The 141,690-nt window shown below is 38.9% G+C and overlaps 8 protein-coding genes and 1 long non-coding RNA gene across 18 annotated transcripts; 5 read left to right on the plus strand and 4 right to left on the minus strand.

The window, feature by feature from the left end:
• Positions 1–20,201: 20,201 nt before the first annotated feature.
• Positions 20,202–25,981, minus strand: LOC146486277 (uridylate-specific endoribonuclease-like). Of its 3 annotated transcripts, none has more exons than XM_085099806.1 (6): positions 25,840–25,976; positions 25,106–25,269; positions 24,428–24,588; positions 23,713–23,815; positions 22,970–23,106; positions 20,203–21,575 (listed from the first exon to the last, which is right to left on the minus strand). In XM_085099806.1, the coding sequence occupies exons 2-6, from the start codon at positions 25,242–25,244 to the stop codon at positions 21,345–21,347; spliced, it is 771 nt and encodes a 256-aa protein (XP_084955932.1). In that variant the 5' UTR covers positions 25,245–25,269; positions 25,840–25,976; the 3' UTR covers positions 20,203–21,344. The 3 variants fall into 3 exon arrangements, with proteins under 3 accessions (XP_084955919.1, XP_084955932.1, XP_084955926.1); XM_085099800.1 differs by having other exon boundaries at positions 20,204–21,575; positions 25,844–25,981; XM_085099793.1 differs by lacking the exon at positions 25,840–25,976 and having other exon boundaries at positions 20,202–21,575; positions 25,106–25,568.
• Positions 25,982–26,973: 992 nt separating this feature from the next.
• On the minus strand, positions 26,974–46,316 carry LOC146486278 (NACHT domain- and WD repeat-containing protein 1-like). 2 transcript variants are annotated; one of them, XM_085099778.1, is made up of 11 exons: positions 46,187–46,316; positions 43,740–43,858; positions 42,923–43,125; positions 41,424–41,564; positions 40,951–41,173; positions 36,249–37,817; positions 35,585–35,882; positions 34,553–35,163; positions 33,014–33,259; positions 31,808–32,007; positions 26,974–31,000 (listed from the first exon to the last, which is right to left on the minus strand). In XM_085099778.1, the coding sequence occupies exons 2-11, from the start codon at positions 43,837–43,839 to the stop codon at positions 29,639–29,641; spliced, it is 4,953 nt and encodes a 1,650-aa protein (XP_084955904.1). In that variant the 5' UTR covers positions 43,840–43,858; positions 46,187–46,316; the 3' UTR covers positions 26,974–29,638. The 2 variants fall into 2 exon arrangements, with proteins under 2 accessions (XP_084955904.1, XP_084955912.1); XM_085099786.1 differs by lacking the exon at positions 46,187–46,316 and adding an exon at positions 44,456–44,475.
• Positions 46,317–46,824: 508 nt separating this feature from the next.
• On the plus strand, positions 46,825–61,966 carry LOC146486279 (choline/ethanolaminephosphotransferase 1-like). The gene is made up of 7 exons (XM_085099844.1): positions 46,825–47,203; positions 49,593–49,882; positions 51,568–51,652; positions 52,554–52,685; positions 53,292–53,450; positions 55,085–55,210; positions 58,048–61,966. The coding sequence occupies exons 1-7, from the start codon at positions 46,979–46,981 to the stop codon at positions 58,168–58,170; spliced, it is 1,140 nt and encodes a 379-aa protein (XP_084955970.1). The 5' UTR covers positions 46,825–46,978; the 3' UTR covers positions 58,171–61,966.
• A 5,611-nt stretch (positions 61,967–67,577) lies between these two features.
• LOC146486280 (uncharacterized) lies at positions 67,578–95,674 on the plus strand. Of its 4 annotated transcripts, none has more exons than XM_085099815.1 (3): positions 67,578–67,802; positions 69,030–69,377; positions 70,067–70,775. In XM_085099815.1, the coding sequence occupies exons 1-3, from the start codon at positions 67,628–67,630 to the stop codon at positions 70,606–70,608; spliced, it is 1,065 nt and encodes a 354-aa protein (XP_084955941.1). In that variant the 5' UTR covers positions 67,578–67,627; the 3' UTR covers positions 70,609–70,775. The 4 variants fall into 4 exon arrangements, with proteins under 4 accessions (XP_084955941.1, XP_084955944.1, XP_084955954.1 ...); XM_085099818.1 differs by having other exon boundaries at positions 69,033–69,377; XM_085099828.1 differs by lacking the exons at positions 69,030–69,377; positions 70,067–70,775 and adding exons at positions 93,037–93,366; positions 95,036–95,674 and having other exon boundaries at positions 67,581–67,802.
• LOC146486281 (uncharacterized) lies at positions 77,798–84,366 on the plus strand. Its single transcript, XM_085096088.1, has 2 exons — positions 77,798–78,314; positions 83,763–84,366. Exons 1-2 carry the CDS (start codon positions 78,017–78,019, stop codon positions 84,074–84,076), a joined length of 612 nt encoding a protein of 203 aa, XP_084952214.1. The 5' UTR covers positions 77,798–78,016; the 3' UTR covers positions 84,077–84,366.
• A 3,243-nt stretch (positions 95,675–98,917) lies between the features above and the next one.
• On the minus strand, positions 98,918–107,112 carry LOC146486282 (uncharacterized). 2 transcript variants are annotated; one of them, XM_085099833.1, is made up of 7 exons: positions 106,707–107,112; positions 105,304–105,406; positions 104,255–104,382; positions 103,074–103,170; positions 101,421–101,530; positions 100,588–100,717; positions 98,918–99,190 (listed from the first exon to the last, which is right to left on the minus strand). In XM_085099833.1, exons 1-7 carry the CDS (start codon positions 106,883–106,885, stop codon positions 99,101–99,103), a joined length of 837 nt encoding a protein of 278 aa, XP_084955959.1. In that variant the 5' UTR covers positions 106,886–107,112; the 3' UTR covers positions 98,918–99,100. The 2 variants fall into 2 exon arrangements, with proteins under 2 accessions (XP_084955959.1, XP_084955964.1); XM_085099838.1 differs by lacking the exons at positions 98,918–99,190; positions 100,588–100,717; positions 101,421–101,530; positions 103,074–103,170 and adding an exon at positions 103,227–103,658.
• Positions 107,113–109,317: 2,205 nt separating this feature from the next.
• LOC146486283 (uncharacterized) lies at positions 109,318–114,172 on the minus strand. Of its 2 annotated transcripts, none has more exons than XM_085096098.1 (4): positions 113,767–114,172; positions 112,364–112,466; positions 111,315–111,442; positions 109,318–110,230 (listed from the first exon to the last, which is right to left on the minus strand). In XM_085096098.1, the coding sequence occupies exons 1-4, from the start codon at positions 113,943–113,945 to the stop codon at positions 110,074–110,076; spliced, it is 567 nt and encodes a 188-aa protein (XP_084952224.1). In that variant the 5' UTR covers positions 113,946–114,172; the 3' UTR covers positions 109,318–110,073. The 2 variants fall into 2 exon arrangements, with proteins under 2 accessions (XP_084952224.1, XP_084952230.1); XM_085096104.1 differs by lacking the exon at positions 109,318–110,230 and adding an exon at positions 110,969–111,016.
• Positions 114,173–116,209: 2,037 nt separating this feature from the next.
• Positions 116,210–132,370, plus strand: LOC146486284 (TNF receptor-associated factor 4-like). Its single transcript, XM_085099849.1, has 7 exons — positions 116,210–116,454; positions 121,671–121,734; positions 124,135–124,235; positions 124,784–124,948; positions 125,839–125,913; positions 127,047–127,124; positions 131,495–132,370. Exons 4-7 carry the CDS (start codon positions 124,874–124,876, stop codon positions 132,182–132,184), a joined length of 918 nt encoding a protein of 305 aa, XP_084955975.1. The 5' UTR covers positions 116,210–116,454; positions 121,671–121,734; positions 124,135–124,235; positions 124,784–124,873; the 3' UTR covers positions 132,185–132,370.
• A 4,773-nt stretch (positions 132,371–137,143) lies between these two features.
• LOC146486285 (uncharacterized) lies at positions 137,144–139,542 on the plus strand. Of its 2 annotated transcripts, none has more exons than XR_014859402.1 (3): positions 137,144–137,628; positions 138,383–138,424; positions 139,392–139,542. It is a non-coding gene; the product is annotated as an uncharacterized LOC146486285 (long non-coding RNA). The 2 variants fall into 2 exon arrangements; XR_014859400.1 differs by having other exon boundaries at positions 137,156–137,628; positions 139,389–139,542.
• Positions 139,543–141,690: the final 2,148 nt, after the last annotated feature.

A 141,690-nucleotide genomic window follows, 5' to 3' on the forward strand; every position in this document is an offset into this window, starting at 1 on the left:
AAATTTTAGTTAATCTCAGCCTCAACGTTCTTATTAGAAAGGTTCTTATAAAAATAAAGAGTGTATATTTAGTAGAATCTAGTGAATTCAAACGGTCAAAGAAGCAGGGGTTGATATGGAGTATATCAGTAATTTATCAACAGTCAGGAGCTTCATAAGCTCCTGCAACAGTAGAACTGTTTCCAGAAAATTCTACCAGAAATATCCTGATATCACTTGTTGAAGCTGAAACTGAGGTAACAAGTACATATTATGCCCGATAAATTGAGATTCAGTTCTTAAATAATTCATTCAGTAACTGCATTATAAGTTCATCACTCACACGAAAATACAAATACATTCTTTTTGTCAACAATAAGGTGTAAAAGTAATTCGCGTTTAGAACAATAATGAATATTTATTTGGTCACCGATTTCTTGTGGGAAAAGACATTGTTTTTCGCAATCAGCCCTCTGAGCACAATGTTTTTCGTTTAAATCCTGCTGCCAATCTGAGACGTTAAAAGGAATGAAATAACATAAAAACTGCCTTTGAATTATATTTACATGCGGCTTGCTTCAGTTCAATCTGATTAATTCAAGTGAAAAACCCGGACACAAACCCACGGACTGGCCAGTAGCTTACGCATGCGCCTGCCATATCACCAGGGCAGTGGTAGCCATTGCCCTATTGCCAGCTGTTTCGGCCTTGCTGAGCCTCATTTTCATGGCATAGCCCGTCGGGCACCGAACGACAAGAAGGCCGTGTATCAGGTACACTTTACTGCCGAGACGGGTGAAAAACACCCCTTTAAGCGACAGCTCCACAGCACACATGTGGTAGCTGTTGGCTGGGAACGCAAGGCAGTTCTCCCACGGAATGCGCTGGGTTGCTTCATTTCGGTGGTATTTCTGAACAATTTTAGTTAAATAGAATGCGGCGCCTGCTTACATTCAGTTTTGTCCAAAATTATTGGTGTTTCTTAATCATTAAGGAATATTAAAATTGATCTTCTTCCCCACTTCACTCCTTTTTGAACACCGTTAAAAGACGTAAAGCCAGCGATACTTCTGCTCTGATCGCCTTGTCATGTTTGAGTTAAGCAGTCTGCCATCGTTTGTCGCCTTCCTCATTATGGCGTCCCGAAACGACAGTTTTTAAAATAATTTTTGTAGATTAACAACACTCTACCTGGAGAGTGTGTGGAAGAAACGTGAATTTCAGTGTTCCAGTAGCAAGTGCGTGTGTGGTGGGGAAATGCTTAGTTATAAAAACCGCTTGCTGTCACAAACTTCGCAGGTGGCTTCTTGGGCCTGTTTGAGGAAGCGACAGCTCTATACTTTACTACCCCTCCCTAACGATAAATTTCGTCAAGCAACCAGATTTTGTGTGCCACGTGACCAGAGACATCCAGGGTCATTTCTCGAGGAGGAAGAGAGACGTTCCTGGGAACGAGGTTGATATCAAGCCTATTTTGCGCATTACTCGTTAACAACGCAAACTTAAGCTTGAAATTCCTTCAGGGACTGTTTAAATCAAAATTAGAAAGGTTAGAAATCTAACGCGATAATGAATAATAAACCAAGAATTGCATGGCTTAATTGTTTAGATGTTTGGCATTTTGTTTATCTACTTACGAAATTATATACCACCAGCTTGAATTTCATCAGCTTCTAGTATTTCAAAACTTAATTAAAAAAACTGACGATAGAACAAAGTAACTTGTTGTTTGAGTCTAACGCGCGCACGTTTTTGGGCTCTTAACATTTTCAGATCTCCCAATTTGATTTGCCGGAAGTTCACATTTTGGGGTGTAAAGTCCGATCGAGGACTTCCGTTTCCTTTTTTCACGTGTGCAGAGGGAATCCCCTTCCCAACGTATATACAGCCCTAAAGTGACCTCTTTACAGAGGTCAATTTGCCTCAGCAACGCAGTTGATAAAACAAATAGTTTTATTGTCCCTACCAACAAAGGCCCCATTTCCCTTAAAGGGAAAAGGACCAAATGATGATGACCAACAAAGTACCATAGTTTCTTTGCTTCTTAGAACCAAACAGTTTTTCAAGCCTCTTCCTTTCCACTTTGAGGAAGACTGGAAAAAATTACGGAAGTTTCGCGATGAAACCTCATTCCAATAGAACAGCATTTTAACTCAGTTTCATCAAACGGGATGTACATTCCAGTCTAGATCACCTTATTGCTTTTGGTCAAGGTTAAACACAGGACAATGTTGACTCCATTGGGTGCTGAGTTACCTAGAAAGACATATAAAAGCGGCTGTAGCGTCTCTTTTGACAGAGAGTCACCTATGATAGCCTATTGAAGTTTGGTTTGCGTTTACTTGAATTCTTGGCACAAGTGGGACCGATATTTTAGGGTCGATTGGTCGTTAGCTGGTCGTTTTAGTTGTTCGATTTGGCATTTTGGTTATTCTGTACTATTGGTCATTTTTCGTTGGAATAAATCACCCGTTAACCGTCAACTTTGTTCTCCGTGGCTCGTGACGTTTGAGTTTAACGACCCGTAAAGTAGTCCCTAAATGCGTCGACGCGACATGACTTGAAATCCTGAATTTTGGATCATTGAACTTTCTTGTCAGTCGCCGCAAGCGCCACACACATACCAAAGAGCAATATTTGCCCTAATGTGGTATCAAGTTAGTCTGTATAGACTGACGTTTTCCATGTTTTTTATCCGTATTTATGCTGCTCATTTTAAAAACATTTGGTCAAAATAAAAATGTTCTTAACGCCTGTGTCATGTTCATAGTTAAGTTTTAGTTAATGTCAGCCTCAAAGTTCTTATCAGAAAGGTTCTTAAAAAATTTAGTAGAATCTACTGAATTTCAAACGGTCAAAGAAGCAGAGGTTGAAAATTAATTCTATGTGCACTTGAATTGGAGTATATAATATCAAATGAGAGAAGAGAGAGGACCTTGGGAAAGAGGTTGAAATCAAGCTCATTTTGCTCATTAATTACTCGTTGACCCAATTCATTTCCGGTTATCAGCATGCAACAAACTTCATCCTGAAATTCCTTCCAGAACTGTTTAAATTAAAATTAGAAAAGTTAGAAATCCAACGCGATAATGAATAATAAACCAAGAATTGCACGGCTTAATTACTTAGATGTTTAGCATTTTGTTCATATCCACTTGCGAAGTTATATACCACCAGCCTCATCAGCTTCTTATTTCAAAAATAAATTGAAAAACTGACGCACGTTTTTGGGCTTTTTTAATATTTTCAGTCCTCCCAATTATTTTTGCCGGAAGTTCAAATTTTTGGGTGTAACGTCCTACCGAGGACTTCCTTTCCCTCTTTCAGGCGTGAAGAGGGAATCCCCTTTCCAAAGTATAAATAGCACTAAATTGACCTATTTTCAGAGGTCAATTTACCTTATCAACACAGTTGATAAAACAAATATTTGTTTTGTTATGAGCTGTTTTACGAAGTGCCTATAAGCACCTAATAGCAATGAGCCCTCGTGGAATTAAGGATTTATTTCCACTTCCATTTTCAAAGTAGAATTAACGATTAATTTTCACCAGGAGGGAGGGGGTGTCTCTATTGTTTTCCAGTGTTCGTATGTGACCGACTCATCACTCTTTTGCAGAATAACGAACATTTTGAAAATCATTGATGTTTGACGTGACGTCACACTGGCAGTGATCACTCGACCAATGTTTACCCTACAGACGCCCCCTCCCTCCTGATTTTCACACATATTTTAAAGTTTCCTTAAACAGCCCTTTTCGCACAGCGACGAGGGCAATTTTTCTACTTGGCTTCATGCAATAAGTATACAAATAATTAAACTAAAAGACAAATCCGAAACTTTTATCTCGTTATCTCGGTATCTGTGGGGTATTGCAGCCCCCTCAACCCTCGATTTGCTAACTTTCACTTGACCCTAGGGTGTGCCTTGGCTCAGGATAGTTCAATTGCCAGGCGCTGTTCGGGAAGGGCTCAGCTCCGAGTGTGTGACGGAAATCAAGCCAACCTCCCTCGAGAAAGAAGGCCGGTTTCGGCTGTTCACGTGACTTCACACGGCATCTTATTTTTGTTCGCAAGAGCCGAACAGAGAATTTTAAATGGAAACGAAAGCAAGAGAAATGCGAGTGATTTGGTGTCTAATTTTGGGCCCGAAGCTGAGCGTTCCTATTTTTTTTTTTTTTTTTATTTTCGAAATTTGCGCCTGAACAAGTTCAGGTGATGTCCTTAAGCTACCTGTTAGAGTGTTTCAATAAATCTATGAGGAAGTGACCAAGACACGTACCAAAGAGCAATATTTGCCGTAATGTCGTATCAAGTTGGTCTGTATAGACTGAAGTTTTCCATGTATTATTTTATCCGTATTTACGATGTTCATTTTAAAAACCTTTGGTCAAAATAAAAATGTTCTTAACCGACTCTCAGCCTGGGTTATGTTAATAGCACGTTCCTAAGTTTTAGTTAACGTCAGCCTCAAAGTTCTTATTAGAAAGGTTCGTATAAAATTAAGTTGAGTCTTTTGAATTTCAAACGGTCAAAGAAGAAGAGGTTGATAATTAATTCTATGTACACTTGAATTGGAGTATATCAAATGAGAGAAGAGAGAGGACCGTGGGAAAGAGGTTGAAGTCAAGCCTATTTTACTCATTACTCGTTAATCCAATTCATTTCCGGTTATCAGCGTGCAACAAACTTCATCCTGAAATTCCTTCCGGGACTGTTTAAATTAAAATTAGAAAGGTTCTAAATCTAACACGATAATGAATAATAAAACAAGAATTGCATGGCTTTATTGCTTAGATGTTTAGCATTTTGTTTATCTACTTACGAAATTATATACCACCAGCTTGAACTTCATCAGCTTCTAACTGTTCCTAGTATTTCAAAAATAAATTGAAAAACTGACGATAGCCTGGAGTAATTAACATGTTGTTTGAATCTAACGCGGGCACGTTTCTGGTCTCTTTTAACATTCCCAGAACTACCAATTTGATTTGCTGGAAGTTCAAATTTTAGGGTGTAACGTCCTATCGAGCACTTCCGTTTCTTTTTTGGAAAAAAGGGAATCCCTTTTCCAAAGTAAATACAGCACTAAATTGACCTCTTTGCAGAGATCAATTTACATTAGCAACACAGTTGATAAAACAAATATTTTGATTGTCCCTATCGACACAGTACCATAGTTTCTTTGTTTCTTAGAAGCTAACATCCTAAAACAAGGAAAAACAGTTTTTCAAGCCCCTTTCCTAAAGTTCCGCTGTGAGGAAGACAAGAAAAAATTACGGAAGTTTCGCGATAAAACCTCATTCCAATAGAACAGCATTTTAACTCAATTTCCCACTCTGAGTCTCCTTATTGCTTTTGGTCAAGGTTAAACGATGGCAGAACAATGTTGACTCCATTTGGTTGCAGTTTCCCAGAAGCGACACGATGTCCTTGCCGAAGCTGAGGTAAACAATATTTCAGCATGTGTATATCAGGCGTAGTTTTTACATACCATAAAACTTTGACGTTCAGCTATTTTTGGAATTTCTAAAACTGATTTATCCTTTGAAATGTATAAAAGTGGTGCTCAAGTTTTAAACTCAAGTCAGTACAAACTTTCAAGAAGGTACACCACTGAATCAAGAAAAAAATTATTCTGTTAAAGTTAATACTGTTCATCGAAAATGCGCAGCAGTTTGAAGGTATGTACTTTGTTATTTTACATAGCTCTAGACATAACTTAATGAAAAGTTTTCAAATACTATAATGTATACAAAACAGCAAATTCAGAAATACCTCACTCAAGTAAACAATTTTGCATACCAAACCTTCATTTCTGTTTTTAATTTACGGAGTAAATTACTTGGTTGGGATTGGCACTAACTTGGTCTTCGTCCAAACACATGGCCGAGACAAAATTCATGGAATAGCATTGAACACAACGTACTGAGTGCACTTTACACGATTAAGATCAGTCGTTACTTTTCGTATTGTTAAGTTCCTCCGGCCATTATAACATCACATTTGTGAAATATGTTTACTGGCCGTTAAACAGACCAATTAAAGCTTCAAAATATTAGTTTGCAGCGATTGCGATCTGAGTATATGAAAAACATATTAAAGTCTGCCAAAAAAAACATTTTTTTTAACTTATAAGTAAATGTAGCTTGCCTCTGGGAGTCTGGCATTATTCAAAATATTTATTATTACAGTCAACTCCCTTTATTGTGGACACTCTTGGGACCTGGAGTTAGAGTCTTTAATAGCGAGAGTCCGTAATAGCGGGAATTTATTTCAGTCAAATGTCTTTACTCTATCCGTACGTATTATCGGGGTGTCCGTTATAGCAAGGTGTCCGCAAGGCGAGAGTTGACTGTATTGGTTATTTTGTTTGCAGTTTTAAAGTTACGGACATTTAAAAATTGTTTTTCTTCTATTCTTTTTCGCCAGTTCTTCAGCAAAGGTTCGTCGCTTTACATGTTCCTTCTTTTAATCGACATGGTATCGCCACTTCCAGCGATCAACAATGGTATTCATGCCTCTCTCTCTGTTGATAAGGACAATCGATTCAATGGAGACGGCTGGTCAAAAACTGACCCCAGACCACATGGATTCAAAATCCCAACTCGGAACAACAGTAAAGAGGAGATCAAACAAGCACACGTTACAAGGGTTCGCCGCTCTTCAGGTTGTGTGAAACGAAACATGACACAGCCATGTGGAAAGGACCTTATTGCGACTGTCGAATGCAAAAAAAGAAGTGTGTCTTGCATTAATGGCGGGGTTGCGCCTCGATGTATAATAATCAAGACCTACTTTGCAGCTTGTAACAAAGCGTTCGATACAGATTGTAAATGTGCAAGTTCATGAAATATCCTTGACTGAGACTCAGAACTGATAATTTCCTTTTGTTGCTCGCTTGTTAATTTGCTTGTTAATTTATTCAAAGTAACTAACTTTTGATATGTAGCCAGTAAATGAGATAGTTGTTGTAGCTGTGAAAAGCGTTTCCGAACATGTTATTAAAATTCAACTCAAGATCAGAAATATGCTTAGTAGTATACCTGGAATGAACCTTTACCCAAAGAAACCATCACGTTTTAGGCCAATTTTTGTTCACTGATGTTGGTAGTCTTTGATCTCTTTATTTAGATGATCGTCATGAGGCTTTGTAGACGAAAAGATGGCAATTTGAATTAGACTGTCAAATTGAGTAAAGTTATAGAAAAACAGACCGTTTATTTGGCTGAGTTTAGGGACCCTTGTTATGCCAGCCAAGAGTCTCGATCTAAGGAAACTCTTGGTTCGTGGGCCCTGTAGTCCTTTTCACTTGGATTTGTGAATAAACGGCTATTATTACTAGAAATACGTGACTCCCTAAACCTCGCGAAGCTGGAGCTGGGTGGAAAGCCCTCTTTACTCGTCATCAAATGTGAAGATTAAAAGGATTCTGAACATAGCAACTGTTTTGATGAGCATGGTCTTTTCGTAGTTCTGGACAAGCTAGTATCTATTTCTGACGCGACGAAATGTACAACGGGCGTGCAGCGCTGTCGTGTTCGATAAATTTAATTCCCACGGAAAATTATTTTACCGCGGCCACAAAAACGCGTAATTTATTCAATGCAATCTTTCACTAAAAAGATTTCTGGAAGAAAGGGAAAAGATTCTGCAGAGATAGTTCTGTATCCAGTGAATATTGATGAACACTGCAGTTGAAATTTGATCGGGCAGGCAAACTTTCCCAATGTATGCAAGTTTTGTTCCAGCAAACTGTTGACGCCAGCCTGTCTGCCAACCTGTTGCCGCCTAGCAACCTTTCTTTTGTCTGATGTCATTCGTACTTTGTTTTTCACCGTTGCTAGGCAACATTGCGGACATCTTCAACGAAATATATATACATATATATACCTTCGACCCTCGCTTCGCGAGGAATTAAAATTATAAGGATCTTGCTGCTAAGATTCTAAGAAACTAGCTAAGAAGCATACGTTTTTTTTTTTGTAAGTTGTGATGCCCGTTAATTTAATGATGGAGTAAATTTGAGCATTTAAGCTGCAAACAAGTTAAAGTGCGATTTACCACTTGCTGTACGCAAATTTAAGAGATAAAAAAACGTGAATAGACCTGAAAACAGTAGACAGTAATGGCTTTAGAGCCCAGGCCCGGGCACCAAAAATTGTAAAAGACAGGAATGTCAGTTTGTCAGTTGGCGTGAAATGAGGGAAGGTGGAGAGAAGGGGAGGCATCATGGGGCACGCTACACCAGAAATGTTTGCAAGACCCGATTCAAACGTCTAACTTTTAATGTTTCGAACCGTAGCGTTTGCTTAAATGCATTAGGTTTGACACATGTAAAGTTTGTTTATACCTGGCCTAGATATTAAAATAACTACAAACCTGGTATTTTTATCTCCTTACCTGAGGGGGTAGGGGAAGGAATGGGGGTGTTTCAGCCCCCTCAACCCGACTCCCCCGCCCTTCTCAATCCGCTCGTACCAAGGGTGGAGCGAAAGTTAGCTGATTTCTGCGCAACTTTTGTATGGTGGTCAATGAGGCCAACGAGGACAATTTATGCATCGTTAGCAGTGCTTTATATCGTTCTACTGAATCAGTCGAGTGGAAAAAAGAAATTATCACCCGTCCGTCCTATCTTCTCACTGTCTCTTCGGGAGTTGCTTATCTTGTTTCCTTGCTTAATTTTCGTTAATTAATCAGAAAACAAATCGGAATGGATGCACTTTAAGTAAGAAAGGTTCGGTGTTTTTTTGTTTTGTTTTGTTTTTGTTTTTGTTTTGTTTTGTTTTTTTATCCGTACCAGCTATCCCTTTTCAATCGGTTGCGGGATTTTGCACCTGCAAAACAAAGGTCCTATTTTGGGACCGTTGCGGTGTCAAAACCGGTGTCAGAACCGTCACCGTGAAATCACCAACAGCCTGTTCGTTTCGCAATTAGGCTTGGATACCAGTTAAGTTTGGTGTGTTTTGATCGTGGCTTTTGTTGAGGATCTGGTTCTCTCGCCGATATGTTACACAATCGCTTTGCAAAACTTTAAATAGAGCCACGAGAATCTTCTAGTAAACTTCACATATCATGAAACTTTAACAGATACAAAATGCCGCAGCTCGGTTGGTGACGGGAACACCAAGATTCTGTCATGTTACACCACTGCTTTCTTGCTCCTAATTATTTGGTTGAATTAATCAGCATCACTGAAAAAGCAATCCAGGTACTCTCTTAGGTCAAACGACTCTTTATAGAGCGTTTTCATTTACGTGACTACCGGCCATATTGGTTTACTGAAACAAAAGAAAGTATTTGCCTAATTAAAGAGTTCAATTACCAGAGGTTTAGTTTGGGACACCAACATGACCGCCATTTCTTTGTTTTGGGACACCAACATGGCCGCCATTTCTTTGTTTTGGGACACCAACATGGCCGCTGTCACGTCATGTGAAAACACTCCATTACCTGAGTTACCTAGCACTAAGACCCATCCAACCCCTGGCGATCGTGCATTCCAGTCAGCGGCACCTTATCTTTGGAATGCATTACTTTCAACAATTTGCAACATAAAGACAATGGACACTTTCAAGACTGCTCTTAAAACTCTAACCTCTTACTATCCGAGCGTGAGGGCCGTACTGGGGAATATTGGCCCGAGGTCGTGGCAGTACGGACCGAGCGCAGCGAGGAGCGTACAAAAAACGACCTAGGGCCAATATTCCCCAGTACGGCTCGAACAAGCTAGGTTACTTAATAGTAAGTAGTTTATTTTATGGCACTCCGGTCACTTCCGGTCACTTGCCGTCGTAACGTGTTTTTGATGACGCGAGCAACCCAGAAAGAACAAGTTATGGTAGCACGAGTTTGAAAACAAATTTACTGAACGTTTACATGTAATTATGCTCATTATAGAAAGGACTTCAAGAACGATTTGTAGCGGAATTTGACGAAAATCTTAACAACTTCCGTTTGTTTTTGAAACTCACAAAAGGGTTTCGTCGATCCCAGAAAATTTACTAGCGCATCACAAAGTACGGCCCAAGAAAAAGGTTGGGTCAGAGAAGCATTTGTTGATAATTTATTCTATGTACACTTGAATTGGAGTATATCAAATGAGAGAAGAGAGAAGACCCTGGGAAAGAGGTTGAAATCAAGCCTATTTTGCTCATTACTCGAGCTCGTGAACACAATTCAATTTCCGTTTATCAGTATACATAAAACTTCATCCTGAAATTCCTTCCGGGACTGTTTAAATTAAAATTAGAAAGGTTCTAAATCTAACGCGATAATGAATAATAAAACAAGAATTGCATGGCTTAATTGCTTAGATGTTTGGCATTTTGTTTATCTACTTACGAAATTATATACCACCAGCTTGAACTTCATCAGCTTCTAGCATTTGAAAAATAAATATTGAAAAACTGACGATAGCCTGGAGTAACTTGTTGTTTGAATCTAACGCGGGCACGTTTTTAGGCTCTTTTAACATTTTCAGACCTCTCATTCGGATTTGCTGAAAGTTCAAATTTTTGGGTGTAACGTCGTATCGACGACTTCCGTTTCCTCTTTCAGGTGCAGAGGAATCCCCTTTCCAATGTATATACAGCACTAAATTGACCTTTCTACAGAGGTCAATTTACCTTAGCAACACAGATGATAAAACAAATATCTCTTTTGGTACCGCCACAGTACCATAGTTTCTTTGTTTCTTAGAAGCTAATGTCCTAAAACAAGGAAAAACAGTTTTTCAAGCATCTTCCCTTTCCGCTTTGAGGAAGACTGGAAAAAGTTACGGGAGCTTTGCGATGAAGCCTCATTCCAAAAGGACAGCATTTTAACTCAGTTTCCTAGACGGACTGTACATTCCACTTGAGGTCACGTCATCTTATTGCTTTTGATCGAGGTTTTACGTGGAACAATGATGACTCCATTGGGTTGCAGTTACCCAGAAACGACAGGATGTCTTTGCCGTAGCTGAGGTGAACAATAAGCATATACACATCAGGCGATAATATGTGTATACACTGAAGTCATATGTATCAGTTTTTACATACCATAAAAACTTTGACATTAAGCTATTTTTGGAATTTCTAAAACTGATTTATCCTTTGAAATGTATAAAAGTGGTGCTCAAGTTTTAAACTTAAGTCAGTACAAACGTTCAAGAAGGTACACCACTGAATCAAGAAAAAAATTGTTCTGTTTAAGTTAATACTGTACATCGAAAATGCGCAGCAGTTTGAAGGTATGTACTTTGTTATTTTACATAGCTCTAGACAAAGCTTAATGAAAAGTTTTCAAACACTATAATGTATACAAAACAGCAAATTCAGAAATACCTCACTCAAGTAAACAATTTGGCATACCAAACCTTCATTTCTGTTTGTAATTTACGGAGAAAATTACTTGGTTGGGATTGGAACTTACTTAGTCTTCGTCCAAACATGGTCGAGACAAAATTCATGGAATAGCGTTGAACGCAACGTGCTAAGTGCACTTTACACGATTAAGATCAGTTGTTACTTTTCGTGTTTTTTAGCTCCTCCTGTCGTTATAACATCACGTTCTAAACCACTTACGAATTTCATTTCTGGTAACCACTAATGCATAGCTTTAAGGATTTCAGGTTAAATTCTGACCACCGCAATGTTGTGAAATAAGTTTACTGCCCGTTAAACAAACCAATTGAAAAAGCTTCAAAATATTAGTTTGCAGCAATTACGAACTGAGTGTATGAAAAACATATTAAAGTCTGCCAAAGAAACAAATTATTTTTTAACTTATAAGTAAATGTAGCTTACCTCAGGGGGTCTGGCACGGCATTATTCAAAATATTTATAATTACAGTCAACTCACTATATTGTTGACACTCTTGGGACCTGGAGTTTGAGTCTTTAATAGCGAGAGTCCGTAATAGCGGGAATTTATCTCAGTCAAACGTCTGTACTCTATTTTTGCCAGGTTTTTAGCTGCTGTTCCTATTATCGGGGTGTCCGTTATAGCAAGGTGTCCGCAAGGCGAGAGATGACTGTATTCACGGTTTTTCGTTTGCAGTTTTAAAGTTACGGACAATTAAAAATGTTTTTTTCTATTCTTTTTCGCCAGTTCTTCAGCAAAGGTTTTTTGCTTTACATGTTCCTTCTTTTAATCGACATGGTAACGCCACTTCCAGCGAGGGACAATGGTGTTCATGCCTCTCTCTCTGTTGATAACGACAATCAATTCAATGGAGACGGCTGGTCAAAAACTGCCCCCAGACCACATGGAGTTATACTCCCAACTCGGAACAACAGTAAAGAGGAGATCAAACAAGCACACGTTACAAGGGTTCGCCGCTCTTCAGGTTGTGTGGACCGACACATAACACAGCCATGTGGAAAGGACCTGATTGCAACTGTCGAATGCAAAAAAAGAAGTGTGTCTTGCATTAATGGCGGAGTTGCGCCCCGATGTCTTATAATCAAGACCTACTTTGCAGCTTGTAACAGAGCGTTCGATACAGATTGTAAATGTGCAAGTTCATGAAATATCCTTGACTGAGACTCTGAACTAATAACTTCCGTCTGTTGCTTGCAATGGTTGACTTATTTAAAGTACATACAGCTTTTGCCATAGTAATTGTGATAGTTGTTGTAGCTGTAAAAGCATTTAATTACATGTTATTAAAATTCAACTCAAATTAGAACTATGCTTAGTTGTATACCTGGAATGAACCTTTACCCAAAGAAAAACATTATGTTTTAGGCCAATTTTTGTTCATGTCAGTTGCCTTTTATCTCTATACTGAGATGATCGTAGTGAGGCTTCGGAAACGAAAAAATCTGGCAATTTGAATTAGACTGTCAAATTAAGTTTCATAGTAGAAACAAAACGAAACCGTGTGGCCAACCTTGTTATGCCATCCAGCAGCACTCTTTATAGCCAAGAGTCTCTATGGAAACTCTTGCTTTCTGCGCCTAGTTAAAAAATTTCTTGTTGCTAAGAGTCTTTGAAATTAGCTTCTGATCATTTACTTTTTTCCAGTTATGACGCCTCCTAATATAAGGCTTGGGTAAATTTCATCTCTTAGATATCACAGAATAATTTAAAGCACGGTTAAAAAGAAGAGAGAACCTCGCAATTATTTACGCTATTTAAGCGGTTGCGAAAAGAAACCGATTTCTCACTTCAAATACAGTAAAATACAAATCTGAAACTTTTCGGTATCTGTGGGGAGTTGCAACCCACTCATACTCAACCCTCGATTTGCTAACTTTCACTTGACCCTAGGGTGTGCCTTGGCTCAGGATAGTTCGATTGCCAGGCGCTGTGCGGGAAGGGCTCAGCTGCGAGTGAGTGACGGAAATCAAGCCAACCTCCCTCGAAAAAGGAGGCTGGTTTCGGCTTCACACGACAACTTCTACCCAATCGGTGTACCGGCACGCTCTATTATTTTGTTCGCAAAAACCGGACAGAGATTTTTAAACGGGAACGAAAGCAAGAGAAATGCAGGATTTGGCGTCTAATTTTGAAAGTTCTCAAGATGTCCTTTAGTTACCTGTTATAGTATTGTATAAAAATAGCGATTGTACAAAAAAGCTATGAATAGTAACAATGATGAGTCGTGGTCCGCTTACAAAAAGACAAGTAATTTGTTGAAGAAAAAATGCAACTAAGCGCGCTGGGAGTACCTCAATAAATTGGCAAACGATATGTACGACAATAACGAACACAAGCTTTTTTGGAATTATGTGCAGTTCGGGCGTAAAGGATCTAATGATCTTATTGTCATAAAGCTGGACAATGGCAACGTGTTAGCAAATGAAAGGGACATTTCTGAGATCATGAACGAATATTTTGCTTCCGTTTTTACAACCGAAAACTTTGATAATTTTCCATCATTTGATCAAGTCATAAAAGACAAGGATCTTAGTCTTCTACACTGTTCACCCAAGGATGTTAGCAAGATTCTAAGCGAGTTGAAACCTCGTAATTCTCCTGGCCCGGACAGTATACATCCCATGATCTTAGAGAAATGCGCTCGAACCTTGGCTCCATCACTTAGTGATGTTTTTAATGGGTCCCTTGAATCAGGCAAGTTACCACAAAATTGGAAATTGGCTGACATCACTCCTTTGCATAAGAAAGGCGCTAAAAAAGATCGAAAGAACTATCGCCCTGTCTCACTAACATCGGTGGTGTGCAAAGTGTGTAAAATGATAGTAAGACAGCAGCTTGTTCAGTTTTGGATTACGAAATGGGGGTTTTTATTCCAGAGCAATTTGGGTTCCTGAAAGGGAAATCTTGTCTTTTTCAATTATTATCTTCGTTTCACGATTGGGCCCACGAGAGAAACAAAAGCTTGACAACTGATGTTATCTTTTTAGACCTTTCGAAAGCGTTTGACTCGGTGCCACATGAACGCCTTTTGACAAAGATACACGCATATGGTATCCAAGGTCCACTTCTGTCGTGGCTTAGAAGCTTTCTCACAACTCGATACCAGCGCGTCGTTCTGCGGGGACATCACTCACCTTAGACTTCCGTTCTGTCTGGTGTACCCCAAGGAACAGTGTTGGGACCTATTTTATTTCTCATTTATATCAACGATATTTCGAGAAATATTATGTCAAACTCAAAACTCTTTGCAGACGATATGAAGGTGTATAGGGTACTCAGGGATACTAAGGAAGACGTAGAGGAGCTACAGAAAGATCTTGCTCGCCTGGAATCTTGGCGCAATGAGTGGCAGCTGAAATTTAACACTGATAAATGCGAAGCGATGTTCATTTCTAAAAAGAACGATTACTTAAGTCCTCAATATCATCTATGTGGTAATCAGTTGATAGCTGTATCTGAAGTTAAGGATCTTGGAATTTACATTACTTCGAACCTGTCATGGAGTATGCAAGCCAACAAATGCGCAAATAAGGCAAACAGTGTGCTTGGATTCATAAGACGAACGGTGGGTCCTAAAAATCCTGAGTTGTTTTCGAAACTTTATAAGAGCCTAGTACGTCCGATACTCGAGTACTGCTCTCCAGCTTGGTGTCCGCACCTTAAGAAAGACTTGAACACTTGGACAAAGTACAGCGTAGAGCATCCAAATGTGCCCTTGGAAATATTGGGCGAGACATGTCTTACGAAGAACGTCTGAAGTTCCTTTACTGGCCAACAATTGAACAAAGAATATTATTTACCTTGCTTATCGAGGGTTATAAGACAATAAACAGACTAAATGGACTAGCTCCCTCAGCATTTTTTACGTTTGCACATGATTTTCGGCCCTTAAGAGCAAATCACCGTTTTAAACTTAAGTTTGCATCTGCAACTTTGAATAGTTTTAAACATTCCTTTTTTTATGCGCATAATCGATAAGTGGAATAATCTGCCATAGGAAATTGCTGAGGCGGAAGATTTGACAACCTTTAAGAACAGACTGAGATGTCATCTTGCAAATTTTTCTAGTGAACACTAAGTTCTTCTATTGTGTGATGTGCTATATATTTTATGTTAAGTATTTTAAACAGTTGTAAATAATTAATGTTTTAATTTATTTTCTTATCAGGAGATAAACTAGAAAGGGAAAACCTCTTTTATCTCCTAATCACTTGGATGTTGTGAATAAACGGCTATTATTATTATTAATAATAAATCTTTGCAGGTAGTCGTGACCAAGACACAACAATAAGCAATATTTGCCATAGTATGGTGTCAACTTGGACACACAGAATGAAGCTTTCCATGTGTTATTTAAAATAAAAAAAGTTCTTAACTGACTTTCAACCTGGGTAATGTTTTTAGTATGGCCTTACATTTTAGTTAATTTCAGCCTCAACGTTCTTATTAAAAAGATTCTTATAAAAAAGAATTTATATTAAGTAGAATCTACTGAATTTCAAACGGTCAAAGAAGCATTTGTTGATACCTCATTCTATGTACGCTTGAATTGGAGTATATTAAACGAGAGAAGAGAGAAGACCCTGGGAAAGAGGTTGAAATCAAGCCTATTTTGCTCATTACTCGAGCTCGTGAGCACAATTCAATTTCCGTTTATCAGTATGCAATAAACTTCATCCTGAAATTCCTTCCGGGACTGTTTAAATTAAAATTAGAAAGGTTCTAAATCTAACGCGATAATGAATAATAAAACAAGAATTGCATGGCTTAATTGCTTAGATGTTTGGCATTTTGTTTATCTACTTACGAAATTATATACCACCAGCTTGAACTTCATCAGCTTCTGGTATTTGAAAAATAAATATTGAAAAACTGACGATAGCCTAGAGTAACTTGTTGTTTGAATCTAACACGGGCACGTTTTTGGGTTCTTTTAACATTTCCAGACCTCTCATTACGATTTGCTGGAAGTTCAAATTTTTGGGTGTAACGTCCTATCGAGGACTTCCGTTTCCTCTTTCAGTTGCAGAGGGAATCCCTTTTCCAATGTATATACAGCACTACATTGACCTTTCTACAGAGGTCAATTTACCTTAGCAACACAGATGATAAAACGAATATTTGTTTTGGTACCGACACAGTACCATAGTTTCTTTGTTTCTTAGAAGCTAACCTCCAAAAACAAGGAAAAACAGTTTTTCAAGCCCCTTCCCTTTCCGCTTTGAGGAAGACTGGAAAAAGTTACGGGAGCTTTGCGATGAAGCCTCATTCCAATAGAACTGCATTCTAACTCAGTTTCCTAGACGGACTGTACATTCCACTTGAGGTCACGTCACCTTACTGCTTTTGATCGAGGTTTTACGTAGAACAATGATGACTCCATTGGGTTGCAGTTACCCAGAAACGACAGGATGTCTTTGCCGTAGCTGAGGTAAACAATAAGCATATACACATCAGGCGATAATACGTATGTATACACTGAAGTCATATGTATCAGTTTTTACATACCATAAAAACTTTGACATTGTGCTATTTTTGGAATTTCTAAAACTGATTTATCCTTTAAAGTGTATAAAAGTGGTGCTCAAGTTTTAACGTTAAGTCAGTACAAACTATCAAGAAGGTACACCACTGAATCAAGAGAAAATTTATTTGAAAGTCTGTTAAAGTTAATACTGTACATCGAAAATGCGCAGCAGTTTGAAGGTATGTACTTTGTTATTTTACATAGCTCTAGACATAGCTTAATGAAGGGTTTTCAGATACTATAATGTATACAAACAATCAAATTCAGAAATACCTCACTAAGTAAACAATTTTGCATACCAAACCTTCATTTCTGTTTTTAATTTACGGAGTAAATTACTTGGTTGGGATTGGCACTAACTTGGTCTTCGTCCAAACACGTGGTCGGGACAAAATTCATGGAATAGCGTTGAGCACAATGTACTGAGTGCACTTTACATGATTAAGATCAGTTGTTACTTTTCGTGTTGTTAAGCTCCTCCGGCCATTATAACATCACGTTTTAAACCGCTTACGAATTTCATTTCTGGTAACCACTAATGCATAGCTGTAAGGATTTCAGGTTAAATTCTGACTAACGCAATTTTGTGAAATATGTCTACTGGCCGTAAAACAGACCAATTAAAGCTTCAAAATATTAGTTTGCAGCGATTACGAACTGAGTGTACGAAAAACATATTAAAGTCTTCCAAAAAAACAATTTTTTTTTTTTTTTAACTTATTTAAGTAAATGTAGCTTGCCCCTGGGAGTCTGGCATTATTAAAAAGATTTTTAATTACAGTCAACTCCCTTTATTGTGGACGCTCTTGGGACCGGGAGTTAGTATCTTTAATAGTGAGAGTCGGTAAAAGCGGGAATTTATTTCAGTCAAACGTCTGTACCCTATTTTTGCCAGCTTTTTAGCTGCTGTGCGTACGTATTATTGGAGTGTCCGTTATAGCGAGGTGTCAGCAAGGCGAGAGTTGACTATATTGGTTATTTCGTTTGCATATTTAAAGTTATGGACATTTCAAAAAATTTTCTTTCTTCTATTCTTTTTCGCCAGTTCTTCAGCAAAGGTTTGTTGCTTTACATGTTCCTTCTTTTAATCGACATGGCATCGCCACTTCCAGCAATCAACAATGGTATTCATGCCTCTCTCTCTGTTGATAAGGACAATCAATTCAATGGAGATGGCTGGTCAAAAACTGACCCCAGACCACATGGATTCATACTCCTAACTCGGAACAACAGTAAAGAGGAGCTCAAACAAGCACACATTACAAGGGTTCGCCGCTCTTCAGGTTGTGTGGACCGACACATAACACAGCCATGTGGAAAGGACCTGATTGCGACCGTGGAATGCAAAAAAAGAAGTGTGTCTTGCATTAATGGCGCGGTTGCGCCCCGATGTATTATAATCAAGACCTACTTTGCAGCTTGTAACAGAGCGTTCGATACAGATTGTAAATGTGCAAGTTCATGAAATATCCTTGACTGAGACTCAGAACTGATAATTTCCTTCTGTTGCGTGCTTGTTAATTTGCTTGTTAATTTTTTCAAAGTAACTAACTTTTGATATGTAGGCGGTAATTAAGATAGTTGTTGTAGCTGTGAAAAGCGCTTCCGAACATGTTATTAAAATTCAACTCAAGATCAGAAATATGCTTTGTAGTATACCTGGAATGAACCTTTACCCAAAGAAACCATTGCGTTTTAGGCCGATGTTTGTTCACTGATGTTGGTAGTCTTTGATCTCTTTATTTAGATGATTATGAGGCTTTGTAGACGAAAATATGGCAATTTGAATTAGACTGTCAAATTTAGTAAAGTTATAGGAAAACAGACCGTTGATTATTTGGCTGAATTTATGGACCATTTTTATGCCAGCCAAGAGTCTCGATCTTAGGAAACTCTTGCCTAGTGGGCCCTGTAGTCAGCAAGGATCTTTCTGCTAAGATTCTTTGAAACTAGCTAAGAAACCTAAGTTTTTTTTCTAAGTTATGATCCCCGTTAATTTAAGGATGGAGTAAATTTGAGCATTTAAGCTACAAACAGGAGCTACAAGCAACTTAAAGTGCGATTTACCACTTGCTATACGTACATTTGAGAAATGATAAAAACCTGAATAAACCTGAAAACAGTAGACAGTAATGGTCTTAGAGCTCAGGCCTGGATACTTGAAATTTTTAAAAGAGAGGGTTGTCAGTTTGTCAGTTTGCGCGAAATGAGGGAAGACGGATAGGAGGGGAGGGGTATCAGGGGGCATGCTACGCCAGAAGTGTTTACCAGACCCGCTCAAGCATGTAAAGGTACGACTCAAGGCCATATCTGGGTATACAATAGAAACAATTATAAGTCAGCGAAATATACTGAAAGGCCACCAAACTTGGTAGCGACACAGAACTTGATAACCTTAACTCAATTCTAACCTCGGGTCTTGAAAATAGATGTCACGTGACCGGTTATGATTGTTTCTCTACCCAAACAGAAAATAGAAAATGGGGTGCAATTGTGACACGTCATCAAACACGTGACCACTATTATTGTGCCTTAAGGAATTAATGGTTGCTGTAATACGTCCATTAAAGACTTATTACTACTCTGGAGATTTGAAAAACATTGAATTTAAAGTTAGGTAGTTTTAAATTCGCGGAATGAGCCAGGCCTTAACATGCGATTCAAACGTCAACTTTTGATGAGTCGAACCGTAGCTTTTTCTCAATTGCGTCAGGTTCGACACATGTAAAGTTTTTTGAGCCTGGCCTAAATATTAGAATAACAACAAAACTTGTATTTTTATCGCCTTATCTGAAGGAGACGGGAAATGGGAGGGGGTGTTACAGCTTCTTCAACCACCCCCCCCCCCTCCCCCCCCTTCCTCCCTTCAATCCGCTCCTACCAAGGGTGGAGCTAGAGTAAGCTGATTTCTGTGAAACTTTTGTAAGGTTGTCAATATGGCCACCGAGGACAGTTTATGCATCGTCGGCAGTGTTTTATATCGTTCTACTGAATCAGTCAAGAGGGAAAAGAAATTATCACTTGCCGCCCAATCTCGGCTCGGGAGTTGTTTATCTTGTTTCCTTGCTTAATTTTCGTTAATTAATGAGAAAACAAATCGGTATGGATGCACTTCAAGTAACAAAGTTTCGGTGATTTTTTTTTTTTTTCTCTTTATCCGTACCAACTATCCCTTTTCAATCGGGTGCGGGATATTGCACCTGCAAAACAAAGGTCGTATTTTGGAACCGCTCCGGTGTCAAAACCGGTGTCAGAACCGGTGTCAGAACCGTCACTGTTAAATCACCAACAGCCTGTTCGTTTCGCAATCAGCTGCAAAATTAGGTATGGACACCAGTTAAGTTTGCCGTGTTTTGATCGTGGCTTTTGTTGAGGATCTGGTTCTCTCGCCGATATGTTACACAATCGCTTTGCAAAACTTTAAATAGAGCTACGAGAATCTTCTAGCAAACTTCACATATCATGAAACTTTAACAGATACAAAATGCCGCAGCTCGGTTGGTGACGGGAACACCAAGATTCTGTCATGTTACACCACTGCTTTCTTGCTTCTAATTATTTGGTTGAATTAATTAGCATCACTAAAAAAGCAATCCAGGTACTCTCTTAGGTCAAACGAGTCTTTTTAGAGCGTTTTCATTCACGTGACTACCGGCCATATTGGTTTACCGAAACAAAAGAAAGTATTTGCACAAAAATAGAGTTCAATTCCCAGAGGTTTAGTTTGGGACACCAACATGGCCGCCATTTCTTTGTTTTGGGACACCAACATGGCCGCCATTTCTTTGTTTTGGGACACCAACATGGCCGCTGTCTCGTCATCTGAAAACACTCCATTACTTGAGTTACCTAGCACGAAGACCCATCCAACCCTTCGTGGTCGCGCATTCCAGTCAGCGGCACCTTATCTTTGGAATGCATTACTTCAACAATTCGCAACATAAAGACATTGGACACTTTTAAGACTGCTCTTAAAACTCATTTCCTTAATTAAGCCTTTAAATAGATTTTTATTGAGTCTTATCTTTTAACTAGTTTATTGACAAGGTAATCGCTGCTTTTGATTGTATGGGCTTGTAATGGTTTCTTGTGTTCTCAGTTGCTCTTGACATAATTCTATTTTAACAATATTGTGAAGCGCATCTGAATATATCCATATAGAGGTTTGCGCTATATAAATGTAAATTATTATTAATTATTATAATTATTAGCTCTGATAGACTCCTTAGGATCTCATTTACACTCGCTCTAAAACTACAGAGCTGGAAGTCTTACTTTATACTGTGCTGTTAGCATGTTTGTAACTCCACCAGCACACAAGCGTAGAGTGACAGGGCACTCTGCATGGGGCTACTGGAATCAGATTAAAGCTTAAGGGTAACCAACAAGTTTTATAGCCTAAACCATATTACTTAATCCTAGCCTATCTAAAAAAACGTCAGGTGTTGAGTTCAACAATGTTCAAAGCAAAGTTTCAAAGTCTTGGATATGCCGTAAGAACGTATCCTTTCCCGCTGAGGTTGACAGCAGTTACGGCTAACGGTTCCCCGTTGATTCGGCATGTGCATTGAGATGACTGGTCGGACTGGAAGAAACACGAAGTGTACAAGGCCATTTCGAAAGCTGGGCTGGTGCCGATGAAAAACGAACTTCCTGGAGGTTTCCTTGCGCCTCTCCATCGCAAATTAGCCCACACCAATGCCAGCTAAGAGGAAAGAAGCCATTATATAAGAATCACTGGGACGTCTACTCAATAGACCCTGAAAGCTGACCACTTCGTTGCTCATGTGAGGGTCCAGTTTTTATTTATAATGTAAGGGCGATCGGAAAAATGCATTTCCGCTAAATAAAGTTTAATTTCTAACAAAGGTAAAACCATATCACTCCCGATAAACTAGAGCATTGTTATTTCCGGTCGTTTTTCCCCAAGATATTTTGAAGACAAAGTCCTCTGGGTAACAACACAAGCTCCTAGCGCCCACGCCTTGGATTCCTAGAAACGCTTGGTTACCAACGTTTATCAAATGCTGGTCCATAAAACAGATGGCGGGAAAACGACCAGAAACGGCTAACAACTACTTCATCGTAGGAAAGTTAACTTTGTGTCAGCGAATTAACCTGTGTTTAGTAGTCGAAATACATTAATTTCAGGCCCGTATGCAGTTTTTTTTTTCTTTTTTGATGGAGAGTGCGATCCAACGAGGAGACTGACCAAACGAAAGCGGGGGGGGGGGGGGGGAACAAGCCTCTAAGGGGGGGGGGGGGCAGTGGCATGCTCCCCCGGGAAATTTTGAAAATTAGGTTGTTTGAGACTGTATTTCTTATGTTTTGAAGGCAGTATGATATAAAAATAGCCCAAAACAAACTTAGAAACGTGGATATTACTAAAACTTTTAAACTTCAAAATGGATCTTTTTTGGTGCAGAGGCCACTTTACCTATGTATTTTACAGTTTTAGAGAATACTGTCACTATTTAAAAAGAACAAAAATAGAAATAAGGTTGAAATTCCGCATTATTCACAGGGTTTGCTATAGCAAACCATGATGATCAGCACTGCTGATCATCATGATCTTTGAGTAGTGTGCCAAGCTCAAGTCTCCGGTCTTTTGGGACTTCTTAGCAAACAGATCAACTGCTTCTTCCTGATCAATGTCTGTTAGATACTGGATGTTTGACGTCATTTGGAAACATGTTTTGTGTGCCAGTGCGTTCATGGGTACATGTAATCGACGGTATATATTTTGTTCGCTGATTTATTTCATTTTTACTACACTAACAGTGAATCAGAACGGAACTACACTATCTATATTTTTTATCAATTCACTTTTTTTTTAAATCGTTGGTCAACGAAAAAGTGGACCTCCGCAGCATGTGGAGGAGTGCGGGCGCACTCGTCGCACCCCCCTTCCCTATGGGCCTGTATTTTCTGCCATCATCTCTGTATTCAGAAGACACATTATAAACATTGACATACTCAAATTTCGAAGAAAGCTGAAATGGGTAACATCAAGAGTAGCCTTTTACAAATAGGATCACAGTCAAGACGCAGGACTGGTGTGTATAGAAACTAAGGGGCTACATTTATATAAAAAAATACCTCGCCGTTGACAATTATCCTTTTAGGGGGAGGGTAGTAAGTTATCCTTCCTGCTTCTATCTCTGAAAGAAACTGGATCCAGTTATGAAATCCCGTGGTTTTATTGGACTTGGTTTTCCAGTCATAGACAATCTCTCCTATAGAAGATAGATGGACAAATCAGGCTGGCCGGAAACACATGTTAATCAGAATAGTGGGAAGTAAAGTTCAAAACTAAAGTCCTGGCCAAACTTTACGTCTTCAAAAAATGCAGTAAAATGTCCAGGAAAGTATTTTATTTATTTTATTTATGTTATTTAGAAACTTTCACCAGACTTACTTGCAGAAATGTGATAAATATATTCCAATAAAGGAAGAACATATTAAACGAAATTAGTGAGCTGGATGGGGGGCTAAGAGGGTGGACCTGAACTCTCGAACGGAGGCAAAACGCTTTGTTGGAAAACAAAATGATATAAATTAAATTAAAGAATAACAATGTTATACGTTTTAATGCAAAAAGAAAATCATACAATAATTATAAAATAATGAAGTAACCATTGTTAAATAAAATATCAATATAGTAATATAATTATTATTAAAAACTGGATCGTTGTATTATGCAATTCTATGGATTTGATTGGCTTTGCGGCCATTTGAGCGTGTGAAAGTGAAACTAGGGTTTTCGTTCTAAGTTTAGCTTAGCTAGAAAATTTTGTTTGAGTTGGAAATAAACTGACAGGCGAACTAAATTAAATACCTACCGACAAAAGTGTGTTCAAATCCAGAAAAATGCGGGCCCCGACCTCTTTTGGCATATTTACCAAACCACATTTTCTTCAGGATGGGCTTAAATTCATCAAGGCACTGATATTAAAAAAAGATATGCGAGTTGTTTTTTTTCTTAACGTAACAAACGTTCTAAGATAATGACTTCGGAAGAACTTGAAAGTCAATATGACCAGCGGCTCATGATCAGGAAAAGCCGCATGGGGACTTTCACAAATCGTACTATCGGACAAGACCAGTTTTTCAAACGCTGACTCTTCTTTTTTTAAGGGTTTTTAATTTTCCTGGATCGATTACGCGAAGCAAAGGAGGCATCCTCAAAGCTTCATTCTAGGAAGTCTAGCAGGATGTTCATGCAGCTCCTTACCATTTAGAATAATGGTAATACTTCAGCACACACATGTATAAAACCAACAGTTCAACTTCTTTCTTAATCCTCAAAGAAAATTCAAAGACAGAAGAACTAATTTCCTACATTGTTGTATATTACTACATGCTACAGCGCTGGCAGGAAAGTGTGGACCTGATCAATGTTTGCAACTCCTTCATTTACTATGGAATTAAAAGTCACCTTTACGGTTAACAGTTTATTGTTTTAACCGTTTAAAATGCTTAAAAAAAATTTTTTACCCCTTTTAGGGGAAACTTTCTCTCCTCCACACCTCAGCACCCGCCCTTCCACGCATTTACCTTCAGTGAAATTTTGCCTTTATCTCGGAGATACTTGAAGGCAATTTCCATCGGCCCTCCACTGACAGCTACGGCGTTAATGAAAGCATCTTCTTCCTGTAGCTCTGCAGAAGAGGTCTGTTCCGGTAGATCCTCGTCGGCTACGTAATTGTCTAATAGGGCTTTGAAATTAAAGAGATGGAATACGGTATCGTTTTAATGGTAAATAATTGTGACATTTTCAAACATAAATAATAATTTAAAAAATAAAAACGAATCAAGTGGCTTAATTCATTTTTATTTTTTTTAATTATTATGTATTTATTTATTTATTTATTTATTTATTTATTTATCTATTTATTTATTTAGTTATTTATTTAGTTATTTAGTTATTTCAACTAGAGCGTTAATTCTTAAAGCGCAATAAGCTGGGGCGTCAACTATACTTCATTCCTGCGAAATTAATTTTCTGAATTCTTATTTTTTTCTCCTTGATAGATGTCTAATTATAAAAGTTTACAATTTAACAAGGGCCATCTCTTAATATCAGCTTTAAACTGGTAAGCTGACACGTGTTTTGCAATGCTTCAACATCTTCGTTGTTGTTCTAAGAGTGCTTTTTGTAAAGCTTCTTTCGTTTTAAACAAAATTTCGTTGAACGCTGCAAGTGTCGAAAGTTTTAAACAAGCGACACATTACCTTTAAATCTCATGAAAATGCTCCTTTGTAGCTTCTTTTTCCCCAGGTTAGTCAAGGTAATCAGAGGGTCTGGTTTTGATCCTGTATAGATGACAATCTCCTGGCCAATTTTTAGGTTGTCCACAGCTGAATTCCACATGTCTTGACAAACATTTCCTAAATCACTTTCGTTTGAGAAAAGGGTAAATTCTATAATGAACTTATTATGTAACAAAAACAGAAAATAATATATCTCATAAACAGAGTAGAAAAAAAGCCTTTCTAACAATGACCTCATAAAGGTATCTATATGACGATCATCATTATCATCAATCTTCGTCTAGAATAGGCTGTTCAACTGCTTTAGCCCATGATGTTTTGTCTTCAGCAAGGACGGAAAAAGTGCATTACATTGTTTTACTATGCTGTTATGGACATAGTTCGCAGTCTAAACTCGTTTAAAGCGGAAAGGCCAACGGTCGTGAGGGGTATTTTCCTGAATACACCCAACCCCTCCGCACATCTTGATTGCAAATGATGGAGGTCATGGTCGCGTTTTCGTTTCAAAATTAAAATAATATAGCGAATGTTTAGTAAACATTCATCAGTTTTAACTTGAAAACGATTGCTCTTGGAGGGGAAAAGACATAACTATTACAATGGAAAGTCATCAAAGTTGTTCCTTCGAAGAATTGTGTTATGGTAAAGATTGTTCAAAGTTTGTACACGTCTTTAATTTAACGATAAAATTTTACCTACACTGTAAAACTCGTAGATCCTTTGGCCTCGCAAAGAAATCCTCCAAGAGAGCAGAATAGGACCATCAAAAAGTTGAAAACACCAAGCATTTTGGATAAAGATCAGAACGTCGTTTTCCTTTGCAACTTCTCCTTCGGCGCTTCGGGGAAAAATGATAGACTTTCAACTAAACACAAGCTTTAAAGAGTGAATATTTTTAAGTTCATTCAGCTTTCAATGATGCACAGCTGAGTGAATACAAGCAAAATGGTTATTATTTACATATTTTTCTGTGTTGGGTAATTATTGCCAAACCCAAAGAGCACTGAATTGAAGATCGTCATGAATGACGTACTGAGAGCAGATCACTAAGGTGTTGGACTGTTAGCCTAGGCAACAGTGAATTCACTGTTCTCCTTTCGCATTCAAGAGTGAAGAAAATCTACATTCTCCGTTGTGACATACCTAGAAACAAATATTTCCTCACGGATGAAGAAATAGTTCTAAATTTGGAAAAAGAAAATTAAAAAACTTTAACTCGTTTTCTTTCAATACCTAATTGGATGTTATCAGCTGTTGGGCAATGTCTGCGGGACCAAAAAGGAGGTATAAGAACACTGACAAAATGTCTTAACTTTATTTGGCGATAAAAAGCAAATCGTATCAAAGCGGCTCCAACATGTCTTTACGTAATCGCCAACACGTCAAGATGCCATTCACCGATGAGCAAAATACTTCAGCCTCACCGTTGCCAATTGTTCTTGGTAGGTTCGATCATGAACCAAATTTAGTAAGTGCTAGCTTTTAATCCATGGTGACGCAAAATTTCGTAACATTATTATTATTGTTATTTTTTTGCTGATTCCTCCCTGCCTCCTCCCCCACTCTTCTTCTCCTCCCTCCTCCCTCCCTGCTCCAAATCATCATTGAAAATGTACATTGAAAAGGGAGCTGGAGGTAAGCAAAAGGAAGGTGAAATTTGTCAATTTGTCGCAGTGCTACCCATTTTTTTTTTTTTTTTCAATCAGCCTGACTTTGGCTCCGCGCTATACCACCAGAAAAAAAAAGGCCAACAAATTGTAATTCGCCCATTTGATTGAACATGTTAAAGGAGAAATATCCTCCAATCTCGGAAATAATATATACTTCGGTGTAATAGAAGTATTGTGAATTTTAATTAAATGAAATGTGATATACAGCTGAGCGGTCTCTCGGCGGCTAATGCTTTTAGGTGCGAGATGTTTTCACAGCTGAAAACAAAACTTTTTGTTAATGGAAATTTACTCTGTTGTTTATAGAGCAAATGGCAATTGAGTAATCCTTTTTCAATAGGCCATTTTCATGATGGCGTCATTTTACTACAATTACCAGAATTCATTTCCTTTTCCTTTTCAAATTCAATTTTTTTTAATCCCAGTGGACAGCAAAGAACAATAGCTCTAATCAGCATGAGAAAACAAAAACCAGAAGGATTCTGGCAGTTGTAATAAAATGACGCCAAAGTGAAAATGTCCTGTTGAAAATGAAAACCTGATCACTCCAGTGTTGAGAAAGTACATAGTCTTCATTTTACCATAACCAATGCATTTTTTCTCTTAACGGCAATATGGTACTTCATCTCTTCTATCTTCCATCGAGGCTTTTACTGTTGAATGCGAAGTTATGTATACAGCTTGGGTTTTAGAAATGAATAAGGATCCCTTTGTCGTCTTTGTTTATTAGAGAAGACACCTCACACACCTAAAAGCACACAACACACTAGCCAAAAAAGTCAACATTCTCTGTTGCGACATACTTAGAAACAAATATTACCTCACGGATGAAGAAATTGTTCTACATTTGGAAAAGGAAAATTGAAAAAAAAAAACTTTGACTCATTTCCTTTCGTATGTTATCCGCTGTTGGGCAACGTCTGCCGGACCAAAATGTCTTAATTTATTTGGCGATAAAAAGCAAACTATGTTAAAGCGGCGCCAACAGTTTTTAATGTAATCGGCCACACGTCAAGATTTCATTCAGCTATGAGCAAAATACTTAAGTCTCACTGTTGCCAATTACTCTTGGTAGGTTCGATCATGAACCAAATTTAAGTAAGTGCTAATAAGAAAAATAGCGTTAATCAGAAAAATATCCCCTGTGTATAACTTTCAAGGGAACACAGCATTTTCTCGGACAATTGTATATGGAATACGTAGAGGCAATCGTAATTTTTTTCTTTCCTTAGAAAAGTAGAAAAGGCATTCTATAAGGTCTAGGAGCACTATGAGCCACCGTCGGAAGAAAAAAACTATGAGATAATCCACGTGGTTTTATTATCTGGTCATAACGTAGAAATAAATTCTACTGTCCGTTTAATTCTCGCTTTTTCTTCAAGCCGAAAAAACTGGTAACTAACACTTTCAGAAAGGTTGACGAAAACACAAAAGCAAAAAAAAAAAAAAAAAAAAAAGTCTAAAACCTAGTCCATTCAATGATATTATATTTTTGTGACAGAAAACAATTCGTTTGTGTAAAAGATTTGGAGTATTTATGGAAAGAGTGTTATAGTATGCGCTTCGTCTGTCGGTTGTTCTGCTTTACACACAAAGGTTGTGTCGATTATCCCAATTCCGGAATAGGAATACATACAATGATTCCAAGAAATCCCTCATAAGGGTTTTTTGGAGTTACTGGAGTACAAAGTCGCTGTTAAATTATCATGTATCAGTGAAAGTTTGTAGAAATGTCTTCCCAAATTTACTTATAAACAGACATCCAACAGCTATTTCACTTATTCTTCAGTACTCCGGAATACGCGGCGCGGTCAATCGACAGCGGCCTTTTGTAGCTATTACAAATTCAGATGATAGCCCTGACCATTTTTTGTTTCTTGTTATGTTGTCCTTGGACTGCGGTCAGTGAGCACGTCTCGCCTCCCACGGAGAAAATTAACCTTCATACGCTAGCGGGATATAGAGGAATAACGTCGCTCGTCGATCCGTCTGGAGCTTAACCACGGGTTTCAGTGTGTAGCATTAAGCAACTGCGACTTCTCCCTGGATGGGATGTTAGCCTATCACAAGGTTATTCACAGCTGTTTGTCGCCAGGACCCATTTTATATACACAGTGAGTAACGAAACAATGTGGAGTAAGGTTTCTTCTCTGACAAAACAACACAACAATGCAGATCGAGAGAACAACCCTACAGCCAGTCAGACAATTTGTTGAACCAAAACCTCTCTAAACTCTCCCTCCCTGATCTCTCTCAGGCAATGCTGTTCAGAATTTAAATAAAAATATATGAAGATACGCGCTCCCATCACTATCCAATGTTGTTGAGAATTTTAATGAAAATGTCACGGATATGCGCTTCCAGCACTATCAGACATTGTGAAGCGGTAGGAGGGGAAGCTTTAGCGAATTTTGACTCTGATTGTATCCTAAAACGACCCTCCGATCTTACGACCGAAAGTTTAATCGGAAGCACGCCGTGCTATAAGCTAACCACGACAGCACTGTTCCTCCACACAATACTTCCTTCATACTACTTACAGGGGGTGACAACTCTAACAAACGCTGTTTCGGGACAAAGCCAAAATTGTTCCGGGAACCTGGAGATTTTTCCGGGAATCGGGACACTTAGAAATTTTCCCAGGAAACACGCTATAATTCCGGGACATTACAGAAAAAAATCGGGACATCAAAGGAGATGTATCTCAGAAATTCGGGAGGATGATCCAAATGTCCGGGACGACTAAGGTTAAGACCTAGTATTGCTCAAACAGCGTTTGTTAGAGTTGTCACCCCCCGTCTACTTCATACATGGGAGGTATTTCTCACAGCACAGTGCATTTTTGACAACAAATACACGAGTGGCAGCAGGGACAGCAGCTTTCAGACATTGTACTTTTTAGAGACGAATTGTCCTCATTTACAACGGGAGAATCTTCAGTGATCGGTAGATAACTTTCTTCCCGTTTCATTTCTTCTTCGGAATAATAAAGTTTTAAGACAGACACGGTGCCTGATTTGGTCACAAGCATTACAGAGAAGCCATCATCAGTGGGATACGCATCAAAGTACTTAACTTGCGACTGGAAATCGAACGAGTTGATCAGCTCTCCGTTTGCCATTTTCCACGCCTTTATGGTTCCATCACGCGAGCTTGTCACCAGTACGTGACTGTCCGTATCATGTGGCCCTGACAACTGCTTGTCACGTGAGAGGATCTTGAGGTTCATCACAGCGTGAGAGTGACCGATGAACTTGCGAGCACAGCTCCCATTAGTGAGATCCCACAACAGAAGCTGGTCCTTGCCTTCATGTGACCCAGCGATTACAAAGCGATTGTCTTCTGTGATTCCCAAGCATTTGATCGAGTCATGGTGGCCTTCTAAGGTGTGCAGACACTCAGCTGTTTCAGTATCCCATACCCTGATAGTAAAATCACCAGAGCCAGACACTACAATCTTATTGTCGCTTGTCGATGCCAGGCAGCCAACAGCTCCAGTGTGGCCAGTAAAGGTTCGTTCACAGCTCTTTTTTATGAGGTTCCACACTCGGACAGTTTTGTCTTTTGAACCTGAGATCGCGTTGAGCTCCCCATTCATAAGAGAAACACACAACACTGCGTCTGAATGGCCAACAAGCTGTTCAGCATGGCCACTATCAACATGACAAAACCCCACAGTTTTATCGCTGGATGCCGATAAAATGAAACTGTCATCTTGAGAAACTTGCAATGACATTACCCCTCCTTGGTGAACGTGAAAGATGTGCTGCACTTCAAGACTGTCGGCTTTCCACAGTGTTATATCACCATTGTGAGATCCAGTAGCTACCTGCGTTGATTTATGCGAAGCAGAGATGCAAGCAATTGAGGCAGGATGACTTTTGACGCATTTGCCACTTGAAATATCCCACAACTTCAAGGAATCATTCTTGGATCCAGATAACCCCCAGCGTCCCTCTGTTGTTATAGCAACACATTCAGGCTGCGTTGAATGATGGATGATATGATCGCTTGGCGTTAACAGGTTCCCAACATGCTCATTGCCCGTGGCATTCCAAAGCTTAACGTTTTTGTCGTTTGAACCGGAAATAATGGTTTTGCAATCCGTTGTTATGGAAACGCAAGAAATCCAGGAAGAGTGACCAATCAAAGTCTGTTGACATTCGCCTGTCACTGGATTCCAGACCTGTAATTAATCAATATTAAATGAATAACAAGTTAGTTTCACATAAAAATACGATGTTTTGTTTTATTTTTGCATACATGCAATTTTAGTCTATTTTGGGTCAGCTGTGCGTTTTTCAAACTCCCGAAGCAATTTTGGACTCGAAAAGCTTGTTACCTGAACAAAATTCTCTACCAGAAATTCTATTTTTGACTCTATTGAAAGCAAAGACATTTTAAATTTTTCGAGATTAAGAAACACATTGGGTTAGTTTGCACGAAAAACAACCACATGTCTGTAGAAAAGGGATAAAAAAAACTTGGTTTACTTTTTGATTGTAGCCTGTCATAAGTTGCTAAATATATGTCATTGAAACCACGGTTGGAATAAAAGCTATTGAAACCATGTCTAGAATATAAATTGGTTCAAATCACTGCTGGAATAAAAACACTGAAACACTTGGTAAAATTAGTAGGAATAACTATACCACTAGTACTGCTAAAAATGCAAACATCCGGAACTATTCAGGATGTATCATGGCCATATACCTCATCATGTTCACACGCATTTTTTTTTTTCTTGAAAAACTAGAAAATGCTTGTTAATATTATGGCCTCTGGTTATATCACACCACATATGCACCTGCGACATCCTTGACTCTGTTCTTTGATACATCATCCGTAAAGTATCCTTGCCGGATAATTTATATACGGCTCGCAGGCAATTAGAAGCAGTTGCTTAATGGCCAACTTACCAAACCAACTGCAACCAATGTGAATGTGTGCTGTTTGTTTGTAAATAGATAACAAGGAAATTAAGTGAGCTCACTTTTAGCATGTCATCTTTGGAAGCAGACACAATAAAACTGTCATCGGAGGCCACGGCCAAACGCCAAATTAGGTCTGTGTGACCTTTAAGGGTCACGCAACACTGAAGCGTGACAAGGTCCCAAATCTTCAATGACTGGTCTTTCGATCCGGACACTATTCGGCGGCCATCGTTCATAGTAGCCAGGCACTTGACTATACCTGCAAAAAAGTATGGTGAATTACTGGAACTGACCCCTCACAGCTGTTAATGCTACAAATTTTAGTGCATTTACAGATGCCTAAATCTTTAAGTAGTAAAACAGGAGACATACACAACTTAGTAATTTTTATTTGAAGAGTGCGAAATTGGAGAGACAGCATTTGGAAGATGACAGCAGGTGAAACAAAAAGAACAGATCTTAGAACTGAGGCAGAAGTGACCAGAGCTTCCAATGCTGTACATGAGGCAGGAAAAAGGAGATAGAAGGCGTCTGGAAGTATTTTCTCTTAACTTTATCGTCATGAATATGACAAAAATTAAGTTGGAATGTTAGCAATCGGGTAAAGGACGGTGCCTGCTTTTGTTACTGCGCATACGTTCGGCGCATCTCGAGATACTCGGTTTTCCCATGGCTGGTACCTACTAACACAGGGATACTGTTGCGCGGTTTAAGTATGCGGAGAAAGTAGAACTTAGCAAGTGCTCTTGGTATCCAAAAGGAAAATTTGAGGTAACCATGCATTTTTCAGAGATAAGAAAGCTTCAATTTGGAGATAAACGCCATACATATACCGTCCTTTGTATTTTCATGCTTGTTAGAATAATTGTTGCTTAATTATCTCTAAAAAAGCGCTGTTACCCTCAATTTTAAAATGGATTCCAAAAGCCCTTGCTTAAATCTGCTTTTCCCGCATAGTCATAAACTGCACAAAAATACCGCTGTGTTATTGGGCACCGTCCATAAATGTTGACCAATAACGGTTGGTGTTCTGTCCTTTCTACGAAGCCATTTTACCGTTATTTAAAAATTAAGTTAGGTAATGTCATTTGGTTCTATAACTTGGTGCAAACAGGGATTGCATATACTCCATCTGACTTCCAAATTATCCCAACTCTCAAAGTTATTTTAAACTATAAATGAAGTTTCTTAAAATGTTTCTATAAAGCAAGACCTCAGTATAAATTTCCAAGTTTTATGCTGTCTTATAGTAGCACAGGCCTTACCTCCATGACCTTTGAGAGTAGCGCAGTTCTTTGTTTTCAGATCCCAGACTTTAACCGTCTTGTCTTCAGAGCCAGATATGGCGCTCCCATAGTCACAAGACATTACCAGACAGAGGACTGGACTCGAGTGGCCCCTATAAACAGCTCGACATCCTTCAACAGTGAGGGACCAATGCCGAACCGTGCTATCCTGGGATCCAGTGATAACGTCACCATTTGTTGATACAATGATGGCGTTGATTGCTCCTACCGAACGTCGTAAACAATTTATACTTCTCAGTTACGAATACAAAATATGCTGTACTGTTCAATAAATGCATTGCAAGACTATTTATGAATTTAATAATTGTTCTCAATGTTTCAACACGTTTAAGGATGAACTACGAGCTACCCACAATAAGAGTGGGGAAAAGTGAAACAGACAGGTTATATGTGACCTCCCGGACTTCTTGAATCAACTAAAGTGGTCCATTTTTTGTACCTGCCGCTATTCCTTCCTTGGGCGATACAACTTATTTCAGCCAATTTTCCGCTATAGAACAGCTTCCTGCTGTTTTGTTTTGTTTTATCTTTTTTGTTAGGCTCAGGGGGAAAAGGAAGACACGAACAGGAATCGGGCACCCATGCCAGCTGCCCTCCCATTGGATCCCCAGAGTCCATGAATAAAAGTCCAGCAGCACTAACATTGGGAACTTCGTCCCCTGAGAAGATGCAGGGGCCAAATTCACGAAGTTACGATATACCTTATTTTTTCTCTAAACAATAAGCTATTGTTATTCCAACAATAAACTATTGTCAAGAAAAAATTCTTAGCAGGGCTTCTTAGAAGGGCTTCTTGAATCTGGCTTCTTGAATCTGGCTTCTTGAATCTGGCCCTGCATGACACAAGGCCAACGGCTTGACGTCACCGCTCAATGATGCGATCATCTGAGCTGCGACAAAGTTCTGAGCACAGCCAGCGTAATCTTATCACTTAAATTCACTCTGATTTTTTTTATAAGAACGTCTAAATTTGGAGCTGAGGCTGAACGTTCTTATACTTTTTTTTTGCAACTTGAGGCTGAAAACGTTCGAAGATGTTCTTAAATTACATGGTATACACTACATGTAGTTTAGCAAATCAATGCGGACGTGAACAGGAGACCTATTCAAAGTGCATTGAATGCTGAGATATGGTATTAAGAACTGCTGATTATGACAAACCGAGGTGTGTGTCACCATTGTTAATGTTATACAAAACATGCCCTTAAGTATTTTGGTTAATTTACCTTGATTTTATATACAGATTAGCAAAATGAAAACGTTCTTAATCGACTCTCAGCCTGAGGAATGTTCTTAATACGTTCCTAAAATTTTGGTTATTCTCAGCCTCGACGTTCTTATAAAAAAGGTTCTTATAAAAAAAAAACAGAGTGTAAAGACCCTAGTTGGTGGTCCAGCTGGGATTTAAGCCCATCAGTTTCCGCCCAGCAGTCCGGTGCTCTTACCATTACTTAGCTAACCGTGTGGAGGTATGAATATAATAAAAAAAGCTGTTACCTTCATGGCCAAGCAACGAGTTCTGCTTTGCACCGTTCAATGTAAGCCACACCCGAACAACACCATCGCCTCCACCAGTCACAATATAAATGCCGTCGGGGGAGACAGTTAAACACGTGACCACGCCTTCATTGTCAAACCGTTGTCCAGCTTCTCCAGAGTCGATGTCCCACACGCCTACGGCGGACTTGGCAGAAGCAATCACGTGTTTTTCATCCGGGGTTAACACAAGGCAGCTCGGCCCCCTGTCAGCCATTTTCAGCGTGTGAAGGCAATCAAGATTAGTGCTGTTCCAGATGTTAATTAATGAGTCCTCCCCTGACGTGACAATGAACTTATCGTCACTTGTGACTGCAATCTCGTTCACTCTCTGCTCATGACCACGAAGGTTGGTTTTCAGGGGACCGCCAGCCGAGATGAGGCACGCCGATAGGGGGATAAAAATAGGAGATGCCTGTGCATAGCACCAGCGGTTGCACTGCCTGATAAGGCCGTCAATTCGTGGAAACTGGTCTCCAAAGGCAAGCAGTCTGCCAAGAAGCTGAGGTGCCAGGCAATTCCCATCTTGTTTAATGTTGCTTGATGCAAGGATGAGAGTGTCGTTGATCAACCTTAAAGCAATGTTAGAACAATGAAAAAGAGTGATGTTAAGCAACCTTAACGGAGTGTTAGAATGGGGATGAAGACGTGACTGATAAGCCTGAAACAGTTTTATAGCAACCTGACTAGAAGCCTTCGCTAAATCTTTCAACAAGTAGGAGGGAGTCTTTGATTAAGCTGAAGCAATGTGAGAACAGCCGAATCAAGCAAAGAATGTTAAAACTACATTGTATGATGGCACTAACAACCACCATTTTATATTATAGAAGTATTAAAATAATATTTGAATTGTTTGTCATTCTTTCTTATAAAATGAAAAAGCATTTATAGATGAAGTTAAATAAAACAGAAAACTGCCTAAATCAGACAAACCCTACGTTTATCACATTAAATATTTCAAAATTAACTTCCATTTTATAAACTACTTCATACCTTAAATCCAGCTCCGGTCTAACTTCCAAAGCCAGAGAGTAGTCCTCTAAGACGTCACTGAGTGACTGGCCCTGTACTTTGCCTTGAATCCACTCAAAATTAAACAGGACCTCGCTGTTCAGTGTGTCAGTGTGACCCGAGTGGATAAGGTGAAAAGGCATTTCACTGAGCTTCCTTAAGTTGAAAACGCTTTTACCAAACTTGAGAGGCTGACTGGAAACCTGTCTATCAGCGTCTGGCAGTGTCTTCTTTCTGCGTGTCAAAGTAATGCGCTTCTTACGTCCGTCACCCCATTTCCCTAATAACAAAAACAACATACGAAAAGACGAGGTTTTTAAAAGGATGAGGAAAAAGGCTGTTTTGATTTAGTACGTAAGTTTCACAACTTCAGGTAGGCAAGGATGTGTACTCTCGATTACAAAACATTGCGACATATTCGATAACGGAGACCTGGAGTATTTTTTTCTGAAATTAAAAGCAAATAGCGATCCCGAAATTCCAGTTGGAAAATCCGACTGGCGTGCTTTTCATTCTGCTCAGAAACTACAAACCACCGGTACGTTGACGCCATGTACTATGCTCTCTTTAGTATCTTCAGATTTCTAAAATTAAGGTGCGCAAACTTGCCATTTTGCAGTTGCCGTTGGCAAAAAACCACACTGACCTTGAAAATACTCCGACAGCAGCAAATGACGGGACTGCTTCTCCTGGGGATCTGACAAGTACTGAGTCTGCGCAGTCTCCCAGAATTGTCGATGGTACCAAGCTATCACGGTTTTCCCGTCTGCCTGTCGCTCGGTCAGAAACTCATCGATGTCATGGCGTATACGAGCCCACAGTAAATTTGGCAATCGAACAACGCCTTCAACAGGAGGATCCCAATACTGGTACACGTCATCAATGACGTCATCGTCAAGTGACAGGGCATCTTCGAGTTCATTTTCCGTGAGGCCATTTCGGCCAGCGGTGATGTAGCCGAGAGCACGCGATGTAAGCGTTTTGCCGTGCTTCCGCTCTAGGCGTTGAAACAGGAGACGAATGGCTTGAGGAACGTCGCGTCCAAGGTCAAGACCATGAACATTCGTGTAAGAAGCCCATCGAGATGCTTCAGTAAATATAAGCTTCAGAAACAAAGGTTGAGGACACTGAGTAAAACTGGACAACACCAATTGGAATTGTTCATCTGTCAAGGTTCGTCCAATTCCTTTAAGCCATGCTTCTAGAATCTGTGTACCCATATCCATGGTGAGAATAGGTACTTCAATGTACGAGCTCTCCATCGGAAGACCTCGGCGAAGATTCGGCAGAATATCGTAGTAATTTGGCAAGACCGAGATGACAATCTTGACAAACTGTGGACATTTCTTCGGTAGCCAGTTCATGAGGTGAGCGTTGTTCGCGGCAGATAATTGGTCCACAGAATCTAAGATAACCACCAATGGCTTGGCAGCGTTCAAAGGCAAATTGGCAATTATGCTGTGGAAAAAACGAACTAGCTGAGAGAAATCTTCCAGAATGTCTTCTTTTAGTGGGTCCATGCTGTAGACTTCGCAAATCTGAAGACAAATATTGGAAATCGTGGATCGAATCGATGAACTGTTAGGGGAAGTTCCAAGAAAACGGAAAATACACACCGTTCCATCTCCGAGCCATTCCTTTGCTGATTTAGCGACGACGGCCATAATTGAAGTTTTCCCAGAACCCGACGAACCGTAGATGACCAAAGGCTCAGGCTTTTCAAAATCTTTCAAGAATGTTTGTGTCTTCTCTAAAACGTCCTCGCGACCTCGAAAGGCCTCGCACTTGTCTTGGCAAAACCAAGCATGATGCAGAACTTCCTTATACAGGGTGCTTTCTTTCGCCTTTTCTTTAGCAGAATGCTGTAAGCTCTTGTCGATCAGTCTCTGGACATCTGATTCAAACTTATGGCAGAAAGTGTTGAGGTATTCTTGATGCATTCTGTCAGACGCGTTAATTCCCCCACTGCTCCATGGAACTTCAAAGTGGGTGACGTTGTCTTCTCCAAGCCTCTGAAGTACACGATCTCGCTTTAACTTGCCCAAGAAACTTTGCGCTTCAGTGTCTTGTTTCCCTTCCAAAATATCGGTATAATTTCGAGAATTATTCTCGCCAATGTTTACCTCTATATCGGAGATATGGCGAATGTAGCAAAGGGACTGGGAGTGAGGGTTTGAAGAACCAAGAATACCATGTTCAATCTCCTCCTCGGTTACTGAAAACGAAACAGTAAAGACAGTTAGAGGACTTGTCTATCATTCCTGGTTGGACTACATGTAAAATAACAAACGTTTTTTTTTTTACTCTAGTTTCTTATGATGAGGCCATGATCAGGAGTTGTTGTGATCCGTTATTAGTCTAGATTTCAAATATGTCATCTAAGATATGCCATGACAATCAGAAGGTCTTAATCATATACGTCATGGTATAAAATCGTAAATAACCAACTTTAAACGTCAATAAAATTTTTGCAACCGCCATCGTCCATTACATTTGTCGTCGACTAGCTAATGCAGAGTATCACCAATTCTCTTACTGAGATTCGACAGATGTTTGGTGTAGCGTACAATTCTAATCCCTAAGAGGAAACCAGTGGAATATGTTACTAACTTGCCCGTTAAAGCTCTTCATTATATAATTATGTTGAAACGACAAAACATTTAAGTTTATGAAACATGTTTCGACAGAGACTTCTGTCATCTTTATTTAAAGTACAAAGCGTTATAAGTTGAATTTATAATAAGTAGACAAAAATGTTAATTATGATAAACGGTGACAACAGAATGAACATGAAACGTCACAATGTGAGAATTATAAGGATAATTTTAGATTTACATGGAGTAATTGTTGATTGAAAGAAAGTTGATCTCTTTGAATATGTAAAGCCTCTTTTATCTTAAGTTGAAAAACGGTAGAGGCGTGATCTAAAATAATTGGAAGCAATCCAATGAACATAAGGCACGAAAATGCCTTATATCACTGGGACCCAAAATAATCTTGGTTCTCGGGGTTCCCTCCTACCACTTCGCCTACATTTTACTTCAAGCTACCTTAATTATATAGGCCATTTCTCCGTAGTCACCAAGAAAATGGATTCGTCTCTTGATTAAGCGCTACTGCAATGATTTAGATATCAAGCTAGTTTTTTCTTCTTTTAAGATCGATTGTATGTTTGGTGTGAAAGACCCTATCCCTGACGGGCTCCGTTCGCATGTGGTTTATAAGTTTGCATGTGCGGGCTGTAATGTCTGTTATGTCGGTGAAACAGCCCGGCATTTTTCCACACGCGCACGTGAGCACTTAGCCAGTGATAGGGCCTCTCACAGCTTCAAACATCTACAGAATTCTGAACATTGTCGTGCCTTATGTTCATTAGATTGATTCCATATTTTAGATCACGCCTCTACCATTTTTCAACTTAAGATAAAAGAGGCTTTACATATTCAAAGAGAACTACTTTCTTCCAATCAACAATTACTCCATGTAAATCTAAAATTCATCAAAACGTGTCAAAAATAGTTTTGAAAGAACAGAAGAAACACAGACGTTTCGGGTATATAACCCTTCTTCAGTGTGGAGAAAACCATTGAAATACGCTACTGGAAACACGCGCGCATATGAATCTGAGTAGCCCGCGCATGCATTAAAAGTTGCAATTCAAATATAGCTAAAATTGACATTAAGTCCATCCGGCTGAACAGTCCCAAGTTGGAAAATCAACCTCATTCCACGCTGCTTTCGCTGGAGGTTTGTCCCATTGTATAACTGCATACCCCGCACCCGGCCGGATATCTGAAACACTGTGACCCGTGGAGTTGAAATGTTGGGCCACAGGGAAGCCAGGAGTGTTGTTGCGGATGCTCGCTAAAACGAGTCCTTAGGGTCCGCCCGGTTTCACCAATGTAAAGAATGGTAGGGCATTGGTTACAGGAGTTATGCAGTACACTAGATTACTGAACTGGCAGGTGAAATGGCCACGGACAGAAAAAGAGTAGCGAGGGCCTCGTATCTCGTTGTCTTGGCTGATGTACTGCATATACATAAAGTATAGCAACGGGGGCGTTCAGACGCACGTGATCCATACTGCTCAGTGGAAGAGTGGTCGTGAAAGCGTACAAGCATGTTTCTTAGGTTGAGGTCGCGTTTGTATGCCATGAAAGGCGCTTGTGGGAAGATATCTCGTGTTTGCTGATCGGTTGATAGAATTTGGAAGTTCTGATTTGGGTGTTAAACGGGTGGTATGTGAGAACCAGAGGTACTCTATCAACGGTTCCGTCGTACTGCTCAGACGAGCGTAGGGCATCTGGACGGTTGATAGTTGCTACCCTCCGTAGATCGGTTCCAAGAGAAGAACACCGATAACTACGTAGTGAGAAGAAGGTAAGCATCTCTCTATATCAGTCCTATACGAATACAATTTCAAGTGTCACGCATCTCTAAGGAACTTTCTTTTCACCGTTCATTCAAATCTAAAATTATCCTTATAATTCTCACATTGTCACGTTTCATGTTCATTCTGTTGTCACCGTTTATCATAATTAACATTTTTGTCTACTTATTATAAAGTCAACTTACAACGCTTTGCACTTTAACTGAAGAAGACAAAAGTCTCTGTCGAAACATATTTTATGACTTGAATGTTTTGTCGTTTTCTTAAAACTTTTGACTTGCCTGCTAGTATCAAGACCCTTTGGAAACATAATTATGTTGGCAGCTATCCAGTGAAAGTGTAGGGGTTGAAACAAACTTCGTGTAGTTGCTCGTCTATCGTCAGTTTCAAGTTTTAATATAAATTACAGTGACTTTCCTCCTTTGAAATTTATAAGTTTACACATTCACATCTTTAAAGGATCCTAGTCAACCACTGTGCTTTGCGCGCGTCGACAACAACATCCGCCATGATCTTAATATATGAGAAATTCAAGCTAGTTTTTTCTTCTTTTAAGATCGGTTATATGTTTGGTGTGAAAGACCCTATCCCTGACGGGCTCCGTTCGCGTGTGGTTTGAAATCAAGCTACATCCTCCTTAAAACGACTCATTCGGGTCCCAATTCACCGTCAACGCCTTCTTAAATTATCAATAGTTTAATCTGATGGATTATTTGTGTATCCTTTGGGATTTTTTATGCAAAATTTGTGACATAAACTCGGGATTGTAATCGTTTCTCGCTCTGGTTCGAGTTGCAAATCGAGCAAGAGTCAAGCTTGTCATCTTGCGAGTCAAGGATGATTAAGATGTTCCATAGTTGGAATGGCTTGTCGAAGCTATTTCCTGGCATTGACTCCATTATATTATGGTAAGGATCTTTAAAGTCAAAGAGTAGATCAAACCTATTCCTACTCATACCTGAGCTAAAATACTTGTGTGCTTGCTCTAAAGTTATCTTATTTCTCTCCAAAGCGATCTTTGCCATCCTCTTGAAAAGTATCTGAAAAGACTGAAAAATCTCCCACCACTGGTCTCTCTCTCGCTTGTTTTTCTCTCTGTTTTCGTCACTCAAGTCATTGTAGTAAGGAAACCGGTCCGTAACTGGCTGAAGCACATACTCCGTGGGAATGGCATTTGTATCCTGAGAAAACAAAATGTTCTAACTTTCAACTTTTCTGTCCACGGAACATTGCACTGTGTATTTATACAGGGAAAGCAATAACTAGGCCTTTGTAGCTAGCCTTAATCAGATTCTCTCATTCTGAGAGTTTTCGAAGATTAGATTTTTGGCTTTCATTGCATTCGCCATGAAGTTTCCTACCCCCCCCCCCCCCCCCTTTTTTTTTTAACCTGCAGGTTCAACCTCTATCAATTATTTTGCACATACTGACCTTCCAGTACCATTCCAGAAGGGAGTCAATGTGTTCGGGCTGTTCATATTTCTCCCGAGCCACCTCTACCAACACCTCAAACTCAGACGCTCTGATTTTGTATGGAAACGGACGATAGCCATACTTGTTTCCTAAAAGGCACTGATTGAAAGAACGTGTTAGAAACGGTTTTTTTGACAAAAGTAATCAAGCACACTACTTTAATATACGACAGCTTATTTACAAGGCAGGACAAAACTCGTGACAAAGGCGAATTTCTGGTGATTAAAGTTCGTTTGCACCTCAACTTCAACTCGATCGGCCAGAAAAAAAATCAAGTTGTCATTGACGTGAAAACACCATCTTACTCGTCAAAGACGGGACAAGGACGGGAAATACGATTATGTCTCCCTTGTGCCGGGTTCACAGATCGTTCAGCAACTTCTAGATCTGCAGGTTTGCCAGGCTAAAATCATTATAGATCTCCATCACATTAGCAGGTTGTTGCTTAGGTCCTTAAAGAGTTTAAGGGTTCTTCATATCCTCAATGTTCCTAATAAGGTTTGCTGCGACTTTGACAAGATCCTAAAGGACCTTGTAAGAAACTAAATCCTTCACTCAGTCGTAAAGAGCATTGTTGATTCTAAAATTTCAGTCAGATAAGGGTACTGAGAGTTGAATTGTTCTCATGATCATGCCAACTGGGAGCCAATTGGGAGCTGATCATATTATGAGTTCGTTTAAGCCTGGATTTTTTTTATTCATGCTTTCCTTTCGCAACTGCTTAAGTTGCGTAGTAACTGCGAGGATCTTTCTTCTCTTTTATCTTTCATCCGCAGTTCACAATATATGTTTCATATATTAAAAATTTTTATTCATTCATCCTTCACGGGTATATTACGAACTCATAATATGAACAGCTCTCAGTTGGCTTGATAGCTCAGTTCGTAGAGCATTGCACCGGCATCGCAGAGGTCATGGGTTCGAATCTCGTTCAAGCCTGATTTTTTTTCAGGCTTTCTTTTCGCAACTGCTTAAGTTGCGTAGTAACTGCGACGATTTTTCTTCTATTTAATCTTTCTTCTGCAGTTCAAAATATATGTCTCATATGTTTACATTTGTTTCTTAAATTTTTGTCAACCCATGCGCCACTGCTACATGACAAGGTCCAAAACCAAAATGAATTTACTTTTTTCCCTACGGTTCTGCTTATCGTTTTCGCCAAGAAAATAATTCGTTCAACCTTAACGTCTCTGTTAAGCGAAAACACTGGACAATGCTGGCAAACAGGGCTCTTGCAAACTGGCAGTTTGGCCTAGTAACTCTAACGCATGCGCACTTGCTCGACCATGCAGCCAATGCTTGCTCTAGCCATTTACAACCAATAGGAAACAACTCGAACGTATTGAAACCAAATCCAATTAACGCACAGGAACTTAGCGAGAGAAATTGCATAGTGTTCATTTAATATCATTTAAAGACTTGATTAAAAATAGAACCACGCTTTTCGAATTTCTTACTATGAAGTTTGGTCCTGGCGTCAGTCGCTGACAGTTTTTAATTTCCTGTACGCAGAGCTCGTTTGTTTTGTGGTCGGCGGTAGCTTCATCACGCACACCCCACCTCATGTCAACCACTTGAAATTCCAACCCTCTTTGCTGGCAGTAGGTGCGCAAGCTCGGATAAACGTCTCTCATTAGTCGATTTCTCTCTTCGATGGTATCTGCGGACAGATCGTAAAATGAGAAAAATAATTCATACCACGTCAAAGAAAATAACAACAACATCTAGACACACTATCTGTTATAGGCGTTCGCTGAAAGAAGTATAGTATAACTCCAATATACAGTCCAAATGAAAACATTTTAATTGCTCCCTTTCTTTTCTAGAACATTTACTTTTCAAAATTCACCCTCCTCAAAAGATGGAAAGGTTCAATTCTTGGTCAAATTTCACTTCCTTTTTCCGAGAATGGGAAGTACTTTCTAGCTCATGTACTAGTTTTCCATTAATTAATATTACGTTTACGCACTGAATTAGAATAAGGCACCAAGTTTTGCATCAACAATGGTCAACCAGCCGCAGCAGAGTTGACTTTCTCTCTAAACTTGCACGAGTAAGCTAATTGCATGATTAGTAGACAACTGCCTGACTGCCATTTAAACACAAAGATAAGTAGGTCAAGCATGTATCAATCAAAAATTGGAACAGTGATCGCAACCGCTGTCTTTGAGCGAATAGACGAAGGTGATTGGGTCATTCACATTTTAGTGCGTATTCGCACAACAGCAGCGTGAATGTCTGACTCAGTCATTAATGTTAACGTTATGAGCATACCTGTGAAGGTTGAGCTTGTGAATATGCGGACTATATTGGATTCTTTTCCTGGTAGATTCGTCACATCTCCCGTGAGTACTCGTCTGATGTAATCTGTCATTTTCGATGAACTCACAAAACTGAGAAATATAAGAACAAGAAAATCAAGACACTGTCCATGGAAAGTAATGATGATAGACAGATGAAGTCACAGACAGTCCTTAGTCAGTTTACCTTGAAAGAAGACAATTACGAAAACGATAGACTCATTAGCAATACACCAGAAACCGCCTGGAGGGTGAAAATTGGGAAAAACTGTCACTCTTTCATTTTCCGCATACAATCAGCCCATCACTTTCCAGCTTCTTTTCGCTCTTGCCCGTTTTCATTTGTCAGTCTCAATCTTTACTGTATGTTTTACCAATTTTTAGCTAATTACACTGGACCGCACGTAGCGAAAGCTTATCGAGGCGGGCAGGGAAAGAGAAAAAGAAATGTACAATATATTGAAGAAACATAAACATACTAGAAGAAATGAAGTATATAGTGCATTATAAGAGATCGAAAGTAATTACATTTTATAAAATAAATACATATATACATGTATGTTTATGATATACACTAGCAGCTTTACGAAAAGAAGTAGCTATAAATTAAAATATCCTCAGAGTAGGCGTGCCAACAATGGTGGTTGATCTGTAATAACATTGTTGCTTAGTAAATCATATCACACGCACTTGATTATTTTTTTGGTTTGAGTCTTGCCCTCTCAGTTGTGTCAATTGTTACTAATGGATGGACGTGGTCTGCAAACGGAAAGGTTTGTACACAAGGTGAGCATTACAGAGCCCATACTTGTCCCCAGAACCCCCGCAATTTTTTTAACCGCTATGATGATAATAATAATAATAATCATCATCATCATCATCATCATCATCATCATCATCATCATCATCATCATCATCATCATCATGATGATGATGATGATGATAAATTAGACACTGGAAACTAAAGGATGTTCCCGACCCAGGGGTTCTCCTTTATTGCGGGAAATCAAAGGCTGTGGGATGATCAATGACACCGATGCTGTAGGCTGAATTATAACCGATTTCCTTGAAGGTTTCGTCACGCCACAGGCTTTAAGTTTTCGGTAATGTCATATGAAAAAGATAATTGCTAAAGAGTGTTTCCACGGTGGCCATTGGAGGAACGAAACGATGGAATGATTTTTTTTTTGGGAAATAAATTTTATTTCATGCAAACATTTTTTATTGTTCTGCACCTCCAACATGGCCGCTTGCAGAGAAAACAATCTGCATGTGAATGATGCATGCTTGAATGCATTAACCATGTACGTGTCAAATCCATTCTCTCCGTAAGCATAACAACACACCAATTGAAACAATAACATAAAAATTTTGTCTGAAAGTTTTCTCTTCGTCTTAGAGTATTTTTGAAACACTAATATTGCTGGAGAAAGGTCCGACCGTTCACTGACTTTCTTATGATTTTACTGAATGTGATCAATACACAACACTGGCTTTTCAGCTGGGTTTTCGGTCAGTACGGATGAAATAATCACTGATCATGAAACCAAATACAAATGTTAATATCTGCCTCTTCCCTAACATGATCACCAGTTCACATCGCTAAGTTAAGTGCACAATATCGAAATTTACAACGAGCCGGTCGAACTTTCCTTTGCAAAGACTGGTTACACAAAAATAAATCGAACCATATTTAATGATACTATATGTAATAATAATAAAAAAGATTATTCAGATCGCATTTGAACTGACATACTTAACGGATTTCGTTTATAAACGGCCTGAACATAGGTTCGTTCGATTCTGGGACCGTGAGGCATCAGAAGACCTTCAGGCACTTGCTCCCACATAGTGACCGTTGTTATCACTGAGATGCTGATAACAGCGTGAATGCTTTAACTTTTGAGACTATGCATAAAACAGCTTATTTGACAGTACTTAGACATTGAAGTGAAAGCTACTCACACAAATTTTTCAAACTTTACCTTAGAACTGTAGAAATCGAAGTCGAGGTCGAGGATGTTTCCCGGCATCCATCTATTCGAACTCAACGCCGTTTGAGTGAAAGTGAAGTCATGAATAATGATCAAACTAAAGTCTGGTAACAATTGACACAACAAGAACGTGCACTGTTTTAATTAAAATTTGTAGGAGCATTGATCGGAGTATGTGAACGAAACAATCGATAGTGTTCTGACAGCCTGGTCTGTCAGTATGGAGTTTATAAGGTCTCACGTTCTGAGGATAACAAAATAATGCCGTTTTTATCGCAACTGCCGCAAAGTTAGTCAGTTTTTATCTTGAACGCAGCCAGAGCATCATGCAAAATCGGAGTAAACTAATGCAAAAACTCCATAAAACGCTTCATTAGATAATTCCTTAAATCCCAAGAGTGACTAATTTTAATTATATCTTACTTACCTATGGCTAAATTCCAAGAATTCTGATCCTCCGAGTCGCTTATCTCAATAGCTCCCTGTTAATTGAAGCCAACAAATTCAAAATATTGGCCCAATCTTCGCGGATTTTACAGACGGACATTACATATATCGTGACAGCAGAAAGGGCAGAAAGGAGTCTGGGTCAATGCAGGTTTACGCTTCACTTTGCATAACAAAGAAATCTCTTTGTAAGCAGGAATTCGAGAACTCGTTCGAGATAAAAGCACCAGAAACTCAGATCATCAAAGATAAAAAAAAAAAAATAAAAATAAAAAAAAAAAATCCGTCTTGAATGTGTTGTTTAATTCTCTCTTTTTACAAACGGCTTGTGTAATCTTTAACTGGAAATATTTTTTGCGCATTGAACCGGAAACGGGAAAATAGAAAGGTTTGCCCAAAGAATGGACTAGAAAAGGTGACTGGAAACATGATATTTTGACAGTTTACGGGTCTGCCTTTTAATAAACTTTAAACAAATTTTAACATGTTTTATAGATTGACTCCAAACAATCTAAGATCAGCTGTCTCGTAGTCTTCCTACAGTTGTGTAAAGCTTTGAACCGGAAACGTGCATTTTTAAACTTCCGGTAATCTTGGCGACCGCGCCAGCGAATCCGTAACCAGGCCTTAGTAGTTCGAAGAATGAAAACCAAGGGAAGTAATACATCGCTTGTATGCGGTGTCACTGAATGTTGTTGTATTTACGTGGCGAGCGTCGTCGTTTTGACAGTAAATTCGTCGCAAAGGAAGCTGCAGAACAAGAGCATCGGCGATGATTTCTGTTTTGAATGACAGGCAGTTGAAAAGGCTCGCGGAGCACAAATATAGCGCTGAATGCGTTTCGATTTTGGATCCTACCCTTCAAGTTTATTGGCGATGGCTGGTTCAACAGTTACCAATGTGGATAGCACCAAATGCTCTCACGGTCTCTGGACTAGCCATTAATGTTGTTTCGTCGCTCATTTTAATTTCGTACTGTCCTCAAGCTAAAGGAGAGGTGAGTTTTGTATCTAAAATGGGGTAGAAACAGTACTTTCATTATTCGGAAGTTTTTGGTCCAATCAATTTGCCGTGTTATATAATTGGTGAATAATGCATGTAGCTTATACCTTCGCTTTGTTTCATTTTTTTAACATATTATTCCCTGCAATCAAAATATTGTTCGTTTGTAGTTGAGACTCTAATTTGTCTCGCTTTTATTAAGCACTTTAATCGCTCCCCGGTCATCTAGTATATTAAGTTTCTTGTCCACGAATATCTAATGAATATTGTCCACGAATATAAAGCTTTTCTAATTAATTTAAGAAAATGACCTTCCATTCATAAAGATACACTTCAAGCACGGCAACAGAACATTTTTTTTATTTGTGATAAAATCATATTTTTTTTATTAGTCGGACAGACTATGATGCAGTAACTTTTGACTGACAGTGTACAGCTGTACGCTGTACATGTACCTGTAGTTGGTTTACTTCCCAAGCTAGAAATTACGTGAAATTAATGCAAAACGGCTTCAATTTCATTTACCAATGTATTTGTAAATACTTGTTTCCAGCTGTGGGAATTAATTCCATAAACTGTTTACTTAAGCTTTGTATATTTATAATTTAAAGGCTATATTGTACTATATAAAATAATTTTAATTTTTGTCACCTCAAGAATGAAAAGATTATGCACCAATTAATTTGAAACTTCAACATTCCCTTCCCCACCCCCAGGGCAACCCCTGGGCATTTGAACTTTTAAAGGTTGTTTTTTTTTTTAATTCCCCCCTTCCCCCCTGGGTCATTCAAATGCCTTACCCTTAACCCTTTCAGCCCTAATACCAACAGGTATATTCTTATCACTGTCCTCCATATATTTCTTATGCTACTGGTTGGGAGACTTTGTCTAAAAATCAATGCATTTCATCTTTGGTGGTTATTTCCTTTATTCTCCTGACTTAAATGTTTAAAAAAGCAGCAATATTGTTAGGAAAAATTAGATGTTGGGCTTAAAAGGGGCAATTGCCGGTTTTCACTGTTGATTTTTGTCACGCCATTAAAAAAAAAAAATGGAAACCATTCATGAATGAAGTAAAGAAATTGACATGTTATAAATGATAAGCAAATAAGGAATCTGTCCTAGTGTCAGGTCTGTGCATTATTCTGTACTCAAGTAATTTGACAAAATGTTTCACACAAATTTATAGAGCTTAATATGGAGATGCCATGTTGGTGTCCTTCACATGGTGGCCGGAAATAGGAAAAAAAACATCTGGAGTTCACTTTTGCCAGAAAAGAGGTTAATGTTTTCCCTTGTGAATTTTTGAAGTTTAGAAAAATATTTCTCCTCAAACTTAAATTGTTTAGAATCCTGAAAATCACCAGAAGAGTCAAAAAAAGCACGGCCATCCTTCTGATGTCATGCACAATGAAAACTCGGAAATTAAAACTGTTCTATTTTCAAAAGGAAGTATGATATCGAGCTAAGAAATTGTGAAAAGACATATTTTTAGGTAATCTTTCCTTGAATGAAGGTAAACATTTTGTAGGCCTCCCGGTTTTTTAATTCTAGAATTTGGTGATGTCACGTGAAAACCAAGAATAAGCACTCAAATGCCCCTCTCCTCGAGGACAAAATTTTCACTTTACTCAAACAATTTTCATGCTTGCACACAGAGAGTTGTTAATGATATCTCTAAAACTGTTTCGAAGTGAAAGTGAAAATCCCATCCCATAAAAACTTCTGAATTCCCACAGACAAGGGTAAAAAGCCATGTGTGTTCTGGCAGATCAAAACATACAGTCTGTATCCCATCCCACCCCCCTCCCCCTCTCCCCTGTAAATCCAGTTGAAATTCCCCATCCTTCCCAAGCAAAGATTTAAATTTCTCACTGACCCCAGGCATCAGGTGTACACGTATCTAGTCAAATGCCCAGGGTATCTATGGGAACAGTTTGTGGAGTACCTTTACAATGCCTGTCAGCCAATTAACACCACATTGCTGTAATTTGCGTGCAAATAAATTATACTGACAGTAATTAATTTTGTTGGTAAAAATGTTCGTTAGAATCTTGGTCCCAGTTGTTTAAAGAGTGGATAACTTTATCCAGTGGATAAGTCGCTGTCCTTATAAACTGTATTGGTTGCAGTGTACTGTACATTTTATCTGCTGGATAGCATTTAAAAAATCCACTGTTTGAAAAACCAGGCTCTGGTTTCACTTCACATGTAAGATGTGCATTGCTTACATGTGCAATAAAATATACAAAACTATAATATTGGAAGCTGTAAGAGTGGCATTTATTTTAATGATAATAAAGTTAATTTGTGTACTAATTCTAAAATTTTACATTAAAAATTTTACATACAAATTATTTAATAATTTCTTGTTTATCTCACAGGCACCATGGTGGGCATTTGTTTTGAGTGCTGTTGGTTTGTTTATATACCAGTCCCTTGATGCTATTGATGGTAAACAAGCCCGACGTACAAAAAGTGCATCACCACTGGGAGAATTAGTTGATCATGGTTGTGACTCTGTTTCTATGGTGATAATGATTTTAGCTATCTGTGTCGCAATGCAGTTTGGTTTGGAACCAGTTTGGATGTTCTTCATATCTTTTATGGCGACGTTCATGTTTTACTGTGCCCACTGGCAAGCGTATGTTTCAGGAACTATAAAATTTGGAACGTGAGTACTTACATGACTTTGTATACATTTATCATGTAACATTAATTTTATCATAATTTTTTTTTTTTGGAGGGGGTGTGGGGGGTACAACTGCAAAGATCTTTCTTTTCAAAAACAACATATTATTTTATGATAGCCTTTGCATGAAGGCAATAAAATTAAATGATTAATATTTTAATTTAACATGCTGACATACTACTACATACTACATGTGCAGTGTAATGGATGTTAAGTTGTAAAGCAGGGCTTAATACTAATGTTTTAGCTCACTTAAAGCCCAGTGGCTAGTACAGCCTCACTAATTCGCTTTACAAAAAGGGGAGAGAGGGAGGTCAGACATTTTTTTTATTAGATGTGTAATAATTACTGTTTACTACATGTACATGTATTTACTGTTTACAAATTTCATTATTTGCAACTGAATTTCAAGTTGATTTGAACACAAAATAAGCCTTAAATCTAAGCATGCAGCACAAAAAGCAGCCAAACGTACAAATGTACAATGCAGGTCTTGTTCTCTTGATTTGCTTTTGTGGTTATTAAATTATAATAGTTTTCTGTCCAGGCCCCAGTTGTTCAAAGGCCGGATAACTTTATCCAGTGGATATTTTGTCACTTTCTGACAGTTTCAATCTGTGCAAAGATTTCAGTATTTCATGTGTACAAGCGAATATGCACACTCTAACCACAGTCTAGTTTTGGAGTGAACAAAAACCTTGGACAACGTTTAACGTGAAGTATATTTTAGACCCCGAATAGTGCCTTATCCAGCGGTGAAAGTTATCCGGCCTTTGAACAACTGGGGCCAGCACTTTAGTGCTTTATGATAATATTTTTAGTAAGTCAAAATGGCCAGTGAGAGCACAAAACCCACTAGCCAAAACTGAATTTTAACCAGTCTGTGGCTACATGTAGTTGGCTACCATTAATCTTGAGCCCTGTGTACTTGTAATTAGGCAGGTTTTCATTAGTGATGGAGTCAGTGTCATACATGTAGTCAGAAGCAGAAAGCATTAAGATCAAGTGGAAATCAAACAATGGAGTTGCAAACAGAAGTGGAAAAATCAACTTTCAGTAACACATTTGCTTATTCTCAGGCACGACATGTTTTTTGCTGCCCAAATCAGTATAATTTCAGATTACCTGAAAACACGCATTGTGATTGGTTTATTCGTCAGCTTCTGCTTCTCCTACTAATTCTTGGGACTCTAACTCTGCCAATAGTGAAAATCAGCCCTAATACTGAAAAATTAAGGATTTATTAGCTTAATATACTGAACCGTTAATGTTGGCTTGAGGGAATGCATTGTAGGCACCAGTCGAATTCTGCAGTTTACTTAAACATTGCTGATAAAAAAAAGTGTTTAAGATGTGGTTTGTGTGCATGGTTCTAGCCAGTAGTCAAGGCCTTACAATTTATTCTTTCATGTTTGTTTGTTTTGTTGTAATTGTTGTTGTTGTTGTGTTTTTTTTTTTTTTCATTTTATTTTAACTGAAGCCTTCCAGGAACCTTCCAGTGTAATTGGAAATTTGAAGCCAAGGAGAATAGATTATAATTATAATAAATTGTAACAGCATTTAGAGAATACCCCCCTTAATGCAGAGAACTTCAAGACTTCCCTTGAAGAAATTGCTAGTGTTGCCTTTGTAGATCTGCAACAAAATACTCCACTTTATCTTTGCAGAATTGATGTGACTGAGCTTCAGTTCGCCGGAATGCTTATATTCTTTATTTCAGGAATCTTTGGTGTTGAAGTGTGGTCTCATCAGGTGAGCTAAGTTTCCATTTAGTGGCTGTAGAAAATAATAAATATTGCATAACATGATTGAAAATATCGAAAATGAAGCTAGTCCATTACTTTCAGGGGCCAGGTGGAGGTAGGATTTCATAGGATTTCCGATTGGACAGTCAGCTATGTGGTCTCTTCATTGGTGTGTTGTTTCCTTCTAAAGACAAGAAACTTTGCTCCACATTGCATCTCTTCACCCAGGGGCCAATTTAATAAAATGTTTACACTTGTAACTTACAATCTGGGCCCTTGTTATTGCACGCTCATGCACAACATGAGTCCGCTTAACTTTGTTAGAAGTTTATTTACCAATGAGTTTTGAACTCATTTCTGAACTAATCATTGGGTTAGTTTTCCTGTAGGCTTGTCAAACTAACTGCCCAGCTGGTAAACTACAAGTGTAAAAGGTTTATTGAATTGACCCTTGTATTAATGGGTACCAGCAACATAGTAACTGCTCGGAGTAACCCTACAATGGACTAGCATCCCATCCTGGTGGGGGGTAGGGGGGGGGGGGAAGAGTATTAATACTCCTACATGTAGCTGCTTCATGCCACTCAGAAACTGGATTAAGCTCCAGCGATGTGGGCCATTTAGCTTGTAGTACAACTTTACCATTTTAACCACTACAGTGTAGAGTGTAGTGCTCAATATAATGGTAACTTTATTTTAAGATGTCATGATTATTTAGGTCTTGTTCAACTACATGACTGTACATGCGCCTGGTCCCTTGCAAAAAAAAAAAAAAAAAAAACAACAACAACAACAACAACAACTTTGAAGCCTAAACAATGCAAGCAGTCCTGATTACCTGTTGATGCACAATTCCCCATCCATTAGTTAATGAATTCATTTATTTTTATTTATTTTTTTTTTTTCAGGTACCCTACTTTGATGTTTCACTTAGGGCAGTTGTTTTTGGAATTTGTGTGCTTGGTTCTGTTTATGCTCTTTCAACAATTTTTATCCAAATATATGAGGGCGGAAAAGGCAAAAATGGTTCAACCGTAGCCGTAAGTTGTTTATTTGGTTGTTATTATGTTTATCTAGTATGTGCAGTCACTTTTTCCTTCAGTTATTTAATATTTAATTTATTATATACTTTTTTCTTTTTTATTTACTGTCAAAGTGATATTTACATGTGTTAATACATTGTGACTTAAAGAGTTTATGAAAACAGATGGTCCTACTGTACATGTACCTTGGAAGAAAATATAAAATGAGCATGTGTTATTACAGCATGTTTTACTGCAAGAACTAGCTATTAAGTAAAAGGTTTCTACACTCCAAAGCTAGAAATGGAAACTTACAGTATATGCAGATCTGATAAGTTTAAAATCATCAACATGAAGTACAACTGTAAATGAGAAATTGATTATACCGTATGTACCGTCTGTACATGTACATGTACAATTATTTTCAATTTTCTATTGACTGCCAAAAGTAAGCGTGTAGCTGGATATTAATTATGTACTTTAACTAAAATCATACGAAATGCAACTAACATGTATACATGTACATGTACAATTAAACAGAACAGCCATCCATCAAAATGTTCTCTGAAAACCAATTATATTCCTTGCTTCTGTTTGTGCTTATGCCTCCTTTGCTCTTTTTAGGGAACAAGTGTCTTGTCACCATTGTTCCCAATTGCTTGTATGATTTATATGGCCTATCTTACTGCAAGGACTTCATCTACCAGTTTATTTCAAAAGCATCCATGTTTGTTTGTCATGGCATTTGGTATGGCATGTTCCAAGATCACCATCAAACTTGTGGTATGTTTTTAGGACTTCCAGAGTACTTAGACTACTGTAATAATAAAACCCTTCTTCCAGTGCATGCAGCTGCTCCCCCCCCCCACCCCCACCCCCCACCTTAAATGACTGTTTGTTGTTACTGTAGGTGTCCCCTTTCCAACAAGTGCCCACTGCAGCTGTATCTCAAGACTGCCCCTATACTAAAAGGTGCATCATTGAACTGTACCATGCGGGGCCCCTTTTCTGATTTAGCACTCCTGCATGTACAGGTGTATAAGATAGTGACCTTGAAGCTGTGGACAAAAAATATTAATGATGACACTCTGAAATTGTATTGTTGTTGTTCTTATTGTCAACCGGTTAGCTCAGTTGGCAGAGTACCGGACTACCGTGCGGGAGGTCATGGGTTCAAACCCCAGCCAGACCAACACTCAGGGATTTTAAATAACTGAGGAGAAAGTGCTGCCTCTGTAATGACATCTGCAAAAAAAAATAATGGTTAGACTTTCTAGTCTTCTCGGAGAAGGACGATAAACCGTAGGTCCCGTCTCTCAACACTTATTCCTAATAATAATCTGTGGGATGTTAAAGAACCCTTGGCAATGTTCAAAAAGAGTAGGGCATGGAGTTCCCGGTGTCATGGTCTTGTATCATTAGAGCCGTTGTTCATTGACCCTGAAAAGCCCCAAGGGGAAGTGGTCAATTACATATACATACACACATACATACATACTGTTTTTAGCTAGTTTTTGTGGTTGTCCATCAGGTGTTTTTACATGTACTGTACATGTACACATCTATATCAATAAAAGAAGTATTCTCAAATAAAAAACAGCTCCGGAAAAAATGCTGTCTTCCCAACAATGTACGGGAGTTGCTTATCATACATGTATCTGCTGTACATTGTACATATGAATGCTCTCATAATACAGTAATTATGATTCTGTCAAAACAGTATAAATGCATGTACAGCTGTGCCCTGTTTGCAATGAAGCACCCTCCCTGAGCTCCCAAACTAATCAAATCTTTACAGTATTGGTACATGTATATAATTTATGTATAATTATTAAAAGGTCTTAAATTGTGTAGACTTTTTACATGACTGTGACATTAACACTGTGCAAGAACTTATGAAGTGCCACAACACAAGGTCAAATTTTAGTAGGAGCAAATCATAAAGAACCATTTTCTGATTGCATGTACTGACATATGCATGTAACACCATGAATCTAACATACATGTACATCTGATTTTTGTTGACAGTGTTAGTACACTGTACCTTGTTTTCCACAAACATATGCCACGCGTTGATTCCAATCCTAGCAGTATGCAGGATGTTTGTCCCATGAACCTAGTTTAATGGCCTTAGCTCCCACGAGTCTCCTGTAGCTCAGTAGTAGAGCATCCAAACTAGTAATTGGAAGGTCGTAAGAAGGTTCAACTCCTGTTAGGAGCACTCAGATTTTTTTTCTGAGTATGCCTGTGTCATTTACTGGTCAATACGTCATTCTCATTTCTTGACCAGGCTTAACATATTCCATCACATTATTACCATTATTAATGCATATGATTGCTCTTCTAATGAAAAAGACAGTGGTCTCCATTCTAGTCTCACGTACATGTAAATAAATGCTTTGAAATCCTGAAACCAGGTTGGGTGCATGACACGGAGTCCTGTTGAGTTTAAAGATTCCACAATGATTGGAGGAATTCTTCAGATTCTTAACATCCATTATGGCTCACCTATTGATGAGTACCTTTTACTGTGGTGTATGATGGTAAGTTGGAAATTTCTTCCTTTACCCCTTACTGTACAAATTGTTTACTTTTTGTAACAAGTATGCATGGCTCAAAGCAGGATGACATGAACGTTGTACACTGTGTGTTTACAGCCTCACCTTTACAAATTGGATTTTTGTTACCGTTCTTTTTGGCAGGAAAAGGGACCATTCATAAGTAAGTCCTTCGCTCCTCCTTCCACCTGGTTAATACATAGAGTCATAAAATTAATTAAATTACTGTAATTAAATTAATTGCCGTATTTATTCGATTAACTGCCCACCTTCGAATAAGCGCCCACCTCCAATAAACGCCCACCCTGAAAGCCCAAAAAGTTTATAAGCGCCCACCCCACCCCACCCCCCCTACCAACAAAAAACAGTTATGTACTATCGCAGCGCAAAGTATGTGCAGCGTCAGTTGTGCTCAAAAGTTGGTTTTAGATACGGTAGTCAATGAACTTTTACATTATTTATGACTTTTTATGATAGCATTTGCATTTTATTTTGTCTTTTGAAGCGAAATAAACTTGTTATGCCTTGTTTTGCTATTCTCTAAAAATGTCCTCGCTTGCTGAAAATGTTGGGAAAATAATAAGCGCCCACCTCAAATAAGCGCCCACCCTCATGGGCCCAAAATTAAATAAGCGCCCTGGGCTGAGTTGCTCGAAGCATGGTTAGCGCTAACCATTGGTTAAGACGTACTAAAACCTATAGGTTGTCATGGTATTTAACGCGGGTTAGCGCTAACCATGCTTTGAGCAACTGGGCCCAGGGCAGTTAATCGAGTAAATACGGTAACATAAAATTAATTCAAATAAGCATTTAAAATGCTTTTAAGGAAGCAAAGAAAGGAAAAACGAAACTTAACTTGCGGTTTAAGCATTAATTTAAACTGGACAATCAGCTCTCTTGCAAAGTCAAGTCACCATTTCGGTCATTGCGTGACAACCCAACACGTAACTACACATTGCATGACAACGCATCAAGGAGCTGCATAGCAGGAGACTGTCCTGGCTAATTTTTGCTGTTACGCTGTTGAGGCAAAGTAAACAACCAAAAGTACATGTGGATGTTATCTGTTTTGGAGTATTGTACATGTATGTCACGTCTGTGTTCTGTGACATACACTGTAACAGCTCTCTGCAGTACATGTATCTGTCAAAAAATGTACTAACCATCGCTGAGTACATGTACTCCCTGATTGGGCAACAAGGGACAGCAAAAACCACATGGAAGAAGGCTTAAAAAAAAAAAAAAAAGAAAAAGAAAGAAAAATTCAGGCTCTAGTTTTCACCATGTAACCTCCCTGGCGTTTGTGAGAGGGTGCATGCTTTCCAGCTGCCAAACTGTTAGTTTGCTGTTTCTTTTGATAATAATCATTATGTCAAACTGATCACTTCGAGAATATGGCTTACGTGGAGCAAAATTCAATGTAATGTTCAATAAAATAGAATTTATCTTAATTTTGCATATTGTTCCACACTTTTTTTATTATGGAAAATTAAATAATTATATTAACCATATACTTGTACAAAGCCTCCCACGCAGTCGTTTTTAGGGGACTCCTCCCCACAGACACGAGTCCTCTAGAAACGACTGCGTGGGAGGCTACCATATACAGTGTATCTACCCAAATTTATGAAAAAGTGGTTGATAAGAACTGGAGTGCTTTTTATGAAATGACACCGAATCATGGGTTTCATGGCCTTGATTAGGTTTAGAATGATGCAAAAGAGAGAAGAAAAGGAGAAAGAAGAGAGAGGAAAGGGGGAAAAGGCTTCGCAGCCTTTTGCATTTATATTGGCAACTTTTGAGGTAGTTTTTGAACAACAAAAAACCATTCGCACCATACAGTCAAGGAAGCATGACTCGAGCAAAGCCATTTTGAAAAATCGGGGAATATTTTATTAGCTTTATATAGAGTACCTACCTGGATTTTTGACAACGGGCCCGCTCAAAGTTGCATAGCCTTTTTATTTCGGTCTCGTCTTTCTTCTTTCTTCTCTCTTTTCACATCATTCTGAACCTTCTCAGGGTCATAAACCCAATGATTCGGTGTGGTTTCAGCATGGGCAATAGGAAACATGGGTTTCCACTGAATAAAGACTACATTTATTTCAAATAAAGTTGAATTACTCACAATGAAGTATATAGTCTTAGGTTTTTTCTGGTCGTTTCTCCCCATTTATTTCTTGTAGAATTTAGCCCTAACATTCTATATCGCCAGCATGCATTCGTTAAGTCTAACCGACCGTAACGAATGCTGACGAATTTGTTATGCAGGCTAAATTTGTTTTGAGTCAAACGGTGCGTTGTTACTTGTTAATCAGGGCTATTCTACAAGAAATAAATGGGGAGAAAAGACTAAAGACTTCTTTATTGTGAGTAATTCAACTATATTTGAGATAAATGTAATATTTATTTAGTCGAAACCCATGTTTCCTATTGCCCATGGTTTCAGGACAAAGTGCACAAGCTTTCATCGGCCTCACCTTTTTAAAAATTTGGATACATGTAGTTATTTTATTCCACGGCAATGTCATTGAAAGTCGCCAAACATTACCAACCTTTCTGCTCGATGAACAAATTAAATTAAATTAAAATACAAAAATACAATTCTTGAGCGCCATAATCCACTAGCTGTCCAGGGCGCTTTACCATTAGATAATAATTTTAAAAAATTACACAGAGTAAAAATTAATTGTAAAAGTTACCATTCAACTTGACATCCTTAAACACTCAGACAAGTCTCAAGCTTAGTTTTAAGTACTGCTACGATGATGATTGATGATGATTGCCTAACAACAATTTTACATTTTCCTTCACTCCTTTAGGGCCATGTGTTATTTGAACAATTACGCTACAACTTTGCCCTGGGTAACGAAATATGTAACTACCTCAACATCTGTTATTTCCGCATAACACCGCCAGGGGAGTCCGAAGACAAAGACAAATAGCACATGCCAACCTTAAACCTGCATAATATGAGCTTTTAGGATGACAATGAATTCTGTGTGTTCAAACTGTACTCGATATCCAATTCAATTGTGGCTTCCTAGTTGACGACTCCAGTTCCTGATAGCATGTCAAGGTTAGCTGTGCATGCACGCGCAGGCTGATTAGTGTGAGCAGATGTTTTAATTATTCTTCTCTAATACTTTCACCACCGAACCTTTTGTCAAATTCCTGTATATTGCCAGGTGAAGAATACACGCAAGTCGCGTGTAACGAAAGAAGGCGTTTTCCCTCTGGTCTAAGTACAAGCGAAGTGCATGTAATTCCATCTCATGTGAAAGTTCGTGTACATTTTTACGCGCGCGTTATGTGCGCGAGTGTTGTGCGTAAAATCCAACATGCCGCATGCATTTTACGCGTGTGTAAATGCTGCTATACACCTGTATCTGTTCCCAGTATTGGAAGGCGTGAGGTGCCACTTCTGTTGATTAGGAAGAAACGTACTGTACTAACACTATTATTACTTTCTCATTTCCTTAATAATTCATGTAGAGAAAACAAGGAAATTACTAACGTGAAGTTTTTTTTGGAAGTGGGATTTTAATTATCATAAAACTTTTGCTTTGATTTTCTCCAAGAATTATCATGGTTTGAGAAGCCACGTGTATATCCCCGGGTATATCGCACACTTGAAAGAGTGTTTCATCTTATTTCCAATCTCCTCGAAGTTAAGTTTAAAAAACTTAGCACCGCCTCACGGTGTTTGGAAATTAGATAAAACACTTCTCGTTTTTGTTATATTACCTGGAACTGATGCAGCTGTTTTGCAAACCTGGCCCCAGTTGTTCAAAGAGCGGATAACTTTATCCACTCGATAAGTAGCTATAGACCTTTCTAACTCGGTGGCCATGTTGAGTCTCAGGAGAATAAAAAGGCTTTGTTTTCGCACGGTTAGCCTCGCCCAGACGCGAATTCAGTGCGAGGCTAACCGTGCAAAAACAAAGCTTTCTATTCTCCTGAGACTCGACATGGCCGCCGAGTGAGGAAGGTAGCTCCAGCGGAGCAAATGTACTCCAACCAATGCTTTTGGAAAGTTTTCCACACAACTCCATTCTTAAATTTGACGTATGCATGCTTCTACTCTATTCATGAATTATAGGACTATCGAGAAAATCTTGCACATATTTTATCTGCTTGATAGCGAACTATCCAGTGGATAAAATTATCCGTTCCTGGGGCCTGATAACCAAGTCAGTAACGCTTAAATTGAGTGCCAATTGAATACAAATTTGGTGTATATTTCTATGGGATGTTAAACCAATGACATAAATATTATTAATAATAATATTTTATTAAATTTTGGGGTTTGGTTTTTGGTTTCTTAAAAATAATGTGCATACACATGTAATGATATTGTTTCAATTGGCGGTCTGCTTTGAGGTTTCTTTTTCCTGACACTCAACACTAATCACTTATAGCTCCCCAAAGTATGATCAATATAATTTTAATGTAATAAGCATTGTTTTAATCACTTGATCTCCAAACTGAACCATTAAAAATTTGTTGCGTTCGTTAACATGCAGCGTTGATTTTTCCTGTTAATGTTTCTCATTCAAAGCAGCTGATATAGCATGAAATTTTTGCGGAAGTTGTACTTTGTGGATTGAGTTACTCGTTTTTTAGAGCTTGAGGACAGTGCTTCCCTATACAGAGGTATTTTCCATGGTTTACGACTATGCGAGAAAAGCAGATCTCAGCAAGCGCTTTTCAAAACGAAACTTGGGGGTATTATTACCACGAATTTTTCAGAGATACTTAAGCAACAGCGATTCTAAAAAGTTCTTAAACACAAAACTTTTTTTTTTTTTCCGAATTTGAACTTACCGGTAGTTATCTCTGAAAAATGCATGGTTATCCCCATTTTTTCTATTCAAAATCCAGTAGCCCTTGCTAAACAATGCTTTTCCCGCATAAAGATAAACCATGCAAAATACCTTTGTATAACTAGGTACGGTACTCTAAGAAACCAGTTGGGAGTACAAAATGTAAATTTCTTATAATTTTAAAGGGGCTATATCGCGTATTTTTAGTATCGCTTTAAAAGGGACGTCTAAATATACAACAGGGGGATGAAAAGAAAGCCTAAACTGTAAATACGTTTTTTGGCTACAGATTGCCAGGAAGAAAGTGGATTTCCCCGAGGGGCGTACTTCCGTATATAAGCTGTATAGAGGAGTATGTACTGCCCTATATAAGTGATATACACTCGATTGCAAAAATGTTGACACCTAAAAAGCATAAACCGTGAACGATGATTTGTGGGTAGGGTTTAAACAAATAACCCCATTTCCATAATCAGCAATATACTATTCTCATTCTTTGCAATAAAAAAGTACAGTGCTGACTTAATTCTTCCGAATAATTTTCCACCAAATATTGCTTAAGTTCATTGACTGATTTGAACTTAGGCAAATCGCGAATTGTATATCACTCAAATTGGCCCTTGTTGGCCAACTTGGACACATTAAGGAAAGCTTGGACAGTTTCCATCACTTACCACGTGCCACTTATTTTGGTCATCAACCGTCGAACGAGAATAGAATATTATGCAAATAAATTTGGTACACTTATACCCGTAAAGCCATTGGGTCTCATCGTTCACGGTTTATGCTTTTTAGGTTTCAACGTTTTTGCAATCGAGTGTATATAGGTATGTGCAGCACCAAAGGGTTTGTACCCCGCGGGGTACTGCCCTATAGAGGTATGTGCAGCGCCAAAGGGTATGGGTTTTGAGCCATTTTGGCCTTAAATAGGGAAAAGATTTTAATTGCTTTGGTATTAAAGTCTGAAAATGGGTGTGGATTTTACAAAAACGGATATAGATCTGAAAATGTGTACGAAGTTTAGAGGCCAGGTCTGAAAAAGGAAACCGGAAAAATGCGTATTTCGTTCTGAAATAGGTTCAGGGTTTAAAGAACCGAGCCGCACACCCACAACAAAAATTCCGAAGAGTACCCCCATGGGATTACGTTTTGAAAAATAAAAGATTCAATATTTTTTATTGCGAAGTTTATACATAGAGCGATATAGTCCCTCGAAAAATTCCAAAGAAAAACGAGAAATTTCGTGCCAGTCGACGGTAAATCGCATTTTTTCAAGCAATCTTGTACGCGTAAATGTCACAGTCAAATCTGATTATGGTTGGGATTCCTATTGGAAATGTTTAAAGGCTTTTTTTTCGTGAAGTGTTGGTATGTTCACTTTATTATTTATTAGGGATATAAATATGGGTTAGGTTTCTGAGTGGATTCAATCACAGCTGTCAAATGCTTGTAACAACTCTTATATTTAAACATTTGGTGCCGGTCTGAAAGACCTGTTTTTATTTTTCACACAATGTGGTGAGCGGATTGAGGCAGTCGCGTTCTCACAGCTGGGGTCCAGTAGAAAATTTGCCAAGGTGGATTTCACCGTTAGGCCATTTCCGAGTTGCTTTGAACCTCTATGAAAGCGAGGCTAAGTGCAAAGCTTTTCTTGTGAACATTAATTTTGAATAATTTTCACAATAAAAACACTCACTATGCACGAAGCCTCGCTTTCATAAAGAGGTTGAATGAAACTCGGAAATGGCCTATTGGGCGGCTATCAACTATTTTAGACAACTAACTTCTTGAAGTAAATTAAAAAAAATAAACAGTACTCAATATCATCGGGTATGTTTGTGAAATAAGCAAGGTTTACCACGTTCGCTCTATAGTTGCGTTTTAAATCGAACTGAAATAAAGTACAAATTGTTGATTTTGTTGTTGTTGTTGTTGTTGTTGTTTACCAGGGCTCGGTTGTTCGAAAGCCGATTAACGCTAATGCACGATTAAAAGTTAATCTGGGTTTTCATCTTGCTCATTTAAAATGGTTTAAAAGGCTCATTTCAAGCTTAAGGTTAAGAAAAGTCTACGTCAAAACTGAGGGACAAAAATCTTTATTGATTAGTAATTAAACTCAAATCAAAGTTCACGTTAACCCAGGATTAGCTTAATGGCTCTGAACAACTGGACCCTGGGCCGGTTTGTTCAAAAGCCGATTCACGGTAATCCACGATTAAAAGTTAACCGAGGGTTTCATCTCGCTCACTAAAAATGATTTTAAAGGCTCATTTTTAGCTGATGGTAAAGAAAAGTCTAAGGCAAAACTAATGGACGCAAATCTTTTGGACGAATCCTTACGGATTAGTAAATATACTCGAATCAAAGTTCATATAAACCCAGGATTAGCTTAATCGGGCTTTGAACAACTGGGCCCCGAACATTAATAAACCGCTAGAGCTCTGAGAACGAAAATGGTGCTTGAAGAGTTGTACGAACTAGTAAAAAGGTACTTGCATACGTCAGGAGCACAAATAGACTTGTGCTCATTTGAACTCCAGGCTTTTGTGCCTCCCGTGGGACCAGAGTCATAGAACGTCCTCTCATGGGGGTAGGGTAGTCCCATTAAAAAAGTGCACTTTTGGTTAGGTCGCCAATTTCTAACAAAAATGTGTCCCAACCAAGTTTTTTTGGACGCTCTTTCGAACGGCAACATTCGGGATTGAAAAAGGCGACCTACTAAATTCGTCACTTTGCTTCCCCGTCCATATAGGGGTGAGTATTTGACTTTGCCTTCCTAAGAGTCAAGTAAAGACATTGAAAATGGAATCAGCATGCATGAAAACCTTCTTTGGGATAGGTTTTGTGCCGCCCGTGGGACCAGAGTCATAGAACGTCCTCTGAGGGGGGTAGGGTAGTCCCATTAAAAAAGTGCACTTTTGGTTAGGTCGCCAATTTCTAACAAAAATGTGTCCCAACCAATTTTTTGGACGCTCTTTCGACCGGCAACAATTGTGATTGAAAATGGCGACCTACCAAAATCGTCACTTTGCTTCCCAGTCCATATAGGGGTGAGTATTTGACTTTGCCTTCCTAAGAGTCAAGTAAAAACATTGAAAATGGAATCAGCATGCAAAAAAACCTACTTTGGGATAGTTTTTCGTGCCTCCCGTGGGACCAGAGTCATAGAACGTCCTCTCATGGGGGTAGGGTAGTCCCGTTAAAAAAGTGCACTTTTAGTTAGGTCGCCAATTTCTAACAAAAATGTGTCCCAACCAAGTCTTTATGGACGCTCTTTCGAACGGCAACATTCGTGATTGAAAATGGCGACCTACCAAAATCGTCACTTTGCTTCCCCGTCCATATAGGGGTGAGTATTTGACTTTGCTTTCGTCAGGGTCATGTAAAAACATTGAAAATGGAATCAGTATGCAAGAAAACCTACTTTGGGATAGGTTTTGTCATCTCCAGCCGTGACAAGTAATTACAAAAAAAAAAGCCATCCAGTGGGAGCCATTTTGTTACGTATACTGAATGAAATTTGGCTTATCTGGATGGTATTTCAACATTTAGTACCTTGAAATGTTCGGTACGCTATTAACTGACTAAAGAAATGTTTTAGAACAAAGTTTTCTTCTCAATCAATGACGTGTTCATATTTACTTAATATCAACGCGAAGGAATGAGTAATGTAATTGTAAAATTAGATTGGATAAGGCGGTTTGCAGTCTGTTTCACTCTCGAACGTTCTGTTATCGCATTGGAAAAACAACGGGCGAGAAATATAATCTTTTGTTATCGCACTCGATTGGCTTAATGCCCGGCTAAACCTAAGAGGAAAGGGGGACTCCAAAAACTTTTAGATTGAGTGTCAAATCCTCTACCCCTACGCTGATCACACGTTGGTATACAATACAGGCCCGCACTGCGTGCACAAGCAATGACGTTTCAGAGCACAGAAGTGGGGAGTATCGGTATTTTCAAGGAGTAACGAAAAATCGGCCACTCCACATTCCCGTAAGCGGCCACGGACACGGATTTTAAGCGCCCGTTAATGGACACCCGAAAGGAAATCCCATTAGCCTTTGAATCTTATATTACTCATTATCAAACTTACATTGGTGTTCGTCACGATGATTTACAGTGCATTTAAAAGTACAGTTATCGCCGTTATCACGGCATTGCAGATAGCAATAACTTAATACGGTGGAATTTTATTTTGCATTCCCAATGTTTGTTGTCAGCTGGGAAAGCTCCGGTAAGCGACCATCTATCCCTTACAACGTTTACGAGAACTGTTCTCGTAAGCGGCCAGCTCCTGTTACGGACACCTTTTTCGCGTCCCAAGGGTGTCCGCTTACGGGAGCTTCCACTGTAGTTAGATATTTTCATCTTTGTATTTTTATTCATTTGTTTCTGTGCGGCAAAAAAAAAAAAAAAATACACAATGGAAGATTTCGCTGCTGCTGCTGCTGCTTCCTCTGCTAAACACTGAGGACGACAATTTACCCGCAAGATTGCACGAGGAAGCAACTGGAAGCGAATAGATCTAGACCTTGGGCTGGAAACGCGGTTGGCAACGGGTGTTAATTGAAAAAACAAAATGACGTGAAAAAACAGTATCAACCAGTAGATCTGCACTTTTCAAAGCTCTATTTTCACTGGACCCTTAATTATAACCTGTTGCTGCATTGTTTTTTAGGGCTGGGAACATTGTTCTGTTGCTCGTAGTTTTGTTCTCTCGACCAACCATGTAAGACATTGAAACCAAGCAGCACCCTGTATTAACAGCACTGAATATCTATTGCACAGAGGGGGTATTTATGACTCGTTGGAGTTTTAAAAGGAGTGAGCCGGGTGAGAAACATGCTCACAAAACCAGACAACAAATAGTGAAAATAGCACGTATCCCAGCAAGTCGCTTCTATAAACCATTTTATAAACAAAGTGCGTGTTCATGTAGAGATTTAAATACTGGTTGACGTTACACCAAAGTACTGATTTAGTATATTTTTAGAATTTGGCTAAATTAAGAATAACTCAAAAATGGAACATTTATGTTTATTTTTGACTTTGTTTTATATTTCTTTACAATGTTGACATGCGTCAACCACTGAAATTAAGATTTACAAGAGGAGAAACATTCTGCTGATATCGTATGCAATATCACTAATCATTATATGACTGAAGTTACAAATACTTAAAGGGGCAGTATCATGGCAGATCGATGGGAGATATCATGATTTTTGGCCAAAATTCACTAAATTTAAACTTAGAACACCGTGTTAATGTATTTCTCAATCGCTAATTTAAAGAAATATTAATAGTGATTCTAAGACGAAATGTTGAACCAAGATATATAATAAAACTGGCGATTTTAGTGCGTTACAACAGCGAAATTTGAAAACGTCCGCCAGCCGTTTTCAAATTTGAACCCCTCTCCATCTTTGTCATATGCCAGCGAAAATATCCGTGGATAGTTTCTTTGCATTTTGATAGTCTTTTAATGGAATTTTGTCATTATATCTTGGCTGCTATCAACCGAATACCGTCCAGTTTCCGATTTTCAGTGCGTTACTAAAAATAGCGTGATACTGTCCCTGTAAGGATTGGCAAGTCGATAGCCTTTAATTCAAACTATTTTACATAAGAACACAAATCAGGGCCCCTGAGCGAAAAACTGAAATTTAGGCTGTTAACTGACTTACAAAAAATTTCTAAAAATTTCGATTGCCTCAGCGAAAATTTTCCGGAAACTGAAATTCTGAAAAAGTAGTCTTCGTTTTCCTGGTTTAAATGTATTAAATGAAAACTTGGTGCTGTTTACACATTTCGCATCTTTCGCACCAATTGCACGTCTTTAGCTCTCATAGCCATAGAATATATTTGTCTCAACCGAAAGGCCTGGCAGTTTCTTGAGGTAAATGGAAGACGTCGACATTTACTCTTCGTACTCTAATAACATTCTTCTCTGAAAAGAAAAGGATCGAATCATAATTTCTCATGTTGCAAAACTCTGAAGTGACATTTCACCGAACGAAACACTAGCGTCCCATCACCATTAACTCCTCGTAGGCCTTCCGAACGCTGAGATATTAAGGGCGACTCGCACGATACGACTTTGTCGCCTGCGACAAGCTTACGACAGGCCTACGACAGGAATTGTCTCGTGTAAATCAAACCTACAACTCGCTTTTGACTGTCGTGTACGTCACAAAAAATGTCGTAGGATTTTAAAACAGGTTGTAAAATCTTACAACAATCGTACGTATAGACATGTTGAATGAAGAGAGTTGTGTGCGATTTTTTGCATGACGCGAGCAGCGCGCGCTCTAGAAATCGCACGCGACAGTCGTGAGCAAAAGTTGCACCGTCTAAATCGACCTTTACGGAGGCTTAGCAACGACGACGGCGACGGCAACGAGAACGTCAAAAAGGCAATAAGCTGAATAACCTAAACAACTCTGCACATGCATTACACTTTTGGTTCATTTCTATGCCGTCACTACAAGACTAGGAAGTGAAATTTCCTAATGGGACATTGTATGGAGGGCGTAAACACAAGACGAGAACTTTTTTTCCTCTTTCTAAACTTGGGTGCGGTCTCCAAGAATTCAACTCCAGGAAATTTCACCTACATTTGACACTTACAGCGAGTTGGAATAATCGCGACGACGTATTTAAAATTCATTTTAATAGTGACGTTTTCGCTGCCATCGCCGTCGTCCCTGCAAAAGCTCCCTATTAGCTCGCCGAGGTAAACCGTCTGAATAAAACACAATATCGAAATTTTTCCGAAAACGATTCATCAAGGTTTCTTTTTGGTTAACGACGACATGACAATATCGATTTTAGGAAAATATTGGCTGCCTTTTAGCAAGTAGAAAAGGCAAGGTATCAATCCCTTAAAGACTGTGTTCGAACATTTTAAAAAAGGTTTTCTTACTTAGAGTCTTATCGGTTTTGAGATTTAAGTTGGCTTAATTACGAAATGTATGACCCATTAAAGGAATACTTCTTCCACATTTGACTAAAAAACGTATCATGAATTTAATTTCGCCTCAATATCAAAAGGTCTTATATCATTGTTATTGTGTCACGTTGCGAACGATACTAGTCAAGAAAGACGTCAATATATGGGTTAAAGACGTATGTCAGCTATTTTTAAAATACACATAAACACTTAAAACGCGGCATCTAGGGAATTACGACTGTATGCGCAACGATATGTAAACTAATAGGTATATCCTGGGAAGCTCTCCAGTTTTCTATTATTAAGTAAGTATCTTTTATTATAGATCGTCATAGGTGAAAACATTCAATATGATGGATATTTCAAGCAACAACAACAATAAGCTTAAATTTATTTACATGACCCGCCTATCAATTGTTACAGTCAAAAGCGTCATTGAGTTCTGCTAGCCAATGGAAACATAAAATACAAAATACTATAAAATAGAAGGCGGAGAAATCATTAGAATTAAACCTTCGTCAGATTATGTTATTTTAACAGCACAAATCATTTAAATACGCATGTTAATCGAGAAAAAAAGTCATAGTTTCTTGGTGAGCTGATCAACACAGCAAACCAGAAATTATGCCGAGGGCAGGGCTGATTTCATTAGCTCTGTGCTCTGTTCTGTTGATAGCAGCTTGCAACTGTGCAACTTTCTCAAACGAAATTGAAGCGGAGCTGAGAGATCTTCATCAGGCCGAAACCTTTGAGGAAAATGGCGCGATTGAACTCAATAACAATGTAGAGGAAAGAGAAGGTATGTGATTGATACAATGATTGGCGGTACAATTCTGTACGGATCGATGTAGAAAACAAAATGAGCTTTGCCTTGGAACACTTCACGTTGCCTCGGACTACCCTGAAACCCGTTGTTCAAATTATTTACCTTATTAAAGGATTAGTGTTCACTTTTCTCCCGCTTCACTTACTTTGGGAGATCGTGGGGCGGGGGGGGGGGGGGGGGGATGAATGGTTCTATTCTAGGTTTTTCTCTGCATTGTCATGTTGTTTCATTGGGCAAGAGACTTACGCTACATCCATTTGTCTTTCTCTACCCAGATATGTAAATGAACCCCAGCGTAAAAATGCTTGGCACTACTAAGCATCTCATCAAGAAGGGGGGGAAAATACTCGGATCATTATCAGTAGCTGGGCACAGACCCATATATAAAAATAACACAAAAAAATAAATAGAATCCTCTTTATGCAAATCGTATCACTTATATATGTTCCTACTACATAGGTAGCCTATGTTACAGGGCTGCATGGCCGAGTTAAGCTCTGGCCACAAACCTGGGGCCTAAATTCGAAATCAAGACTAAACTGCCTTCTCATTTAATTTATCGTATAACTAAACGAAGTGGATCAGTGTAAATTTAATTTTTTTTGTCTTTTATTTCGGCCGCTTTTAACCCTTTAAGTCCTAACAGTGATCGGCATCAAACTTCTCCTTGTAATATTAATGTTTATTCAACTCCTGAGGTCCTGAGAATTAAGGATATGATCATCCAAGGTGAATTTTCTTCATATTTTAATAACTTCTCCCCAGTACTTTTATAGGAAAAGTATGGGGCAGGATAGGAGAATTTGTTCCTTGATATATATTAGGGTTAAGGGTTAAACTGTAAGTCGATCCAAGATTTTAGCGTCAATTTTTAATGTGACCATTAACAAGAGTTATAAAGTTTATACTTTATATAATTGCCCTTTGTAAAAGAATGCAGATAAAAATAGTTTCTACTAAGATTTCTAAAGAATGGGGGAAGGGGTCGGGGAGGTAGTGAATAAATAAACTATGACCATAATATCGGAATAAATATTCTTCTCCATACATTGGCATCAAAGTCTCCACAGGGATTGTGCAATTCCTTTCCTGAATTTTTTTCTTTCCTTTTATCTTAAACCAAGGGCTACCATCTGCCGATTGACAGCTGACTAATTCTTTTTTCTTAATTTTTCAATTTTACTGTTTTCTTTTTTAAAGCAGAATCTGCGCCCATTGAAGAGAAACAGGATTGGAGCAGCCAGGACGAGGAATTTAACAGTAACGAAGACGGCAACGAGTCAACAGATGAAGTCGAAGACAAAGATGAAGATGAAACTGACGATGGTCCCGAGAACGAAGAACATAAGGAAGACGAAGATGGCACCGAAGATGAGCACGAGGACGAAGAAGATTCCGAACACGAGGATGAAGTCGAAGGGGTAGATGAGGATGCGTCAGACGCCGATGACGAAAGCGACGCTACGGAAGAAGACAACGAAGTGGAAGATGAAGATGAACCCAGTGCGGACATCGCGGAATTAGAAGATGAAACCACGCAGCTTGAAGGTATGTATAGACAACCATCAAGTAAATAACACTTCTTTTCCATTCACTAACGAAAAAATCGGTATTGAGGGATTAGTCTTTTGCTTTTCGTGGTAGAACATTAAGGACTGAATAAAGGTCAAAAATAAAACACACACAAAAATGATAGTGGAAAAGCTAATGTAAAACCGAGCACAGGTATACAGATAAAAGAAAGACTTTTCTTGAGTCCAAAGTTGGTTGCTGCGGGCTCTTTTTCTTACTCCTATAATAACCGCGACGAAACCCAAGACGATAGTTTCTTGTGTTGCCCCCAAAACATGTTTCGTGTTGCAGACTATTCTGTTTCATTTTCTACCAATCATTAATTTTTGCCACAAGACTGGTTGCGCACACGGAGGGGGGAGGGGGTAAGGAACTCCCCTGTAAGCTATATAGGTATGTGCGGCGCCAAAGGGTATGGTTCTTGTAGCCGTTTCGGTCTATGGTTGAAATAGATTGTAACCATGCATTTTGGTCTGAAAGTCTGAAAACGGGATGGGGTTTACAGAAACGGGTATGGATTCTAGAAACCAGGTTCCCCCCTCTCCCCCAGTCCTTGAATTTCTGAAGCTCACAAGCTCTGGAACGGCGTACTATATAGTCACAGTACTATAAATGAAGTAACAAGGCGTTTTTGTCGTTTGTTTGTTTTCTTTTTTGTCTTACAGAACGAAACGATTTGTTGGAAAGTGAAGATCCTCGGAGACGACAGCGCAGGCGTCGCAGGGGGCGCAGAAGAGGCAGATGTTCCCGGAGACGTTGTAAACGGCGACGACGCCGCCGTAGAAATAGACGGACTAGGAGACGACGTAGACGAAGGAGAAGAAGACGGAGGCGACGGAGAAGGGGCCGTAGAGGACGAAGACGACGTGGACCGTGGCGTCGACTGTGGCGTAGACGTAGGTGGCGTCCGATAATAATTCCGATATTGCCGAGATGCGGAGGAACGCTTTTTAACCCTATCACGCAACGTTGCTGCAGAGACGGGGTACAAAGCGTCATTGTACCTAGAAGTCGTGCGTGCCCTACCACCGGACCAACCGCTGGACCAACCGGTGGACCAACCGGTGGACCAACCGGTGGAACAACGGGTGGACCAACCGGTGGACCAACCGCCGGACCAACTGCCGGTCCTACAGCCGGACCTACCGGTGGGCCTACTGACGCACCTACTGACGGACCCACTAACGCACCTACTGCTCGAAAATAATTTCATTCGGCATTGAACCAGAATCAAAGATGTACCAGGCTTAGATTTTAAAAGAACTGCTTGATGACAAGTTTTAAGGAATAAAGAAAACGCTAAAGTAGTCTTCGAAACACAAATTAAAATGTAGGACTAACATTTGGAAATAAAATTTCAGCAGCTTGATTGCATTTTGGTGCCTGACTTCTCTGTCTAGTAGTATTCCCACTAACACATATATCGTATTGTATTGTTTCTTAACAATATACATAGAGGATATTACATGACCACGCGGAGATACGAAATTTCTCTTCGAATGTTGAAAAATATTTCACGAGTGTGCGGAGCAAACGAGTGAAATATTTTTCAACACGAGAAGAGAAATTTCGTATCTCCAAGCGGCCATGTAATGTTCTGTTTATTATATTAACACTAATGAAATACCAAATCAATGCAAAAGGCGCCATTTATTATGAAACCATAGCAGCGGCGATCTTTTCACGCGTGAAGGTGACATGTTATTTTCGCGTGTGAAGATATCATATTTTTACGCGAAAGCTCACCTAGTACTTCACTGGTGTTTTGCAACATCAGCCCTGACAATAGCCTGTTCTTAAGGAACATTACTTAGGATGCATCTTAACTAAGAAGGGCTTTGTGAATCCGCACCATGGCGCATTTAGTGTCGCGTTATGTTATTTGGTTTGCTTAAATCAAACAGGGTGGCCGAGTGGATAAATTGCCGGCCTTGAAAGGGTCAGAGGAGAGTCATCAAGCGTCAGGTTTGACTCTTACTAGTACTTGAACACCCTGGCATAAATTAACAAAGGTGTATACGCCCCTGGTCGCTAGCTGAGGTTGCTTCTCGGTAGCCTCAAGTCAGTCAACTCCTTGGGCACATCCGTAATTAGTCAAGAGATCTGCCTCCTTCCAGTTGGAATTTTTAATATGTTATGTTCAATTTCGATGTTTTGGTTTATCGTGTCTTATTACTTGGCCCCACCAGCAGTTTATACTGATCGAAGGTAAATGAAGGTTCTTTCTGGTATTAAAGAAGATCCATATTTGAAGTTAATTTGAGATACCAATGGTGTACACAGTCAAACTAAACTTGTATTCCTGAAGAGGTGTTTTATCTTTACTTTCCAAGCCGCGTCAGTTTTCAGTTTTTTTTTAATCAAGTAGTTTCAAGATTTGACGTCTGCGTTTTCAACGTGGTTAAAAGCTGGTAAAAAAAAAAATCTTTATGAAGAAATTAAGCAGCTGCACACACAGAAACAAAAAAAGGCAATCCTTTTAATTCCATGAAATGAATTCTCACCCTCAGTGTTTTCACTGCTGCCCCAAGATCGATGGCCCCATCGCACAATCTCCACGGCACCAACAATAGCTAACTATCCATCAAAATGGTGACAGAAACGAAAAATAGACGAACACCTCCCAACTGCGTTGGCAATATCGGCCGGTGAATGACACGATCTGGACTTGGAAATCACAAAATGTTTTAGTAAATTCACAGGCTCGCACAAAGACTTTTTAGATTAGTGTAGATGAAAAGTTCTCCTGGGATTTTTTCTAGTTAAAAGTGGAATTCTCAGTACTATTTATATATTTCGGCTGATTGCTCCTCCGTTAACACCCCAAACATGCAGTCGCCAAGTTGTTGACAGGCTGCAAGCTAGAAAACAAGTTACCGTCAAGTACGATAAACTTCCAGAGGTACTCTTATATAAAAAGAATGGTTGAGATCTAGACGAGCAATTATAAACAAGATGGCATTAACCTTTTTCAATTTTGGGTTACGTCTGTATTTACGAACTCCAGTTAGAAGTATGCTTTACATGGATATAGAAAAACAAATGTCAGGCTTCCTTGTAGTAGCCAGCCAGGCTTTTTGAGCCTGGTGGATTAACCTCACTCCCTTTGTATAGTATGTCCAAAACTGTTTCCTTTGAGGTTCACATTGTGTCATTAGTTCTTTATAGCTGCCAAATTAAATCCGCCATCTTGGATTTCTTTATTAATTTATAACTGCAGAAATCCATTCAAAATGGTTCAATATTTATTAAAACTAATGTAGATGGGAATCAAAATGGTGTAAAAATGTTAGAAAGGATAAACGTTAAAAAAAGTGTTGAAAATAAACACGCTGACGAAGTCTTACTGCCATGGAAACATTAAGTCACGTGAACTATCAATTGTTCTACCAAAATAACGTTTGGTGGTGTTTACTTTAAAAAAAAATGTAAATAACAGGCAAGTTAATTGCTGGCTCTTTGTGAGTTAATCAGTTTTATATTAGTTCTGTAATATAATGGACCGTTATTTAAGGTTAAATGAATGCTTCTGTGCTTTGTCAAAAATCCAAAAACTCATCTCGGGTCCGAGACCGTTTTCACGTACACAATGTTCATTATGAGAAAGGCGATTTTAATAACTCTAACACTAGGACTCTGGCAATTTCACAATGTTAAGAACCACATGGATTAATTTAAAGTTAAAACTACCGACCCCAAACGGGTCCAAAAAACTAATCGGGAGTTTTGCGAAATGGACTGGCCTGCCAGATTCACAGCTACTCGGCAGGCTTAGATCGTTTTCACTCACGTGACCAAATCCATTACTACTGTTGCTACGTCGCCGTATCGGTGGACCAGAATTGTAAAACAAAGCACCCTTTTCCTGTGAATGTGAGTGATTTTGAAGATATTTTTGTGCCTGATCGTGGGTTCTGCATTAAAGGTGGACGGATTGTTTTTGGGAAGAGTGCCATCGATTGTAACAAATTAATCAAGGAGAAAGCACTAGAAATTATCCAAAGAAAGACCATCGTAGTTAAAGTTAGCAGGGATGACCTGGTATTAAATAAAATTTTAAAAACGGTTGAATGTGTAAAAAAACACTTTGTTTCTAGAAAGACCGTCAGAAGTTGGGTTAAATTCAACGTTGACTGGGTGCGAACTTTGGATTAGTCTGGACAAGAAGGTTAATAATACAGATGAGAAGAAGCAACGAAAAGAAGCGAGAGAGCGAGGGAACGTGAACGCTGAAACCTGCCTTTGCTGAAAGAGAGAATTGATTCCATCGAGACACTCTCTGATCACGAGTAAAATTAGTTTGGAAGATTACACAACTCCAACTCACTTTTTACCGCTTTCCTCGCGGTTTTACAACTAATTTAGCTTCTTGTATAGTTGTAGCACGCAGGTTAAGATGAAGATCTGGTGGATTTTGGTCGTGTTTAATTGTCGCATTTTGATCTCACAGGTCATTTCGTCGTTATGTGTTCTGTGATTTTTGCCTGTTTATTTGACCTGCTGTTATCTCTGTTTAGTAACTGTTGTTCTTATGCCCTTAGAGGTCTACTGCTAGATTTGTTTTGCTTGTTTCAACGTGTCTGGTCATAGTTCAGCCTCTCTTTTCAGAAAAGAACGCTAGCCATATGCGAACAAGATTTTGTTGGACCAACTTTGCAGACAGAACTGTTCCTTCGATTCTATGTCTGTGATAACCCAAATATTAGTATCGAAGAGTCAGGGCTTATATGGTCTCGGTTACCCAACTTACCCTGCTGGCCGAGCTAGCTTTTCACTCATTTCTTTGAAAAATACAACCAACCTTCTACAGTAGAATCTCAGGGGGCGAGACAACTCGGGTGGGCGAGTTGTCTCGCTTCGATCAGCAGGTAGGATAACCCTGTCAGCCGCGGTGAGGGTAAAAGGGGGAAAGAGTTTGCGGAATGGTATGTGGAATGGCGTGCGGAATGGCATAATTATGCAAATTAGGATTTACGCGGGAAATAAATTAACTGAAGAGCGCGTCATGTTTTCGCGCCAATTTTATAAGAGCAGCAGCTTTTTTGATGCTGCGGACTCTTGCTAAATATTAACAACAATTCGAGGATTTGATCGTCTGATTGTTGATTTGGAAGAAGTGAGGGTAAAGAAAGCGATGAAAACTGTTTATAGTTTTCGCATTCAAGGAACTATGAGTAAATCCGTAGTAAATTAAATTTCATGTTCACTTTACTCCATGCGACTTCGGTTGACAAAAATAACGTGGCAGCGTAAAGTCTTCTCAGGACAAAGATTGATCCTTTACCGAGGGCAAATAATAAACCTTTTTTTCTTTTTTTTTTTAAACCCTCGGTAAAAGATCAATTCTCATACCCTGTATGCTCGATGATTCATTTATCATGAGCGGGAAAATGAACAACAATTTGACCAAAATGCATTTGTGATAAGAATAGTTTCACAACCTTTCAAACAACCAGTGTCGATAATTAGACACCATACTTGTCATCTGCTTTTTTGCTCTGGGGCTTTTTCGCTTTTAAATCTCATTTTAGGTCGGGACGTCTGGCACTGAAAGACCTTAATTAAAGACGGATATGTTTAGTTCGATAACGCGTAACTGAACTATAGCTACCGTATAAAATAGCTCGGTAGCTAGCTCAGCAGCTCAACAGTGACTTGCGTAATCGTCGCTCGACGAAAATGTAAGGTGAGAAAAAGTAGAACATATTTTTCCCATGAGTTGTACAAATTGTAACCGTCAAAGAGTCCGATAAAATGACCGAGTTTAAATTTAAAATTTCTCACATAATAGTTTTGGCCTTAGACTGATGTTATTTCTCCAGTCTGGTGTTGCTTTTTGTCTAGGCTACTCGCTGCCACGTTCTTTTTGTCAACTAGAAATTTAATTTATTCTTAGTTCCTTGAATGCGAAACATCATCGATTTCTTCACTGTCACTTCCTAACCAGCGATCCGGACATGTTCTATCCCAGGCGTATATTTTCTAATCCTCGATCTGTTGTTTGGTTGTTTATAGTCCGTCACATCGAAAAAACTGCTGCTCTTATAAAATTGGCGCGAAAACAGGATGCGCTCTTCAGTTAATTTATTCCCCGCGTAAATCGTATTTCGCATAATTATGCCATTCCGCACGCCATTACACATACCATTCCTCAAACTCTTTCCGCCTTTTACCCTCACCGTGTCAGGCGGGAGAACTTTTTCTCATATGAACACTTCGGCTCGCCTACCCGAGACGAGACGGCTCACGTTGTTTCTGGAGCCCATGTGTTTTAGGTTAGCGGAGACCAATTATGCCAAAAACAATGGCGTCCAAAGGGAAATGATCTGTCATACCTGGTTTCTACCAGTACGCCCGAGCCTTTCTTGCAGGGTCGTAACATGGTATATCCGGGACCCATTGATCCCTATTTTCTTGCCGTAATTTTGATTCCTGAGCCCCATTTTCCCCAAAATGTTGATCCCTGAGCCCTGATGAAAAAAATGATCCCATCCATTTTTTAAACAATTTCAACTCAGAAATTTTCGTTTATGTCCATATATAAAATATAGAACACGTTCGAATGGGATGATGAGAAAAACAAACTCTAAGTCTTAGTTTAAGTTCTATCATAGCTTTAAAGATATAGATGAGTTGACCCCTGTGCATTATTGTTAATCTATACCTTAAAAGTAGGCCACTTCCCTTCGCGTATCACACGTCTTGAAAGATCCGCTTGCGGCGGAAACTTGAGCTTTTCATATGTAACGTCCATCAAGAGTATTTACTAAGGTTTATTATTAGTGTTGCTCATGATCATACGAGCAAGGCATGTTTTTAAGCAAATCAGAAGAAAGCATAAGAATCGAAATTCGAATAAATCAGTATAATTTTAGCCAAACAGCAGTAACAGTGGTTGGTCCCCAGTGGAATTAACAGCACTGTAAGGAACGTCTGAACGAAGCTCTCCCTTTAGCTTTCCAATTCCTGCACAGTACGAATATCTACTTGCTCGGATAAATTGTCCAGTTAATAAATGTCCGGTCTCTTGCAACCAAATATTTCACGTGGGCCGTTGAATCTACAGGCAGCGGACATACCTTTTGACATTGAGATCTTTTTCCTCCTTCTGGCTGACAGGCGTTAGTGGTCTACAGTAATGTATTATTGAAAAAGTGTAATCGTTTGTCTCACGATGTAGTCACTTAATGATGTAGGTCTCGACGTTTCAACTGCGTACTGCGATCGAGTGTTTATCAGGAATTGTGCCGACACATTCCTTCTGAACATACTCAGGGCAAGTGGAAGGAATTGCCTCCAGCCTGAAGCAAGAATAGGAAATGTACGTCGGCCAGGAAATTCTATGGACAGAAACCTTATTACGCGGAAAAATATTGTGATAAGAGATTTTTTACCGTGCGTTTATGGTGTGACAATTCTGATCCCTGATTCGAGCTCAAAAGCCTTGTGATCCCTGATCCAATTCTTCTGAGCCCTGAGCCCTTTCCTCTGAGCCCTGATCCCAGTCATATTTTGGGCTTTGAGCCCTGAGCCCATATACCATGTTACGACCCTGTTTCTTGGCGCAGTGCGTTTTCGTTTCCTCTGGCTCGGCAGACAGATTCATTATGTCTCGTGGTTTGAGCTATTAGCATTTCTTTTTGAGACTTCAGTTGCAAAAGTAGCGCCATGAAAATATCAACAGCCATCGACAATACTGCGGTCAGACTTGAAAGTAAACACACAATATTGATTGCCAATCCTTTCCTTCGTTCCGACATTTTGCCGCCGCTGTTAGGAGAAATGAGGCCGCGACTACCCGAGGGAGTGGCGGAAATCGAGCCTATAACCCGCCTAGCTGTCCCGAGAGAGGCTGGTGTGCTAGCGGGGGACAGTTGTTAGAACTCACAACTCTATATAGGCGCTCCGTAAAGTTGTTTCGAGAGGAAGAGTTGTCTCGGGTACCCGAGACCATAAAAATAGGGCCTCATTCATGCGCAAATACACTCGAAAACATTCCGAATATGATTCATCGAGGTCGTGGCAACATCAATTTTAGCAAACTATCCGTTGGCTTTTATCAGGAGGAAAATTGAGGTATTGTCCCACAAAAACTGCATTAAAACTTTTTAAACAAATTGTCTTACTTGGAGTCTTATAGTTTTGATATTTAAGTTAGCTTACAAAAATGTATGACTTCATTAAAGGAATACCTTCACATTTGACTCAGACTGGTATGAATATAATTTCGTCTCAATATCAAGAGCTCTGATATGTTATTGTGTCATGTTTTTGGTCATCACCGATATGTGAATGATACTAGTCAAGAAAGATATCAATAGGTTAAGGAATCACCTTAGCTATTTTTAAGAGACCCATAAACACTTAAAACGTGCAGATATCCTTCAACGTCGGGAAACTGAATAACAATTGTATGCTCAAACTTATGCAAGCAAATAGGTATATCCTCACGCGAAGCTCTCCAGTTTTCTATTTTTAAGCAAGCATGTTTTATTATAGATCATCATAGGTGAAAACATTCAATATAATGGATATTTCAAGCAGCATGCGCTTGTTAATCGAGAAGAAAAGTCATGCTTTCTTGGTGAGTTGAACAGCACAGCAAACCAGAAATTATGTTGAGGGTAGGGGTGATTTCATTAGCTCTCTGCTCTACTCTTTTCTTTGTGGCTTCCAACTGTATGGCTTTCTCACAAGAAACGCAAACGGTGCTAAGAGATGTTCGAGCAGACAATTTGGAGGGAAATGGTTTGATTGCAGTGAATAATGATGACGAAACCGAAAGGGTAGCTGAGCATGGCGCAGATGCCGAAGACGAAAGCGATGCTGATGCAGAAGACTCTGAAGACGAAGATGAAGACGAAGCCTGGGGGAACATGGTGGAATTAGAAGACGAAACTACGCAGTTTGAAGGTACGTATAGACAACCATCAAGTAAACAACACCTGTTTTCATTCACTAACGACAGATATCTATATGGTATTAACCTTTCGCTTTGGGCGGTTTGTTTAAGGTAGAAGGACTGAATTAAGGCCAGAAATAATATCATAGCGGGAAAGCTAGAGTAGAATTGAACACAAAAACAAAATATGATGACTTTCCTTGAGTCCAAAGTTGGTTGCTTCGAGCTCTTTTTCTTAAAATTAATAATAACTGCCACGAAACCCAACAAATGTATAGGTATGTGGGGCGCCAAAAGGTAGACTATTTGAGCCGTTTCGTGCGGAAGTAAGATATAGATTGTAAACATGCATTTTTCTCTGAAAGGCGGGAAACGGGTATAGATTTTACATGCAGAAACGGATATGGATTTTAGAGATTGGGTACCCCTTATACAAGAACGTATGCAATAATATTCCATTTTAAAGTGGTTGTGTTGATTTCGGTAGTTAACAGTTATTCACCGAAGTGGAGGTGAATAGTGATGGATATTCGCGGCTCGGTAAATATCCATCACTTTCACCGACACTGAGGTGAATAATTGTTTTAGTACATACCACAAAAGCTGAATAACTAGCGGACCAAAAACATATTTTATTTCTGACCGACAAATGGTTAGTCCCACGCAGACGTTCTTAGGGGTTCGTCACGCGTTCCTGCCCCACGAACGTTCGTGGGGCAGGAACGCGTGACGAACCCTAAAGAACGTCTGCGTGGGAGGCTAACAAATGGTATGAAATTTTAAAATCCCGCGCGCCACGCGGTAAGCAATTTCTTATTGTAGAAAGTTCCGTCTCGCTTTCTTGCTACCTTTCTGGATACTCGAGAGGTCGTGCAAAATAGCCGAGCGCGAAAAAAAAAGGGGGGGAACCAGCGGAGTGGGGCTTTTCTCGTTTATAATTTCTCCTCGCTCCAGTCTCACTGCGCTGTGAGCGCACCCTCTCGACTGACCAGAAAGGGACTGCTTGCAGTCTACTTTCTTGCAGAGAAATATAAGTTTTGGAGACACCTGTTTAGTTCCTACAGTAACATTTCTTTAATTTTTCTGTGAAATTCGTCTTGTTGTTGAAACCATGCTGAAAAATATTAGATGTTTCATTGTTTTCATTGTAATTTTAGTACTCGGCAGTTTTCGTAAACAAGGGATTGTGTTTTCATTTTTCGCCTTAGAGTATGAGGTTGAAAAGACTAAAAAAAATACCTTTTAATGCCTTCAAACCAAACTTTGTTGCCATTTATGTATTTTTTTTTTTAACGGCCGCCTCTTTTATCGAAATAATTTCCTCTTAAAGGGGAAGTATCACGAAAATTTGATGTCATTTCAAAACCCAAAAATGTTTGTATGACAGCAAAAAAACAAAATAATTGTCAAGTTTTGTTATAAATTATCACCCCAGTGCAATAAAACTGTCGATTAGTGCCTCTGGCCAGAGACAGAGTAGGTCAGAATGGATTGAAACTTGAAAAATGTTAGGCTAATGTTTTTCAAGTTTTCGTATTTTTGTTTCCAAAATGCGCTAGAACAGAGTACGAGTTGTTCCTGTCAAGAATTGAGTTGATTTCTCTCCTCTCGTTGTTCTAGAATTATTTTGTAGCAAAGTGAAAGTCTTATTTCACCATTTTTAACAAAAGAGATCAAAACCCCATGATACTTCCCCTTTAAGTAGCCGTGGCGAAACGGGAAGCCATCTTGTTTCTCTTCGGTTGCTCGGAGGTGAATAGTACGTGGCTAATCACCTCCGAGCTAGCCAATAAGCGCGCTCGAAAAGTACTTATTACTTGTGTGGTATATGCTAATAATGCATTCAGCTTCTAGTTGTATTAAGGGAATTTATTTGATTTTTTATGTAGCTGATAAAACTGACTGCCCCTAACCCCTTAACTTTTCTATGCATTACGAACTAAAAATATGAACAACTTTGAGAAGATTAAAACAAGAATTAAGAAAATTCATAAAATCCTCACGCGGCTACGGACGTTTCAAATCGCTATGCTGTCGTTCACTACTGCACTGTCAGTGGTCTGGGTCCTAACCAATTGATGACGTCAACCGTTGAACCGGGTTATTTCTTCCTTTGTGATGATCTTCCCTGTGATATTCCATGCAAAAACTCAAGTACGTTCGACTGTTCTTCTTTGTTTAGTTGTTTCTAGTAAGAAATATCATCAAGCATTTCAAATTCGGAGTGTTCCATCGATTCAGAGGCCTCTGACTTTAGTAGATCACACTATTCACCAAAGATAATAGGTCATTTCCGAGTTGCTGTGAACCTCATTATTAAAGCGAGGCTAAGTGCAAAGTTTTTCATATAAAAATTAGTTTTGTTTGCATATGATTGAAAACTAATTTTCATAATAAAAACTATGCTCTTCATACGGTACGGAAAAAAAAGAGATGGTTCACGTGTTCATTACAAAATAGCACAGAATTAAAAAGTGGCACAGCAACAGCACAAACCGTTTAACTTTCTATACTGGAAGAGGAAAGTGTAAGACGAAACGGACTAGCTAAAACACTAACAGACTATATTGAGGTATTTCATTCAACGCTATGTCATCTGATGCTATGGCCAACCATTCTACATTACGCTGAGCTATTTTACCGGCGCACCGCTAGTTCATTGCATGTTACGCTGTACCATTTGCGATTACAATGTGTTGTTTGAACATCGGGAACTAGTCCATTCTCGTTTTGACTGTTCTACATTCATTGCAAATGAAGGGTGAGCTATTCGTACTTTGAATCGACTGTTTAACTATTTTATGCTCCACTTCGATATGAGTGGCTAGTCTGTTTGTGTTTTGGGTAGACCGTTTAGTTATTCCAGTATAGAAAGTATAGACAGTTAAGCGGTCTTAGCCTCCCTTTCATAATGAGGTTCACAGCAACTCAGAAATGGCGTATTGCGAGCCGTAATTAATATATTCACCAAGTCAAGAGAGCCTCGGATGGCGTATGCTGACGAGCCCTTGGCAGTCTGTTGCAGACGAGGGGTGGTTGAAACAGTATGGAAAGGAAGTTAAAGGAAATATCCAACTAGAGTCAAATTGAGAGAAGACTGAATGACAATGAACTAGTGGATTCTACTATGTAGTTTTTACGCCTCGGACATCACCTGATCACAATATGGAGGTTTCGTCCCGTGTCGAGTTGGCCCCCACATTTCGAGTTCGACCCTTACATTTAACCGAGTTCGCCCCGTTGTGGTAGTAAATTCGCTCCCAATTTCATGATCAAATTTAAAGAACCCAGTGCCTCAATTCTGTTGCTATGAAGTTTATCGAAACCTCCTGCTACCAAGTGCAATAGACGGAAATTCTAAGTATAAGCTTGGTGCGTTGGCGTCAGGTATGTTAAGTCCCTTTAAAGCGTCAGGTATTTCGAGACCTCTTTATTGAAATATAAATTCGGGATTTGAACTCAATATACATTAATTATACTAGACTTTACTGAAGGTTTAACGAGTTTGTAAGAAAGTGGCAGGAGAATTTACAATGTAATAGAAGGGAGCAGTCCCACTTGATACCCAAGTTTCACGACTAACAAAAAAAAAAAAAAAAAAAAGAAAGAAAGAAAAGAAAAAATGATAAAAAAAACCCCGTGTCTCCCTGATTGTGTATATATAAGTTGTACTATATCAATATAAGACGTTAGTGAACTGGCCGCTTAAGTGAAATAAAACCGTGGGGCGAAATGATCGGTAACCATTTTTTTTCTGCGTCTGTGAAGAGTTTGCCATAATACTTCAAAAGGTCGGCTCTTTGCCTGGAAATTGTGATATTTGTGGACATAACACACGCAGCGTTTTGCCGTAAGGTATTACAAGTTTCTTTCTCTTACCAGCATAACAATTTTTCATCAATAAACGATTAGAAATGATAAAATAACAAGTACGCCACGAATAAAGTAATCCAAAGATCTGTTTTCATCGGTGGTTTGCATTTTGTCGCGACTTAAAATTTTGATGACGTGTTATATGGTGATCAACGGTAAGCCTGTAGTTCTAACCTAAAGTATTGCTTGATTTCTTTTCTTCCCGCCCCATTACCTAAATAATTATTTCAAATTTTTAGAAAGCCTTAGGTAATGTTTTGAGCTGAGTGATCAACTTACATGTACAATGATCGATGTGGTTTGTCAAGTGATTGTCAAAAAATGCTTCATTTTATCTTTTTTTTTTTTTTTTTTTTATCTCCACGAAAGCTTTCCGTAGACTTGACCACACCTTGTAAATTTAAAACAACGACAACAGAGGGTGCTTTTTCAGGGAAACAAAATGTCAGCAATAACATCGATGAATTGTTGTTAGCGATTTTCTCGGTGTTGTAGATCTTGCATTTTAAAGTTTTTTTCCAGTTGTTTCAGTTGCTCAAGTAAATGTTTAACAACAACAACAATTTATTTTTTATAAATTCAGTTTACATACGGGACTTGTCCCGCATCGAATAGCCACAAAGCTAGTCGAGGCGGGACAAGACGAGCACGAGAACATAATGGAAAAACAAAATTACAGTCAATTACTAACACGCTGGAAAACAGAAAAGCCTTGATGTGGATAATTTTATCCGTTGGATAATGGGTGGATGGCACGATCCAAACGTCGAACAACTGAAATATCTAATATAAGTCGATAAATTTTATACACGAGATGAAGTCGATAAATTTTATACACGAGATGGTGATTTATCCGCTGGATAACAGATCTGCACGATCCAAACGTCGAACAACCGAAATATCTAATATAAGTCGATTTTATACACGAGATGGTCATTTATCCGCTGGATAACAGATAATTATCCGCTCTTTAAACAACTGGGCCCTGGTTTAAAGTGCTGCGAACAGAGTGCTACTGATTGCTTCGTAGGTTTCTATTGAGCTAGTTTTAATTTGTTTTCATGAAGTCCCCCCATTGTTTTTGAGTCGCTTCCTCGCTTTAGGCGGCAAATCGAAAAAGAAAGAAATTGTAAGAACAAAAATACCATTCTCTGCATTCAAAGCGTTGCTGCAGTTAGCTACAACACTGACAACGCATCTATCTGGCGTTTTAGACCATTCAACAAACACCACTTTCGCACTAAGTTTCCTCTTCGAGTCTCAAACAATGCTTTCCCTGTTTTACATCACAGACCACAACTAGACCCATTCTCCTAAATTCTCGACCGAGAACCAAAGTGGCGTCCTGTGGCCAAAATATTAGAACTAAATAGATTTTTATTTTGATTGAAGCAAACTTTAGGGGTTAGGGGCACTTAAAGTTGCGAACTTAAACTAGCGAGAAGAGCCAGGTGAAGAGTATTGTTTGCTTGATACAAATTATCCTGATAGTTTTTGACACAAGCCTTGGATCCAGGCATAAATCGGCGCATAAATAAAGTCGCTGTGATGTAATGAAATAAGAACGGGTATTTTTATTTGAACAGAACGAAAAGATTTGTTGAAAAGTGAAGATCCTCAGAGACGACAGGACAGGCGTCGCAGAAGGCGCAGAAGACGAGGCAGACGTTCCCGGAGACGTCGTCGATGCCTTAGAAATAAACCAGTTAGGAGACGACGAGGCAGGAGTCGCAGGAGACGTAGAAGAGGCAGACGTTCTCAAGCATATAGAATTAGACCTAGTAGGATAGCTCGACGAAGGAGGCGATCAAAAGGACGAGGAAGACATGGAAGAGGGCTAAGAGAACGGTGGCAACGAAGAAGGGGCCGTGGACTCTGGAGACTTCTAGGATGGTGGTAACCAACAATAATCTCGATATCGCCAAGATGAAGAGGAACACTTTTAAGCCCATTCGCGCATCATTGCTGCAGAAAAGAGAGACAAAATATCATTGTGCGACGGATTCGTCCTTGCACTACCACCGAGCCAACAGCCAGAGCTACTGCCGTCCCTACCGGCAGGCCGCCGAGCCTACTGGTGGCCCGTCGAGTACGGGACGTACTGTCCTACCCACTGACGCTCCTACCACCAAAGTCCGTTGAAGATAAGCAACTCTAAGATGCATTTTTTCCCTGAGTCTGACTCACAAATAACTCTTACTTAAGCGGGTATTTAAATTCATATAATGACCAGTCCCAGTGAGCTTAATACCTCATTTTATATATAAAATTACTGCACCAGTTTCGCAGAGGTCATAAGTTCGAATCCCCTTCAAGCCTGAATATATTCAGGCTTTCTTTTCGAAGCCAAGCCAGGCCTTTTTGAGCCAAGCGGTTGCGTAACTTTACGAGAATAAAGGATTGAGGCCCGCAAAGTGGGCTGATGACGTCGAATCAGGTGAGAAATTTTGCGTACTTTAATCTTTATAGCAGCCATCCAATCTCGTAACCAGAGTCCTCAGTTTGTTTGGCCAGCTTTTGGTCGCCAGGAGAGACTCTGGAGAACTCGAAAAAATTAAAATTTTTTGATTGGCTTTTCCCGTAACGGCTTGCATTGTTTTACCACACAAATTCTGCGGTAATAAAATTCCAGTAACTCAGAGTCTCTCTTGATAACCAACCGCTGGCCAAAGAGCCTGAGGACTTTGGGTACGAGATTAGCAGCCACCTTAAATTCGCCATCTTGGATTTCTCGATATCTCTAAACCCGCAGAAATCCGTCCAAATTAGTTCCAAATGTATCAATATTAATAAACAAGAATCAAAATCGCGAAAAGATATAGAAGTAAAGGATAAAACTTAAAATTTCTCATAAAGAGGTTAAATAAATCCAAATTGATTTGAAAATAACCAAGCTGTCAAAATGTTGCTTCCATGGAAACATCAAGTCACTTGAGCAATCAATTATTATGGTAAACTATACTCGATAAACTGTTTGTTGTGTTTACCTTCGAAAAAATATAAATGTTCAAAGTCAACGCGGGTACTGTGTTAAATCAGAAAAAGATCAGAATAGATTCAACGTCATACAAGTGAATTCAATGTTATTCATATTTAATCCATTGTGTTACAATTGTCCGTGGCTCCGTGGCTTAGGATCAAATGCATGCTTCCGTGCTTTTTCAAACTCCAAAAACATTTTGGGTCCAAAAGCGTTTACACGTGCACAATGTTCATTATCAGAAATCCGATTTACATAATTCCGAGACTAGAATCGAACTTTGACAATTTCACAAAGTTAAGAACCACAATTCAATTCAATTTAATTCAATTCGATTCGATTAACTTTATTCAACTTCTTTTGACTGTTTACAACAGGATAATGCAACAAACTATAAAATATATCTACTCTGACAAGGGTTAATGTAAATTAAAGAAAAGATGAACTTAAAAATTTGTCAAGAAGTTTGGAAAATCTAAATAACTGTAAGGCTAATCGAGTGGATAGCCCATACTGGGTTGATTTGTGGTGAAAACAGCCGACCCCAATCGATATAGAAGAGTGGAATTGTTGCTCGGGTCCGAGAACTTGTCGGGAGTTTTGCGAAATGGATCCTTAGTTTCTCAGCCAGGTATAATATATTTTCAACACAGCTTGGCTGTGTTGTCAGTGTTCGTGTTTGCAAAGTAAGGTATTCCTTGCAAATGACTGGAATCTCACGCAAGTAAAGTCAAAGAGGTTGCTGGTTATTTCTAGAAGGAAGTGTCTCCGTTGTTATCTCAGAAATGGGCTTGCGAAAACTCATTGCACCATCTAGGGAATATTTTTTCATACTTAACTCAAATACTGGTGTTAATGACTTTATTCTTACTATCAATTTGCAAGAATCCAAAGACAAGTGTTTTGGCATTATCATCGTCAGCATGATATTTCAGTCATATTTCGGTCAACAATGTTGTTTGCCATATTGCCTTTGGTTCCGGCATTTGACGATATCAACACTATCAAGAAGATAAAAAGAAGTTAAAAATAAACTAATGTAAATACTCTATTTATTGGGCGACCTGCATCGTTTTTAACGTCTTACATGGTTGGTCGAGAGGACAGAAGAACGAACAACAGAATAATGTTCCTAGCCCTAAAAAAACCGTACTACAGCTACAGGTTATCAGCCGGTCAAGTGAAATTAGAGTTTTTGAAAGGTGCTGATCTGCTGCAATTCATCGCAATATATATTTTTTCTAAACTTAGCCAAATGTGTAAAACTATTTGCTCAATATTCTAAACGAATTAAAAGTATAAGACATTTGAATTCCTACTGGTTGTTGTCCAAAGTTTTTTGTCTGAATTTGTGAGGATATATACTTTATTTTTCATACATTTTACAAACCCCAAAATTTGTAAATTTTCTCATTCAGAGCAATATCTCACCTTGTTCAGGCATTTAATTTATTTATCATTGATTAATCAGACCCATGTTACGACTGACCCGCCTACACTAGCAATTGCTTTTTGTAAGTCTGTCATGTTGTTATCATTTTATGTATAAGAATAAAGTCCTGCCATCATTCACTTTTTTATTTATTGAACAGATGCTAATATTCTACCATTGAACTATTATACCACGATCCTGTCTCCAATTTATTGCATTTGTAGCCCCATTTAAGATATCTACGCTGGGAAATAGATAATTGACCTTTTTCCTGAGCAGCTAGTGTTCAAAGAATCCACCAAGTCATTTCTTAGGATATCAAGAAGCTTCTATAAAATTCGACTGTAAATCCATCTCCACCAATCGATTTTCCGTTGCTAAAGGACTTTACTGTTTCTTTACATTCATCAAATGTTAGGATTCTTACCATTTTATCTCGTTCATCACTCAATAATTCAGGAATTGTTAAATTTTGAGTGCAGTGATCGAACTCAGACTGCGTTCCCGACATCTTTGATGTGTAAAGGTCTCTGTAGAAATTTTGTACTGCCGACAAAATCTTTTTCTCGTTGTATATAAATTCTCCGTTTTCCAATTCAAGCTCAGAAATTGTCTTTCTGTTATAATTTCTTTTCTCCAGATTGAAAATATAAGAAGTCGGACGTTCTTCTTTTTCTAGCCACCGACATTTGGACCGAAACATTGCCGCTTTACCTTTGTGTTAGTATGTCGTTCAGGCAGTTCCTTTTTTAAGTCTTCATGTATTCTTAATTCGCGATTGATGTTTTGTAGGTCGTTGCTTTGGCAAATTTTGACGTCTAAATCATCCAATAGTTTCCCAACTTCAGATTCTCGCTTATTTTTTAATTTACACTTTCCTTTTGTGAACGCAATGGTTGCCGATCTGAACTCCATTTTTAACAGTTCCCAAAATAACCGTGTCTCTTGCACATTTTTAAGTTTCGTTCTTAACATTGGGTATATATTCCGGATGTTTTCAACGTATTCCTTGTCATCCAGCAATGTGAGGTATATTATACCTCACGGCAGCTTGGCTGTGTTCTCAGTGTGCGTGTTTGTAAAGTAAGTATTTCTTGCTTGTCTGGTATCGACTTCAAGGAAGTTTATTAATGACTACAATCTCACGCAAGTAAATCCAAAGAGGTTGCTGGTTATTTCTGGAAGAAAGTGTCTCCGTTGTTATCTTGAAATGCGCTTGCGAAAACTCATTGCACCATCCAGGGAATATTTTTTCATACTTAACTCAAATACTGGTGTAAATCACTTTATTCTCACTATCAATTGCAAAAATCCAAACACATTAGACTACATTAATTGCAAGTGTTTTTGCATTATCATCGTCAGCACGATATTTCAGTCATATTTCAGTCAACAATGTTTATTTGCCATATTGCCTTTTGGTTCCGGCATTTGATGATATCAACACTATCAAAGAGATAGAAAGAAGTTAGAAATAAGCTAATGTAAATAATCTATTTATTGGGCGACCTGCACCGTTTTTAACGTCTTACATGGTTGGTCGAGAGGACAGAAGAACGAACAACAGAACAATGTTCGCAGCTTAAAAAAAAACAATGCAGCTGCAGGTTATCAGCCGGTCAAGTGTAAATATAGAGTTTTTGAAAGGTACTGATCTGCTGCTATTCATCGCAATATATATTTTTTCTAAACTTAGCCAAATGCGTAAAACTACTGGCTCAATATTTTAATAGAATTAAAAGTAAAAGACCCTTGAATTTCTACTGGTTGTTCATGAGGTAGAAAAGTATTTTATTTTTCATACATTTTACAAACCCCAAAATTTGTAAATTTCCTCATTCAGAGCAATATCTCACCTTGTTCATGCACACTTCACAAGTTAGCATTTAATATCGCTTCAATTTGCATGCGCTAGGCATGCAGTGTGACTCAATTCCCTTGGATGAGGAATTGAAGGCATTAAATAAAATCAAACAAATCACTTTATTTAAGTGTCAATGTATCTAGTACAGAGCACTGGCTGGGAACACTCTCCAGATCGATTAGGAATTTGGTCTGAATGTCGGTTCTTGAGGAGTCAGGGAAAAAAACGGACTAGTAATAATAATAATAATAATAATAATAATAATAATAATAATAATAATAATAATAATAATAATAACTAATAACAATTCTACCTTATATAGTGCTGCTTCTACTATTCACTAAAAATCCATTAGTCCCTTCAGTATCTACGAAATTAAGTATTTAATAAAGAAACTAACAAAAAAAAAGTAGGCAAACATTAGTCATAATTACATTCAGAGAGCGCGTTTATTCAAAAATATACGTCTTAACCTTGGACTTAAAAGTACTTAGGCGAGCCGCCAGCTCTTAATTTGACAGGCAGCTAGCAGGGCATTCCACACCTTGTGCGCAATAAATGAAAATGCTCTATGTCCATACATTTTAAGATGACATTTAGGCTGAACAAGGAGTCCCTAATATTTGCAGATATATTAGCACTTCCTTTGGAAAGGAGTACCCGGAGAAAACCTCTCGGAGCAAGGACGAGAACAAACAACAAGCTCAACCCACATGGCGAGTCCGGGAATCAAACCCGAGCCACATTGATGGGAGGCAAGAACATGTTAAATTCTTGTCTTTACACTGAATGACTGCTATTTATGCATTCTTTCCTTTCCTCTGTTCTGCTTTTCCTAACGTGTGTCGTATTGTATACAATGCGGCCATCTTTATCATTAATTTATCAGACACACGTTACGACTTACCCGCCTATACTAGCAATTGCTTTTTGTAAGTCTGTCATGTTGTTATCATTTTACGTATAAGAATAAAGTCCTGCTATAATTTTTTTTTATTTATTGAACAGATGCTAATATTCTACCATTGATTTTTTTATACTATGATCCTGGTTCCAATTTATTGCATGATGTCAATAGTAATATTAAGCCAATAAATTAGACAATTTGAATTTATTCTAGGAAACGTCCAGCATTCAATTCGATATACTTTACACGATGATTATGTCCAGTCCGCTGAAAACGTTTGTCTTAAACACTCGAGCTCCAGACTGGAAAGCCTCATAAAGCATTTCGTCTCTTGGTATGCTGTTAAACTGTGGAATGACATACCATACTAGACATTTGCCCAAGAAACGTTCAACACAATATACTCCCGCTTGCTATTTAATATTATAGAAAACCAAGACGATTTGTTGATTCAGGAAGGTGTCAATGATAGTTCAAAAGTAGGGATAACTGAATAATAACAAAAATTATAAAAATATCCATTTTTTTCTCCGATCTCAGAAGATTAATATTAAAAAAAAAAAAAACTGGGCTGGGAAGTTAAATTATTTAGCGACAATGAGCCACGGAACTTCTCCCTACTCAGTGAGGCTGTTGTGGCCACCTCATGGATGAATTTTTTTAGAGAGAAATAATTTAGTACATGTCTGGACTAGGGCAACATTTCCCTGAATTTTGCGCGCCAGTTTCTTGACAATTTGTCAAAATAGAATGAATAATGGGGATGGCTCTCATAGCCAGTGAATGGTACGAGATATTTGGGCACCTCTTTGTTTCACGACTTGGTAAACATCAACCAATAAATTAACCTCCACTTTGGCGAATAGTTAATTGTTATTTATAATGAACTCGAGACATTACCTTACATGGCTGCTATTTATGAACTTAGCCACCAAATATACTTAACCAACTATAATTCCAGAATATCAATGATGAAAACACTTGAAAAAGGAAAATTCAACATACTTTAAATTATTGTTTTCATTGCTCGATCATTGGTTAATTGAGCAGTCGCCGCACAGATTTCACTGACTTTCAACTTAATTGCTCATTTCTAGAAAAACAATTTCCAAATATATAGTGAAAAAAGCTGGATTTTAAGTATGTCAAACCTTTTTGAAATTTGGTTTCTGCCACCCACGCGGCACGGTTGGGTTTATAGTGTGGGTCAGTATGTAAATGTATTACATTTTTTGTGAGTACCCGTTTACTGAAAAAGGCTAGCTCACTAATGATCATGACAGTGAGAAAATGTCTTAGTCGGGGTCTCAGTTGGCATCAAAAATTTTAAGGCCCCAATAAACGAAACATTTGTCGGCATTAAACGCAGAGCCTTGGTTGAATATGTCATTTCGTTCCAATATCAAGAGCTCTGCCGATATATAAGTGTTTTACGTTGAGTAGTCATCACCGATATACCAGTGAGTACTTAAGACACGAAAGATATCAACAAGTTGAGGACTCATCTTAGTTATTTTTAAAAAATTGGAATAAACACTCAAAATGTGCGGATATCCTCAAACATTTAGAGAATTACGAGTGTTCGCCCACGGTACGCAAACAGATAGGTACATCCTCCCACGAAACTCTCCAGTTTTCTATTTTTAAGCAATTATGTTTTATTATAGACCATCACAGCTGAAAACATTCAATATGATTGATATTTCAAGCTTCACAAAGCATTTAAAAGCGCTTGTTAATCGAGAAGAAAAGTCACAATTTCTTGATGAGCTGATCAACACAGGAAAGCAGTAATTATGTTGAGAGCAGGGCTGATTTCATTAGCTCTGTGCTCTGCTCTGTTCATTGCAGCTTGCAACTGTGCTGCTTTCTCAAAAGAAATACAAGCGGAGCTGAGAGATATTGATCAGGCCGAAACCTTTGAGGAAAATGGTGCGATTGTAGGGAATAATGATATAGAGGAAAGTGAAGGTATGTGATTGATAGATGTAAAGTTCCAATTCTGTATGGATCGATGCAGAAAAAAAAGCGCTTTGCCTTTACCACTTCCAATTGCCTCAGACTACCTTGCAACCTGCAGGGAACGGTTGTTCGAAAGCGTTTTAACACTTATTCACGATTAAATGTAACCGAGGTTTACATCTTCCTCGTTAAAAGTAGTTTTGAAAGCTAATTTGAAGCTAATGTTACACAAAAGTCTAAGGCAAAACTGAGAGACAAAAGTCTTTTGGAAGAATCTGTAATGAATAGTCCTTAATATCGAATCAAAGTTCACTTTAATCCAGGATTAGCTTAACCGGGCCTCAACAACTGGGGCCTGTTTTACAAATCAGGATAAACCTAATAAAGGTATCAGTGTCGAGTTCTATTCAGTCTTAAAACTTAAAAACAGAACCGATCCGTGTCAATTCATTTGCCATGTTTACCGAGGCGTAGCGGAACGCGTCAGACTTTCGTTCCAAAGATCGAAGGGTCGATGGTTTCACGTTTTGTTTGTCTCTGCAATCTTACGCTGTTTCCTTACATAAAATGACTTATCATACATTGTCTTTCTCCACTCAGATGCATAGCTGAGTAGCGACGAAAAATTCTGAGGGTTAGGGTTTCACCCAGCAGAGGGTAGAATTTGTCGTAATCTTTTGTATCTCAAGTCGATGAACTACGCAAGTTATGCTCCGACCGCGGAGGCCTCAGACCTAGGACTGAAGGGTTGTTGTTTATGTTTTGGTCATATTTGGTATTGGTCACTCAAACACGTGTTTTTTGTCGAGAGAAGTTATTTTACTAAGATTTTTCAGCGGCAGTGGAAGGCTCTCTGTAACTTCTTGTCTATAACATTATAATATGACATGTCTCCAGCGGAATTTGGCATTTTTTTTCCTTTGTTCTTTCTTTTTAACTTAAACCGCTAACAAGGGCTATCAGGTGACCGTTACTTAATGTCTTCTGCTTAACAATTAGATTATGAGCTCAAAAATTCTATCGCATGCTAGTTATTTAGGGCGAACCCCCAATCAACTAAAACGCATAGAAATTGGGAATGAATAATCTAATTGTTTTAGTATAAATATACTAGTCGTTCAAAACTTAACAACAAGACAGGCTCACGCTTTTATTGAATATTTGTATAATAACCGCACACTTTTAGGCTACACACTCTACTCACTATCTACACCAGTTAACAAATAGATTCCATGTCGTCGTGCGTCTGTTCAGTAATAGATCACGGATGACGTCAAAATGTGGTAAGAGCATCTGTGACACTCTTTTTTGTTCTTACCACATTTTGACGTTATCTGTGATCTATTACTGAGCAGACGCACGGCAACATGGAATCTATTTGTTAAATAGAATAGAATAGATAGTGAGTAGTGTAGTCAATAAGAGAACAACATTCGTGATAGAACGCTATAGCTAGTCTAAAATATCGCAGCATCTTCGTTTCATTTCCTAGTTAAACTGATTATACATTAATTTTATTGACTAATGTTTTCACGCTAATGAAAATGTATTTCCTGATAAAGAAGGGCAAAAGGTGTAATTTCCTTTAATTCCTCGGGAGCCGTTTCTTTTTTCGTTCCTAAAATTGCTGACAAATTGGAAACCTTCTATCCGTTTAACTTAAATTTCCCCCTTAATTCACCAATCTATTAAACCGAACTATGTTCTTGTTAAAGCAAACTCTGTGCCCATTCGAGAGAGCAGTGAGGGCGAGGAACTTGTTAGTGACGAAGACGACAACGACGACGATGAAGCCGAAGATGAAGATGATGGGCCTGAAAACGAAGAATTGGAAGCCGAAGACGAAGATGAAGACGAAAACAAAGAAGGCATCGAAGATGAGCCTGAGATCGAAGAAGACACCGAAGACGACGATGAAGTCGAAGGATTAGATGAGGTTGAGGCAGACGCCGAAGACGAAGACGAAGGCGACGCCGAGGAAGAAGACAAAGACGAACCCGGCGCTGAGATCGCGAAATTGGAAGATGAAACCTCACAGCTTGAAGGTACGTGTGGGTAAACATTAAGTATTAATAAACTTGCTTTCCATTTACAAACCAAAAAAATCAATATGGCATTAACCTTCAACTTTGCGTCGATTGTTTAAGGTAGTTAAAGACTGATTTTAGGCAAAAAAATAAAACGCACCAAAATAATAGCGGGAAGGCTAGACTAAAACTGAGCAGAAACACAAAAAACTAAGACTTTTCATTAGTTCAAAGTTGGTTGCAATGACCGCTATTTTCTAAAATTAATAACAACAGCGAAATAAAACGCGCCAGTTTCTTGTGGTGACAGAAACGTTGCATTTATTCACATCCTGGTTAGTGGTCTCACGTCGCCGGTTTCATCGATATTGTTAACTTTGGGAAGTGATTGTTTTAAATTCTTAACGGTTTTTTTTTTTTTTTTTTGCTATTTTGCTTTAAAAATCTTCCAGAAGGCATTTTGGATAACTTTCTTGCGACTCGCTGACGAGCATTGTACGAGTTTTAGTTACATATCAGAGAAATTCTCGTTTAGCCACTCATAAAGCTTTGTTAACTGTGCTATGTTTGACCTTGAATAGTGTGCAGAAAATATCGTAAATTTTCGGGGTATAAAAATTTGAACCGGAACACGTTGAAAAGCTGTTTTCTAATTGAGAATTAAATATGGTGCCCACAAAAGTAAAATTGTATAGATATTTGACCGTTTATTACCTGCATTTTAAAGACCGCGACAGACTGTGGTGAAAGATATAACTGATAAAGAGGTTAAAATTTGCCCAGCTTTTTACAACAATACGAAAAAACTTTCACAAAATACCTAATCGTTAATAACTTTCAATTCAATCTTAAAGTCTTCTAAATTGAAGGTCAGTATCTGCTGTGTAGTTTAAAACTCGTTGTCTCAGGGATGTGGCTTCATACTGTCCGGAATTTCTAAGTTATTTAATTCTCTATTGGAGAATATGGCTCATTATGTTTTGAGCTTCGCGTTAAATGTGAGCTACAAAACGAACATCATTCATTTTGAGCCCATAATTCAAATGCGATTTGCACCCTTAAGTGTCTCGCCTCAACTTGTAAGGACAGTACCTGACCTGAACGCAAAAGGCGAAACGTATGATTATGCGTGAAAAGCAGATCTTAGCGAGAGCTATTTGAACCCCAAAAGGAAATTGGGAGTGACCAAGCATTTTAATTTTCAAAGATGATAACGCATATTAGTTTTTTTTTTTTTGGACCATTCCGAGATGAGCAGAACGTATACGTAATAGCAAAAGAAGACACCGTCCGTAAAATTGACAAAAACAGTTCCTACGTGCGGCAGACTATTGTGTATAAATTAATACCCAATTATAAAAGACCGAATAGCTTAGTGAATACAGCTACTTTAAAGTAATATTAATTTTGTTGATTTAGAAGTAACTCGTATACCTATCTTCATGTAGCTAAACGGCATGAAGGCCACAATGTGAGAAGAGGCGGTGGTGTAGACAGCCGAAGTGAAAAAAAGCAAAAATTTGTAATCAATAACCGGTTTAATACAAGTTTCGTCGATATTTTTCAGCAAATATTACAGTAAAATGAAACTCGTGCACAAGCACAGGATCAACACATGAATCGGCGCGCAAATACATGCAGTAGCATCACTGCAAAGGAAATGACAAAGCTTTTTTTTATCTAACAGAACGAAAAGATTTGTTGAATAGTGGAGATCCTCAGAGAGGACGAAGCGGTCGCAGGGGACGTAGAAGAAGACGCAGACCATCCCGGAGACGTCGCAGACGGCGAAGGCCTTCCAGAAGGCGCAGACGTAGTGGCAGGAGACCTAGTAGGAGACGACGAGGAAGGAGACCATCAAGAGGACGACGACGACCTGGGAGGGGTCGGAGAGGACGGAGGCGACGGAGGAGACGCTCTCGAGGACGAGGACGACGCAGAATTGGACGCAGGCGCAGAGGACGGGGACGTAGGCGTCCAGGCAGGAGGCGTCCGCGCAGGAGGCGTCCAGGAAGGAGGACTCGAATCAGAGTTGGACCGATAAGACCGATAATCCGAATAGTCCGGCCTACTGCAGGCCCAACTAACGGGCCTACCGCCGGTCCTTCTAGTGGGTCTCCCACCGGGCCCACTCAAGGTCCTACGGACGTACCTACCTCTGGCAAATGATCCTGTCAATGTACCCGAATTGACTACGTATCTGGTTGAGTTTCAAAAAGGACTGTTGATTTATATTGCAAGTTTTAAGGAACAATAAAAACGCTAAAATAATCTGTAAAAGGCTAATTAACAGGTAGGCAATAAAATGTAAGAAGCTTATAATTCATTTTTGTGTATCTTATTTTTTTTCTGTCTAGGAGTATTCTCGGGCGTACTTTGGGTGGCTTTGTTATTAACGTACTGAGTTCATAGGAGGCAGCGTTACTGAGCGTTTAAGTCTAATTAGGCTAAAGTAGCGCTCTGGTCGCCGCTAGAGTTGTTTCCTGGTAGTCCTGTCTCCTCCTGTCGGCGACGGTAATTAAATCAGCATGAGGCACTTACCTCGTCTCAATTAAGTCGAAATTAAAGAAATATTTCAGAGGTGGTGGGGGGGGGGGGGGGGGGAGGAATTCGGGTCAATCCGGGATCTGCGAGTTTAGATCGGCACCAAGCTTTTCAAAACCTCAAATATTCAAAATGACGGGCATTTTTCTGCGTCTTTATTTTTGTCATTGCCAATAATCGCCGATACCTTTATGCAGCAACGACAAAATCTGGACAGTCGGGAAATAACGAGATCGCCAATCATCTGGGATTTTTTGTCCGACATACAAAGACCAGGACGTCGGATGTGCTCTGTGAACATTCTTGTTTTGATTCTTCAACAACAACAAAAGGAAACTCACTCGGTGATGAGGATATTGAGAAAATGAGGACCTGTGTTTTTTAAAATGTTTCATCAGTAAAAAATGTACAGTTTGTAAGGATTGATTGATGAATTGACTTAACTTGAATTGACTTGACTAGAATTGACTTCACTTACTGGTGACTCCGGTCGACTCTCCTAGAGGTCGACCCTTCTGACGCAGGGAATTATCATCATTAAAAGAACGTATATGATCAACGAATACTATTGATTGACACTTTATTTGCCCTCGGGGTTCCAATCAGTAACGTTGCGTAACTGTTTTACTTGGAAGGCGGAGCAAAAAAATAATAACTATAAAAAGACATTCTATGAACTGTACATCTAAAAGGGACACCACTGATACCGGTTGCTAACCGATGATAGCTCTCGTTTGAAGGATGACAAATTATCGCCTGTTTCATGGAACCTGGGAGGCCATTCCATAGCTTAGAGTCGTTGTAAGCAAAAGCTGTTTTCATATGTTCAGTCCGAGGTTTGCAAGAAACAATTTACTATCGTTATCTTCTTTTCTTGGTTGGTTAAAGCTTTGATAAAAAGCGAGAAGAGCCAGGTGAAGAGCATTGTTTGTCTGATACAAATTATCCTGGTAGTTTTTATCAACACACAAGTTTAGTTTATTTATTTTGCCACACCACAAATATAATGAACACAAAAAAATAGAAAAAAAAAATAGATGTAACAATGGCGAGGAGACCTAAAGGAAACTATGAAGCTTACAGGCGCGGATCCAGGATTTTGAAATGGGGGGTGAATTTTTGTAATAATGTAATTTTTTATAGAGCCAAAGCCTGGTTGAGGTGTTTGAGGTCTGTGCAGCGAAGAGCTCTCAAGGAGCTTATTAACGTTAACAACAAAGAAGTTATTCTCAAAAAAGCAGATAAAGGCAGAACAACCGTCGTTATGAACGGAGAAAACAAAATCAATGACGGACAGAAACAATTGGATGATAGAAATAACTGTCAGCCACTAGACCAATCAATGGTTAGAGACACATCCCAGAGAGTTAAACACCTCATTAATGCCCTTCATCAAGCAGGGTGCATAGACGAAATGACGGTTAAATGGTTTAACCTAACACCAAATCCGCCTCGAAGCCCAGTGTTTTATACCCTCACAAAAATTCACAAACCGACATTAGTCGGAAGTCAAGACCTATCATATCTGGGTGTGATGGCCCAACAGAACGCCTATCATCATTCGAAGACAAACTACTTCAGCCAATAGCACAAATACAGGACTCGTTTCTAAAAGATACGACACATTTCATAAGGTTTATTGAAAGCACTAGGGTGCCTAGAAACGCTTTTCTAGTCTCAATGGATGTCACTAGCCTTTACACGAATATCCCACAGGAGGACTGAAAGAATCACTATAGTATGCAACGCATACGAGAACTTTCATGCCAATAACCCTCCTATAGCTACAAATTTCCTCAGAGAAATGCTCAGCCTTATACTGAAGGAGAACTCCTTCCAAACACACGGAACTGCCATGGGCACTAAAATGGCAGTAGCTTTTGCCAACATCTTTATGGCATCTATAGAAAAGGAGATCTTAAGGCAGAGCGTTCACAAACCACTAATGTGGAGAAGATTCATTGACGATGTATTTTACTTGTGGGATACAAACAAAGAAGAAATAGAAAATTCATTGAGCAAGCAAATTCGTACCACCCTACCATAAAGTTTACCGCTGAAGTCTCACAATAAGAAACAACATTCTTGGATACAACAGTCTATAAGGGACAGAGATTCGAGAAAGAAACGATTCTCGACGTGCGCACACATTACAAACTTACTAAAACATTTCAGTACACAAACTACAACAGCTGCCACCCAGCAGGCACTTCTGAGGACAAACGCTTCTAAAGTAGTGTTTGACGAAAACATCAAAAACTTTAAAACACGCCTGGAATCGAAACCTTATCCTAGTAACCTGGTGGACAAAATCCTCTCCGAAGTTAACTTCGCAGAAAGGAAGAACGCTCTTACACAAAAACAGAAAGTGCACAAGAAAATTCTACCCTTCGTGACACAATTTCAACCATCACTGCCATGTTTGAAATATATTCTAATGGACACTGAATGGCATTTAATACAAAACCAGCCGCTACTAAGAGAGATATACAAGGAACCTCCCTTTATCTATTATAGAAAAGGGAAATCGCTTAAAGACATGCTTATTAAAGCAAAATTATAAAGGCTTCTATCAACACAATGGGCACACAGCGGGAGTCGTGTAGATCTTTCAACCCCATTTCAACAGGCTCAAAATGAATAAATTGATTGGTAGAACCAGTCATCGCTAATGCACATTCTCCACCTCAATTAGAGAAATCAAATATTATTTCAATATTTGACGGATAAGGAAAAAAAAAAAAAGGAAGGGGTCTCAAAAAAACGGGGGTGAAAATTCACCCATTTCACCTCCCCTGGATCCGCCCCTGTAGTACTTTTATTTGTTCATTCAAAAGGTACAGGGGATCTCAGCTCTAGACAACCTGTTTTTAAAAGTGTTACAGAAACGAAATTGTAAGATTTAAGCACATCTCAGCAACTATCATTTAACGAATAAAATTATGTGGAAAATTTGCTTCATTGGCATTTGAAGAAGACCATTTCGTCAGTTAGACTACCATTACATAGCACGAAAACAAACCCACAGTTGTATTTTATACTATTTATTCTTGCAATCAAAATCTCTTAGTGGCTTCAAGGTTTAACTTACTAACCTGAACAAACGAGAGCTAAGTTCATCAAAATTCTCACTTTCTTTTCTTAAAAGTTCGTGAAAGAGTCCGGTGCCACTCCTCACACTATAAAGCATATGAATTAAATTTCTGGCTCATATCTCGGCGTATCCATCTTTATTGCATTTGTGATAGAGAAAGGTGCACCCAGATTTGAGACCTTTACAGCTAAACACAATACCATCCTGGAAAAGAAAAAAAACAAAGATTGTTATTCATCAGGAAAGTTTACTCTGTGGGACGGACGTTGGGGAGATTCGCGAGCGGGAGAAGAGCCAGAAGAAGAGGGCCCTCTGCTCAGCGCCTCATGCTTTGTGCTCCCTCGAAATTTTCCTCCCCCTTCTTCTCAGCGCTCGCCAAACAAGCTATAAGAGGATGAGGCTACGGTGAGGCTGCATTGGGTTGAAATTTGGTACAAATTTAATAGTAGATTCTTGTAAGTATAACAATTAGCAGCTTTTCAATGGGAACTGGCCACAATTACTTTGTGCGAGGCCTTTTCAAAACAAGGTAAGTCCCAGCTGATCGGAATCCGTCCGTGTGTTTGCGAACTCGCTATCTGGTTGTTTCGTTCGTGCAGCCATCGATTCGGTCCATCGGTTAGTGGGTCTGTCTGTCAGTCTCTGTCTGTCTGTCAGTCGGCCAGTCTGTCTGTTAGTCGGTCAGTCAGCCAGGTGATATCAGTCTACCAGTCGACAACTTTATAATATTAGCTGCAGCAATGAGGAAAAACTAATTCAGGACGCATTTGGAAGAAAACTGCAAAACAGTCGTATGTTTTTGGGCGCGGTCTTCAAAGAAACGTCTGGAGCGAGCGTATAAACGGAGAGTGGGACGAGGGAGAAACGTGTTATTTCTCGGCTCATACAGTCATACTTCCGGCATCTCGCGGCTTCCGGTTGATTTAACCTTTTAAACTTTCTTTTCATTTGCATGTCTTTGAGTTCCCCTTGTTCTGGGTTGATTTCTGTAACATTTATAACATAAAGAACGATGTCTGGTTGCAAACAGTTCTTGTCGCTGTTCTGAAAGACATTTACATTGACAGGTGACCCTCCGTGGAGTTACAGGGTCAAAAATTCTACTTTTTTGGGCCTTAAACTAAGAGAAAATGCGTCATTGTGCCAAGCTGTGGCTCGAGAACTTAAGCTGGGGGCCTTTTTATTGCCCTCCACAATTATGGCACGATATTTCACTATTATTGGGAAAATTTGAAACTTTAAACTACCTTGAGTGTACAAAGTTTACTGGAAATTGCCAAAGACCGTTAAAACCACTTCTTCCCACTGGCTGCTGCCAGGAACTGCCTCTATTGAACGTTGCATCTGGCATTGTTTGTTTTCTGATATAGCCTATTCTCTTCTTGTACCAAACAAGTACATTTATCGTTCGTTGGAGAACGATAAATTAAAGGAAAATGTTAAGGGTTAAGAGAAACAATTACGAGAGGGAAAAACGACTTGGCTTGTCTATGGCATTCTGTCTGGCTGATCACATCTAGATCAACTGCGCTAAAGAATTGATGATAACGATTACTCTGGGTTTGTTTATTAATGACACTCGTCAGAAAATAACATCTTACCTTTACAAGAGATGGAATTCCAGCCCAGAATTCATAATGTGGCACCATCTCCGGCATGCTATCCATTCCCATTTTGTACTTTTTTATGAGAATTCCACCGATTAGATAAACGGGGAGTAATACGAAAAACCTGGAAAATGAAAAGAAGCGAGGCACACACACAAATAAATCAACGTTGAATACCTGAACGATACTGAGTATAGGTAGTTTGCATCGCCGCCAAGTTGGTGGACAAAACAAAAGAAAATTTGCTCATATAGTTTGCATAAAAATGCCAGAGGAGAAAAATTTTATTGTTCCTGTCCACCAACATGGCCGCCATGACGTCACATGCAAACCAACAATTAGTAAATAACTCCCTTCAGGCAGCTTCTATTATACATCGGAGGATAATCCCGCCGTGGTATCCATTTCGTCGCTGGTCGCGCGCCGGTCCCATAAACGGAACTGTATATTTTTTTCTGCTTTAAGTCCCGCTCTGACCAAACTAGTGATTTTGTCTCCGCCCCCCAGCCACTCGAACGCGTTGTCTATCAACTACGTCGTTATAGTATATAAATTATGAAGGAATCGGAAGGTCTTAGGTTCGACTCCTGATAGGAGCACTCGGATTTTTTTCCGAGTATGCCTGTGTCATTTACTGACTAAATACATCATTCTCATTTATTCACCAGGCTTAACATATTCCATCACATTATTTCTATATAAATTATATTACCCTCCCTTTCAGCTTGTTATGTGAAATTACGTACAAGGTAGCAACTGCGCAGAGTTTGTAATGAGGAAGACAATGTACCTCATCTTCATCTATGATGAAAGTACGCTATACTTACACGATTAATAAAATGCTTCCAATACTAAGGCCGGTACTTCCTGATCCTGACGGCGGATTATTAGAAACACAACCATCGTCGCATGCGCATTTGGATTTAAAAACCATTCTCTAGAACGAAATAGAGAAGTCCTTATGCTTAGGAGAGTGGGCTTGGTAAATGGCTGTTAACTGGCAAATCTTCTCTCATAAAACGTCGAATCTAATTAACGTTGCAGCAAGCCGTTTTTTTTCTACAGTCATTATCCTTTAACTGTAATAATGTAAGCATCACTACACCATCCGTGGTCTGTCATTGGTGGTTTCTTGTTTCAATAATGAAGGGAGTGTGGAGGGGGTGGGGGGGGGGGGGGGAGGGACGCTAAGCGAAGCCACTCCCCACTCCTTGGCATTCGCACCCATTTCCCCCGCAGGTTCGACGATCTAATGAGAAGACAGTAGGTTTATGAACAGTAATAATTTGTTTGCTTTACACGAAAAGCAATAACACTGAACCAGGCGGTGTTCGTCACGAAATTCGACCAATTAGAATGCGTTCTTTGATCAGTAGTCTTCGCGTCCAAGAACATCAGTATGGAGAGGTCAGCCTGTCTAAAATTTCGCCATTAATGAAGTCTGTCACATTTTTTCCAGGTTGAAATTCGTTTCAAAGTTAGAGAAACAAATTGGCTTAATGCTGGTTAGGTTACTTTTTAAGCTGAAGCCTTGTTCGCGTTTGTAGCCATTTCAAAGGTGACGAACTCGCGCCTGCCGCCATGTTGTTTTGGTCGTTGACTTCCTGCATTTCTTGAGGCTAAAGCTACTTACTCTTGCTGGGTTTGGCCAATACGTCTGCACGTTAAGCTAACTTATGTTTTCTACTTTAGAATTTTCGGGGTCTACCCGGGTCTACCCCTTATGGTTTTTCCTTTGGAAGCCGTTGAACTAATAAAGAATCTATGAAGAGATCGCGGAAACCAAGTAGCGCAACTCCCGGGAAACCAACCGGAAAAGCCAAAGGGTAAATGCTATTTCTCTCCAAGAAATCCAAGAAGGAAATGTAGATCTCTTAAATCCTGAGGTAAATGAACAACGTGGATCTGGAACTACATGTTAGGTGGCGACACAGCGTAAAAATAAACGAGGTAGTGAAGGGGTAGCGTGCGACCCTGCGGGCGTTATTTTCGTTGACAATGAGGGGTGGCCTGACCTTGCCACCGGGACGCTCTCCGAGATTCACTTAATAAAGATGCCTATCATTCGTGCATACCACTAGAAAGGAGAAGAGGGGAGTGAAAATTGGATCGCCCTTGGGAGTTAGGCAACGGAGACTGCAACTTACAAGAGACTGTGCTACTACCACCCTCACCTTCCACCACGTTTTGGCTGCCTAGCTAGTGTCTATTGTCTCTAAAAGCGAGCAAAATGTCGCTTTTTGTAAGGTATATTAATGGAAAGGCAGTCAGTTATTTTCCAAACCATTGGCTTGCCACTAACAAATAACGATATCTTGCTCAACCTTTTGTGATAATTATTAAACAAAAAGCCTGAGATCCGCTTCTTGCGGTCAATTCAACTTGCTGTAGGTTTCTTTTGATAAAAACGTTAAAACATGTTAAAAAGATCCTTCGTTAAACAGATTTGAAGTTTTCTTGTTAACGACTGACTGACATACATAGTCTGTCCCTTTATTTGTGTGATCCACTTCTTTAACGCCTTCTGTCTCCCCGGGATATTCGGCTTCGTCGCACTTTAGTGTGATTTCGAAGGATCTAAAAAAATATATTAAACCGGATATTGAATAAAATTTTGACATATCCTAACAGACCTTCCGGTCCGACGGTTACCAAAACACATTACAAGGGTGATAGGATGTCAATTAAAGTAAAATAAAGTAATTTATTTATAATGTCAATAACAAGAGGAGTGCTGGCACAATCTCCCGAGCCAGAGGCTCATGATAAAGTGCTAAACAAAAATCCACATCGAATTGCAATTTGAAAATGTTGGTTTTCGAATAGAGAGGAAAACCGGGCTACCAGGAGGAAAACCTCTGAGAGCAAGAACGAGAACCAACAACAAACTTAACCCCCATATGACATCGAGTACGGTAATCGAACCCGGGCCGCATTGGTGGAAGGACCACTCACCACTGCGCCATCCCTGCTGACGGGTGCATGCGTACGAGATTCTGGCCAAGCCGACGAGCCGTACTGGCGTGTTGTAACCAGCCTGTTTATCGTACACTTCTTTGTTATCACTATGTTATAAAAGAATTGGTTTATGCTTTTAGCTGTGCGTATATCGAGTTATGGATGCACTTGAGAAGTTTGGAGAGCACTCAACAAGGTTACGCCTCGACCAACTCTTACGCTTCTCTCGTGCTCTCCAAACTACTCACGTATATCCATAACTTGAACCAATTTTTAAGTGTTTCCCCCCGACGGCAACGCCAACTAAAACATCACCGAAAATATAAAAAAATTCAAGTCGTTTGAGCAACTTCACGATTACACCAACTTGTTTAACTTGTACATAGAGGGCGAACTATCTTGGAACTAAATGGGTAAAAGCGGCGTTCCAGTTAAGAAAGAGAATAAAAATTCAACGCCGTGTACTTACGTTCTCCACAAAACCCAGCGTCGTTTTGCATAGGAAGAACGTCAGCACGAATTCTATTGTTTTGTTGTGCTGTCGTTGCACTCACGTCATTACTGCTTAAGCTTCCTAAGAGGTTTCCCAATTACTTTGAGTAAGAGACACTCGACACCATAAAGGTCACTGAAGGATAAGAAATGTTGCTGTTATCGTCGTAGTTAAGAAAAATGCAAGCAGTACATTTTAACAGATACTTACCTCGTTATTACAGAAGTTTTTGGCTGATAAACTATGGTGGTGCTTCCGTCACTGTTTACTTTAAACTCGGATACCGTGTTGGCACATGGGTAGGTACTCGCAGGAGAATTGGTATCATATTGGCAAACCTTGGAAAAAATCGTACAAGGCGATTATAAATAAACTTGGGACTTTATATAGTGGTTAACTCACTCTAACCAATCACAACAACTGAAAACGTTCATGACACAATGAACCAATCAAACCTCGAAGCAAGTACACGTAAATGACGTCAAGCGCAGGAGAATGCGTGCCAGTTTCTTCGACCAATTACAGAACATGGACCAACACAGTACAACAAACCAAAGAATATTACTTTTGGTACTCGATTGAAAACCCTTTAAGGGGAAAGTGTCAGGAGATAAGAAATGTTTTCTTTGAAATTTTACCATTTGTAAAGTAGAGTTTTTCTTGTTATTCATGTTGATTTATGCCCTTGAAGTCGATCGATTCCATTTTGTAAATTTCACAAGAAATGGAATCCATTTCTTCTAGTAGTACTAGAAAAGAGTTCTATATCAACTGAGTTGGAGTCCCCGGCCTCAAGTGAGGGACAATCAGTTAGTTCGGTGAATCTTCTTCAAAGCTTCTTCCTAAGTATAAAACATCAATGGAATATTGTTTTTTCGAAATGAATCGTAGCCAGGCTAGTAAAGCAAAAAGGCATTCATGTACCATTTTTAAAATCAAAATTCTTTCGTCGCCTTTTTTTTCCCCTATTCACATTCTCGTTGGAAACTACGGGTGGCTTAACACGGCAGAAGTACTTCAGTTGGTGGTTTACGAAGTATTTAATTTCCACACAGCGGAAATACTGGTACACGCATGCGTTTGTGACATCTAGAATACACTTTTGTGACTCTCTAAGTCTATGTGGTCAGTGTCAGGTTCTTGTCCCTTCGAATACAAACGGACTCCGTAAAGCTTTATACCAAAACATTCAAATGAACAACCGGAATCGCCAAATTTGAGTTACCTGTTGCAATGCCTCGGCCTCCTAAAACACTTACCAGCACGTCTTTACAGCCATTTCCATCGGTAAAATCTGTGCAAGGATTCCAGTTGAACGCATAATTTGAACCCGTGGGAAATACTGTTGGAATTCCTTTAAAGCTGAAGAAAAACAAAAGAAAGCAAAACAACATAAGAGCAAAGAAGCATACCTATATTGAGTTGAGATTTGTACCTATATAAGTAAAATATATTGTGGGAAAAAAACTGCTGAGATAGAAAGACTAGCACAGTTGAAATAACTATGACATCCCAGATGTCACGTGGACTACTTAAAACGAGATTGGGCCTGATACGGCCAAAATTTTTTAAAAGCTGTCTGGCTGCATAATCGATAAGTCTTGGAAAAACTCGGACAAAAACAGCCTCGGAGTCTCCGAAAGCCAGCCGATGATTGAAAAAAACTTATACAACATCCGAAACATCACTACATAGATGAATGCTAGCTTGGGTCTATGAAAGTCACTGTAAACCATCAGTTGTTCCCTTCTCCCCGCCCTCTGAAAAAAAAGCGCTCGTCGTGCTCCATGGCAGGATTTGGAGGAGTGTTTGCACGAATTATGAATTATGTTTGCACGTGATAATGGTTTATTTAGCGTGACAGGCATGGACTATGAACACATGATCGTTACAAAATTCTTACTTTTGTATAATTTGGTATCTTTGGTTTGATGCTTCTATCCTCCGAATCTATCATTCTTCTCGAACCTTCAATGTTTATTATACTTTACGAAGAGCGACATTTGGAGAGCTAATATATACTTGGTGCGAAACCAACACGAGCGTGGAGGTAAAAAACCGCTCAGTTCTAACAAATTATCATATCTGCCACGCAATTCCGTTTGAGCAACAAATATCAGAGTTATTCCGCGAATAACAAGACAACTTCAGCTTTCTGTAACAGGTAAAAGCGTTTACATTAAATGATTTGACGCCGAACTGTGAACCAATTTCAAAAAATGTGGGTTCTCTGGCGTGATGGCATATAGCCTGACTTGCGTTACACTTGTACTGTGAAACCATGCGGGAGAATGAGACCTGTCAAATTCGCTTGTCACAAATGTTCTTGTCGATTCTTGCAAAGCGCAGTTCCATTTGTTTAAAATTTGTTTGTTGTGGCAATTTTCCCGTTCGAAGTAAAACCCCAGCTGCTTAATCATAGCTCACTAATGCAAATTCCGTCCTATGCTTGAGCCCACGTGAAATCAAGAAGTGATTATATTGCCATTTAGTATAGTAACTGAAACGTTTTACCACGATACACAGACGAAATAATACGGAATATACGCAGCAAGTTAAGAAATTGTTGAGAAATGATCTCGCTGAAAGATCGAGGAGATAATTAAACAAAATGAGATGTACTAAACAGTACTGTTCAGCACTGTTCGCTGCCATTACTTACGCCGGTCCTTTTGAGCCTCCGTCAACCTCTCTTAAGTTGATAACTTTTCCACTGCTTTTTTTACACGAACAGTTGTCGATCTTTTCACAAGTTTCGGCGAGAATCTCCGTCCATCCAAGTACAAAAAGTGTCCAGATAACAAGGAAAGCCTTGGCTGTGCTCCACATCATAGACATCATCAAAGCGAGCTCAATTCACAAACAACACGTAAATGAATCACGATGCGTGACTTCACCCGGTTGACATTAAATATGCGTAGTTATAATGAAAGAGCTATTGGCTGTTGCATTTTGATGGTGTTCATAACCAGTTCGTTGTTTTACAGAAGCCGTTAAGTTGTTTTCTTGGCTAGTTCCGGTATTCAACCGGCTGAATGCACGCACTCACTCGATTGCATCAGATAGTTTCGATTTGTCACGCTACTGATAGTGCACTATAAAGGTGGGGGCATGGGAAAGAGTGAATATCTGATGGGAGGAGGGGGGTGGGGGAGTGGAAGGGGCAAATTGAACACGTGGGTTTAGCGGGGAGGTGTGGAGGGGGCATGGTCACTCGGGAAAAGTTGAAATGAAGCCTTCTGAATGTTTTAAAATTGATCTTACACCGTGAAAACAACAGCAAACGACCCAACAATGAGTAATATAAGAGGTCATATGCATATGTCATAGCTGGTCGAGAGAATCATCTACTCCACCATGCACCATCAAACTCATTAACACACTATTGTATTGAATTCAAAACAGGTTTATTTAGGATGAAACATAAGGTTTTGTCTCTTAAAGTAATGAAACAGCTCCCAAAATGTCGTTTTTAGGGGAGGAGGGTAATATAACTCTCCTAAAAAGGACCCCGTGGGGAACTGTATCTTCTTTGCTTTAGGAACGTTAAGTCCCCCCGGGCGTTGACTATGGCCAGAATTTACCTATGATGAAAATGTCCAAGTTGCAGAATATTATTCTTGGCAGGAGCGTGTGCGCTAAGAAGAATGTTGACTTGTTCAACTCAGTTCTTGTCCAGCGAGGATGTCGTCAAAAGTATGCGGAATACTGTAATTCAGGTATGCTGTAGTCCCTGAAAGCTGCTATAAATGCAAATTCAACAACAGCTTTATTAACTATATCCTCATCTTGAAGACTTCATTTTGAGTTTTAAAAAAATGAGAAACTGAGCCCTGATTACGCATTAAACCTACGAATTTCTTTTTTTAAACTGCTGTACAGTTGTTAAAGAAGATCACTACAAGGTAAATACATTTTCATCGTTCTTTGATGTGGCAAGGCCCGAGAAGTTGAGCCTGTCAAATGAGTAATGTACATTGTTGAAAATGAAACTCGAGATTTTCGAATGTAATTTTGGATGTCGAAAATGAAAGGTACAATGTCACAGTCTGAATGTGAACTGTATAATGTAGCCTGAAATACCAGACGTAGAATGAAAAATATAAAAATCGTATTTTGGCGGGGATAGATCTCCATAGGTCCGGCATGGTTACTTGAGTATGTTGATAAAATAGTTTTTTTTCGGCAGCTTGCGAGAAAATGGTTATTTGAGATAACCATTTCGGTGAATAGTGATAGTTTGGCTATATTAAATAACCACTTTTAGACATCAGGCGTGGGAATGGTTATATCAAATAACCACTTTTCGAAAATGGAAAAATACTGGTTATACTAATCAAATAAAGTCAATAACAGCTTTTTATTTTTTATTATTATTTCTGTGCCGCTTCGGAGGTACGACCAAAATTTGTGATTTTTGCACTCATGTACGAATTTTGCACTCTTCTTGGATTATTTGGCACTGCTCCTCTACTCTTACCTCCATACATGTGACCAACAAATGTAAGCAAGAGAGGTTGAAGTTCATCCTTTCGTGAGGTACGAAAATATAACCTCTGCAATTTTTCTTATTTTGCTTCAGCGATTTGCAAGAAAAGTTGCGCTGATTTTGAAGTACAAGTCCTAACTAACTAACTAACTAACTAACTAACTAACTAACTAACTAACTAACTAACTAACTAACTAACTAACTAACTAACTAACTAACTAACTAACTAACTAACTAACTAACTAACTAATTAACTAACTAACTAACTAACTAACTAACTAACAAAATGCTCATTTTCCTTAGTTTCAGTCGGTATGTGAAATTTGGTAAAAGAAAAATGAAACTTGATTTTCAATGTTTGATTTTCATTTTAGAGAGTAATCTGCAAAATTGAAAATAAGGCGATTTTGCTGATTCTCAATTTTCAATTTGCATTTTAAAATTAAAAATATTTTGATTTTGTATTTTGAAATTCAATTGAAAAATTGTCTGGCGGAAAAGTGTAAGCATTCCTTTCCCACACTTGCCTGCAGCCGAAGAGTAGCGTCTCGGCTAGAGATACCACTTCTCAGACAGGGTGTACCTATACACGCAGCCAAAACACAGCTTTATAATGACGTCATTCAGTTAATTCAGCCAACATGGAGGCATTGGGGGAAGAATGTTTATCAACAGAAGACGATTTTCCACTTCAAGACGAGTTACCATTACCTTCTGGTTATGATGACACCTTTATAAATCCTGTTGACGACGATTTACTGGGTTTGGCCAATACGTCTGCACGTTAAGCTAACTTATGTTTTCTACTTTAGAATTTTCGGGGTCTACCCGGGTCTACCCCTTATGGTTTTTCCTTTGGAAGCCGTTGAACTAATAAAGAATCTATGAAGAGATCGCGGAAACCAAGTAGCGCAACTCCCGGGAAACCAACCGGAAAAGCCAAAGGGTAAATGCTATTTCTCTCCAAGAAATCCAAGAAGGAAATGTAGATCTCTTAAATCCTGAGGTAAATGAACAACGTGGATCTGGAACTACATGTTAGGTGGCGACACAGCGTAAAAATAAACGAGGTAGTGAAGGGGTAGCGTGCGACCCTGCGGGCGTTATTTTCGTTGACAATGAGGGGTGGCCTGACCTTGCCACCGGGACGCTCTCCGAGATTCACTTAATAAAGATGCCTATCATTCGTGCATACCACTAGAAAGGAGAAGAGGGGAGTGAAAATTGGATCGCCCTTGGGAGTTAGGCAACGGAGACTGCAACTTACAAGAGACTGTGCTACTACCACCCTCACCTTCCACCACGTTTTGGCTGCCTAGCTAGTGTCTATTGTCTCTAAAAGCGAGCAAAATGTCGCTTTTTGTAAGGTATATTAATGGAAAGGCAGTCAGTTATTTTCCAAACCATTGGCTTGCCACTAACAAATAACGATATCTTGCTCAACCTTTTGTGATAATTATTAAACAAAAAGCCTGAGATCCGCTTCTTGCGGTCAATTCAACTTGCTGTAGGTTTCTTTTGATAAAAACGTTAAAACATGTTAAAAAGATCCTTCGTTAAACAGATTTGAAGTTTTCTTGTTAACGACTGACTGACATACATAGTCTGTCCCTTTATTTGTGTGATCCACTTCTTTAACGCCTTCTGTCTCCCCGGGATATTCGGCTTCGTCGCACTTTAGTGTGATTTCGAAGGATCTAAAAAAATATATTAAACCGGATATTGAATAAAATTTTGACATATCCTAACAGACCTTCCGGTCCGACGGTTACCAAAACACATTACAAGGGTGATAGGATGTCAATTAAAGTAAAATAAAGTAATTTATTTATAATGTCAATAACAAGAGGAGTGCTGGCACAATCTCCCGAGCCAGAGGCTCATGATAAAGTGCTAAACAAAAATCCACATCGAATTGCAATTTGAAAATGTTGGTTTTCGAATAGAGAGGAAAACCGGGCTACCAGGAGGAAAACCTCTGAGAGCAAGAACGAGAACCAACAACAAACTTAACCCCCATATGACATCGAGTACGGTAATCGAACCCGGGCCGCATTGGTGGAAGGACCACTCACCACTGCGCCATCCCTGCTGACGGGTGCATGCGTACGAGATTCTGGCCAAGCCGACGAGCCGTACTGGCGTGTTGTAACCAGCCTGTTTATCGTACACTTCTTTGTTATCACTATGTTATAAAAGAATTGGTTTATGCTTTTAGCTGTGCGTATATCGAGTTATGGATGCACTTGAGAAGTTTGGAGAGCACTCAACAAGGTTACGCCTCGACCAACTCTTACGCTTCTCTCGTGCTCTCCAAACTACTCACGTATATCCATAACTTGAACCAATTTTTAAGTGTTTCCCCCCGACGGCAACGCCAACTAAAACATCACCGAAAATATAAAAAAATTCAAGTCGTTTGAGCAACTTCACGATTACACCAACTTGTTTAACTTGTACATAGAGGGCGAACTATCTTGGAACTAAATGGGTAAAAGCGGCGTTCCAGTTAAGAAAGAGAATAAAAATTCAACGCCGTGTACTTACGTTCTCCACAAAACCCAGCGTCGTTTTGCATAGGAAGAACGTCAGCACGAATTCTATTGTTTTGTTGTGCTGTCGTTGCACTCACGTCATTACTGCTTAAGCTTCCTAAGAGGTTTCCCAATTACTTTGAGTAAGAGACACTCGACACCATAAAGGTCACTGAAGGATAAGAAATGTTGCTGTTATCGTCGTAGTTAAGAAAAATGCAAGCAGTACATTTTAACAGATACTTACCTCGTTATTACAGAAGTTTTTGGCTGATAAACTATGGTGGTGCTTCCGTCACTGTTTACTTTAAACTCGGATACCGTGTTGGCACATGGGTAGGTACTCGCAGGAGAATTGGTATCATATTGGCAAACCTTGGAAAAAATCGTACAAGGCGATTATAAATAAACTTGGGACTTTATATAGTGGTTAACTCACTCTAACCAATCACAACAACTGAAAACGTTCATGACACAATGAACCAATCAAACCTCGAAGCAAGTACACGTAAATGACGTCAAGCGCAGGAGAATGCGTGCCAGTTTCTTCGACCAATTACAGAACATGGACCAACACAGTACAACAAACCAAAGAATATTACTTTTGGTACTCGATTGAAAACCCTTTAAGGGGAAAGTGTCAGGAGATAAGAAATGTTTTCTTTGAAATTTTACCATTTGTAAAGTAGAGTTTTTCTTGTTATTCATGTTGATTTATGCCCTTGAAGTCGATCGATTCCATTTTGTAAATTTCACAAGAAATGGAATCCATTTCTTCTAGTAGTACTAGAAAAGAGTTCTATATCAACTGAGTTGGAGTCCCCGGCCTCAAGTGAGGGACAATCAGTTAGTTCGGTGAATCTTCTTCAAAGCTTCTTCCTAAGTATAAAACATCAATGGAATATTGTTTTTTCGAAATGAATCGTAGCCAGGCTAGTAAAGCAAAAAGGCATTCATGTACCATTTTTAAAATCAAAATTCTTTCGTCGCCTTTTTTTTCCCCTATTCACATTCTCGTTGGAAACTACGGGTGGCTTAACACGGCAGAAGTACTTCAGTTGGTGGTTTACGAAGTATTTAATTTCCACACAGCGGAAATACTGGTACACGCATGCGTTTGTGACATCTAGAATACACTTTTGTGACTCTCTAAGTCTATGTGGTCAGTGTCAGGTTCTTGTCCCTTCGAATACAAACGGACTCCGTAAAGCTTTATACCAAAACATTCAAATGAACAACCGGAATCGCCAAATTTGAGTTACCTGTTGCAATGCCTCGGCCTCCTAAAACACTTACCAGCACGTCTTTACAGCCATTTCCATCGGTAAAATCTGTGCAAGGATTCCAGTTGAACGCATAATTTGAACCCGTGGGAAATACTGTTGGAATTCCTTTAAAGCTGAAGAAAAACAAAAGAAAGCAAAACAACATAAGAGCAAAGAAGCATACCTATATTGAGTTGAGATTTGTACCTATATAAGTAAAATATATTGTGGGAAAAAAACTGCTGAGATAGAAAGACTAGCACAGTTGAAATAACTATGACATCCCAGATGTCACGTGGACTACTTAAAACGAGATTGGGCCTGATACGGCCAAAATTTTTTAAAAGCTGTCTGGCTGCATAATCGATAAGTCTTGGAAAAACTCGGACAAAAACAGCCTCGGAGTCTCCGAAAGCCAGCCGATGATTGAAAAAAACTTATACAACATCCGAAACATCACTACATAGATGAATGCTAGCTTGGGTCTATGAAAGTCACTGTAAACCATCAGTTGTTCCCTTCTCCCCGCCCTCTGAAAAAAAAGCGCTCGTCGTGCTCCATGGCAGGATTTGGAGGAGTGTTTGCACGAATTATGAATTATGTTTGCACGTGATAATGGTTTATTTAGCGTGACAGGCATGGACTATGAACACATGATCGTTACAAAATTCTTACTTTTGTATAATTTGGTATCTTTGGTTTGATGCTTCTATCCTCCGAATCTATCATTCTTCTCGAACCTTCAATGTTTATTATACTTTACGAAGAGCGACATTTGGAGAGCTAATATATACTTGGTGCGAAACCAACACGAGCGTGGAGGTAAAAAACCGCTCAGTTCTAACAAATTATCATATCTGCCACGCAATTCCGTTTGAGCAACAAATATCAGAGTTATTCCGCGAATAACAAGACAACTTCAGCTTTCTGTAACAGGTAAAAGCGTTTACATTAAATGATTTGACGCCGAACTGTGAACCAATTTCAAAAAATGTGGGTTCTCTGGCGTGATGGCATATAGCCTGACTTGCGTTACACTTGTACTGTGAAACCATGCGGGAGAATGAGACCTGTCAAATTCGCTTGTCACAAATGTTCTTGTCGATTCTTGCAAAGCGCAGTTCCATTTGTTTAAAATTTGTTTGTTGTGGCAATTTTCCCGTTCGAAGTAAAACCCCAGCTGCTTAATCATAGCTCACTAATGCAAATTCCGTCCTATGCTTGAGCCCACGTGAAATCAAGAAGTGATTATATTGCCATTTAGTATAGTAACTGAAACGTTTTACCACGATACACAGACGAAATAATACGGAATATACGCAGCAAGTTAAGAAATTGTTGAGAAATGATCTCGCTGAAAGATCGAGGAGATAATTAAACAAAATGAGATGTACTAAACAGTACTGTTCAGCACTGTTCGCTGCCATTACTTACGCCGGTCCTTTTGAGCCTCCGTCAACCTCTCTTAAGTTGATAACTTTTCCACTGCTTTTTTTACACGAACAGTTGTCGATCTTTTCACAAGTTTCGGCGAGAATCTCCGTCCATCCAAGTACAAAAAGTGTCCAGATAACAAGGAAAGCCTTGGCTGTGCTCCACATCATAGACATCATCAAAGCGAGCTCAATTCACAAACAACACGTAAATGAATCACGATGCGTGACTTCACCCGGTTGACATTAAATATGCGTAGTTATAATGAAAGAGCTATTGGCTGTTGCATTTTGATGGTGTTCATAACCAGTTCGTTGTTTTACAGAAGCCGTTAAGTTGTTTTCTTGGCTAGTTCCGGTATTCAACCGGCTGAATGCACGCACTCACTCGATTGCATCAGATAGTTTCGATTTGTCACGCTACTGATAGTGCACTATAAAGGTGGGGGCATGGGAAAGAGTGAATATCTGATGGGAGGAGGGGGGTGGGGGAGTGGAAGGGGCAAATTGAACACGTGGGTTTAGCGGGGAGGTGTGGAGGGGGCATGGTCACTCGGGAAAAGTTGAAATGAAGCCTTCTGAATGTTTTAAAATTGATCTTACACCGTGAAAACAACAGCAAACGACCCAACAATGAGTAATATAAGAGGTCATATGCATATGTCATAGCTGGTCGAGAGAATCATCTACTCCACCATGCACCATCAAACTCATTAACACACTATTGTATTGAATTCAAAACAGGTTTATTTAGGATGAAACATAAGGTTTTGTCTCTTAAAGTAATGAAACAGCTCCCAAAATGTCGTTTTTAGGGGAGGAGGGTAATATAACTCTCCTAAAAAGGACCCCGTGGGGAACTGTATCTTCTTTGCTTTAGGAACGTTAAGTCCCCCCGGGCGTTGACTATGGCCAGAATTTACCTATGATGAAAATGTCCAAGTTGCAGAATATTATTCTTGGCAGGAGCGTGTGCGCTAAGAAGAATGTTGACTTGTTCAACTCAGTTCTTGTCCAGCGAGGATGTCGTCAAAAGTATGCGGAATACTGTAATTCAGGTATGCTGTAGTCCCTGAAAGCTGCTATAAATGCAAATTCAACAACAGCTTTATTAACTATATCCTCATCTTGAAGACTTCATTTTGAGTTTTAAAAAAATGAGAAACTGAGCCCTGATTACGCATTAAACCTACGAATTTCTTTTTTTAAACTGCTGTACAGTTGTTAAAGAAGATCACTACAAGGTAAATACATTTTCATCGTTCTTTGATGTGGCAAGGCCCGAGAAGTTGAGCCTGTCAAATGAGTAATGTACATTGTTGAAAATGAAACTCGAGATTTTCGAATGTAATTTTGGATGTCGAAAATGAAAGGTACAATGTCACAGTCTGAATGTGAACTGTATAATGTAGCCTGAAATACCAGACGTAGAATGAAAAATATAAAAATCGTATTTTGGCGGGGATAGATCTCCATAGGTCCGGCATGGTTACTTGAGTATGTTGATAAAATAGTTTTTTTTCGGCAGCTTGCGAGAAAATGGTTATTTGAGATAACCATTTCGGTGAATAGTGATAGTTTGGCTATATTAAATAACCACTTTTAGACATCAGGCGTGGGAATGGTTATATCAAATAACCACTTTTCGAAAATGGAAAAATACTGGTTATACTAATCAAATAAAGTCAATAACAGCTTTTTATTTTTTATTATTATTTCTGTGCCGCTTCGGAGGTACGACCAAAATTTGTGATTTTTGCACTCATGTACGAATTTTGCACTCTTCTTGGATTATTTGGCACTGCTCCTCTACTCTTACCTCCATACATGTGACCAACAAATGTAAGCAAGAGAGGTTGAAGTTCATCCTTTCGTGAGGTACGAAAATATAACCTCTGCAATTTTTCTTATTTTGCTTCAGCGATTTGCAAGAAAAGTTGCGCTGATTTTGAAGTACAAGTCCTAACTAACTAACTAACTAACTAACTAACTAACTAACTAACTAACTAACTAACTAACTAACTAACTAACTAACTAACTAACTAACTAACTAACTAACTAACTAACTAACTAACTAACTAACTAATTAACTAACTAACTAACTAACTAACTAACTAACAAAATGCTCATTTTCCTTAGTTTCAGTCGGTATGTGAAATTTGGTAAAAGAAAAATGAAACTTGATTTTCAATGTTTGATTTTCATTTTAGAGAGTAATCTGCAAAATTGAAAATAAGGCGATTTTGCTGATTCTCAATTTTCAATTTGCATTTTAAAATTAAAAATATTTTGATTTTGTATTTTGAAATTCAATTGAAAAATTGTCTGGCGGAAAAGTGTAAGCATTCCTTTCCCACACTTGCCTGCAGCCGAAGAGTAGCGTCTCGGCTAGAGATACCACTTCTCAGACAGGGTGTACCTATACACGCAGCCAAAACACAGCTTTATAATGACGTCATTCAGTTAATTCAGCCAACATGGAGGCATTGGGGGAAGAATGTTTATCAACAGAAGACGATTTTCCACTTCAAGACGAGTTACCATTACCTTCTGGTTATGATGACACCTTTATAAATCCTGTTGACGACGATTTACAATGTTCAATCTGCTTTTTGCCATTACGAGAGCCGGTCCTCACTGGATGTGGCCACAGGTTTTGTAGAGAGTGCCTCGAGCAACATTGGAAAAGGTTTGTTGAAGTGCACGAACGTAGTGTAGCAAATCTAAGACCCATCTAACAAAAATGCTAGCGAAGATTTTGAGTTCGATTTCCGCGCTAAAATGAAAGGGATAGAATTTGTGCATAACAAGGCTTAGTCTTAATATGTACGGTTCGATTTTTCTGTAGTTCGGCTGCTTGCCATCGGCGTATGAGGAAATTTTTCAGACGTCGCTGAAGTTAACTTGCCCGAATGAAATTTGTTGTCCGCTGGTGCACAGAGAGAGAGGTGTCCAGACCTCGTAACTTTTATTGATAAGAAATAACCAGATACAGCTGGGGTGTCTAGAAAGCGAAGGCCGAAAACCGAAGACCCCTCGAAAACGAAGACCCCCTAGAAAACGAAGACCTCGAAAACGAAGACCCTCTAGAAAACGAAAACCCCCTCGAAATTATATCCCTGAGACAAAAGATCGATCGCCACAACGGTTCCTTCGGTCGCGTACTGATCGTTTTAAATCAATCGCATGGTAAATTAAATTTGGCAGAAATTCCGATGAAATATAACTAATTTTTGCTCTGTGCAAACACCCGGTAAATCTTGCGGAAGTCGTCCTGACAAGTCTCCCCAGGGTGTTACGAAAAGTAAGATCATGACCCTCGTAAACGAAGACGGACTCTTCTAGTAAACGAAGATGGAAGTACCCGTTCACCTCCGTGATGAGAACATATAAATAGGTCCCTGGCTGTGGTGCTTTGGGAACAACAAAGCCACCTGATCCAAAGAGAGAAAGACTAAGTTCCGGTTGCTGAATCGTGCGTCGCTCACGTCCGGCTTTCAACGAAAACGAAAGGTGTGCGACTCAAAACAAATCCGAAATCCGAAATTATTAGCCTTATATCTCCTTCCCGATTGATAATAAAGGATCAAGAAATTTGAAGTCAGTTCCTGTTTTAGAAAATTACTCTCTGGTTGAAGGAAAACGATCCTTATCAAACGTATAAAAACACCAAGGAAATAGTAATAAAGATTATAATAACTATTTATCATAATCATAAACAATTAATCATCATAAACATCATAATAATATACGTAACAATCATAACGAATTCATCTACCTCTGTCGTAGCCACCCTTGATAGGAGGCCAGCCTATTTTTGGAACAATTCAATTTATGAGTTTATTTCACTAATTCTATTTTTTAAAGTAACATAATAATAATAATAATAATAATAATAATAATGATAATGATAATGATAATGATAATGATAATGATAATGGTAATGATAATGATAATGATAATGATAATGATAATGATAATGATAATGATAATGATAATGATAATAATAATAATAATAATAATAATAATAATAATAATAATAATAATAATAATAATAATAATTAGGCTTAACTAGGGAATACCCCGCCACTCCAAAATTAATCATCACACATCACTGTATGACTATACCTCGTTCTTTGTGTGAGATCCCCGGGGACCACACAATAATGCAGTGGCGGGGTATTCCCTAGTTACTCCAATAATTATAATAAAATAATAATAATTGTATTATTTCTAACGCGCAAATTCGTATAAGCGTAAGATCAAATGCGCATGGTACATGAAACATTACGAGATTAATAACAAAACGTAACCTAAAGTGACGTATCATACAGGGAAATACAACCAACAAATTATTCCATTCCAAACTCACAGTCAGACATATTCAGATCTGTGTAATCATCGCCTAGCAAAGCAAAGCAAAGCCCCCATCCCCTAGGAGCCGAAAGCTTTGGTAGAAAGCGCCACGCGCTGTGTTTCGATATAATGTCGTATTTTTAAAAGCTTTACTGGTGTTCACTGCATGATTTCGATGGGTTTCGTTTTCATCGGGGTGTTAGTTCAGGATCTGGAAGGGGGGTCCTGATCCCGGATTCCCGCTCCTTTTTCACGAGAATCCCGAATCCCGCATTTTTTTTCACCGCTATTTTCTCACCCATTCAATTTTTTCACTTGGAGGAGCCACTTCAAAGAGCAAAAAGTCAAAGGGAATTTGTTCGTTTGCCTTCAAATTTGGACAGGTGCTAGTTTACAGTCAAACCGGATGTTCTTTTCCTCGCAACTTTGCAAACTTCCGTCGCAATGTTGGTATTTTGATTGGCAGTTTGCTCGGAACAATTTGCAACTGGCGCGATCAATTTGCAACCGTCGCGAACAAATTGTAATTTTCAGTTCCGGTTCACTGTTGGACTATCTCTGAAGCATTTCAACCAGCGCTAAAAAAAATACGGTCAAGATTGGCTTGTATCAATTGTAGAAAAACGACTTCGGTTCAAAAAGGGAGGAAATTTTGCCCTTGGGGTCGTCTGCTGGAAGAAATTTGCAACTGGCGCGATCAATTTGCAACCGGCGCGAACAAATTCTAATTTTCAGTTCCGGTTCACTGTTGGACTGTCTAGCGCGCGATCTGTGAAACATTTCAACCGGCGTATAAAAATGGCTTATATCAATTGCAGAAAAACGACTTCGGTTGAAAAAAGGGAGGAAATTATTGCCTTTTGGTCGTCTAGTGTTAGACAAGCACCAATTCCTGAACGTGTTGGCCTATCAAAAAAAAACCGCTGCCAACATTGTAAATAAGTTTTTGCAAACTGGTTGGAAAGATCGAACAGTTTCAACACCCGACGTTGTCGAGTTTGTAGAATACTGCAAGACAAAGAAACCAAGTATTCAAACTTCAGAAATTCGGCAGTCTCTTGTCGACGAGGGAATTTCAGTGTTACATCGCCAATCGTCCTTCTCGTTCAACAATTGGCGACATTTTATATTCTGAGAAACGACCTGGATTTTACTTTCAAGAAAATTACCGTTACCCCTGAAGAGTGAAAACCTCATGAAAACTCGAGATTACATGATGTTTATGTCTGGATCAGAACCACAGGCAACTGCATTTCTAAACACTTCTGCCATGTGTAAACATTCGGCGGGATTAATATTTATGTAACTCCCAAGTTGCAGATCTTTGTACTCGAGTCTCACTTGTTTAGCTTGAAGTTGTTTTAAATACAGAATCACCGTTGTGACCCTCTTGAGTAGCTCGTGATAATCATCGATTGCTTTATCAACATAAAAGCTCGCATATCTGCCGCCAAGGTATTGAACAAGAACCTGAAACATCTTCGTCGATGAATAGGACATTTTCACTATGGCGTCATCAGAATCCTTCTGTTTTTTGTTTTCTCATGCTAATTAGAGCTATTGTTCTTTGCTCTCCACTGGGATTACAAAATTTGAATTTGAAAAGGAAAACGAAATGAATTCTGGTAGTTGTAGTCAAATGACGCCATCATGAAAATGGATATTGGCGCGGCGACTTCGACCAGCTCGGTTGCAAATTGATCCCGCCAATTGCAAATTGCTCGGAGCAAACTGCCAATCAAATTACTAATGTCGCGACGGAAGTCTGCAAAGTTGCGCGGAAAAGAACATCCGGTTTGACTGTAACATATAAACAACAAAAACGTGTCTGCGAATTTTTTCTTTCGAAATACTTTTTCTCCGAGAGCGGTTTTTGTACCATCACTCCACATTTTTTTCATCCTATTTCAAAAATGCTCTATAACTTTTCATTTCGATTGAATATGGCAAAACGCAGACATGTTTTTTTTAGCGCTTTTGGTCCGGAAACTGAGGAGCAAATTAAATTAGCGAAAAACAAAATTCGCTTTGACTTGTAGCTTTAAAAAGGTGATTCCGACGCTTGCATTTAGAGGTCGTGAAAAATTCGACATTCATTTTATTTCAAAATTTTTGGTATAGTTCGATAGCCAGCTCTATAAGCTTTAATTTGATATAGAGGTTTAGGTATCTACAGTTTAAACTGGACGCGCTACATCGCTTGGACGCGAGACACCTCTGAAGGTATAGGGTAACCTTAACGACTGAATGGAGGTTTTCTTAATGATCATTTTGAGCCGTTAGGAGACGTTTTTCATATGCCATTGGGTATGCTAGCTCTGTTTCATTTATTTAGGTTTAACGGCTCGGATCATTAACTGCGTGGGAGGCTACGTTTTCGTAGTCCGAAAACTAAGATGGGGTCTTAGGTCTTATATCTTCGTTTTCGAGGGTCTTACTTTTCGTAACACACGACTTCTGTAAGATTTACCGGGTACTTGGATGGGGCAAAATGAATAACATTTCATCGGAAATTTACCATGCGATCGATTTCAAACAATCAGTGCGCTACCAAAGGAAGCGTTGTGCAATCGATCTTTCGTGTCACGGATATAATTTCGAGGTCTTCGTTTTCTAGGGGGTCTTCGTTTTCGAGGGGTCTTCGGTCTTCGCTTTCTAGACACCCGATACAGCTGCTAGTCCTGCTATATCGCAATGGCTGTTGTTGAAGAGGGGGGAGGGGGGGGGGGGGTTTCACGCTTCGGCGCATGTGCATGGATCAAGGGATTTTTTCGCCCATGCGCCCTTTGACGCAATGAACCATTCGTAAAGTGAGTAGATAACTCGGGTGGTAAATTTGCATGTGAAAATTTCGCGGTTGATGATTTTTTGGTTGATTGCATTATTTTGCATGCAAATACCTGTAAAATCATCAAGCGTGGAATAAATCCTTTGGGTCAACACTAAATTAAATATGGATTGTGTTGGTGTAATCCACTGATGTTTTCAGTGAATTTTGGTCATCCGTGATTTTGCGTGGTATTTTTAAAGCCATAAAATTGATAAGAAAGAGGAAAAAGTATTGACTCGTTCACTTGCGCTGAACCGTGAAACCCTCCCTCTAATGTTGATAGGCCTGCACTACTCTTATTAATTTTTAAACTAAACAGTTTTCAAAATTGAATGGGTGCCTGGAAAAAAGGCCCAAGTGAATTCTGATAAATTGCTGAATTCTCCTTCCAAATTGCCTTGTATTATTATTTTGCTTGTGAAACAAAAGGAGAATTTGACCTCAGATCAAAAGTCACTAATAAGGCCTCATTCAGCACACCCTTTCAATTGAGGCATATCCAATGTTTATTGCATCCTTCTAAATCTAACAAAAGACCTTCTCCAGAAAGATTATATTACAAATGTGTACTCACAACCTACTTCCTGCTGTAAAAAACTGCTTTTCTTCCATTGTCAGGGCCAAAGAGTATTATAGTTGGGTTAATTATTTTAAGATACAGTATAAATCAATTAACTTGCTTGAGACGTTATTGTAAATGCTTGACGTCTATTTAATAGGCAAGAAAGCCGAAACCAAGAAAGCAATTGCCCTGTGGACATGGAGGAACTTGTCCCCAATAAGGTTAATATGATATTACATTAGATTTTTAAATTTAAAGCAAAATAACTATATTAATAGCATACATAACAGTACATAGGAATCTATCACTCTCTTCTTTTTGTTTTGATATAAATTGTTGATTATATTAATTGGATACAGTGAAAATGGTACCAACACATGTACAATTGCTCCTTAATCAGGGCAAAGTGTTAAGATAAAAATTCTACGCCTTTTTAATGTGCTCCACTGTACAATAAATGAATTTTAAATTGAGAATCCACATAATTATCTAATGATTACTTTGATTGAGTTGTTCCTGCCGAGGCCCCTTTTATCCTTAATTACAAATGCACAGACTGAAATAGCAAATAACTGTCAGGTAGAAATCCTACACAGGCTGGGTCCTCATAACATTAGAGTGACCTGGGATCTTAAAAAAATCCTATTAAAACCCTGTAATATGTTACATGTTCACGGAATCCTAATTTACGATCCCTTTTAAGACACCGCAGCAGTCGTTAAAAGAATTTCTGTTTGAGATCTTTTACGACTTGAACGTTTCCTCCGATAATTTGCATCAAAGGTTGTGAACAAAAATCAGCCAAGCCTCTGCTTGATCTTTCTTTGTGTAGTTTGCTGCTTACATTTTGAAGAAAAGTAATAAGTTAATGTAATTTCTCAAGTGTTTTTAGCCTTTTTCTCAAAAATCAAATACAGAACTTAGTTCCTCACATCATAACCATAACGAGTGATAAAAATCTGCGAGTCAGCGAGCCATGCGTGCCAAGGTGTGAGCCATGCGAGCCATGCGAGCCGTGCGAGCCATGCGAGCCATGCGAGTCACGCGAGTCATGCGAGCCACAGTATAAATGTTAAGAATTTTTATTTGTTGTATTTACATTCACATAAGAACAAGAACAAGAGCATCGGAACAAGATGAATGACATTGCAACATTTAATTCTTACAGTGGGACAACGTAAACCATCATATTTCAGTTTTTTGTTACAGTCAACCCAGGTCACGCGTGAACGATATTTTTGAAATTTGAACGGAGTTTTGACATTTACATGTCAGTTTTGAAAATCGCCAACGAGATTTCAGAGCTCCCGTATAAATTTCTCTAGCTTATTGACGGTATAAAGCTATGAATTTTCTTTACACTGCAAAATTGAATATTTCAAGAATAACAATTGTTTCCCAAGTATTTTGAATCTTTTTTTTTTTTTTTTCAGTTAATGCGTCTTTTTCGGAACGATTTCCAGAGAAATGTCCAACATTCCATTCACACGTCGGACATTACAATACAAAGAGAAATTCGAATGTTCATTTCATTCTTGGAAATGTGGTTCACGCGTGACCTGGGTTGACTATAATTGACACGTCAGGACTGATTGTCAGTGTCATTCCAATCTTGTAAGGTATGATAAATGAGTACTCAAAGATGAGCGAAGTCAATATTGTCGCAGTAAATTCAATTTGAAAAGAAGCAGCGTAACAGAAGCATTTGCCGTCAGCTGGTGGGTCGAATGCTATTTCGACCACTCTAGTGGCGAGTTTTGAAGAAAGACTTGTCTAAGGGAAAGGACAACCACATGCAGCAGTCAGTCAACCGACAGAGTTCTGATAACTCTGATTCTCCACTTAAGACCAAACCTGTTAAAATGGCGCGATTTACTCACCATTCTTGACGCCAACACACGGAGTCGAAGTGCTGTTTTTTTTTTCTTTTTTTTTTCTTGAATGAAGTTCCACGTGGATATCAATGAATGACATGTGTCAATAGATACCTATTTGAGTAGCGGTGCAGCCGTGTGTTTTTCTCGGATTTTTTTCCTGAAGTCTTGAACCTTAATAAATTTTTGCGTATTGTTTTTATTTTTTTTTTGCGCATCTTGGGCGATTTTGAATAGGTAAAATTCTCTCCAAAATTATAACAAAAACGAAAAAAAAAAACCAAAGAAAAAAATTCGTCCAAAATTTTCTCACTCGAATGTAAATAAAACAAAAATTCTTAACATTTGCACTGTGGCTCGCATGACTCGCATGACTCGCGTGACTCGCATGGCTCGCACGGTGGCTCGCATGGCTCGCTGGCTCGCAGATTTCGCAGACCCATAACCAGTCTCTGAGTGTGACAAAACATAGCTTATTTGGAGTAACTTCAGTTACAAGGCAAAAAAATGCACTTTATTATGTATTGACAAATATTTTACTTTTCCAAAAAATCCTTCATTTGTTCATTTGTTCAGATTGTATTCAATAATAGATAACTGTGTTGAAACAAATTTAAGTTGGTCGAACAACTGATTAGCATTATACAATGGGACGAAAATTTAAGAACTTTTCTTTTATTTTGCTAATTTATACACATATTCGAACATATGTACACGTATTAGTATTTTAATTATTTTTTGTTTTAGGACATTTTCCCTGACAAAGCCACGGAAAGGAAATTCACTCTCTTGTCGTAAAATGTTCAAGTGCTGGCTGTGATTGGACTGGTGAACTGAGGGAGAAAGAGGTGATGTATGTAGTGAAGTAGTAGAACCAGTTAGTTTGCACCAGCCAGAACTAATACTGGGGTCTATGGGATTTTGATGGCTTGCTTGACATAATAATTAGTTCTTTAAAAGTAAGCATATGCCAGTCCTTTTGCTACATGTACATCTTTGACTGACTTTTTCGATTTTTGTGGAACCTTACAAAAACGAATCATTAATGCAAACAAAGCTATGTCGGGCAAAAGATTCAGCCACTTAGAAAACCCTGTTTTCTTTAGTAAGCAAATATTTTCGTATACTCTGAGTGAGTAACTACATGTAAGTTGAGAATGATGTATTGATCAGTAAATGACACAGGCATACTCGGAAAAAAATACTTTAAATAGTCTTCAAGATACTTCAATGTTTACTGTGAGTAAGCTTCCACAACATCAGGCAGTTTCAGGTGTGTATTGTTGATGAAAAGCCAGATTATTTGGGTTGTCAAGTTAGCTACTTCGTGCATAGACAGAGGGGCTTAACATAGCTTTTACAGTAAACAATCTGATATTTGCTTTCATATCAACAGCCTCACCTGATATCATGCCCTCTTAAAATTGTTTCCTGCTTTAATGTCAACTGTGAAGTCAAAACAGCAAGAAAAGATCTCGAAGTACATATGACCACTGCATGTCTGTGGAGGGTTGAAGCTTGTAGTCACTGCAGTGAGCCACACCCAAATTGCCTGCTTCAGGTATTTCCACAACGAGAAGGAATCAAATCGATTGTAAATCTATAACTGGAAGTAATCATGGATTAGTTAAGTGCGTTTGACTGACAGTTTGTCTCTGAATGACCATAAGTAACTAATTTAACTTTTGAGACCGACTCGTCCCCAGTTGTCTCTCAGTCTGCGAGAGAAGCGCGGCCGCTCCCTTCGGTCACCCTTCTGTTGTAGACTAAGGGACGACTGGGGACGAGTCAGCTTTTAAGAGGTAACTGAAAACTCAAACTCAGCCTATTTTTCAAGTATAGTTTCAGTTATGTTGGGCATAAGTACTGTAACATAATTAGTTTTTAACAGGTTGTCCGTACAATCGATTCGATTTGACTGTTCAACAAACTTAGTACACGACGTGACATTAAAGGCTTCATTAGCTCTTGAAGCACAGAATCTTTCAATGTATCTCAAAGTTTTGGCCATATTTTTGTTTACTGTTTAATCTCCGTGCCAGTGCATGTGGTTCAACCCAAAATAATAATTTAACAATGGTGCCAAAATGGTACACCTACTTGACAGCTTGACAGATTATTTTGTTCTCTGGTTAAAAGAACTTCAGATTTCCGCGACAGTAACACCCTCTTTTTTTCCATGATCCTGGTCAATATTTCAGCCCAAAGTAATGATGGGTGAAACTATAGATCAGATCGTAAATACTCTGCGCATAAAAGGCGCATGTGAGCCACCAGTGGCATAACCGGTGCTTAACTTAGTTTTTGTGGCATGAAGCAACTAGGAGTATTACTACTCTAGCTCCTCCTCCCTCTGGGTAATAGTCCACGGCAGGGTTATCCCCAGGTTTAAGAGAGGCAATATGGACTAAAGTTCTTGGCTAAAGAAACAACACCTATTTCTGTCCTTAGGATCATGTGAATAACTGCCAGAAGAGACCCATAGAATGCCCAAATAGCTGCGGGGAGTTTGTCGTTCGAGAAGAGGTTTGTTTCCATGGTCGTGGTCACTATCTCAGCCCAAAGTAATGATGGGTGAAACTATAGATCAGGGGGCTCAGTTGTTGGAAAGCCGATTAACGTTAATCCACGATTAAAAGTTAACCGAGGTTTTCATCTCGCTCGTTAAAAAATGGTTTTAAGGGCTGATTTTAAGCTAATGGTAAAGAAAAGTCTAAGTCAAAACTAAGGGACAAAAGTCGTTTTGAACGACCTTAATTGATTAGTAATTAAACTCGAATTAAAGTTCTTGTTAACCCAGGATTAGTTTAATCGGGCTTTGAACAATTCGGCCGAGATCGTAAATACATGTTGGACTCTGCGCATAAAAGGCGCATGTGAGTCACCGGTAGCATAACCGGCGCGTGAGTTAGCTTTTGAGGATGATTATTATGCTTGCTTCTCAGTAAATGTAATACTTCTATGTTTCCACTTACACACACACACATGCATGCACACAGACGCATATAAAACAGATAAACGTTTTGAAAGAAAACTTATCCTGAAAGGGATTATCCGGTTGTGGAAGCCAGAAGTGATCAGATGATCAGGCAGTGGAAAACTATATCTTCAATTGCAATCCCACTAAAAATAAAGAGCACGTATTAATTTAGTATTTTAAAACCACGAGGGATACGGGCTATTCCTGAACTCTGTGCTTTTAAAATAATGTTAACTGATATCAGATCATTTTTTTCTGTGGGATTTGAACCCTTGTCCCTTTTCATTGTAGTTGGGTGTGGTACTACCACTAACCACTACACCGTTACTGAGGACAACCACGCTGGCAATATGGCGATTGAAGAGGTGATATTGGTCTCAAGATGTGTGCCTCTTGAAAATTTAACACACAAGTAAGGCATTGAAAGCCTATGTTTATAACCAAGCACATGACTGATGCACAACACAAAGCCAACGTCGTAGATTACAATAGAAAATCCACCAGAGAAATAGATTATTTGATTTTATGTACTGCAAAATATGAGACATTATCCATCCTTATTAATTATTGGATTTACCTTACGATCATCCAACTCTTTTTGTTGCTTAAAACTAGTGTGTTATCACGCAGGCTAGTTAAGTAAAAATTTTGGGTTCTTGTCTGTTTGCTGTCAATTTAGATTGAATGTCATATTGACAAGAGATGTCCGCTGACAATAATCTCGTGTACGTATGCACAGATGGGTTGCAATGCCAAGGTACGTCATCATTACCTTAATGAAAGACTGATGAATCGCTTGGAAAAGAGTCAGTGGCGATAAAGTAAAGCCAGGGGCGGGGGAGAGCACTCAGGTCAGCCTGGCATAGTTTTTGTATCAGAATCATCCAACTAATTGACGTCACATCCGGTCAAATTGGCGCCTAGCAGCTTGTCTCGGCGAAGTCGAATGATGGCGTCCGGGTCAGGCATGATTTCTTCGGATTTTTGAGCCATCAGTATCAGGAATTGTGAATTGTGGATATGAAAGATGTTGTGAAGATATTGCTTCGACTTCATGAGCTAGGGTTTTCCAAAGAAGTGAGTTTTTCTATTGTTTTGACGGAAAATACGAGACAGCTAAGCGTTGTGTCATGGCGAGAATTTCACAGTCTCAAAACGAGTGGCGTTCAGACTTTTGGCTCTTGCGGGGTTCTGATCGTTCGAAGGCTGAAATTATAATAGCCTATCCCGTGTGCAACATAATGGAGGAGACATCGTCAGTCATAGTTTGAGTCAGAAAATGCATCTGCGTGGCCTGGTTCATATTGCTAGTGAGACAGTTGTTCAAGTTATTGATGTCAAGCCATCTTAAACACTTAATTTTAAAAATAACATTATTGTAAATGACAGTATTTTTCAAGTATTGAAAGAAACAACACCTTCACCCTTTACTTCATCTGCACTCTCACCACTTGGATGCTCATGGGTTAAGGCTTTTTTTTTACATTTGTACTATAATTATGCACATGTGACGTTAAATTGACAAGCAGGAACGAAAGAAAGTTGAAAACACATCACCTATAGTGTTTCTTACATTAAAGGTTTACTGCCACTGAACTGATGTGTGTTTTTGAACTGTTGCTATGGTTATTTGCCTTTTCAATTTTCAATGAGCCATGGGACTTCTAGATTTTTGCAAATTTACTAACAGGCCACTAATCTGCATCATTGACAAGAAGGAAGTGGAACTATGTATAAGAAAAAGCTACATTATTGGGCAGCTGTTGCCAAATATGATTGCAAAGACAAAACAATGGATAAGTGGGCAATAGATTTTTTAAATGCATGGAAGCCTGTTACCATCTTTTGTATTATATAGATACTAATTACTCGAGCCGTAAGGCGGACCCAGTTAAGGTTTCGGTAGCATTATCAAATTCTTTTTTCTTTTTGGGGTCGCGATGGGCCTTCGGGCCACAAGTTATTGTTCTCTGTCTCATTTTTTGTACTCGGCTGGTACGAGTTACGTTTTCTGTCGTGTTATCAAATTCTTTAAATTCTCAGTCGCGCTCTTTGTTTTCGGGCGTGAGGAGTGTTTACAATATGTGAGCCAGACGTGCGAGGCATGAACAAAACATGCGAGGCATGCGAGCCATGGACAACCCCAACATAAACTGCTAAACGTTAAGCTAACCGGGGAGCTATTCTATTTGCAGTGCTTTTTAGGCTAACCTGAGTGCCTCAAGGTTAGTTTTGTTTAACTGAAAATGTGGCAACTAAATCAGTCTATGACCTCGCGGGCCAAGATAGATAAAGATGTCTCACGTTTACTATAGAAAAACAATCAATGTAGAAACGGTTTCTTTCTTTAAATGAAAGGTGAATAACAAATGATTTCCCTATCCGGTTTAAGACAGAATTCAAAATTTTCAGGCCCTTTCTAAGACATTTAACCCCAAATCACACCCTGTTTAAGACTAGAATGAAATAAGAATACACTAGTTTCTTACTGTATTTTAATGCATAGGCAATCACAATCTGTTTAAGCCATTAGGTCATGTAGGGATACCCTGTTTAAGACAGAAAGTGATGAAATAGATACCCCGTTCAAGACAAAACACCCTGAAAATGCGATGCTGGAGGTTATCACTGTTAAAAGATTGTAGGCTTTACCCACCACACAGTCAAATATGGCCCGAGTATAAGCTGGAAACAGCTTCTTGTTAGTTTTAATCGTACTTTCTGCCTGCTCTAAATATGGACCACGTCCCCGTAAAACCCTCTCCCCTCGCCTTTCCTCTTATTGGTCCTAATGAAATAAAAAATATTTCACCTTCAACTATTATTACAATAATATTGAGGTCTACTGTCACTGAACTGGCGTGTATTTTTCGAACTGTTTGTGTGGTTATTGAACTTTTCAGTTGCCACTGAACTGGCGTGTATTTTTCGAACTGTTTGTGTGGTTATTGAACTTTTCATTTTTCATTGAACTGAACGGTGCACTAAATATGGATTACGCTCCTGTAAAACCCTCTCCCCTCCCCTCTCCTCCTACCTGTCCTATTGAAATAAAAAAAAAAACATTTCATCTATAGTTATTCTTGCAATAATTTTTATTGTCTACTGTCACTGGACTGATGTGGGTTTTTGAATTGACTGTGTGGTTATTGATTTTTTGTTTTTTCATTGAATTTTATGGACTACGCTCCCGTAAAACCCTCTCCCCTTCCCTCTCCTCTCCTATCCATCCCAATGAAATAAAAATACCTTTCACCTATAGTTATTCTTACAACTGAGGTCAACTGTCACTGAACTGATGTGTGGTTTTTGAAGTGATTGTGTAGTTATTGAACTTTTGATTTTTCACTGAAGTGAACAGAACTCAATATTCCTTGTCAAAATGAACTTTGAATTTCATTGGTTCAAAGGAGACAATGTTATTAGAACTTACTGCATGGGTCACCGTAAATTTTTGCTGCTGGCAAACCTCTAAGATTAATTTGCAATATTTTTTACTTTATTTTCTCTTCCCCAGCCTTGGACACATAGAAAAAGACAATTCCCCAACCTTAAATATTTGGCATCAACTAACATAACTGAAATAACTGATAAATAATTATATGAGGTACAAATGACATTGTCAGCCATAAAGAGTTTTCAAAGTCCATTTTTGGCCTTCCATGTGTCCCTTGATAACCCAAGAGGGCATCAAAACAAGGTAAGAACATCAGTCATGCCACTTGTCTGTGGCTTGTGGCATACTGTTTGTTCTTACCACAATTTAAAGTCACATGTGCATAATTATAGTGCAAAGGTATAAAAAAGCCTTAACCCATGAGCATCCAAGTGGTGAGAGTGCAGATGAAGTAAAGGGTGAAGGTGTTGTTTCTTTCAATACTTGAGAAATAATGTCATTCGCAATAATGCTATTTAATTTATTGTTTAAGATGGCTTGACATCAATAACTTTAACAACTGTCTCACACTAGCAATATGAACCCCCTCCTCAAGCCTGCACTTGCAAGACAATATGATATGAATGCATATCAGATAAGAGAATTGTAATTTATTAAATAAATTAAACGTCACTTGCGTCTTTATTAAAGAACTACGAAGCACAAAACCGACTTATTACTTTAAAGCCGAAATGTAAAGGTACTCACGTCGGCAGAAAAGAACTGGAAATGAAGATATCTACATTTACTCACCTCGAAGATTACGAGTCCCTTACAATGCAACGAAGATAATTGAAACAGCTTCAATGATACAGGCTTCCAACACTTCACGTCGAGAGATAATTAGGTTCCCGATATCGATGTTAACACTGCAAACTATGACTGACGATGTCTCCTCCATTATGTTGCACATGGGATAGGCTATTATAATTTCAGCCTTCGAACGATCAGAACCCGCAAGAGCCAAAAGTCTGAACGCCACTCGTTTTGAGAGTGTGAAATTTTCGCCATGACACGACGCTTAGCTGTCTCGTATTTTCCGTCAAAACAATAGAAAAACTCACTTCTTTGGAAAACCCTTGCTCATGAAGTCGAAGCAATATCTTTACGACATCTTTCATATCCACAATTCACAATTCCTGATACTGATGGCTCAAAAATCCGAAGAAATCATGCCTGGCCCGGACGCCATCGTTCGACTTCGCCGAGACAGGCTGCTAGGCGCCAATTTGACGTGTAGAATATTATTGTGTGGCTGTAACCCACTGTCGCCAGTGTGGCATGTGCTGTCTTTCTACTTGTGACTTCGCGAGATTTTTAGCGGCCTCTGCCAATATACAGACACCATTTGGAATGATATTGCCAGGTGGTCAAGGAGCTTGACAATTTTCTCCTTTTTATACCCAACATTTGGTAGTGACAATATTTTGTCCTCTATTTATATTGTGGAGCTATAACGATGAGAAGCCTACCCTGGGTGCCAGAGGTTATTATTATTATTTTTTGCGAGATTCTTCCTCAATCTCGCGAAAAAAAAAAACCCCTAGACACCCAGGGTATAAGAAGCCTGACAAGTACCCCTGAGCAAATTCACTAATTTTGGGACAGCAATCAGAATGGCATAATGGTTTGCTTCTTGGTCCATTCTGTTTCGTCACCAGTTATGATTGTTGTTATTAACTATATTGTAGATTTCAAGAAAGGAAGAAGAATCTCATCTCCGATGCGAAACAAGAGTCCATCTTGACCTAATCAGTGCAACGTTGAAAGAAACGACAGACACGACAGGGAAGCTTGGGCAGAGGTTAGACGCCCTTGAGAAACAGGTGCAAGAATTGACGGCTGCTAATGCTGCTCTCAGTTCAAAGGTGTACAGTCAAGAGAAAGAAATCTCGAGATTAAAACATGAAAGTGATTCGACGACTTATGTGTGGAGAGTAGATAACTTTAGTCATGTGTTGGAGTGTGCCAAGAGTAATAGCAATGAACTGATATACAGCCAGCCATTCTATTCAGGGAAGCAAGGCTACAAGCTAAGGGCTTGTATGTTCCCGGATGGCGATCAGTCAAATAGAAATAGGTGGGCTTCAGTATCCATTTGTATCATGAAAGGCAGATTCGACGCTATATTGACATGGCCCTTTTATCAGAAGGTCACTTTCACGTTGATTGATCAACATGATAATCCAAGCATGAGGGAAAATTGGGTAGATCATTTCATCACTGATACCACATGTTGGACATGCAAGAGACCCAGCTCAGAGGAAAACCGGGATATGGTTGGGATTGTCAGATTTGTATCTCACAAGAATTTAATGACAAGACGCTACGTTGTTAATGACACACTCTTTCTCCAAGTGGAGATTGATCCGCCCGGTTAGATTTGGTGGCTACAGACGGTGCTGGAACATGGACCAACTCTAATATACACGTGCGATTTTTTATCAGCATTTCTAGGTCCAGTTGAACACTGTTCCCTCAAACGCCACTTTTCTGCTAGCGACAGTTCTTCTTTAGTGGCCGGAAATGTAAAAGAACAAATTGTGGGAAACGCGTTCCCTTTAAATACGGAAAAAAAAAAGGAAAAAAAGGAATATTAAGATAGCAATCGTATTTCCCGTAATGACGTTCTAAACACGATGCATTAAAAAACATAGAACTCCATCTCTGCCTCAGAGAAAAAAGACCCTTTACAATTGATATTTTCTTTTTACTTGGCTGTTACCAGTCAATTTCTTTGCCACTTAAAAGCTATGTACCTGCATGTTCAAGTGAATGAACCCTTTGCCTTGTGAACTCGATTGCGATTATATGTGATTGTAAGGTCGTTAGTGATTTTCTTAGAAAAAAATTAGTAAAGTGTTAGCTATTTTGTTCAACTCCATTCAGCTTGGGGAATGGATGATAAAATGGCAGCACATGCAGACTTCGAGCATTCGTGACAATTTTATATTGTATTACGTACCAAAAAACGTTTTGAATTGCCCTTACATTGATCTCACTACAATTTGGTTATAAGATCCATTTTTTAGATGAGACAATGTTTCGATGGCAATAACCTTTCAACCATGCTTTGCGAAATTTCGACTTTTTTTAGTTTATACTCGTAACATAGTGATTTTTATATTTTTTATAATCATAGTTACAGTAGTCTTGAAGTTACGGGGATACTTTTTTATATTGTAACTGCATGATCAAGCTAACAAATAGCCCAGGCTGAAAAGGGTTAAGTGAACGGGAGCCTCAAACCTTTCATGCAGGATTTCTTCCTTTCTTTTTTTTAATAATAACATATTATGTTTATTCAGGATACTTCTTAAGTTATGCTACGGTTATCAATTTAAGCCTTGTTGAAAAAAAACCCTACAATAATTAGAAATTTAAATAACTCGTTTACGATGTATCATTAAGAATGACAGCTCCTTTGTAGAAAAAAGCAAGTTTTGTTGACACATATCGAACTTTATCTACAAGTAAGAGTCTGAAGCGGTTTCTCGTTTCATTATTACAAATGCCGTGTATTAAAAATGTTCTGCAGGTAAGCATGGACCCTGCCAACAATGTAATTAGACACAATATGAGATTCACGTCTCTTGTACAATAGCTCCCATTCAAGCATCCTCGATATTGTTTCACTTGAAAATTCCATCACCTAAAGATGTACAATTTTGCTTGCTCTTCTTTGTTATCGTTCCAGTTGTTAATGTTGATTTTTACAAAGTAGGAGAGGAAGATTTGTGATAAGGGTCAGTGACCAAGTGACCTCGAAAATTGGAAATAAAAATAGACTGCAACAACCCAAAGCACTGTCATGCTTATGTCTGAGTAACCTTGATGTGTGTAAAAATTTCTATTTTCGTTATATTTTTCCTTTTTTTGTCGAACCCTTTTCTGTAAAATATATACAGCCCCCTGCTAACCAAGCATATGCAAAGTCGTTGTTTGCTGCCAGTTTAATTAGTGCATTTATAGTAGTAATAATTGCCCCAAAATAGTGACTGTATCTTTGACCGTAGTTTTGACATGCCCTGATGTTCCACGAAGAAATTGTATCAGCTACATATCAAAACAAGAATAGATGCGGAGAAAATAAGAACTTTGTATGTACTACGGTTTGTACAGCTTCGATAGACCATTAAAATTGGTAGACAAAAATTAAAGCTTTCGCACCTAGTAGTACCTATCCATTATATTTGTGAGTCGAGTTATTCACAAAACTTCTCCGGCTTTAGTGCATGGGGAACTTGAAGTTGTAAACCGCTTCTTTTTGGACCACAGGGCGCGGAGGGCGGGTCAAATTTAACCGTAGTCCCCTTTAAATTCACTATTGTACCCCCTTTTGTAAACCAAAACAACCCTATCTTTCACTTCAAACTAAACGGCAAAGCAGTTTGGAGATGGAGAGAAGTTTGTGGGCAACCCAGCAAAGTGTTTGCAATTCTACAATCAAGTATTCTGCCTCTCGGCTACCGATTAGCGGAATCTGCTCGGGAGCGTGCTGGAAGTGCGTTAGCCGAAAGTATCAGGAGATTTTGGCGAAAGAAACAGGACAGTAAAAACACGAAACAACAGAAACAAGTGCGGACGGAGACGTGGTTGATGCAGGGAATAAAACCGGAGGAGATCGAGCTATCACCAAAAGACGTTCTGGCGCACCTTTATCGTTTCTAAGCAAAATATTTTTTCGCAACAAAGAGAATCGTATACGTAGGCACGCGCGCTAACTTTTTTTTAATAATAAGTTATTCAAGATTTTGGTACTAGATGACATTCAAGTTATTGTAGGTTTGAATGAAGGCAACCCGTTTTTTTGCGGTAGCTTAGCGGAAGGTAAGACTTGCCCTATACAAAAATAGTGTGAAGCTGATCAATCGGTCTTGAAAAACCCCTCGATCTGTTAGACCACTGAAAGTCAAAACACTAGTTACCGGTACGTACTTATTCAGCCACAGTGCGAAGGTGCGATATTAGAAAATAATAAAGCGAACAATAGTTCGTGTGGCCTTTGTCTTTATGCTCCGCCCTGACAAGTTGATGAGCCAAATGGTATTTCCTGCGGAGCAGTGCGCCTGTAAATTTGGACCAATGAGAGTCTTTCAGTTTACGCTTCACCGTAAATATTACATATCTATAATTTTTGTCGTGCAGTAAGTAAATGTCCCAAGAACAATAGGCATTCTATGCGATGATGTGGAAATTCCCTTTCAATACCATAATCGGAATGATGTAGTTCTTCTGAATGACATAAATCCTAAGTCATTATAAAGAATATGCTTTTGTATTCAAAAGATACTATGGACACGCCTTCTTCTAGGAAGGCTCTTGGTCAAAAACGTTTTTACAAGCCTTCCAGTTCTTTAGCTCAAGTTCATCTCCCAGGTTTCCTCGGCCTTTGTACCCTCTGTATCAAAATATCAACTACCCTATTTTCTTCAATCTCCTACCTCCATAAACAACACCACATAATTTTAGAAGCTCCTTAAAATACCAAATGTTTGCATAAAAGCCGGGCGCCATGTCGTTTTTGCTTGAATGGCAGTTTGAGTTTCTAGCAAAAGCAAACCAAAAGGGAAAATCAGACAATTTGCAAGGTAATGTCTTTTTAATGCAGCGATAACACTGGCTCTTCCTTTTGAGTGGGCGAAAATGGTCCAAATGTTACGGCCAAAAAAAGTGCTTTCTATTTCTCTAAAATTGTAGTGTTAAGGGTTTGACGATTTCACGGTGGCGAAGCAATAACGAATTCTCTGATGAAATCTAATAATTGTTACATAAAAATCCAATTGATCTAGTTTATTTCATTTGATTCAATTTACGTGAAAAGTAACGACTGCTGTTATTCATATTCACAGTGTTGTTGGTTCTACCAGTTTCACACGTGACGCTTAGCCGGACATTTCCTCTTATTTGCATTTTTGTTCACAGTTATAGTAAATACAAATATTTTAGGCATTAACTTTTTTTTCCTCTCGGGATCTTTCATCGTTTACAATAGATAGTCGTAGTTTAGTGCACAACAGCTGTCGCTTCTCCTGTAAAGAGAACCGTATGAGAGTAACATTAAGAACTCCCTGATATGCACTTGTATTAAACCGTACATGTGTAGTTCGGCTAGATAAGCTTCGTTTTTAATTGTCATGAAATAATGCTTGAGTGTTACGAACTAAAGAATAAAATAATCCGTTTCGTTAATTTCTGTTCCATACAGCGCACTATTTTGTAGAGTCGGCAATTGAACGTTATCAACGGCTGCAATTTTGTTTTCCGTTGTCACAGAAATTACAAAAATGATTTTCGTGCTAATTTACAATGGACAGTTAGTGAATAAAGCAACTGAAAAACATTTGGCCTAAAATAAAACCTACGCCCTTTCAGTTTTACAACGTTCACAACAGAACTTTTCGGACTTTGTGTTATTAGGTTTAAAACATAAATATTTTTTTGTTTTGTAGTTTATCTTTTGCTTAGTGCCTTAATTTGGTTGCAAATCATCTTTAGCAGCAGTGGTAAATGCCCGCTTTTTAAAGTTAATTTCTTGTTTAGGTTTTTGCGATCTCGAATGAAAACTGACTTACCATCTCATATACAGTGTATTCAGTGAAAGTGCAGCAAATATTTTAAAGCAACCTTTAAAGCTGGGATAAAACAAGAATAAGCTAAGTAGACAGTACAACAGCTTCAAGTGTTTATCATGTTGAAAAGTGTCACTGTTTTGTAAATTAATTTTCCGTGGATATTAAGAATTTTCCACGCATAAGGCGGATGGAAATTGATTCTGCCAAAGTCTTTTGCGGTTTGTTATCGTATCAATGGTGTCCCTCTCATTAGCCGAACAGTGTCGAGTATCATCCGAAGTTTCCCAAAAAACGTTCGAGTCATTCCAATCTCTTTCGAGAGAGATTTTTTATGAGCACTACTTATCACCATTTAACAGCCTTACGACATCTTGAAACAACTTATGAGGAGCTCTGAGCCATCTTAGTTAGCAACTTATTCTTCAGGCATTAACTACACAGTCATTAAGTTATTTGCAACATGTCGTTCTTTCTCCCAAAACACCTATATGCTTTAGATTGAATGCCAAAAGGAGCATACAACATTAACTTTACAAACAGCCATTGCCGGCTGCTATTTCATACGAGAAACAAATAATAAACGAAAACTAATTAAGGAAAAGCAGGAAACATGTCCCTACAATTATATACACAAAGATATGTCTTAAACGGATATTATCCTTGGAACTTGTAAACAAGATGTAAAAGACGGCAAAAGCGGTATTGTCTATTATCTTTTTTTTTAGTTTCCTATTCATCGCGGCCGCAACATACAGATTTGAGTTCAGAGAAATGAAATTAATGTTATTTTCATTTAACAAACAGATATTAACGACTGCTCTAAACAATAATCTTCCAATGACGAAACAGACTTTTCTTATAAAAACAATTGTTGGCCTTCTATTGTTACCAAACGGTACCATTCAATGGCTTTAATTTTAACTGGCCAATCAGTTCAACATTTAGGCGATAAACTGACAACTTCAATGTTTGCTTTTTGGCGATTGACAGCGCTAAACAGTTCTTGCTTTTTATTGGCCAGTTATAATGTCATTTATAATAACTTTGCGAAAAAGATGCCAAAACCTGAACTATAAAGCCTCGTCGAGCGGCAACGGGAAGGAACAGTACCAAATTGTGATCGCGAGAAGTACCTCAGAACGTTTAGAAGCGACAAAATGAAAAAACCTACAGCAGTGTGTTGCGTTATGATTCTCTTATTCCTAGCCACTCTGATGAACGTTGATGGCCTTGGAGCTTCATACAAAAGGGTGAGTCAATGAGTGCCTGCTTAATCCCTTTAAGCTGCTATAGCTGTCTCTTCAAAAGTCTGATCACTTTTTCTGTGCTTTTTAGTCAAACAGTAATCCCTAAATCCAGCTATCTCGAATACCACGTATCTAAACAACAACTTTATGGCTTAAAGAAGATACAAAAACAATAAAACGGGCTTCGTAATGTTATGAACTGTATGTTCCATCATGTGTGAATGCACGTATAGTCTGTGAGGACTGAAGCAGGCCAATGTGCCTCCTTTTCTTACTGCGCTTACGTTCTGTCCATCTCGAATTGGTACGAGAAACTCGAGTTTCTTGAAGACACTGCCTACTAATACAAGGGTATTTTGTGCTGTTTATGAGTACGGGAGAAAAGCAGATCATAGCAGGGGCTCTTGGAATTAAAACGAATACTGGGGGAAACCGCGCAGTTTTCAGAGATAATTGAGCTTCAGTTTCGACAAAAAATTTCATTCATTGTTCAGTCTTGGAGCTTTTTAGAAGTTTTGTTGCTACCCCCTATTTTATACAACAGCTCTTCTGCAACAGCCCTTGCCAAGATCATCGTTCTCAACATCTTCAACGATGTCTTCCTATACAATTTCTTTGTCACTCTCAATCCTTTGTGTGAGGCATTTTTGGATTATTTTATTATTTTGTTTTGTCATTTTTCTACGGCCATCAAAGACCCGTTAAAGGATTTAATATCAAGAAAGACTTCTAACTCTTTCTGTTTGTTTGTTTTCAGTCTGGATGCAAGCGTTTCGAGAGCAGCAAAGGAATAACGGAGGTAGGCTTAGGGAAGCTATCGGTTGTCTCAGGTTTATCTACTTTGGCCTTAAGGCATGCACGAACGCCACGGCAGAGAGAATGTTATAAATAATAAAAAAAGATTTAATGAGCAAACACTTGCTCTAAGTGCGTGAGCGATCGACTTCGAGGTGTTTACAAAATGTAAACACACGACAAACGATAAACTGCAATATTTGCCATTTATACCTAATTTTTCCTGCGAATTTAAAGGCCTTTCATTTCATTTTGTGTTTTCGGCTATTCAATTTGGCTTAATTTTTCACACTTGTAGAATGATGAAGTACTCACAATTTATTTCATAACATGGGAAAAATGCAAACGGTCGTAAAACGTTCAAATGCGTAACACATTTGAACGATTATACACTCTGTTTTTTATAAGAACCTTTTGATAAGAACGTTGAGGCTGAGATTAACCAAAATTTTAAGAACGTATTAAGAACATTCCTCAGGCCGAGAGTCGATTAAGAACGCTAATTATTATTATTATGCTAATCTGTTTATAAAATCAAGGTAACAAATGGAAATTAACCAAAATACTTAAGGGCATGTTTGTATAACATTAAAAATGGTGACACACATCGAGGTTTGTCATGATCAGCAGTTCTTGATACCATATCTCAGTAGACAATGCACTTTGATAGGTTTCCTGGTCACTTCCTCATTGATTTACTGAAATACATGTAGTGTATACCATGTAATTTAAGAACATCTTAAGAACGTTTTCAGCCTCAAATCGCAAAAAAATATAAGAACGTTCAGCCTCAGCTCCAAAATTAGACGTTCTTAATATAAAAAAAAAACAAACAAACAGAATGTATATCGGAATTCATAATTCCTTTCAAAAAAAGAGAAAAAAGGTATCCATCCTATCTATTTTCACTCGAAACGGAATTCAATGCAATGCAATGAGTCATATTTCATATTTATCTTTATTTTTAGCAGAGGCAAGAGGATTTGCGAAGGAATATTTGCGCATTTGCCCGTACTTTGGACTGCGACAGGGAACTTAAGGATAAATGATGATCTTTTCGGAACCAGACCCGATCGGAACAAGGGATGATTAAAAAATAGCAAATGCTATTGGCTTATTAACTAATGTAACAGAAAAATTAACAATAAACGAGAATAAACCTCTGTAATTCAAGCTGTTTAGTTCTCTCTGTCTGTCTCTTTCTGTCTCACTCGAATGCATCACCTTATGAAACATGTCCGTGCTACTGCTCACTTTAAAAAAAAAAGGTAGTCGAGGACTACATATGGCCACTACTGTAAATAACAATTGGAAATCATTGTAAAGAATTGGTCTTCCTGTGTTACTAGATTTTAAGAAACCTGTATAAAGTATGGGGATCAATTTGTCAACCAATGCGAAGCTCATCAATTGCAACCAAAGCGAAGCCTGAACGTTGCAATATGCAAGATATGGAAAACAAAACAAGAAATCACGGAATTTCAAAACTTGTTGCCGTTTACCACCGATAACCACGATAGTCGACTATAAATCACAGACAATACTCACGAAAACTGACAAACATCAAGCGTCGGTGTCGATCGAACCCCGATCGTGCGATTCCGAACACTATCCGAAGATTATTGAGGACTACTTACATTCACTCTTACACACTCCGTGACGTAGTGGCTACTTTCAAAGAGTAGTAGCCACAGAAAGAATACTATCAATATGGAGTCATAATACTAACGAATCAAGAGAAACTCTATTTTTAAAAAAAAAACAGGAGAGAAAACCGGACATGAACTTCGTAAGCGAGTTATAAAAGACAAACGTATTTAAATTATCAGCCAAAAGCTAACAAACGAGCAATTAATGCCATTATAATAACTGCTGCGTCATTTTTCAGGAGCATCCAACCGACAAATTTAAGCAAAACGCCTAAAAAGTTGTTCTCTGGTCTCCTAGATAGTAGGGACTTCAAGGAATTCAAGTCGTAGAAAGTTTTAGGGAGCCAAATATTGTCTTCCAAATTTTCCGTGCTTCTCTTAGATCGTCTTTACTCGCACTGTTAACGCCTTTTAGAACTCCGAAAACTAAAGGAAAAGAAATATAAACACAAAGAAAACAATAGTTTCCAACACGTTTGAGTACTTGAGGCCACCGAAAAGAAGCGTTCTAAAGTAATTTGTTTTTCTATTGAGGGAGGGCTACCTTGCATTTTTATTGGCCAGTATAGTGTAGTTTATAATGTCTTTACGCAATAGATGCCAAAACCTGAAATAAAATCTTGTCGAGCGGCAACGGAAGGGAATACCCAATTTTGAAAGCGAGAAATACCTCACAAAGTTTGGAAGCGTCACAATGAAGAAATCAACAGCAGTGTGCTGCGTTATAATTCTCTTATTCCTAACCACGTTGATGAACGTTGATGGCTTAGCTGTCGGATCAGTTTCAAACGTGAGTCAATGAGTGTCTGTTTAATCCCTCTTAGCTGTTATAGCTGTGTCATCAAAAGTCTGATCTTTTTTTCCTTGTCTTTCAAACAAAATCCCTAAAGCCATCTAACTCTATCAACCTCAACGTTACAGCTTAAAGAAGATGCAAAAAGAATTAAACGAGCTTTTTAACATTATGAACCATGTGTGTTTATGTAAAATCTGCCAAGACTGAAGCAGGCCAATGAAAGTGCCTCCTTTTATTACTGGGATTGAGCTCTTTTTATCTCGAGTTGGTCCGAGAAACTCGAGTTTCTTGAAGATTTTTGCCAAGAGTATTTTGCGCGGTTTATCACTACGGGAGAAAAACAGATCTTACACAGAAATATTTTATCTCGTTCCATTTCACTCTTCGGATGGGATTGGGTCTACTCTCCTTGCGCTCGTTTGCTGAAGGGTGATTTAGGAGTCAAACGAATTCATCTTTCTGGCGTAAAAATGGCCACTAGCGTGACGTTTATTTGACCCAAATATACTTATCATAAGATTACAAGTATTTGATGGTATCTTCAGCAAAGGTGGGGCACGAGAAAAACCGCCACATGGAAAATGAAAATTAGAAAGATATGGGGCTGGAGCTGGGGAGGCGGAGGGAAACTTGAAAGTTAAAGTTGAGAGATGGCGTTGCCGCTGAATGGTAAGGAGGCCGAATATAATAGTGCAGGCGAACTAAATAGTAACAGTGAGCCCGCCCACTTGGATCTGATTGGATACTCCTTGGTGATATGCCATTCCCTGCGTCAACCGAATCCTTGTAACTGATACACGTAGAAATTTAGCCATGAAAATCTTT

The sequence above is a fragment of the Pavona decussata genome, unplaced genomic scaffold, assembly GCF_977016875.1.
Source record: "Pavona decussata unplaced genomic scaffold, jaPavDecu1.1 SCAFFOLD_21, whole genome shotgun sequence".
NCBI classification, from domain to species: Eukaryota; Metazoa; Cnidaria; class Anthozoa; order Scleractinia; family Agariciidae; genus Pavona; species Pavona decussata.

Excerpts from the sequence above, each read along its gene's own strand:
- LOC146486277 (XM_085099793.1), bottom strand. The coding sequence starts at position 25,382 with ATGAGGTCATTGTTAGAAAGGCTTTTTTTCTACTCTGTTTATGAGATA. Across the intron at positions 23,816-24,427 it reads AAGGCAAAATTTCACTGAAG|TGCCTTGATGAATTTAAGCC; the intron begins GTAAATGCGTGG and ends TTTTAATATCAG. Across the intron at positions 21,576-22,969 it reads GGATAATTGTCAACGGCGAG|CTGGCATTGGTGTGGGCTAA; the intron begins GTATTTTTTTAT and ends CTTTCCTCTTAG.
- LOC146486278 (XM_085099778.1), bottom strand. The coding sequence starts at position 43,839 with ATGACAGATTACATCAGACGAGTACTCACGGGAGATGTGACGAATCTA. Across the intron at positions 41,174-41,423 it reads TTCTGGAATGGTACTGGAAG|GATACAAATGCCATTCCCAC; the intron begins GTCAGTATGTGC and ends TTGTTTTCTCAG. Across the intron at positions 32,008-33,013 it reads TACTCTCAAAGGTCATGGAG|GTATAGTCAAGTGCCTGGCT; the intron begins GTAAGGCCTGTG and ends ACTTTTTTGCAG.
- LOC146486279 (XM_085099844.1), top strand. The coding sequence starts at position 46,979 with ATGATTTCTGTTTTGAATGACAGGCAGTTGAAAAGGCTCGCGGAGCAC. Across the intron at positions 47,204-49,592 it reads GTCCTCAAGCTAAAGGAGAG|GCACCATGGTGGGCATTTGT; the intron begins GTGAGTTTTGTA and ends TTTATCTCACAG. Across the intron at positions 49,883-51,567 it reads GGAACTATAAAATTTGGAAC|AATTGATGTGACTGAGCTTC; the intron begins GTGAGTACTTAC and ends TTATCTTTGCAG.
- LOC146486280 (XM_085099815.1), top strand. The coding sequence starts at position 67,628 with ATGCCGAGGGCAGGGCTGATTTCATTAGCTCTGTGCTCTGTTCTGTTG. Across the intron at positions 67,803-69,029 it reads CAATGTAGAGGAAAGAGAAG|CAGAATCTGCGCCCATTGAA; the intron begins GTATGTGATTGA and ends TCTTTTTTAAAG. Across the intron at positions 69,378-70,066 it reads TGAAACCACGCAGCTTGAAG|AACGAAACGATTTGTTGGAA; the intron begins GTATGTATAGAC and ends TTTGTCTTACAG.
- LOC146486281 (XM_085096088.1), top strand. The coding sequence starts at position 78,017 with ATGTTGAGGGTAGGGGTGATTTCATTAGCTCTCTGCTCTACTCTTTTC. Across the intron at positions 78,315-83,762 it reads CGAAACTACGCAGTTTGAAG|AACGAAAAGATTTGTTGAAA; the intron begins GTACGTATAGAC and ends TTATTTGAACAG.
- LOC146486282 (XM_085099833.1), bottom strand. The coding sequence starts at position 106,885 with ATGATGTCTATGATGTGGAGCACAGCCAAGGCTTTCCTTGTTATCTGG. Across the intron at positions 104,383-105,303 it reads ATGGCTGTAAAGACGTGCTG|GTTTGCCAATATGATACCAA; the intron begins GTAAGTGTTTTA and ends ATTTTTTCCAAG. Across the intron at positions 103,171-104,254 it reads AAAACTTCTGTAATAACGAG|ATCCTTCGAAATCACACTAA; the intron begins GTAAGTATCTGT and ends ATATTTTTTTAG.
- LOC146486283 (XM_085096098.1), bottom strand. The coding sequence starts at position 113,945 with ATGATGTCTATGATGTGGAGCACAGCCAAGGCTTTCCTTGTTATCTGG. Across the intron at positions 112,467-113,766 it reads GGAGGCTCAAAAGGACCGGC|CTTTAAAGGAATTCCAACAG; the intron begins GTAAGTAATGGC and ends GTTTTTCTTCAG. Across the intron at positions 111,443-112,363 it reads ATGGCTGTAAAGACGTGCTG|GTTTGCCAATATGATACCAA; the intron begins GTAAGTGTTTTA and ends ATTTTTTCCAAG.
- LOC146486284 (XM_085099849.1), top strand. The coding sequence starts at position 124,874 with ATGACCACTGCATGTCTGTGGAGGGTTGAAGCTTGTAGTCACTGCAGT. Across the intron at positions 124,949-125,838 it reads ACCCAAATTGCCTGCTTCAG|GATCATGTGAATAACTGCCA; the intron begins GTATTTCCACAA and ends TTCTGTCCTTAG. Across the intron at positions 125,914-127,046 it reads AGTTTGTCGTTCGAGAAGAG|ATTGAATGTCATATTGACAA; the intron begins GTTTGTTTCCAT and ends CTGTCAATTTAG.